Raw genomic sequence first — 144,179 nt, forward strand, 5'->3', positions numbered from 1 at the left:
ACCCAGCCTTTTGTCTCTTGGTTGGTGGTGGTAGGAGGGGGTGAGTCCAAAAGGGGAAGCATTTCTAGAAATCACTATCTCACGTCCAGAAGCCCAGAGCTTGCCTTGCTGGTCAGGGGTCTCCACTCACTCCTTTTGTGATCTGCAGTGTTGAAAGTTTAGAAAGGCGAGACTCTAGAGACTAGGGTTGAGATCAAGCCTGCTGAGCCCTGGCAGGGCCCTAGGGAGTGGCTTGTCTCCAAAGTAGACATCTGCTTGTGGGTACTGCTGGACTCCTCACTGCTATCTGAACATAGAGGAGGAGATGATGCAAGGGGCATACAGCAGCCATGAGCTAGACACCAACCTGGTCTACCTAGACCTGCCTTCCTCACCAGAGGAGGCTGATGTGGGCACTGGAATCGATAACAGGCCCTGCTCATCACTTCAGCTCTGCCCCAGTTTCCATGCCTGGAGCCTCTTGACCAAGACCCAGCATGCTTGGCTGAGGTGCTCCTCCCCTGGGGCAGACCCCTTGCCCTTGGGCATCAGGTGGGAACTGCATGGTGGGATGCACTGCTTGGCATTGCACAACTTGCCATGAACTCAGGCTGCTACTGGCAGGCCTCCTGAGCTGTGCCAGGGCCTAGATTCAACCTGCTCTAATGTGACTGTAAATGTATTGTGATATTACTTTGCCCTGTTGTCTATACCATAGGTTTCAAACTGCTGTCCAGCAGGCAGTATTTAACCTGTACATGCATTTACTTTGGTCTCCAAAGAGTCTTTTTAGACATTTGGATTTGTTGTCAACATTTAAACATTGAGAGATTTTGTATTTTAAAAAACCTGGAATTCTGGTTTCTCTTGAAAACCCAGAAATTCTGGCAACACTGGCCCAGCATTCCTGCACAGCAGTTGCTGCTGGAGCCAGATTGCAGCTGTCCCCTTTAGACGTGTGCTCTCCATTTTGCCACAGGCCCCACCACTCCCTATTGTCTTCCACCAAGCACATGTTACCTATTTGGCCCCTGCAAGCCTTTAAGATCCCTGGTCTACACACTTGAGGACCACCTGTGTTCATCCTGGTCCTGGTTCTCACACACATGTTCAGGGCTGGGTGGATGCTTTTCAGAAAAGCCTTGAGAAAGCCCTAAGCTCTTGCCTCTGGCTGACCTTCAGGTTCTGCACAAACAGGAAGTTAAGGCAGAGTCACAGGCTGCCTGGCTCATTGTCAGTAGATGTGCCCAACACACACAACACATCTGCAAAGACCAAAGAGATTTTTGGGGGGTTTTTTGGTTCCAGGAGTTTAAGGAAATTTGTTGAATCATTAGTGACCACTTACCTAACTGAACAGAGACTTCAATGGCCACCCTTAACAAAGAATACCAACTTTAGAAGTCACTAAAACTACAACAAATTCTGGGGAAGGGAAGAATCTGATTTCTGGAGTTGTCACATTATAATGTCAAAATGCCCAGTTTTCAACAAAAGTTATGAACCATGCAAAGAAGGAAGTTTGATCCATACACAGGAAAACAAGAAATCTGTTAATACAAACTGAGGAAAGATCAGATATTGGAGTTACCAAACAAAGACTTTAAATCAACTGTCTTTAAAAAGCTCAAAGAACTAAAGGAAACCAGGAGAGTGATGTCTCATCAAATAGAGAATATCAATAAAGAGAAATTAGAAAAGGAACCAAATCGAAATCCTGGAGTTGAAAAGTACAATAACAAATGAAAAATTCACTGGAGGGGTTTAAGAGTGGATTTGAGAAGGCAGAAGAACGAACTGGCAAACTTCAAAATAGGTCAATTGAAATTTCCCATTCTGAGGAGCAAAAAGAAAAAATAAAAATTAACGGAGCCTAGGAGACCTGTGAGGCACCATCAACTGTACCAACATATGCATGATAGGAGTCACAGGAGAGAAGAGAGAAAGTAGAATTATATGAAGAAACAATGGCTGAAAACTTATCAAATTTGATGAAAGACATTAATCTAGACATCCAAGAAGCTCAGTGAACTATAATATAAAAAGATCCACACCGAGAGACATTATAACCGAACGGTCAAAAGATAAAGAGGGAATCCTGAAAGCAGCAATAGAGAACCAACTCATCACATTCACTGGACCTTCTATAAGATTATAACATTTGATTTCTTGTCAGAAACCATGGAGGCCAGAAGGCAGTGGGGTGGTGTATTCAGTGTGCTGAAAGAAAAAAAAGTCAACCAAGGATCCTATATCTGGCAAAATAGTCTTCAAAAATGAAGGAGAAATTGAGGTATTCCTCAGTGAACAAAAGCTGAGATGGTTTGTTGCTAGTAGACCTGCCCTATGAGAAATGCTAAAGAAAGTCCTTCAAGCTGAAATGAAAGGATACTGGACAGTAACTCAAATACAGAGGAAGAAGTAAAAAACATTGGTAAAGATAATTACATAGGTAAATATAAACATCAATATTAGTGTGTTTTTTGGTTTGTAGCTCTTTTTCCTATTTGATAAAAGACAACTACACCAAACAATAATTGTAACTCTATGTTGATAAGCACAAAATGTATAAAGATATAATTTGTGACAATAACAACATAAAGGCCAATGATGGAGCTATATAGGAAAAACGTTTTTATATACTGTTGAAGCATCCTATTAATTCAAATTGGATTGTTATAAATTAAGGTGTTACTATAATCCCAGAAAATAAAACAGTAAAAGAAACAAGGGAATCAAAACAGTATACTTGAAAACATCTATCTAACACAAAATATGGCAATAATGGAGGAATTTATTTATAGAAATAAATGACATAGAAAACAAATTGCAAAACAGTACAAGTCTTTACTTATTAGTAATTACCTTAAATATAAGTGGAATAAACTCTCCAATTAACAGGCAGAGATTGAGAGGCAAAGGACATTATATCCTGATAAAAGGGTTAATCCATCAAGATATAACAATTAAAAACATATACACCTAAAGCCCCAGAAAGTTTCAAACAAAAGCTGACAGAATTGAAGGGAGAAAAAGTTCAACAAAAATGGAGACTTCAACACCCCACTTTCCCTATTGGATAGAACAATTAAACAAAAGATAAACAAGGAAAGAACTTGAACAACACTGTAAACCGACTAGGCGTGAGAGACGTCTATGGAACAGTCTACCCAACAACAGCAATACACATTCTTCTCAAGTGCACAAGGAAAATTCTCCAGATAGACCACAAAACAATCTAAATAGATTTTAGAAGACTGAAACCATACACTGTATTTTCTATTACCACAATGGAATTAGAAATGGGTAACAGGAGGAAATCTGGAAATTCTACAGATATGTGGAAAGTAAACAACATACTTAAAAAAAACCAAAACACAGAATCCAATGGGTTAAAGAAGATAGCACAAGAGAAATTAGAAAATACTTTGAGATTAATGAAAATGGAAGTACAACATACTAAAACATGGGATGCAGTGAAAACAGTGCTCAGAAGGAAATTTATAGCTGTAAATGCCTACATCGAAAAAGAAAGAAAATCTCAAATCAATAACCTAAGCTTCCACTTTAAGGAATTAGAAAAAGAAGAACAAACTAAACTCAAAGCAACAAGAAGGAAGGAAAATAAAGATTAGAGGGCAGATAAACAAAATAGAGAATAGAAAAACAATAGAATCAATAAAACAAGAAAATGGTTCTTTGAAAAAGATCAACAAAATTGACAAACCTTTAGCTAGATTGACAGGAAGACGGAGAGATGGAGGAGACTCAATTACTAAAATCAGAAATGAAAGTGGGGGCATTACTAACAATCTTCTGGAAATAAAAGATTATAAGAAAATACTGTTAACAATTGTAGCCAACATATTAGATAACCCAGATGAAATGGGAAAATTCCTAGAAACACAAATTCCCACATCTGACTCAAGAAGAAATAGAAAATCTCAATAGACCTATAATAAGATTACATCAATAATCAAAAAATTCTCAACAAAGAAAAACCCGTACCAGAAGGCTTCACTGGTGAATCTATCAAACATTTAAAGAAGTAACACCAATCCTTAAACGCTTCCCCCCAAATTGAGGAAGAACATTTCCTAACTCATTTTATGACACCAGTGTTACCTTGATACCAAAGCCAGACAAAGACATCACGAAAAAAGTGCAAAAATCCCCAGTGAAATACTAGCAAACTGAATCTAGCAGCATGTTAAAAGGATTATTCACCATGATCAAGTGGGATTTATCAAAGGAATACAAGGATTATTTGATACATGAAAATCAATCACTATAATACACACTATTAATTGAATAAAGGGGGATAAAAACCTAATAATCATCTCAATTGATGCAGAAAAAGCATTTGAGAAAGCCCAACTCTCTTCCATGATTAAAAAAAAAAATTCCTAAGAAATTTAGAAGGGAAATTTATCAATCTGAAATAAAGGGCATCTATGAAACGCCACAGCTGACATACTTAATGGGGAAGGATGAAAGCTTTCCCCCAGTATCAGGAACAAGACAAAGATGTCTGCTCTTGCCACTGCTATTCAACATTGTATTGGAAGTTCTAGCCAGGGCAGTTAGGAAAGAAAAAGAAAGAAAAGCATTCAACTTGGAAAGTAAGGATTAAAACTCTTTCTATTCACAGATGACATTATCTTACATATAGAAAATTCTAAAATATCCACACAAAAACTATTAGAGCTAATAAATGAATTCAGCAGAGTTGCAGGAGGGGATACATGATCAACATACAAAAATCAGTTGTATATTTATACACTAGCAATGAACAATCTGAAAATGAAATTAAGAAAACAATCCCATTTATAATAATATCAAAAAGAATAAAATACTTAAGGATAAATTTAACCAAGGTGGTGTAAGACCTATACACTGAAAAATACAAAATACCTTCTGCTCATGGATTGGAAGACTTAGTATTGTTGAGATGGCAGTACTCTGCAAATTGATCTGCAGATTCAATCCAGTCCCTATCAAAATTCCAACTGTCTTTTTGCAGGTATAGACAAGCTGATTCTAAAATTCACATGGAATTGCAAGGGACTGGTCCCCAAATAGCCAAAAGAGTCTTAGAAAAAGACAAAAAAGTCAGGGAACCCATACTTCTTTACTTCAAAACTACAAACAAAGCTACAGTAATTCAAACTGTGATACTGGCATACAGATAGACATATAGACCCATGGGATAAAATTGAGAAGTAAACCTAAACATCTATGCTCAACTGACTTTTGACAAGGGTGCCAGGACCATTCAATTGGGAAATAATTTTCTCTTCAACAAATAGTGCAGGGACAGCTGGATCTCCACAAACTAAGGGATAAAGTTGGATCCTTACCTCACATCATATACAAAAATTAACTCAAAATAGATCAAAGAACTAAATGTAAGAGCTAAAACTAGTAAAATCTTAGAAGAAAACATAGGAATAGTTATCACCTTGGATTTGGCAATGGATTCTTAGATATGCTACCAAAAGCACAAGCAACAACAAAAAATAGATAAATTCTTCATCAAAGGACTTCATCAAAATTAAAACTTCTGTGTTTCAAAAGACATTATCAAGAAAGTAAAGACACAACCCACAGAATGAGAGAAAATATTTGCAAATCCTCTGATAGAAGCCTAGTATCCATGATACATAAAGAACTCTTACAATTCACCAAGAAAAAGAACCCAATTTTAAAAATGGGCAAAAGACTTGAACAGACATTTCTCCAACAAATATATACAAATGGCCAACAAACACATGAAAAGATGCTCAGCATCGCTAGTCATTAGGTAAATGCAACTTAAAGCCACAATGAGATATGACTTCACACCTAGTATGATGGCTATAATCAAAAAGACTGATGTTGGTGAGGATGTGGAAAAACTGAAACCCTGTGTGTTCATTGCTGGTGGGACTGTAAAGTGGTACAGCTGCTGTGCAAAAACAGTCTGGTGGTTCCTCCAAAACTTAGACACAGTTATCAGTTGACTCAGCAATTCCAGCCCTAGTTATAGACCCAAGAGAAATGAAAACGTATATCCACACAAAAGCTTATATGCAAATGTTCATAGCAGTATTATTCATAATATCCAAAAAGTGCAAACAACTCAAATGTCCATCAATTGAATAGGTGAATAAAATGTGGTTCATCTATACAATGGAATATCATTCAGCCATAAAAGGGAACAGAGTACTGATACACATTACAACATGAGAGAACCTTGAAAACTCTACGCTAAGTGAAAAAAGAGTCAGACACAAAAGACCACATATTGTATAATTCAATTTATATGAAATGTCCAGAATAGGCAAGTCCATAGAGACAGAAATACTACTGGTTTCCAAAGGATGGTGGGAGAGGGAATGGGAAATACCTGCTTAATAGGTACAGGGTTTCTTTTGGGGATGATGATAATGTTCTGGAATTAGAGAGTAGTGATTGCACAACATTTTGAAGTGACTGAATTTGTAGTTTAAAATGGTTAAAATTTTGGATTTTATATTATGTGAATTTTACATAGAAATTTTTTTTAAAAAACTTTAATGTGCCCATGAATCCTCTGGGGATCTCATTAAAAAGTAGATTTTGATTCAGGAGGCCAAGGTGTGTCCCGAATTCTGCATTTCTGATAAGCTCCCAGGTGATGCCGCTGCTGTTCATCTGTGGCCATGTTTTGAGCAGGAAGGCTACTCAAAGGGCCCTTATCCTGTGTCACCGTAGGATTCTTGGCCTTATCTCTGTGCCCCATCAGCTCCTATAAATAAGGAGAGCAGAAGCACAGACTCACCAGGGGCTCCCTGGTCTGAGCCTGCAGGTGAATGTGGGCCTAAGGGCATGAAAGTAGATGGAGAAGGGGCTGTAGCTATAGAGGTCACTGACAGAGACACAGAGGGGACCAAAGAAGTAGCTTTTATTGTGTACAAAGCTGAGGAAGGAAGGCCAGAATGCACGGCTCTGTTCTCAGAGGAAAGCTGTCTGACAGGTACATCACATCAGCTGCCGGGCTCCTCCGCCTCCCGTGCCCAGGAGGGATCTGAAAGAAAGGGAGTAGCCTTGGAGTGGGCAAGCAGAGGGTGCTGAAGGCTTCCTTACTGCCCCTCCCAGTCCCCAGGGAACTCCTGTTCCAGGAAACACAGGGCTCCAGGAGGGAGCAGGGTGGCAATCCCTCCACTGCCTGATCAGAGGATGCCAGTCTTCCCTGAGAGGGTGTTATGCTGCCACAGAATTGGTTCCTTGGAAGGGAGATGAAAGGAGCCAAGGAGGTTTGAGGCATGAAAAGGGCCAGCAGAGGACACAGCTGCTCTGTGTCAGGGTGATGCTGAGAGTGGCCCTCAGGTGAATGGGGCCAGCTCTTCCAGGAGCCCCGAGCTGTGGCTGTGGCAACCTCCAGGGTGGGGGTAGGGGCAGAGAACACTTAGGGTGAGGTGAGGTGGATGCTTTCCCACTTCTGTCCCAGGTGGAGCTGGAGCCGCTCCTAGCTTGTCAGGGCTACACCTGTGTGGTGGATCAGCCATCCCTATCCTGCTTGCCCAGCCCCAGACGCTATAGTCTCTGCTACCTGAGCTGCTCACCCTCTCCAAAGAGGTCAGGGGTCAGGTTGAAGGGTCCTGGGGGCAGGTTCCAGGCCAGCTCCTCCAGCTGACCCAGCAGGCCTTTCACTTCTGCCTCCAGGTGCTCCACCGTCTTCTCCACCATCTAGAGCAAGGAGAGATGGGAGCCGGGTGGGGGTGGGGGAGGGGCAGGGTGAGTGGAGGACAAGAGTGGTGCCAAGTCCCGCTTAATCAGCCACATCCTAAGGAGCACCTGGAGGACCACTGGGGTGCAGTGGGGACAGAACTGAGTGACAGGCAACCTGGGACCTCCTCATTCAGGTTTTGCCCCTACCTACCTTCCAGTTCCCCCGATGACAAAAATCCTAGGAGCTCTCTCTCTAAGGTCACTCTGGCACTCTGCAGTTTTACAGGTTTGGCCTGGAGGGAGTCTGAGATCCCCTTTTCCCTTTCAGGACTTTGTCACTGCGAGCTAACATTCCTTTTGTTGCCCTGCCCCCAGGTGGCAACCCTGCCAAATGACAGGTTTGGGATTTGGAAATTTTCTTTATTCGGGGTTCTTAACTCTTTTTGTGAATGAACCCCATTAGCAGTCTGATGAAACCTACAGACCCCTTCTCAGAAAATGCTTTAACTGAAAAAATAAAATATAGGATTTATAAGAACAGCCATTGCATCAAAGTATTATTCAAATATTAAAAGTTAAAATATTTAAAAGTTATTTTATTGAGGTCATAGTGGCTTGTAATTGTGTAACTTTCAGGTGTACATTATGATATTTCAGTTTCTGTATAGACTATCGTGTTCACCACCAGTAGTCTAGTTTTTATCCCAAAATTAAATTTTTGAGGTAAAAAATTTAACTCACTACATAACATGATCTAGCATCAGATCTAACAGCCACCATAATTTTGACATACTTATGAGAATGAATGATATGTTGAGATATTCATAAAAACTATAATTGGAAGAAATTACCTGATTTCTATCAATGACAAAGTCACGGTGCTGTAATTACTACTACGGTTTGTTGTCTGCATTTAGAATGAATGGGAATGCTAAATTTCAGTTAAAGTTTTATGAAATAAACTGGAATTTTCACCCGCACAAGTTTGGGGACCACAGGTTACAAACCATGGCTATATAACAACACTAAGGGAATGAATTTCCACTTCTCCAGTAATTGTGTGGAGATCTCTGGCTTGGTATGAGCAAGAGCCCCAGAAGAGGCAGCTCTGTTGGTGGCTGGTCAGCTTAACAACCGAGGTAGGGCAGGGAGATGGTTAACATGGTGGCCAGAAAGCAGGATTGGCCTAGATTTCCCCGATTTTCCAAAGGAAGGTTGGCCTCAGCCCTATAAAGCCTGCAGCCTGGCAGGTGGTCCTAAAGCTGCATGTCCTCCCCGGTCACCCTTATTACCTCCTCTATGACGTGTAAACGGCTGTGGACAGCCAGGTGTCTGTCACACCTGGGGCTCCGAGCTAGGTCTCCGTGGGAGGGGATGAGGGGTTCCGCAGCTGTGGGAAAACAAGTCTTGTCACTGTGGGGCCCTCAGTTTCCCTGTAACACTGGAGACTCCTGTAAAGCACTGGGCTCAAGTGAGGTGGGTCCTGAAAACATCACAAAGAGAAGCAAAGGAAGGCTCAGTGTGGGTCAGGGTGTGAGTGTGGGGCTCCCCTAATCACTCCCTTATCTCTATGGCCATGGTCACCTGGAGACCCAGGTGGGCTTCCTCAAGGAGCTGCTGCCTGAACTGGGTAAGGTAAGGAAGGGAGGAAAGGTCTCAGCCAGGGAGAATGGCATGTGCAAAGATAGGGAGGCATGAAATAGCATGGCTCAGTGTATAAACCCTCAGGGAGTTTGGAGTGGCTGCAAAGTACAGGGTGGGTGGGAGATGAGACTGGAGAGGTGGGTCTTAGAAATGAAGCCAGAGGCCCTAATAAACCAATCATGATGCTTGTTTTGGGGGTTATTTTAACAGAAGAGTGACATAGTCATATATGAGTTTTTAAAATACAGGGAGTGAATTGGAGGGATTTGTCTTTGAAGAAGGAAAGTTACTGCAGTAATAAAGTAAGAAGTGACGAAAGGAAGCAGTAGCAGGAGGAATAGAGAGTAAGGAAATATTCTAGTAGTAGCATTGACATTGGTGACCAGTTAGCACTATCGACATTTGATGAGTGCTTACTATGTACCACATAGTGGGCTAAACAAATGTGTTAACTCAGTCAACCTCTACAACAGCCTATTATTATCCCCAATTTACATGTAAGGAAATCGATTCACAGAGGGATGAAATGATACGTCCAAAGTCACACAGCTGGTAAGCAGAGAATCTGAAGTTCAACCTGTTCAACTCTTGACTCATCATTTTTCTCCCTACGTTGGTTCTTCCCTGGTTCTTCCTGGCACCACCAACCCTCACACCAGAAGTCTTAGAGCCCTGGTCCCGAACTCAGGTTTCAGAGTTGGTGGCTCTGAGATGCTGGCAGGGCATCAGAGTTGGCTGGAACCTTGAAGAACCTCCAAGAATCTTGGAAGGAGGATGCTGTCTCAGAAACAAAGAGAAGCAAAGAGCTTTACAGAGGATGAAGCAGCCAACGCGGCCTAAAGCAGCAGGGAGGTCTAGAAAGATAAGGACCAAAAAACATAGCAACAGCAAAGTCACTGCTAAATTCTACCCCAGCACTTTTAGTGGAGTTGTGGAAGAAAGCAAAGTTTAGACTGCAGTGGGATGAGAAGGAAAATGTTTTCATGAAGCTTGGCTGTGAAACAAGGGAGATCACATCACAAGGTCCACACAAGTGTTTATTGTTGTCATTTCTGGTTTTTTAAGCAGTGAAGAAACACAACCATGCTTATAGCCTGAGGAACAGGAAGAAGACTGGAGAACTGAAGGAATGCATTTCCTGAAGGGATGAGAGGCCAAGGAATCCAGAAATGATGGTGGGGGTATAGGAAAAACATGGAAGGAAGAGAGAGAGAATGCAGCAAAACTGGGTAAAAAAGTTCTGCTCCAAGATCTCTAAGGTCCAAAAAGTTGAGTGACTTCCCACCTGATGGCCTCTATTCACTCTGTAAAGTAAGAGGGGCTTCATCTGCTGAAAATTCATGGAGAGTTAGGAAGGAGGAGAGCTAGTTGTTAAATTTTCAGAAATTCTGTGCGTGGGTTGTTAAATACAGCCACTAAAATGGGAGTCTTGGTGAGAGCATTTACACCATAAAAACTGGCAAGTGTCTTTTTCTTTTTTTTCAGAGCCAGTTTATCAGCACACCACTGGGTTGGGGGCTTGAATAAAGAGATGGCTCCAAAAGGGGATGAAGGGAACAGGAGGCAGTATAGGACTGTGCGGGATGACCTGACATCAGTGAGGAACTTTGGAAGTGCTATTCCTCCCCTAGCAGCTTGGCAGGCTGGGTGTAGAGCAGCAAAGACAGATGGCTGGATGGAGCTAAAACCTGAGAGTCTGCAGGATGAGTGTGGTGGAGGGTAAGAGCACAAAAGCATTGATTTGACCAGCAATGGTTTAAGGGGATGAGCTCTGGAGCTTAGCTTGGATAAGGAAGGAAAGGAGGCCAATTGGAGGGCCACTAAGTTGGGAGAAGTGATGAGATGATGGAGGTAACAGAAGGAACAGTGGTAATGGATACTGCAGTTTTAGCTTTTCGAGATGGAGCAACCTCATAGTGACAGTATCAAGATTGTAGCCATGGATGCGGACATCTGAAGCAGAATGGAGGTAAGACTTATTGGGTTCAATCTTTCTAGATGCAAAATTCTTGTAACTGTAAGGCCTTGGTATTGGTTGGTTTGCTCAAAGTGACATATAAAGTTGCCCAGAAGGGTGGCAGGTCTTAAGGTAAGGACAGAGATGGTGATCCATTTTGCTGGTGATGATGTGTCACTCTGAGAGGTTGAGTAACTTGCCCAAGGTCACACAATCAGTAAATGACTGGACCCCAAGCACCCTGGCCTTCTCCTGACTTCACTTGAGCAATCTGGCCTTCTGGAACTCTGCCAGAGTCCCCCTGCCCTGCGATTCTCTAGATCCTAGCTCTTCCACTCAGGGGTGAGAACCAAGAGCAGGGACAAAACTTCCTTCCACTCTAAGCATCTTTTGTGGAGAACAATTTGTTTTTTTACATTCTCCTTTTCATTATTTCCCTCCACTGAACTTAGAAAAGCCTCTTCAAAAGACAATGGGCTTCTTGTTGACTTTGGGGAAGGAAGGGGACATTATAATGGCACTTTGGTTTTTTTTTTAAAAGGGAGTCTTTTAGAGATCTATACTAAAATATTTACAGATGAAACGCTATGATGTCCTGGATTTACTTCAAAATAATCCAGGCCTGGGAGTGGGAGGAGGCATGGGTAGGTACATAGAGCAAATAAGATTGGCCAAGATTGGTAATTGTTAAAATTGGGTAATGGGGGACATGGAATCATTATTCTCTCTATCTTTGTATATATGGTTTGAAATATCTATAACAAAAGCCAGTTGTCTGATAGGATTGTTAGCAAAAAGCAGAAGTCATCATGGGCTGCATGCATTGATATAAAATGTTCAGGACAAGGGAGGGTGGTGATCTGAGAGACCCCACTTGGAGGGCTATGCTCCATTCTGGGCCATACATTGTGAGAAGGCCTTTGACAGACAGGAGCAGGTGTAGAGGTGCCATGGCGAAGGGACTCCAAATTTTGACTCATTTCTCTCAGCTGAAAGAACAGGGGTGCTCAGCCTGGAGAGGAAAGATGGAGAAGGCAGGAAGAGTTGTTCTCACTCACAGGGAGGGCTGTCTGAGAAGATGGGGGTCTGTCTCAACATGGATCTGTGTTCACACATACCCTTTGCAGGCTCCGCCCAGGGGCCTTTGGCCAAACTTTTCCCCTGAGCCTCACTACCCTCTCTAAACTACGCTTTTCCCCTCAAAGCTCCCCCAGCTTAGGCCAAGAGCAAGCAATGTGACCTTGCCGGCCAAGTGGGGATCTGCCAGCTTTGTAAGTCACGAATGACATGAATCTGCTCCTCTCCATTGGCCCAAAACATCCTGTTCTCTACATTCTTCGATGAGGTCTAACTTGGCTCCAAAACCCCTCCAGGGAAAAGTCTGGGCTGAGGTTGCGCTCCACATCACACAGCACTAATCCTTTACATCTGGACAGAACTGTGCCCTGCGCTCCACTGCACAACTGTCCATGAGCTCATCCAGTCCTCCTGACAAGCTCATCTGAGAGAGAAAGCTGGGGGCAGGACCAGGGACCCCACAACCATCCTGCACTGCTGCTCCCTCCCCTACACATATCCTCATGGCATTGACCTCAACTCATGACGGCAGAAAATACACTGGAGACACTGTTCTCAGCCTGGCTTGGCCACTAATTGGTGGAGGCCTGTGGAAACTTCCTTCTCCCTGAGGCTCTGCTGCCTCCTCTGTAATACAGGGTGGGGTAGGCTCGAGACACTGCCACCCACATGTAGTTCACGATTCTGCTATCTTTCAAAGCCTACTGAGAGGCCTCAAAAATTAGCTACAAGGACAGAACTGGGATGAGTCAAAGAAAAGTTTCTTCTTAGGCCAGAAGCTCCAGCAAGGCAAGACCTGGGTGTCACACACACACACACACACACACACAATAATGCCTGCTTTACGGGACTTTTGGAAAGCTCAAACAATAGTAGGAGTGGGGAAAGCTGAAGGATTACCATGACCACCCTTGAGCAGCCAAAGCTGTGGTTTCTGTGTTCCTTCCTTCCTTTGCTCCCACCCTCCGTGCCCTGGCCAGTTGGGAAATGGACTTTCTTGGATGCTGGGTTGTTTTCCCTGGCCTGCCTCCCGTTCAGGGCCTGTGTGCACCCTGGATGGCAGCCATGGGTGGAACATTGTGCACTAGGGAGAGCAGGCTGCTGGTGGAAGCCAGAGGCCCAGGCAGAGGTGCTAGAGCCCAGAGGCCCAGGTGGAGGTGCTGGGATAACTTCTCTAGTTAAAGAGACATAGCCACTGCGTCCTGGTCCTCAGAGGTGGGAAGTACGGCCCCCTCCCACTCATAGGCATAGAAGACCTTTTGTATTTGGGACCCAAACACTAAGAAGGTGCCTACAACTCAAATGATTTCTGCCATGCTGGATGATGACAAATACTTTCTCGGTGGTGACCCTGAGGCGTGCTGCTGTGCCTCCTGAATCATCAAAGACATAATCTATTCCACCAGGAACAATTGTCACTTTGGGGTTAATTATATTTGACCACATTCAATATAAGAGAATAATAAACTTTACCACATTCAATATTTGTATTAAAATTTATGATTTATTCAAAACTATCAGTGTTTTTTTTGTTGTTGTTTTTTGTTTTTTTAACTAGAAGAATACTATTTTTAAACAATTATATGAAGAACTCCAATCTGTGGAAATGCTCTGGCTGAAACAGGAGAGAGACCCTCGAGCCCCCAAAGAGAGAGCTCAGATTCTGAGGCACATTTTTGTTTCGTTTTGTTCCATTCTGTTAGAGACAAGTCCTATCTCCCTCAGTCTCGCGTCATTTTCCAGATGTGGATTTGAGCCCAGCTGACCAGTCTGAGAGCTTACCAATGTCCTTCCAATACATTCAGTATCTGGTTAAGTTAGTATTTTTCTTAGGATACAAACCAGACAGTTGTACAAAGAACTCCCCTCGATTACAGACGTTTTTTATTTCTTTCTCATGTATTGGTTCAGAGGTAGACTGGCTGGTGGTCAGGGCTGGCAGGCAGCTCCTTGAGTCTGTATAGAATCCAGATTCCTTCTATCTTGGAATACTGTTTTTTTAATCCACTGGGTTAAAATGTACTACTAGAACACTCCAAAATTCCACAATACTGAGAAGGTCTAAACAGCCATCCAGGATAAACCTCTCTCCACGTGCTGTGAAAGAACACAAGACTGGGAGTGGGAGACGCAGTCCCAACTCCACTGCTTACTGACTGTGCTCTCTGCCTCTCACTCAGCTTCCTCGTCTGTGAGGGACCTGCTCTGCCCTGTCTACCTTGAGGGACTGCTGTGCTGATCAAAGGGGATCCTACCCTTGAAGATGCCTTGGAATTGCCAAGTGATGTGCAAACACCATGGAAAGCATTTACCAGGTGAGCTGAAGACTGAGCAAGGCAGTGAAAGCCCCCAGGGCGCCGACTCTCCACATGGAGCCAGTGCTCCTTGCTAGATCACTGTGATCAGGTCTCCCCAAGATGGGGAAGTGTCTGCTCTAGGACTAATCCCATGCAGGGATCCAAGGGATGCTTGGCAGGGGCTCCTGCAACAAGTGCACAAAGGGCTGAGTGCTGACCTGGCTTTCTGGGCTCTGTTACAAGCCAATCCCACTTGCTGGATCCTTGGTTTCTTCACCTTGAGAATAGGCATAACCATCCTCTATATTCAAAGTTACTTTTGATTTGTGATCACTAATTACATGCTAGGCTTTTTGTTGCGTGCTGACATGATCTCATTTAATTTGATCCGTGAGCTCAGTACCTCCTTTTTTACAGATTAGAAAACCAAAGATCTCACATGATCTTTGAGTAACATGCCCAAGATTTCACAGGTAGGAGGTGGTGGGGACAGAATTTAAATATACCTGCTAGACACTGTCTATACTGTGTCCTGGCAATCATGTGAACTTGTATAAGTTAAGGGCTTCCCATCTTGGGGTCTCAGCTGCCTGCTCTGTAAATAAGGATCTGGACAGGTATGGGCAAAGGGGACCTGCACACATGACACCTTTGCAGCTGTCTGGAGGCCCTATAAGAACCCAAATAGTGTGCCTTGGGTCAAATTATCTTTGGGTGGTTCATTCCCCACAACATCCATTTTTGTAAACAGAAATGCTGTGATCCTCACCACAGCCCTTCAGCATCTTCCCCTTTCACCCAAAGTAAAAAGCAGAATTCCAATACAGGACAGACGTCCACGGGGACTTGCAGCAGCAGTGGACAGTGAGAGCTTCCCTGATGGGCCCCAAGGCATGGGTGAGAATGGTTACACTGGTTAAAAGGACCAGGCTCTAGGCCTTCAGATCCCTCTGACAGCAAAATAGGAAAGGGACTTAGCTGAAGCCTTAACTTAAAAAAAAGTCTGTACAAGTAACACAAAACAGTTTGCTTCATGCAATACATAAAGAGCTTTTGCAAATCAATATGAAAAATCCCAATACCAAAATTAAAATGTCTAAGACAATTTGCACAGATTAGTAGAAATGACCAATATGCATTTGAAGGAAAAGTCTAACTTAAGGAATAATCAAAGAAATGCGAATTAAAGCAATAAAGACCATTCTTGCAAAAAAAAAAATCTAACTGGAATTAGATCAAGCTTCTAGATCTATAAGCAATACAGGGGAGAGAAGAACATTTAAATGTCACCTAGGGGATGTAATCAGCTCAAATCTAATTGTGGAAAACTTTACAGGACAAATTACCCAGTTTCTTCAACAAATAAATTTTTTTTAAAAAAGGGGAAAAGAGAACTTACATATTAAAAGAAACTTAGACATATCAAACAAAAGCAATGCACGCACCTTATTTGGATCAAACAAACCAAATATAAAAACATATGACACAATTAGGGATACTTGAACTCTGATTGCACATTTGATAATGCTAAGGAATTATTGTTCATTTTTAGGGTGTGATAATGGTACTGCAGTTATGCTTATTAAAAGATTATTTATCTTTTAGAGATACATAAGGAAATATTTATAGATGAAAATATATGATGCCTGGAATTTCCTCTAAAACAATCTGAGGGAGAGGAGGGAGGGTGGGAATTGTAGATGAATAGACCCTTTTTGAAGAGGGGTGATAGGTACATGGGGCTTCATTATACTATTCTGCTCTTCTATCCAAAAGATTTCATAATCAAAATTTAAGAAAAACAACGGTATATTATCTGAAGTCTGAAAGGTTATACACAAAAATGTGTGACCTCAATGTGAAATTACATTAGTATGTTTATACTTCCTCTTTTTTTTCTTAATGTGTAGCAATGAGCAAGCATAATCAGAAAGAAAATGTTTAAAAACAGTTTTAAATTAAAGTGTATATACCATCTGTGGCCAAGGGGCCACGAAGAGCCACTTGTGGGTAGCAGCCAGCTCCTCCCTCTAGGGGAGCACAGATGAAGCTTTGTCCCCTCAGCTCCTGGAGCTGGGGACTCCAGGAGGAGGGTAAGGGAGAGGGAGCAAAAGGGAAGCTCATGCTCTATGGGCCTGGATCTGTGCTGGGCATCATCCCAGCTACTCTTCACAGGCTGTGAGGAAGTGGTTGTTGGTCCTCCCTAACACGTGGAGAAACTGAGAGTCAGAGAGATCAGTGGAGCTGTCTGAGGGGACAAGAGAAGGAGGCTATGTGTTGAGACGTGTTCCATGCTGGGCCCTTTCCTTCTCATCCAATCCTTGAAGTCAGCCCTGTGGGGTGAGTATTATTCTCCCCAACTTACAGAGGACGAAACAGCCTCCGAGAAGTGAAGTGACATCCAAGGTCGCTCAGCACTGGCCTCAATCCTTTCCCTGAGAGCTTACTCCCACAGTTCACTGTGCCCCAAAAGGGACTGGGCACAGGTGAGGGGGGCTCCATCTTAACATAGACACTTCAGCTGGGTGACTCCAGGTTGATGAGGGGCAGCCTGGCTGGGGGCAAGGGGCTGACTGAGAGGGCAGAAGGCCTGGATGCTTGGGGAGACCTCAGCCTTCCTCTCGCCTGCACAGTTGGGATGAGCACCAGTGGTCTCTGGCTGGGGCCTGCACGAGATGCTGGGTAAATGGGAATGTGGCTTGTAAACTCTAAAGTGCTGTGCAGAGTCTTGGGGGTGGGGGTGGAATGAGCACTTGTGTGTACCGTAAGTACATCTGCAGCCATCCTGTCTGAGCCTCACCTGTGAAGGGGCAGCACTAAGACTGCTGTCAGCAGAAGGGAGGGAAGAGAGTGCAAGGCAAGGATCCCAGCCAGGGGAGCACCCAGAGGACCTCTCTCTCCTGTACCCTGTTCCCACCCACCCACCCAAGGCAACTCAGGGGCTCAGGGAAGCTCTCCGGAAGCCTGGAGACTTGCCTCCTCCCCCAGACAGCAGAACCCCCCTAGGCCTCCTGGCAGGTGACCCAGTGGCCTTTCTCCTGGGCCCGCCTGCCTGGTTCCTGACTGGCTGGCTGTGCTAGGCCAGGCCTGGGTCATCCGACTGTGGAAGCTTAGCTTCCCCGGCAATGCCCAGTAAAACCAGGCCTGGACGCCTCTGCAGGCCTTCTGGATGAAGCTGGCCTGGGGGGCTGCCCCACCCTGTAGACTTGACCTCCCACCCTGTGATCCTTGTCCCTTCCTCTCTCTCCTTGGGCATCGGGTTTCTCCACTCTCTCTAAGTCTCTCTCAAATCTTTCTCTTTTCCTCAATATCCTCCTTCTCTCTCCTCCCCTTCCCTTCTTTTTCTTGCCAGGTTAGTTCCTCTATTTCTTTCCTGGTTGTACCTTTTGCTTCTCAAACTCCTTTTTCTATCTTTCCTCCTTCATAGTTCATACCCATCTGTTTACTTCCAAAGTCTCTTTCTCTCAGCCTCTCCCTTTCTCTCTTTATTCTTCTCTTTCTCCTTTCTCTCTAATTCTCTCTGCCCATCTGCCTTTTTCTCTTTCTTTTTCTGTTTTCTCTTTCTCTCTCTCTCTCCCCCTCTCTGCATCTCTTTCTCCAGCTTTCTCTCCATCTGGCTCTGTTTCCATCTTCCCCCCTCTCCACCCTCCCTCCCTTCATCTCTCTTGCTCATCCTACCTCGCTCGGCGCAGCTCTCCCCTACCCTCGCCCTCGCCCTCACCCGGCACCCGGGTCCCACTCACCGACAAAGGCGCCCGCGGCGCGGAGCAGGGCGAGCCCGGCCAGCGCGCAGAGCAGGGACCGCATGGTGCCGGCCCAGCCGAGCGCAGCGCAGCGTCTGCCCCCAGCTGCTCTCCCCAGGATCGCGCCGGGCCCGCCCAGGAGGAAATGCTCTCAGTCCTAGCCAAAATTCCTGGGCGGCTCCCGGCTTTCTGGCTTGAGCGAACCAGCCCCCTCCAGAGGCCCACTCCGCAACGTGCGGGCAGCGCCGAGCCTAAACACCCCGCAGGCGGAGGGGCCAACGTGTTAGCCTGGGCGCCTGCACAGGAGGGAGCCGCCCTCTGAGTTCCCCGCGCCTCCCGGGGTGGGGGCGCAGAAGGGGAGAGAGAGGGGTGAGGGAGTGGGTTCTAGGCGACGGGTCCCGGGGCCCAGGTACTGGTTGTGAGCCCGTTTCATAGATGGGCAGACTGAAGCTTAGAGAGAAGCGCCTTCCTCTGTGTCACCGACAGCTGTGGCACAGGATCTGAACACTGACTGCTTGGAGCATGGAAGCTTTTCTCTGTCCGCCTGTGACAGCGCCTGGCCCTGAGCAGTAGACTCAAAAGTGGTGTCTGCCTTCTATAGAAACTTATTATTTTGCTAAAGGAGTAATAGTAATGTTAAAAGATACTTTACAAAAAAAAGGTAAAATCATGACTTTCATTCAGATATAAAACGAGCATGTGCTGAAGATTTTAACTCACCATTAATGAGGGAACCAGTAAGAGGTGACAACCAGTCCTACAAACAGACAGAGCTGGAATATTGACACGAATGTGCCAAAGGAGGTAAAACTGGCTTCTTCCACACAGGGAGGGAGGAGAATTAATTGAACCTATAACAGGAATTATCTGCATATCTATAGACAAGAATTATGTTGCATTGCTATTACAGTTTGCCGACTTCTAAAATGGCTCAAAGGCAATGAAAGGCCCAGGCCCTAACTAAATCAGAATCAGAATCAGAGTGTTCAGCAAATACTTAATCTCTGTACTAGATAGTTGTTAGGTAACCTCTGCAGGTGGGAGGAAAGGAAATAATTCTCATGTTCACATATGTCTGCCCTCCAGGAGCTCACAGTCTATTAGCCACCATAATATTAATAAACAGTAGCTAAGCTGTGATGGACTTACTTCTACATACACCACTTCTCTGATCTTCACTGCAACTCCATGAGGGGCACATCATTACATCCATTTTGCAGATCAAGAAATTGAGGCTCAGGGATGTTAAGAATGTTGCCAATAGTCACACAGCTGGTATAATGTGGAGTCAGGATTTGAATCCAGTTTTGCTGTCTCTGCAGACCAGCCCTTAGATAATAATATATACTAGGTCCCTGAGAGCCGGGTTGTATTTTCCATTCTAAGCAAGATCAGAAGAAGAGCTGGGTGGGTTTTTCAGTGAACTTCAAATCGTCCCCACCTCCTTCCAGTTTAGAACACAATAGTCGAATCCTCACCCATGGGACACCCCACCCAACAAGTGTAAAAAAAGTTAAGTTTTAGTGAAAAGAAAAAGCAAGAGCTGCAGCCCCGACGTCTGTGCTGCAGAGCCTGAGTGCCTCACCTGGCTGTAAGCAGAGCGTCTTCACCAGCAAACCCACGAGCATGTCTTTATCCATCAAGGGTCCCCATTAGGTTAACTGGAGTCCTGGCAGATTAAGGCTGCCCCTCTGCCTTCTCTGTTCCTCACTGTGGCTATGCAATTGTCCAGTACAGTCACCACACTATCCAGTAATCCTAAATTCTCACTTCCTCCTCCAGGTAATAGCCTTGGGCACAGAAATTCCGGTTCTGAGTCAGCAGATCTTGGGCAGAAAGTTGGATCTAAATTTTTAAAAAGCTCTCATGGAGATTAGGATGCCCAGATGAGCTAGCTCAGAAAAAGTGTTTATTTCAGGAATGCCAAGCATCCCTATGTTCATCACAGCATTTTTCACAATAGCCAAGATGTGGTAGCAACCCAAGTGCCCATCAATGGACGAATGGATAAATAAGATGTGGTATATATACACAATGGAGTAGTACTCAGCCATAAATAAGACAAAATTGTGCCATTTGCAACAACATGGGTGGACCTTGAGGGTATTATGCTAAGCAAAATAAGCCAGACAGAGAAAGACAAATACCAAATGATTTCACTCATATGTGGAAGAAAACAAACGCATAGATAAGGAGAACAGATTAGTGGTTACCAGAGGGGAAGGAGGAGGGGGGGGAGGGCGAAAGGGATAAAGGGGTACACATGTGTGATGATGGATAAAAACTAGACTATTGGTGGTGAATATAATGCAGTCTATACAGAAACTGAAATATAGTTATGTACTCTTGAAATTTACACAATATTATAAGCCAATGCGACCTCTATAAAATAATAATAAAAAAAGAATTTCTCACACTGGGTAGTAGGACAGTCCTTGGTAGTTTACCCAGGTGGGAAGTTGTCAAAGAATAGCCAGACCCACAGGGATTCTTGAAGCTCAGAACGAGCAGGCCACCTAATATTTTGAATTTGCAATAAACACAACACATATACAATACTTTCATATTGTGGTAGAGTCACAAAGTAATACAGCAAACAGAGTAAAACATGAAACTCCTCCCTATCACTAACTCCTCCTGCCCAGTGATTCCAGTCTAGTCCCCTCAGCTTGGTGGACTCTTCCAGTTCCTTGTCTATGCATGCCCTATCTATCTAATACGTATTCAGACACCATTGTATATACCTGGGATTGAATAATAGATATTTTGGGGATTTGCTTTCACATTAATGCTTATCACAGTCATAACATCAAATCTCCAAGATCATTCTATGTTAATACACTTAAATCCATCTGGTTCTTTTTAAGAGTTCCAAAATATCTCATGAATGTGTGCACCATTATTTGTCCAGACAATCCCCTATTGATGGACATATAGTTTGTTTCCTGTCTTCTCCAATATAAAGCATGCTTTAATGAACATCCTTTTGCATATATCTTTATATACATATTACATACTCATGTATTTCTGAAAGACTAGATTCCTGGAAGAGGAATCATTGAGTCAGAGAGCCTTTTATGTTTTGCTGGGTAGACAAAAACCTCACTAAGTCCCTAGGAGGGGCCTGGCTCTCAGAGCACTGCTCCAAGACACACCCATCACATTGTAGTCCATGTTGTCCTGCAGGGGTGCTATTTACATAAAATGCTTCTGGAGTGGGAGACCTGAAGTTGTAGATCTAGCAGCCATGTACATTCCCCAACACTGGGTGTTTATCTTTTAAAATTTTGACAATTTGATGAGGAAAAATGTTACTTTCTTGTTTTTATTTACATGCTATTTATTATGAGTGAAGTTGAGCTTTACTCAAATATTTTTTCCTCTTTTCTTTACATATTCTGATTAGTAATCCAATGCTTGTTGTATATGTTGGCAATGTTTTCTTTCATTTTTCCATTGTCTTTAATTTTCTTTGTGGTGTCTTTCATCGTACAAAAGTTTTGGATGTTTGGGTAGCAAAATCTCTCAATGTCTTCTTTTATGGCTTCTAGATTTTACACACTGCTTATGATTTCTCACATCAAGGCCATAAAAATATTTTCCAATATTTTCTTCAAATAGTTTTAAGTTTTTTTAATGGTATAATCTCTAATCCATCTAGAATTTTTTATGGGATTGAGAGGAAAAGTTCAAACAAAATTTTTCCCCCAGTGGACGTCTAAATATTCTAATGCTCCTTGTTGCATAGTCCATTCTTTATCCACTAATTTGAACATAAAATAAATTATTGGTTAGCTATTCATTCCCAAGTGGAGTTCCAGAAAAGTCTTTAGCCATCATGTCTGTCATAAGGTCAAAGAACAAAAATAAAATAACCTTATTTGAATAAATACTGATGAAATTAAGCAGCCGTACCTGCTTAAAAACAACAAACTCTAAGAGTTAGAAATAAAGGAAATAAAGGGAGATTTCCTTAACAATATAATTACCTTTATCTTAAACAAATAGTTCACATGTACATACAGGAGAAAAGAGAGAGGCATTCTTCATTAAGCCAGGAATGAAGTAAAGATGATACCATCACAATTGTTCATTATCCATGATCTGATCAATGCAATAAAGCACAAATGAAGAGTTATGGGGAAGGAGACAAATTATGGTTATCAGTAGAAGATTAAATTGCTTTCTTAGGAAATCTTAGAACTAGAAGAACTACTTGAATTACTCCATAAATTGGCTGGATTTAGGATAAGTGTTTGGAAATCAATTTATTTCCTCATACCAATAGAAGCCAGCCCAAACAGGTAAAGGAAAACTTCCAGATGTTAATAAGGACCCAGTTTGCTAATGTCCTCCTTTCAACATTCTCTAAAAATGACCCATGAAATTAAAAATAAGAGAAACTGGTGTCATTGTCAGGAACTAGGAAATATGCCAACCATATGCCAGGCCTCGAAGCAAGTTGGCAGCCAGCTGGGACTAATGACAATAAACACTGTTATGTATTATTACTGCTACACTTCTTTGAAACTGGTATTGTGCTAAGGCCATATACGTGTTGTTCATTTAATCCTTGCGTCAATAAACCTATCTGGTAGGTATCCTTATCTCATTTGTCAAATAAGATGTATTTGATCAAGGTCAGAGGGTGGCGAATCTCAGCTTGAAAACCAGGTAGATGTGCTTCTGAAATCCGTACTCTTGCATTATCAGACCTCTTGACTCTCAGGCCCCGGAGGTGTAACTAGATGGTGAGGGAATCTGGAGGGAGGTGAAGGTGAGAAGAGGGCAAAGGGGGTATTTGGGGGCTCAGAGTGGCAAGTCCTCAGAGCGGCTAGGGGGAGACCACCCATAACCACCTCATAAATGAAGCACCGAAATGTGCAGAGCTTCTCTTTCATCTAATGCTCTGGCAGGTAACATCAAGATCCACAGTGAACACAGTGTGAGGCTCGGTGAAGTTAGGAGGTGATCCAAGGTCACACAGATGCCATTCAGAAATGTGGAGATTTGCCTCCAGAGTGCCCGTGCCTCCACAGGCAATGCTACAGGATGCACACCGGCCTCCCACCCTAGCTGTGCTGAGGGGACAAATGGTGGGGAGTCTTGCTTTCCTAGCCCAGGCCTAAGGCAAGGGGCCAAGGGAAACAAGAAATAGGGGCTGGCCGTCTCTTTAGGGGTAGAGATCAGGGAAGAGTGACAGCCTAACTGGAAGGGCCTCAGTAGCCAGAGGGGTCAGAGCCACACAAAGCCTCCTTTTCTTCTTGTCTTGGCACAGGCAAGACCATGCTGGGTGGGCCGGGTCACCTCCTCTCCACAGAGATGGAGGGGGACCACTAGCCCCGGGCCACGTAAGTTATGGTCAGAGAAAGTGAAGCAGTGGGGTGTGGGTATGGAGGTCTCTGTTGGGAGATGGAAAGCTGAGTGGGGCAGGGGTCTTGACAAGTTGAAATTTAAGAAGTGCTTTCTTTTAAAAAAATAAAATATACTCCCTGTCTTGCATGCAGTCCCGAATTCTCCCCGGTAGGGAGGGAGATATAGGAAGATGGGAAAACCTGCTGGGTACAGGGAGAAGTGAAGTGTGTGGGGAGGGTAGAGGTTTGATATGAACAATTATAATATCAATAATTGTAGTCCTAATAGCCAACATTCGTTGCTTCTGACTTGGTGTCAAGCACTGGTGTCAAGCACGCTCTGTCGCTCAGTTAATCGCCGCTGCCGCTCTACCAGGTGGGTTTGCTGGTTCACCCAGAGCTTTGCAACAGCAGTTTCCCAACCAGTGTCTTTTGAAGTGATGAATCCACATTTAAATGTGGAGGAAGCCGGCCAAATGGTGTCTAGCAAGGTATCCCACCTGCTCAGCTTTGGGATATTTTTGCAGAGATTCACATAGCTCATGTCAATTTAGTTCATTGTAAAAGCCATTGACATTTCCTGAGAACAAGTTCATCCATGATTCCAGGATCCTCTGTGGGCTTGGTGGGTAGGGAGTCAGTTGGCATGTCCCTCAGCTCTTTGAGAACTTTGTCTGCAGTGTTCTCTAGGAAGATCTCATTTTGCTCCTTGAGGTTGGAGTTGGGGTAAAATGTAAGCTGTCTGAGGACCCTGCTTGGCTGACTATTCAAAGCATTTGAGAGTTGAATTCCTCAGCCAGGGGAGCAGGGAATTGAGTTCAAACCTGGCTCTACCTTACTGGTTGTGTAGCCTTAGGCGGGTCACCTCTCTGAGCTTCAATTCCCTCACTAGCAAAGAGGGAGTAAGAAGAACACCTACTTCACAGCAGAAGATGTGATTCCCTTGCCTTTCTCTGACCTGCCTCCTTGAGCTGTCCTGAGCCTGTCACTATTGTTTCCTTTCTTATTCATTTGCAGGTTGCGAGTTTCCTGAGGGTAGAAAGGGTGTCAGCAATGCCTGACTGGCCTGCAGAGGCCCTTAGAGGGAGTTCAAGATTTCCAGGGAGTCAGGAAAGTCAGCTGCTGACCCAGGAAGAGCCAGAAGCTCCCTCTGCTTCCTGAAGCGGGTGCAGAGTCAAGGTCCTGTGCAGGAGGTCTTTGAACGTGAGTAGGGTTTTTCTAAGCAGTGTGTACTGCGTGCTGTGGAGATTGGTGGGGTGTGGGCGGGTGATAGGAGAGTGAAGGGCAATAGCTCTGGGGATATGTTTGGCCAGGTTATTGAGGGCCTTGAAGGCCACTCTCAGGAGAGTCAGTCTTTAAGCCGTAGGCAGAGGTGCTTGCAGGGTTTTTGGCTGAAGCACGACACAATCATGCCCCACCCCCTTCTTCTTTTTTAAAAATCTTTTTTCTTTGAAGTAATTTTAGACTTACAAAAATAATACAGCAAGTTCTTGAATACTCTTTACCAGCTTCCCCAAGTATAACATCTTACATAACTACAGGAGAATTATCGAAGTCAAGAAATTAGCATTAATATACTACTGTTAAAGAATCTACAGACTTTATTCAGATATGGCCAGTTCTCCCACTAATGTTCTTTTTCTGGTCCAGGATGTAATCCAGGATCCCACACTGCGTTCAATTGTCATGTCTCTTTAAGGACTCTTTAATGTAGAACAACTCCTCAGTCTTTTTTTTTTTCTCTCATAACTTTGACAGTTTTTAAGAGTCCAGGCCAATTATTTTTGTCTGTCGTGACCTTGACAGTTTTGAAGAGTACTGGCCAATTATTTTTGCAGAGTGTCCCTCAACTTGTATTTGTCTGATGTTTTCTCATGATGAGGTTGAAGTTATCCATTTTTGGTGAGCATCCCGCAAAAGTGATGTTGTGTCGTTCCCAGTGCATCATATCAGAAGGCACATGTGATATTGCTGTGTCTCATTACTGGTGATGTTCACTTTGAAAGATGATGTGGTAAAGATGATGTCTGCTAGGGTTCTCCGCTATAAAATTACTGCTTTCCTTTTTGTAATTAATAAGTATTGTTTGGGGAGATACTTTGAGACTATACAAATCTTTTTATCATTACTTTCAACTACCTAATTCTAGCATTCACTGATGATTCTTGTCTGCAATATGTATTACCTTTGATTTTCCAAAGGTGATTTTCTATTTGCATAATTCCTTCTCCATTTATTAATTGAAATTCAGTTGTAAGGATGAGCTGTACCTTCCCTCCTATTTATTTATTCAGTTATTTATTCCAGTATTAACTCATTGATATTTATTTTATTCTACAGATTATAATCCATTACTAACATTTTTTGTTTTGTTGCTCAAATTGTCCCACATATGGTCATTAGGAGCATCTTCAAGTTGGCTCCTGCGTCCTTTTGAAATACTCCCATTCTATTTTGAGCACTTCCTTACTTTCTGACACCACAAGATGTTTCAGGCTCATCTTGTATTTTCATTGCCCCCTCCCTAGACTCAGTCATTTCTCCAAGGAACCCTGGTTCCTTTTCTTGGAGAATGACATCTAGAAATGAAGATCTGGGTGCTGAGTGTGTTCATTGCACTGAGGCGTCATTGCTTCTAAGCCCTGTCAGCAGACAGAGCTGGGGAATATGGGTTAGCAGTTCTTTTTATGGGCATTCTAGGATTGTGCAAATAAGAAAATATATTATATTTAATGGGAGCTCCGTTTCTCACTGTTGAAGAAAGGAATTGCAAATGAGGAAAGGGGAGAGGGTAAAATGAGCCCTGTTGTGTTAGATTGGAATCAGCGGTATCAGCATGAATTCATCGTTTTTTATATATATATACAAACTGATAGATATAGAAATAAATATGACCTAGCAATTCCACTCCCAGGTATATACTTAAGAGAAATGCATGGCATAAGAAGATATGGACAGGAATGTTCACAGCTGTACTATCATAATAGTCCTAAAATGGAAACTACCCAAATTCGTATTGACAGCAGACTAGATAATGAATGGATCTACCACTAGATGCAACAATATGGATGAATCTTGGAAAAATACAATTAATGAAAGAAATTTTCGCAAAAAAAATCTGTGTGATTCAATTTATATGAAGTACAAACACAGGCAAAATTAATCCATGTTGTGAGAACTCAGTATTGAGTGACTTTTGTGTGTGCTGCGGGTGGGTGGTGACTGAGAAAAATGAGGGGGCTTCTCAGATGCTGGTAATGTTCTGCAATTTGATCTGGGCGCTGGTTACACAGGTGTGCTCAATTCTTAAGATGTATACATGTTATACTTCAATAAAAAGTTTAAAAAAAATCTCTATCTCCTAGCTCTAAACTTCATGTTATCTTCATTTCCCCTCAGCTGCTGCAGCAACCCATTAACTGAATACAACAGGACCCACCACTAAACCTTAGGCATTAGAATTTAATTCTTTCCCTTAATCCTAATTGAAAGATCATGTAAACTGGTATTAACCTTCAATAATCTAATCTGGCTCCCTCACCCTCCTGGTTCCTTCCAGACTATGCGTGTTTGGTATTAGCCTTCCAGGGCTAGGACCCTTGATCCAGCCCCACCTGGTGGTGTAGGGTGGGAAAAGATTATTTAGGCCCGCTCGACTAGAAGGGTGAGTAGGAGGGATAAGATTAGGGTTGTTGAAGGTTAACACCATCTCTGATCTTCCAGTTACTGCCTTCCAGGTTTTCTCATCTAAGATTAAGGGCAAGAATTAACTCTAAGGCTTCCATTTTTGTGAAGAATTATAATGAATAGGGCTTCTGTCCTGTGTGCTATTAAAAGGTACATTAAAAAAAAAAGATAAAATCATGACTGTAAAACAGATATAAAATAAACATGTGTTAAGTGATTTATAAATAGTGATTATAAAATAAACATGATTTAATTCTCTATTTCACAGAGAAACCAGAGGATGGATGCTTGTGACTGTGAACTGTCCACCCATTAGCATTTTAGCAGACTAGCAGAGTTCACAAATTTCTGCAGCTATATGTGTCCTGTATAGTAAAACTTCTTTGACAAAAATGAACATGTTCATTAACAGACCCAGAGATATAGGCTCTCTGTAGACGTAAAAAAAGGAGCAAAAGTATATAAAGTTAAATTATGCTCGGTATGCATGTTTCAGTATTCCACTTTGCTTAGAAATTATCCAGGGGCTGGTGCTGTGGCTGAGTGTTTAAGTTTGCACGGTCCACTTTGGCAGCCCAGGGTTTTGCCAGTCAGATCCTAGGTGCAGACATGGCATAGCTCAACAGGCCATGCTGAGGTGGCGTCCCACATAATACAACCACAAGGACCTACCACTAGAATAACAACTATGTACTGGGGGGCTTTGGGGAGAAGAAGAAGAAGAAGAAGAAAAACCCCAGAAGACTGGCAACAGTTGTTAGCTCAGGTGCTAATTTCAAAAAAAAAAAAAAATTAAGTACCCAGTGAATATCCATCAATTAAATTAATCAGTCCAAGCTCTTAAGTTACTTAAAGATCCTGGAAAATATCTTCAAGCTGATAAACGACAAAATGTATTAAACTTTTGAAATAAAATTCATCAGCATAACAGTTCAACTTTGTTAAAACAAATTTGCATTTATAAATTTAAACAGTATGTAAAAGTACTGCTAGCCTATTTGATCAGTAAACATGCATAAGTTTAGGAAAAAGCATACCAAAGTAGAATTAAAATGTATACTCCTATCATACAAATAATTAATGTGCAAGTTTCAAGAGTTATTTTATTCACATATAAGCAAATAAATGTGGATATGTATACACACACATACACCTCCTGTTCTATCACAAATATTAGCATTTGTACTCCTTATTTGTTTCTACTTGTATTTTAGAGATCTTTCCATATCAGTACATAAAAGAACTTCCTCATGCAGTTTCTTTTAAAGCTGCATAAAATTTTATTATATGCTATGGCAAATAATGCTGCAATGAAAAATCTTGTCCATACATTACTTCCATGCATCAGAATATATCTTTATTCCTAGGTCAAAGGTTATGTGCATTTACATTTTGATTGATAATGACAAATTGCCTTACAGAGGTGGTTTAATATACACTCATCAGCAGTGTATAAAAATGCCTTTTTCCTCACACAAGCTCCAAGTGTGTTAGAAAAGTTGAATATTTTTCTCAACATGATAGGTGGAAAATTGTTCTCTGAGTACTGTTTTAATTTGCATTTCTTTTAATATGAGTGAGGTTTAATATCTTTTAAAATATCACAAACTATTTGTATTTCCTTTTCTGCGACCTAGATGTTCATATCATTTACTCTTTTTTCTATTGTGTTATTAGGCTTTTTCTTATTGAATTGTGGAAGTTCTTTATATATTAGAGAACTTCACTTTTGTCTGCGATATGAGTTGCGTATATTTATTCCAGTTTCATGATTGTCTTTTCAGTCTTCTTACAATTGTTTTAACATAAATTTTTTTATTAACATAAATTTTAAATTTTTTGTAGTAAAATTTACCAGCATTTCTGTTAATACTTTTTTAATGACATTTGTGTTTTATGTTGTAGACCAACCTTTCCTACTACAAGGTTTAAAAGTATATATACCCATTTTTTTCTAATACTTCATGTTTTCAGGGTTTTTAACATTTGAATCTTTTTTTCTCCACAAATAGGATTTTTTATTTATCACCATTAAAAGTCTGAATTTTAAACAGATTCTTGGGCTGGTGGCTTGCATTCATCTTTAGCACCTGTCTCATCCCCAGTAGCTTTTCCACAACCTTCTCCATGAAACTCCATGACTTTTCCCAGTTCAAACTTGGGCTTCTTCAGCATTTTTACTTTTCCAACTAAGACATCATGGAGTGGATAAATAGATTGGCAAGCCTTTTCTGTGTCTTTCCAATGCTGTCTGGAATCAGTTTACTGACTACTTCTTTCAAGTCATCTGTCTGTACCTCTTGGGTCATGACTTCCATCATCTTCTTCCAGATTTGGCACGCCTGTTGGTGCTGAGCATAAGAGGTCTACTGAATCTGATTGTTGTGTTTTTTAGTAAAACCAACACAGAGAAGACGAGGCAAATAACCATTGGTAGTCTTGATATCAACAAGAGAGCTTCAATCATGGTCTGCCGTTTTTTGACCATAGAGCACATTCTGTCATAAGTAAGATCCACACCATGGAAATTAGATAGACAGTTTTTGCCCTGAACATCCTCAGTTATTAGCTTGAATTTTCTAAGTGCAGCTTGATCATTCTGCAGATCAACAGGGCTCACTTCAAACACACAACCCTTGAGGCCGTCAGGTGTGATTTTGGTCCCTTGAGTTCTCATGACTAGTTTTACTAATATTTCTTATATATATTTTTTAAAATATATTTTTATATTTGTTTATTATTTATTTATATATATTTTATTTTATATATATATATTTTATGTATATTTTTAAAGGACTATTAGCCCTGAGCTAACATCTGCCACCAATCCTCCTCTTTTTGCTGAGGAAGACTGGCCCTGAGCTAACATCTGTGGCCATCATCCTCTACTTTATATGTGGGCCGCCTGCCACAGCATGGCTTGCCAAGCAGTGCTAGGTGTGCACCTGGGATCCAAACTGGCAAACCCTGGGCCACTGAAGTGGCACATGTGAATGGTTGCACCCTCAGGCTGGGCCCCCACTATTTCTCATATGAACATAGCTGGTGCTTTCACATCATACAAATCTTTCTTAAAAATTGGATCAACTACTTTCTTCTTGGCTCCCTTTTTGGTACCTTTCTTAAAGTGCTTGTTCTTGCTGATTGCCATGGTGCTACTCAGAGAGCCTAAAGGGCTACATTTGAATCTTGAGGTAAATGTGACTCATACAAATTTTATATTTTTCCAGATGACTATCTAGTTTCCCCAGAAACATTAATTACACAACTTTTTTTTCCTATACTGATTTTAAAATTTGCTTAGGAACCATACAAAATTCCTCCATATATTTAGGTCTGTTTCTGGACTATCTATTCTGTTTATTTGTTATGTTGGTTATTCATGACCAGTTCTATCCTCTTTTCATTACTGAAGCTTTATAATATGCTGTAATATCTGATTGGTATAGTTCCTCTTCTTCTGTTTTTGATTTTTTTTCCTGGTTCTTCTTGACTTTATTTTTCTATATGAACTTTGGAATCAGCTCATTTGATTATAAAAGTATTTCATTTGTAGCTTATTTAATTTATAAAATAACTTAGAGAAAATTGCTATCTCCATGATCTTGATTCTTCCTGTCCAAGAGCATGGTATGTCTTTCCACTTGTTCAAGTCTTCTTTGGTGTCCCCCAATAGCATTTCCAAGTTTTCTTCATGGAGATTGTATCAGTTAGCTTTTCCTGTATAATAAACCGTCCCCAAACTTAATGCTTTTTTTTTTTTTGAGGTTTCTACAGTGATTTATTGTTCATTATTTCTACAACTTTTTCATGAAGATAATTCACATATTGAAAACATCCTCAAACAGTTAAAAGACATTATCACTTTAAATAACTGACATTTTACTAGCAAAGTTATGAGAATCTACAACACTAAAATTCTTCTTACTTTTTTAAAAGAAAGAACACTGATGAACTAGTGGACACAATTTCCCTTCTTTGCGGAGCTTATCAGTGTCAGTTGCAACTCCAATAAAAGTTACATTGACAAATATTCTTGGCACAGTTCTTTCACCAGTCATTTTGTAAAGAACATCTTGAAACTGGCTTCCATATTCAAGTATGTCCAATTCTACCACTTTATAATTAACATTTGTGTAATGGAAAAGTTTTTTTTGCCATTGTACAGTAAGAATGAGATATTTTTGAGAAAATTACCACACAATTATCAGAAGTCGTTACTTGGATCCGATTCACAGGAGCAATTGCTGACTTCCCCAAAGATGGTGATGTGCCGTTCTCCATCCCTGATGCCGCAGTGCCCACTGCCCGCCAAACCAGCCCCCTGAGCAGATGGAGATGACTCCCCATCAGCGCCTTGCAGCACCAGGAGGGCATGGTGGGAGCGCAGGGCTGCAGCGAGCAGAGGGGCGGGTGACTGTGGCCTGGGACAGCTTGCCTCCTCTGGCCGGCCCTGCCCCTAAAGGCTTTAAACCACAAGCTATTATTTAGTGCATGATTCTGCAAGTTATCAGTTTGTGCTGGGCTCAGCTGGGTGGTTTTTCTGTTGGTCTCCTCTGATCTCAGGTGGACTCACTTATGAACCTGATTGGCTGATGGGATAGCTAGGACTACTAGCCTTTCGATGGCCTTGTTTGGGAGGAATAGAATGACTACATGGTATCTCATCCTTCAGAAGGCTAGTCCAGGCTTTGTACATGATGTCTAATACTTTGAGATTTTCAGTTAGCTCTTCAAAATTATACGCAAAATTGCAGGTGCATTTGTGTGAGTATGTGTGCACACTCAGGGATTTAGGATTATCAAATCCTAAAAGAGGTCCATAATCCAAAAGAGATTAAGAACCAAAGGGCTGTGATCCTCCTGTGATAGAATTGAGGTAAAGGTCCTGGTTCTCTCTTCCCAATAGCATGAAGCATCCTCCCACCTTGGGTTCTTAAGTAACCAATACTATGTCACTGTGAGCGACCCTGGGGTGCTCTCTATTCTGCCCATCCTCAGCCTGCAGAAGTAGACTTTCTCCCAGTCCTCTGGGCTGAGGTTCCTCCTTTCAGGCTCTACTACTGACCTGTCACCTCAAATTTGGTTCTCCTGACTGCTCCACCTTTCCATGATCTAAGTCTCATATACTGTTGGTAGGAATGTAAGTTTGTACAGCCTTTGTGGAGGGCCATTTGCCAGTGTCTACAATAATTTTCAATGTGATGCCCTTTGACTTTGCAATTTCCCTTCCAAGAATCTACTCCATGAGTTCCGCCAGGCAGCAGACAAAACTCTCTGTCTGCCATTAGCAGAGGGGCCACGCCCAGCATTCAGGGCTCCCGGGAGAGGCCCGGAGCGAAGCCCAGAGGGCGGGGCGACCCCCAGCTGCCGTTGCCCGCCCCGTGAGACTAGGGATTGCTGGAGATCTCGGAGAGGACTGGGGCTGGAGAGAGTTCCAGAGACCCAGCTTAGTAGCCTAGGGGGAAACCCTACAGGCTCACAGCAGCCTTAGGGAAAGCCTCTGCACAGCACCAGTAGAAGGCACCCAGCCGCCAGCCACAAGGCTGGAAGACCCCAGGGCAAAAGCAGCATAGCTAGGTGTACTAACCACAGACTGTAGAAGATGGCAATAGCTCTCCTGCGACCCATAGAGGACAAGTGAGATTCGGTGGGTGCCGACAGCAACGGAGCGACAAATATAAGTGATCCCACCCCTGGCCGCTGGAAAAGCCCATAACACCGTTGCAGACCCCAAGGAGAGAGCACATCTAGGTGGGCTGCAACAGTAGGCACCTGCAGCCTGAAGCCCCCCTGTGACAGCCCCCACGGCAGAGGAGGGAATCCAAAGGGCCACTGTGGCTACGAAGAGGGGCCCAGGCCCAGTTAGCAACTACGGACAGGGTTCCTGGTTGGTGAAGTATAAACAGCTTCTCCCCCCACTGCAGCAGCTGAAACAAGTGAAAGGAGCAACTAAACTCTATCTCCATGCGGAGGCACAAATCAACAACATCAAGCAATATGAAAAAATACATTAAATCTCCAGAACAGAAAGAAAGTAACAAATACACAGAAAACAATCCCAAAGAAAATGAGATATATAACCTAAATGATGACTTCAAAACAGCCATCATTAAGATTCTCAATGAGTTAAGAGAGAATTCTGACCGTCAACTCAACGAGTTCAGGAGCTATGTCACAAAAGAGTTTGATACGATAAAGAAGAACCAAACAGAAATATTGGAAATGAAGAACACAATAGAGGAGATTAAGAAAAATCTAGATGCTCTGAACAGTAGGGCCGATAATATGGAGGAAAGAATTAGCAATTTGGAAGATGGCAATATAGAATTGTTGCAGGCAGAGGAGGAGAGAGAAGCAAGACTTAAAAGAAATGAAGAAACTCTCCGAGAATTATCAGACACAATTAGGAGACGCAACGTAAGGATTATAGGTATACCAGAGGGAGAAGAGAAGGAGAAAGGGGCAGAAAACCTATTCAAAGAAATAATGGCTGAGAACTTCCCAAATCTGGTGAGGGAGATGGATCTTCAGGTGACAGAAGCCAATAGATCTCCAAACTTTATCAATGCAAGAAGACCAACTCCACGGCATATAGTAGTGAAGCTAGCAAAAGTCAACGACAAGGAGAAAATATTAAGGACAGCCAGGCAAAAGAAACTAACCTACAAAGGAACCCCCATCAGGCTATCAGCAGATTTCTCAGCAGAAACTTTACAGGCTAGAAGAGAGTGGAATGATATATTCAAAAATCTGAAGGACAAAAATCTACAGCCGAGAATTCTCTACCCAGCGAAAATATCCTTCAAATACGAAGGAGAAATAAAAACTTTCCCAGATAAACAAAAATTAAGGGAGTTCATTGCCACAAAACCTCCTCTTCAGGAAATCCTCAGGAAAACCCTCATTCCTGAAAAATCCAAAAAAGGAAAGGGGCTACAAAACCAAGAGCAGAGGAGATCAGTAGAAGGACAACAACAGAGAGAAGCAGCTCTACATCAGAACAGATTAAACCATGGGACGAGAAACAAAGGAAACTGAAGAAAACCGGAAAACAAGACACAAAATGGTAGTGGTAGGCCCCCACGTCTCAATAATCACTCTAAATGTAAATGGATTGAACTCCCCAATCAAAAGACACAGAGTGGCAGGATGGATCAAAGAACAAGATCCAACAATATGCTGCCTCCAGGAAACACACCTCAGCCCCAAAGACAAACACAGACTCAGAGTGAAGGGATGGAGAACAATACTCCAAGCTAATAATGAACAAAAGAAAGCAGGTGTCGCTATACTAATATCAGACAAGGTAGATTTCAAAGCAAAACAGATAAAGAAAGATAAAGAGGGACAGTATATAATGATAAAAGGGACTCTCCACCAAGAAGACATAACACTTATAAATATATACGCACCCAACACAGGAGCACCAAAATTTGTAAAGCAACTCTTAATAGAACTAAAAGAAGACATCAACAACAATACAATAATAGTAGGGGACCTCAACACACCATTAACACCAATGGACAGAACATCCAGACAGAAAATCAACAAGGAAATAATAGAATTAAATGAAAAATTAGACCAGATGGACTTAATAGATATATATAGAACACTTCATCCAAAAACAGCAGGTTACACATTCTTCTCAAGTGCACATGGAACATTCTCAAGGATTGACCATATTTTGGGAACCAAAGCAAACATCAATAAATACAAGAGAGTTGAAATAATATCAAGCATCTTTTCTGATCATAACGCTATTAAACTGAAATCAACTACAAGAAAAAAGCAGAGAAAGGTGCAAAAATGTGGAGACTAAACAACACGCTTCTCAACAAACAATGGATCATTGAAGAAATTAAAGAAGAAATCAAATATTATCTGGAGACAAATGAAAATGAGAACATGACATACCAAATCATTTGGGATGCAGCAAAAGCAGTCCTAAGAGGGAAATTCATCGCAATACAGGCACACCTCACTAAACAAGAAAAAGCTCACGTAAGCAACCTCAAACGACACCTAGAAGAACTAGAAAAAGAAGAACAAACAAAGCCCAGAGTCAGTAGAAGGAGGGAAATAATAAAAATAAGAGCAGAAATAAACGATATTGAAACAAAAAAGACAATAGAAAGGATCAATGAAACAAAGAGTTGATTCTTTGAAAGAATTAACAAAATTGACAAACCCCTAGCCAGACTCACCAAGAAAAGAAGAGAGAAATTGCAAATTAATAAAATCAGGAATGACAGAGGAGAAATCACAACAGATACCAATGAAATACAAGAGATCATAAGAGAATACTATGAAAAACTATATGCCAACAAATTGAACAACCTGGAAGAAATGGACAAATTCCTAGACTCCTACAATCTCCCCAAACTGAATCAGGAAGAAATGGAGAATCTGAATAGACCAATCACAAGTAAGGAAATAGAAACAGTAATCAAAAACCTCCCCAAAAACAAGAGTCCAGGACCAGACGGCTTCTCTGGAGAATTCTACCAAACATTCAAAGAAGACTTAATACCTATTCTCCTCAAACTGTTCCAGAAAATTGAGAAAGATGGAGAACTCCCTAACACATTCTATGAGCCAACATCACTCTGATCCCCAAACCTGACAAGGACAACACAAAGAAGGAGAACTACAGGCCGATATCACTGATGAACATAGATGCAAAAATCCTCAACAAAATTTTGGCAAACCGATTACAGCAATACATCAAAAAGATTATACACCATGATCAAGTGGGATTTATACCAGGGACACAGGGATGGTTCAACATCCGCAAGTCAATCTACGTGATACACTACATCAACAAAATGAAAAACAAAAACCTCATGATCATCTCAATAGATGCAGAGAAAGCATTCGACAAGATCCAACACCCATTTATGATAAAAACCCTCAGTAAAATGGGTATAGAAGGAAAGAACCTCAACATAATAAAGGCCATATATGATAGACCCACAGCCAACATCATACTCAATGGACAAAAGCTGAAAGCCATCCCTCTGAGGACAGGAACAAGACAAGGGTGCCCACTTTCACCACTCCTATTCAACATAGTACTGGAGGTGCTGGCCAGAGCAATTCGGCAGGAAAAAGAAATAAAAGGAATCCAAATAGGTAACGAAGAAGTAAAACTCTCGTTGTTTGCAGACGACATGATCTTATACATAGAAAACCCCAAAGAATCCACAGAAAAACTATTAGAAATAATCAACAACTACAGCAAAGTAGCAGGGTATAAAATTAACGTGCATAAATCAGTAGCATTTCTATACACTAACAATAAACTAACAGAAAAAGAACTCAAGAACTCTATCCCATTCACAATCGCAACGAAAAGAATAAAATACCTTGGGATAAACTTAACCAAGGAAGTGAAGGATCTATACAATGAAAACTACAAGACTTTCTTGAAAGAAATAGGCGATGACATAAAGGGATGGAAAAACATTCCTTGCACATGGATTGGAAGAATAAACATAGTTAAAATGTCCATACTACCTAAAGCAATATACAGATTCAATGCTATCCCAATCAGAATCCCAAGAACATTCTTCACAGAAATTGAACAAACAATCCTAAAATTCATATGGGGGAACAAAAGACCGCGAATTGCTAAAGCAATCCTGAGCAAGAAAAACAAAGCTGGCGGAATCACAATCACCGATTTCAAAACATACTACAAAGCTACAGTGATCAAAACAGCATGGTACTGGTACAAAAACAGGTCCACAGATCAATGGAACAGGATTGAAAGCCCAGAGATAAAACCACACATCTATGGACAGCTAATCTTCGACAAAGGAGCAGAGGGCCTGCAATGGAGAAAAGAAAGTCTCTTCAACAAATGGTGCTGGGAAAACTGGACAGCCACATGCAAAAGATTGAAAATTGACCATTCTTTTTCACCACACACCAAAATAAACTCAAAATGGATCAAAGACCTAAAGATTAGGCCTGAGACAATAAGTCTTTTGGAAGAGAATATAGGCAGTACACTCTTTGACATCAGTTTCAAAAGAATCTTTTCGGACACTGTAACTCCTCAGTTGAGGGAAACAATAGAAAGAATAAACAAATGGGACTTCATCAGACTAAAGAGCTTCTTCAAGGCAAGGGAAAACAGGATTGAAACAAAAAAACAGCCCACTAATTGGGAAAAAATATTTACAAGCCACTTATCCGACAAAGGGTTAATCTCCATAATATACAAAGAACTCAAACTGCTTAACAACAAAAAAACAAACAACCCGATCAAAAAATGGGCAGAGGACATGAACAGACATTTCTCAAAAGAAGATATGAATATGGCCAATAGACACATGAAAAGATGTTCATCATCGCTAATCATCAGGGAAATGCAAATCAAAACTACACTAAGATATCACCTTACCCCCGTTAGATTGGCAAAAACATCCAAAACCAAGAACGACAAATGTTGGAGAGGTTGTGGAGAAAGAGGAACCCTCATACACTGTTGGTGGGAATGCAAACTGGTACAGCCACTATGGAAAACAGTATGGAGATTTCTCAAAAAGTTAAAAATAGAAATACCCTATGACCCAGCCATCCCATTACTGGGTATCTATCCTAAGAACCTGATATCAGATATCTCAAGAGTCCGTTGCACCCCTATGTTCATCGCAGCATTATTTACAATAGCCAAGACGTGGAACCAGCCTACATGCCCAGAAACTGATGATTGGATAAAGAAGATGTGGTATATATACACAATGGAATACTACTCAGCCATAAAAAAAGACAAAATTGGCCCATTCACAACAACGTGGATGGACCTCGAGGGCATTATGTTAAGCGAAATAAGTCAGTCAGAGAAAGACGAACTCTATATGACTCCACTCATAGGTGGAAATTAGTATATTGAGAAGGAGATCTGATCGGTGGTTACCAGGGAAAAGGGGGCGTGGGGGGAGGGTACGGAGGGGGAAGTGGTGTACCCACAACATGACTAACAAAAATGTACAACTGAAATCTCACAAGGTTGTAATCTATCATAACATTAATAAAAAAGAAAAAAAAGAAAAAAAAAAAGAATCTACTCCATACATAATGAAACAAGTGTATAAAAATGGTATGTGGTATACTAAGCAGATGTTAAAATGAATGAACTATATCTATGTATACCAGCAGGAAATTACTTGCTAGACTTATCATTGAATAAAGGAAGCAAGTTGCAGAAGAGTGTGTGTAATACAATCCCATTCATAAACAAAAGTATGTCTATGAGTATGTATGCATGTATATTATACACTCTTTCATTCATACCTATTTTTATATATATAGCCGATATCTAGAAAAGTGCACATTCAACTGCTAAAGTGTAATTGCTTTTCTACACAAGGGTTAGGTTGAGAGTGAGGGTACTGGGATAATGGGGAACTTCATGTTAGACATTTCTCATTGTTGAACTATTTGGTGTTTCACAGCAAGCACAGGATACATTTGTGATAGCAGTAACAGTAATTCTTGTGGCAGCCAAGCTCATCTTTGTCCAGAAAAGGAAATTGAGGCCCACAGAAAGGGCCTTGCCCAGGTTTAGGCAGTAGGTTAGCAGCAATGAAGTGGAGAGGGGAGCCGATGAGGAAGCAGGACTTAGAGGGAGAATAGGTGAGCAGAGGAGGCCCAGCTGGGGAGACGCATAGAAAATGTACTGAGCATAAGGAGCAGGAGGGGCTTGGCACTGCCTCCTAAACTCTGAGTGTCCCTGGTCCAGCGAGAAAGTGAACAGGGCTTTGGGACTCAGCTTTGCAGCACAAGGCACAGTCCCTGAATGTGAAGGTGACCACGATGCCAATGGGAGATGATGCTGATGACTAGTTCTAACTACAGCTGAGGGTGAAGTGAGAAGTGTAGTGGGTGCCAGAGAGCAGGGTGGAGAGGCCCAGGGGTCACGAATTCCCCTTTCAAACGTTTTCTGTGAAGGAGCCCCTGTCATCACTTCCATTTTAGAAAAGGGATTGAGAATGGATAAGAAACCTGCCCGAGGTCACCCTGGACTCCAAAGCTTGCTCTTAAGTGTGAACATGCTCCAGACTGTGCCTTGAGCCCTGAGTATGGCCTAAAGTTACATAGTCCTTGGACACCGTTCAAATCACAATTAAATTGAGAATGTTGCAGCACAAATTTGAAAACCACTGAACTTGACTAAGAAGGAACAAAGAAACAAAGAAAAAAAAGGCCTATGCAAGTATCTTTGCCCTGGAACAATTTTGCTTTTAACTTAATTCCCTAGGACTACAGGGTAGATGAATGGAGAATTCTAAAGTGTTCCTACCAGTCTGCAGATTTTATTTCTTAAAAACTTAAAATATATTGAGAAATTTGTATGTTGTAAAGCTTAAATGGGGGAGTGGGTTTGCGTGTTTCTGACACAGGTATAAATGTAGTTTGTAGGGGCTGGCCCGGTGGCACAGCGGTTAAGTGCGTACGTTCCACTTCTCAGTGGCCCGGGGTTCACCAGTTCGGATCCCGGGTGCAGATATGGCACCACTTGGCAAGCTATGCTGTGGCAGGCGTCCCACTTCCAGTGACAGGGAACTCACTACTTCTCCCAGTAAATTGTCTATCACTAGTAGATAGTGCTTCTGGAATTTTTTGGAATTTTAAAGCTGGAAACTTATAAATCATCAAGTGTAACTGCTTCATGAGGAAACCCAAGTTCAAGAGGTGGAATGATTTGCTCAAGATTGCATGGCTAGTTAAGTGGCAGCTGCTACCCTCTTCTGCCTTCTGCTCTTGCTCACTAAGTCCATTTTCCTTAATGCATCTGAGAGCCTTGGTACTGCATCCACCAACGCCCCCCACACTCCCCAAAGAACAGTTCCTGGAGGCCCCAGGCTGTCTGTTTGCAGGGCCTCTTTGGATCCCAGATTATATATATATAAAAATATATATATATATATACACACACACACACACACACATTTTTTTTTTTTTTTTGGTGAGGAAGATGGTCCCTGAGCTAACATCTGCGTCCATCTTCCTCTATTTTGTATGTGGGACGTGGCCACAGCATGGTTTGATGAGTGGTGTGTAGGTCCACACCCAGGATCCAAACCTGCGAACCACAGGCTACCAAAGTGGAGTGCCAAACTTAACCACTATGCCACCTGGCCAGTCCTAATCCCAGACAATATTGAAGGTTCACTGACCCATCCGTGGAACCCATGATGAGAACCTCCATTTTAGAACTTCTAAGTGATGAAGGCCAAATTCTCCTTGCTACATTCTGTAAGACAATCCTCCTCCTCCACCCCACAGTCACAGGGCTGATTCAACTCTACTCTGCTCCTGGGCTCAGCCCAGCCTTCTCTAATCCCAGTGGCCCCTTAACCTCCACCTTGACCCCACTTGAAGATGCCTGGTCTCGGGCTCACAGGCCCCCTGAAGGCTGATATCCATTTACTAACCCGCTCCACCTAGTCTGGAGAAAGAGTTACAGCTGAATTGCTTGGAGCTCTCTTCCCCACAGTGACTATGGAAGAATGGCATATGTCCATGCTCAGGAGAGGGGCCTGGCCCTGCCCACCCCCAGAAGCCCTCCGTGCTGCTGACACGACCTTGGATGATGCCTCACAGAGAGGGCAGCCTGGCCAGCTCTGTGTTCCTGAGCTGGCCCCTCCTCCTTTTTTGAAAAAAGTTATTTTATTGAGGTCATATTGGCTTATAACATTATGCAAATTTCAGGTATACATTATTGTATGTCAGTTTCTGTATAGATTGCACTGTGTTTACCACGGATAGTCTGGGTTTTATCCATCACCATACATATGAGCCCCCGTACCCCTTCACCCTCCACCCACTCCCTTCCTGTCTGGTAACCACTAATCTGTTCTCCTTGTCCATGTGTGTGTTTATCTTCCACATGTGAGTGAATTCATGCAGTATTCGTCTTTCTCTGTCTGGCTTATTTTGCTTAACATAATACCCTCAAGGTCCATCCATATTGTTGCAAATGGCTCTTGAATTAACTAGTTGTGGTGAGAAATCAGAAGGCATCACTGGGATCTTTTCCCGGCCTGAGTCTCTGCTGCACAGTTCCTCAGTGGCTTCAGAGGGGGCTGCTCTGGACAGTCCTTGCTCAGACTCGTGTTCAGATGGAAATGTCTTTTCTTAATAGATGCCATTTCAAAGAGGCATTTCAAATGAATCCCTTGCTTGAAGTAGAAATGGAATAATTTCTATAAAGGGAATTAGATGGTGGAGTCTGTTTTAAATACCTATTTCACAGAGCAATGTATTTCACTGTGAATATATTGAATCCAGGGAATGATTTTATACTATGGTCACATCTGTAATTTACAACCAATAGGCCATGAATACACGTTACAAACACAGGCTTTAGAGTCACAGGGATACAGGTTTGATTCCTGGTTCTACCACTCACTAGCTCTGATTGTTAACAAGCTACTTAATTTCATTAGGCCTCAATTTTTAAATTAGGAAAATAGAATGGCAGTGCCCACCTCCTAGGGGTTAAGGTGAGGATTAAATGAAAAGATGCAAGCAAGGCTCTAATCATAATGCCTGGCACACAGTGAGTATTCAGTTAAGGTTTGTTCTTTTCATTAACATAGAAGTCATTCTGTGGGATTCCTGCAGATTCAAAGGATGTAATGGGATTTCATAAGGAGTTCCTGCCTCTGGCCAACAGTGTGTTTTGCAACAGGTGTGACAGGATGCCAGTACAACACTACTGACATGTTGAAAATTGAAATTTCATAATATATTTATTTTCAGTTTCCTAGGAAATACTTTGTAATACCCACAACATAAGCCTGGCAAACTGGCTGTGCAGATGTTAAAGCTTCATAAATGCTGTAAATACCCCAATTCTGTGTACATGTGCAACGTATTATTGCTTCACGATTAACCCTGGCAAAAAAACCCCTAGTCTGCAGAGTGTTTACAATATTTGTGCATTGCTATGGATACAGTGTCAAAGGCAGGTGCCAGCAACATGAACTGGATGTAGGGGCTTATGGCAGCTAACGATGGAAACTATTCTTACTCTTAATGCATCATTCTTGGATAATATTTACAAGATATTTGGGAGGTGAAGCATGCTGTGGAGAACATTACTTTGGATGTTTTGTGCAACACTACTGAGAGGGAGCTTGGTGAAATATTGAGGAGGTGGGGACCTAGGTCTGCCACCACACTGGCTGTGTGACATTGGTGGTTACGTTCATTTGTAGGTGCTCAGTTTCTCCCAGTGTAAAGAGGTGTGTATGTGTGTGGGGTGTTTATCTTAAGATTTCTGCAGTCCCTTCCAGCATTCTGATTACAAGTGAACCACAAACATGGTTTCATCTCATATCCTGTGTAGTTTGATGCAATTCTGGCTAAGTAGAGCAAAATTAAGATAGATTTGTGGAGGTGTCCAAGATTAGCTATGCTAGTTGGCCAGCCTGGACTTTCTTTTTCTATTGTTATCTGTCTTGTTCATAAACCTCGTGGGTTCCAGTTGGCTCTCATGCTGTCTTAGAGACAGATGTTTTTCCCCCTCCAAGGGAGCAGCATGGAATGTGGACAACTCAGCTCTTGTTGGCAAATTGTCAAGAATTAAATGAAAATCAGATTAAGTTACCAAACTCACACTGTCCTTGGAATCCTTTTCAAGATGCCAAAGTTTAGTAGCAATTGACATATTGCAACATGATTGGGTCTTTAAGTCATATATATCAAAATATTATTCATGTAAATTAAAAATACATGCTCACAAAACAACAATGTACATTGTGCAAGAATACATGCACAGCAAACACATTGGAATTGTTGCCTGGGAGGAGGGACTGTAGTGGAAGGGGGATAAAAGGAAGCAAACAAAACAAGAGGAGAGTAGTTGCTGAGACTCAAAGAGATGATGACATTTACCCAAGGTGATGGAGCTAGTAAGCAGTGGGTAACAATTTGAACACAGTGTCACTCAAAAGGCCAGGACCTTGTTCTACTACATCCTGCTGCCTTTTTGCTCTTAAGTGGAAACTACGACAATAACAACAAAAGATTGAATTGCGGCTTGTTATTTATCAGTTCTCTCAGAGGGTTGCTATGCTGTTACTTTTCCCTCTGGAACTAAACTTCTTGCAAGATTCCCTCTTAGGGAGCTTTGTCTTTATCAGATCTTGTCTTTTTTGGGTGATTTCATCTTCCAGTAACAGGAAAGGTAAGGTAAATTAATTCAACTCAGGGTTTCTGAGGTTGTATCAGGGTGAATAATTCCAGTTCACAGAGATTTTTAGAGGCCTCTAGAGAGTTAGAAAGTGGGAAGTTCTTCAAACTTTGGTTCTTAACGTGATATACCACTATCCCAGAGATGGGCACCTGAAATATATATTTTTTATTTTTTTTTTGAAGATTGGCACCTGAGCTAACATCTGGTGCCAATCTTCTTTTTTTCTTCTTCTTTGCCCTAGAGCCCCCAAGTACATTGTTGTATATTCTAGTTGTAGGTCCTTCTGGCTCTGCTATGTGGGACGCCACCTCAGCATGGCTTGATAAGCAGTGCCATGTCTGTGCCCAGGATCCGAACCAGTAAAACCTGGGGCAGCTGAAGTGGGGCGCACAAACTTAATCACTTGGTCATGGGGCTGGCCCCAAGGCACCTGAAATAGCACACCAGGTGTGTTGTGAAAGAACTTTTGCCCATTTTGTCTGGGGAATGTACTCCATGGTGGGCATCTATTACAAGACTTGACACCTAGGAAAAAAGTGAAATAATAATATTTATATGTCTTTACTTTTATTCGAAAAATTACACACAGAAATGATAAACTGGGAATTAATGATATTTGTTACATAAGCGTAAATAAAAATAAGATTGAATTTTCCCTCTTGCCCAAAGGGAAGGAGATCTTTTCCTCTTTCTCTTTTCTTGGAGCATTTCCTTGAGAAACTGTATTTATGAGTGTATAATTAATATAGTAAATATACAATATGTAACTATATATATAACATGTAATTGCATTTATGAATGTATAATATAATAAATATATAATATATAACAATGTAATTGTATTTATGACTGTATTTATGAGTAAACTATATTTATGAGTCCTTTCCCCATCTCTTTGATATGTATATAAACCTTATGTAAAAGCTAAATAAGCCTCTTGATGATGTTACCACCCAGGAATGTTTTCTTAAAGGCTTGGGAGCTATTGCTTAGAAATGTAAATATCCAGGGAGACAGTGGCCCTATCACCTTGACACCGTGAGAATTGAGCCTACTGCCTTGCACCAAGCTGTAGCTACCTGCTTGTCATTAGAGAGAGAAATTTTATCTTTCCTTAGGATGAAGGTAATACAGGTGGTCATCCTACTTACTAGGTGAATTTAGGAAGAACTATGAAAAAATGTACAGCAACTGGTGCTGTCATGTCCCCTTACGTGAAAACTAGTTATCGTTTATCTTGAGAACATGTATGTAATGGATCTTATCTGCTTGCCTATCTAGAAGGGTGAGATTTCTTTCTGTCTTTGCAATCTTGTTAGCAGATTGCCTGGGAGGCACATCATAGTCTGGTTTAGTGCTTATTAAATAATAAAACTGCTTTCTTTCTTTTCTCCATTTGTGGAAAGGATTTCTGGGTTGGCAAGAGATTTTATTTTTAGCTTTTCCTCCTACAGTTACCTATAGAGAGTGGGTAGGATTGGGCTGGAAGAGATAGAGGAGGGAATGAGACTTCTTCAATTATACTTCTTATGTAGTTTTGCCTTTTGAACCCTATTGATGTCTTATATATTAAAGAACATAAGAACGTTAACAAGGATGGGGAAAAAGGAAACCCGAAAATTGAATACAAATTAGCAAATGAACTTAAAACCTAACTGAACACCAACTATGGCATATTCACAAGGAGGCAAAAATATAACTCCTATGACATACATTGTACGGATCAAAAGGACTGCCAAGAAAGTTTGTTCTTCGTAGGAATATTGGCTGACAAGTCAGCTATTCTAAAACTATTTTGTGTGTGTTGTAGGACTGAGTGATTAAGTAAATACATTGATATTTGAACTAGAGTTCTCCTTGTGGGAGGAGACACAAGGAAAGGAAAAACCCTGTTGCAAAGAATTGGAATTACAAGGTATCAGTATGAATTCATGATTTAAAAAAAAAAAATCTATGTCCTTAGCTCTGTCCACTGAATGGTTCTAAAGCAAGGACACCCTTGGCAGCAAGAAAAAAACCAGATCTTGGTTTCTAAACACCTTTCTTCAATGCAAGAAAGCCAAACTGCTTGGAGAATAGGCTGATTCTAGGCCTAGCATAGAAAAATTACAGCTTGTTGAAAATACTAAAAAACTGATGAGAGCATTTCAAAAGAACGCAGAAATCACCTTGAAGGGGCTCCCATTGGCCAAATTTTAGCAGCAAAATAAATGAACTTAGAAACAATTTATAACACATTGAATAAAAAAGAATTCATAAGTTCATAATGATACCTCCAATACTAAACAAACCCATAAATGAAAATAGGAGAAGGAAGAAAACTCTTCTATGCAGAAAAATGCCAACTGATAAATGTAGAAGAAGTGATAGAAATAGGAAAATCACCAGTTTACAAACATCGTGGTAAAAATTGTTTGAGACAAGAATCATCAATGGATGCTTCAACAATTGGTGGGGAACATGTGGTCATGTGGTATTGTAGTATAACTCCTCAGATCTCTTATTAATTCAAAGGGAGGGGAGATATCTGTAATTTTTTTTTGATATCCTTTTTTTTTCCTTTTTCTCCCCAAAGCTCCCCGGTATATAGTTGTATCTTCTTAGTTGTGGGTCCTTCTAGTTTGTGGCACTTGGGACGCTGCCTCAGAGTGGCTCGAGGAGCGGCGCCATGTCCGCGCCCAGGATTCGAACTGACGAAACACTGGGCTGCCTGCAGCGGAGCTCGCGAACTTAACCACTGGGCCCCGGGGCCGGCCTCAGGAGATACCTTTAAAGTGGAGAAAACTGTTGAACACCAGCTTACCAAGTGATGAAATTTAGGATCATTAATAATGGGACAAACATCGTGGCTCTTGATGTGATGCACTGAAAAGGACATAGCGTCATCTGGCTCTACTCTTACTAGTGTGTTTAACTTCAGTCTGATCATGAGGAAGCAGACAAAATTGAGGGCCATTCTGCAACATAAATGGCCTGGGCTTTTAAAAAATGTCAGTAATTAAAGGTAAAAACCAAAACAAAAAAGGCAAGGGAACCCTTCTAGATTAAAGGAAACCAAAGAGACTTGATCACTAAATGCTGTGTGTGATCCTGGATGGGATCCTGGACTTCCCCACTACTGCAGTCCAAAGGCTTCTAAAGACATTATCAGCACAATGGGAGAAATTTGAATCTGAACTGTATAAGATAATGTTAAATGTCCTGAGTGTAATACTTATGTGGGGGTTGTGTAACACAACACCTGTGTTCTTAGGAGATGCACACTGAAGATGAAGTGTCATGGTGCCAGCAACTGCTCTCAAATGATTTGGGGGAAAAAAGAAAAAGTTATATAGGGAGAGAGAAAAAGAGAGTGATAAGGCAAATGTGGCAAAATGTTAACTGGTGAACCTGGGAGGTGAAGGGTATGTGGATGTCCTCTAACCTCTTCTCTGTGACTTTTCTGAATGTTTGAAAATTTTCAAATAAAAACAATTACATATCCTATTTTTGTTCTTTTGGCAGTTGTGCCTGTTAACCTAAAAATAAAGAGCCGAAATGAGAGGCAGTGAGATGTTTATTTTGGGATCAAAGAATTGCAATTCAAGGAGCACAGATTCAGGTAGAAACCCAAATACTGTCCTAATTACAGGAGAGGGGCTTAGGGTTTTTATGGGGAAAAGGGAGGATGAGAGGAGCTGTATTAAAGAAGAGTTCATTTGTGCTAGATAAGGTAAGGCTAGCTTTGTACTTCAGAGATTGGCTTGCGGTATGATCATCAGGCAAAAGGCCAGACTTGTTTGGTTAATGATTGGTCATCAGCAAAATCCAGTTTCATCAGTCCTTACAAACAGGATATTCTTGTCCTTACTCACTTCTTGGAATGTTGGTGGTTTGGTCTAGTTTGGAAGATAAAGAAAACAAGTGTTGCAAGGCAATTCCTCTGAAATGGCTGCTCTGGCTCTGTTTTAATATGGCTCCACTCACGTCATCTTTCACACACCTAATTCATCACTTCATGTTTGTTCATCCTGATTGCTTTTTAAAATTTATTAGTATCTATATTTCCTCCTAAGGCAGCAACTGTTTAGTGGATGAAAATAATCCATAACCAATCTATAAATGAAAATTTGGGAGAGAGTTTATTCTGAGCTAAAATGTGAGGACCGTGAAGTGGGGTGTGCAGAGTGGTTATATACCCCCAAAGAGGATGTTTCACATATGACTGAAATGTCCCTTTTACAATAGTTGCGAGACTGCTCAGTCAGCACAGCGATTGATGGACACAGCAGGGTGGCAGGTCTGTTGTCTCGAGCTGGGTGGTCACAGATAAGCTGGATGGTCACAGGCAGGCGCAGCAGTCAGTTCTTAGCCTAAGGAAAGATGCTTGTCCTTAAGGAAATGCCAATGTGGGGGGAAGTTGCACCTTTATCTTAAGGCCATTTGTTCTTGCCATAGGAAATGTTTAAAGCAGATATACGATGCATGCTCAATCGCCATCTCAGGCCTTTTTGGAAACTCAAAGTCAGGCCGAATTAGGTTTACACCAAATGACTTCCTCATATATTCCAATATATCCTATTGCTTGCCATTTCTACTTGTCAGTTTCAACTTACCCTCATGCCCAGTTAACTCATCCTACTGCCTCCCTCCCCCATACACACATGCACACACACATGCTATCATGGAAATTTTCTAGAACATATATAATTTAAATTTGGGGTTATTTTGAAAACATTATCTCCTTTTATTTTTCTTTCATGACTCTCTCCCCTTTCCTCCCCCATATCTCTTGCAGCACTGCCTGACTTTTTTCATTATTTAAGGACTTCATTCAAAGGTGTTTTCAATGTGGGTCTTTGTGTGGCAAGCATTCTGTGCCCTTGGATACAGGGAATTTTCTATGACTTTCTCCTATTTGAACGATAATTTGGCTGAATATAAAATTCTACAAAGTTATTTTTCCTCAATATTTTTAAACTACTATTCCACTGTCTTCTAGCATCCAATGTAGCTGTTTGATATCCATCTCATTGTCATTTCTTTGGAGGTGATCTGCTCTTTCTCTCTGGAAGCTTTTAGACTTTTCTCTTTGTCATTATTCTCAAATTTTATTGTTATTCCTAGGAACGGATTTTTCCTGATCTCTGTTCTCTGCCCCTTTATGAGCCCTTTCGAATAAGGTTATTTAGGGGAAATTTATCTCCACTATTTCCTCAAATATCTTCTCTGCTGCATTTTTACTTTTCTCTACATTTGGAACTATTGCCCAGGCATTGGTATTTCTATATTTATCATCCACATTTCTAAGCTTTTCTTTCATATTTTATATTTTTTGTGTTTTCCTACTGTGAGACTTCCACAATCTTGTGTCCACAAATTCTTTCTTCAACTATATTCATTCTATTTCACTTGCTCTGTTTTCACTTATTAGATGTTTTTATTTCAACTATTTTATTTTTCATGTCTAATATTTTCACTTACTTCTTTTTTATGATTTCTTGTTCTTATTTCATGTTGCTAATATCTTCTTTTAATAATGCCTTGTCTCCTACTTAAGGAACATCTTTAGATTCCAGGTCTTTCTGTTCCAGAGCTTTTGTTTCAGATGGTATGTGTGGCTCGGTGTATATGTGTCATCCTTAGCTGTCTGGTTATTTGGTTTGTGAGCTCATTTTCCCTTCAGGCATCAACTAGCATGCCTGCTACTATGCATTGGGGGAGGGTTAAAGCCAATTAGAATTGGCCTTAACTATATATTGGAATCAGAGATTTAAAGATGAGAATCCAGGAACCACAGAACCCTTCATGAAAACTGACGCCATTCCACCAGTCAGTCTTCTACCTGAGATTTTCTCTTTTAAACCTTTAGGAAGAAATAACAACATAATCCACAATCCTGGTGATTTGGTTGGGAGCATGGTGGAGTGAACGCCTGTGTCTATTTTCATGAACTTTCCCCTGTCTCCCAGTGAGGGTTTTGTGTTGCTAATATTGACAGACACTGCCATGGGCACTGTTATTACCTACTTCTGTGCTGAAGGGTCAGAGAGAGATGACTGTCTGTCTTAAGGCAACTTGAGGGAGAGACAGAAACGGAAGGTAAAAAGTTCTCCTCCAAGCTAGTTCTCCCTGCTGCCCAAGGCCATGGCCACCCCTCCCCACTCCACACCAATTCTAGTAGTCTTGTCTAGGGGAGATTCCCTAATTTTTCCTCGGTTTTAGGAATCCATGCTTCTCTTGTGCATTGACTGTTTTTTCAGGGTTGATCTTGGAAGACGCAGTCAGTGGCCTGAGCTAGTGAGCCATCTGAGCAGAGATCCCCTCAGGGTCTTCAACTATAAAATGGGCATAACTGTTACCTCACAGAATTGTTGTGGGTTTTGCATATTTTATGTCAGTGTCTAGAACAAAATGTTTGAAAAGTATTGGGTTTTTTATTTTCAAAAGGCCTCAATTCCAAACTTTTATCCTCAAGGAGGGGGAGTATGCAGATATGCCAATTGGCTAATTTCATCAGCATTTTTAGCACTGCAACAGTGCTCTTTGCTGATTATGTCAGGACTCCAAGTGCTGAGCTCCCAGTGAGGGTGTTTAGCTGTTTTTCTTACAAAAACATGTTGGCATGCATAGAAATCAACCCAAAGCCTCATGAAATCAGAGTTGAATTGTTTTATTTCTAGTTCTAAATTTTCTCTAAAAATCTTGCTATTCAAAGTGATCTGCAGATCAGCAGCTTTAACACGACCAGGGAGCCTACTAGACATGTGAAAACTTGGACATGCTCTACACTCACTGAATCAGAATCTGCACTTTCACAAGATCTCACGTGATGCATTTGCATGGTCAAGTTTAAGAAGTGCAGGATGCATCCTCAGCCAGCCTTCCAATAAAACTATACTCTTGTTTAATGCGTTATAGTGTAAAAAGTTGCTTTACCTAGATGATTTCATTTAAATTTACCATTCTATTTTCACCCCAGCCACAATGTAAAATTACTTATATTCTTTTTAATGATGAGTTTAAACTGAGGTCCAGGACGGTGACAAAAATCCTGTAGTTAGAGCCAGGTTAAACTCCGCACTTCAGTCTCAGTGAGTACTGTGATACTTTCTAATTACTAGTAGCGTGCTGAACATATCATTAGTATGCATGGTGATTTTAGGTAATAATTATGCTTTATTCTCTTCTCATATGTATTAGAGGAATATATAACGAACAAACCAAGCCTGGCATTTCAGTTATTCTTGCTTAGGAAGGTTTTTTAAAAAGTGAATTCAGGTGCAGTGTAGACATGACTAAAGTTATGAGTGGGCCCTACATGCTTGAGGTTTAAGGAACACTTCACTGCTTTATACTATAGATGCCATTTCTCTTTCATTTACAGCAATGTCAAGAGTGGCAATTTTTATTGAGTAATTTTTATTTACTAGTAACATCCTGTGCAACGTGTTGGTACAAGAGAAAAGTAAAAGTTCTTTCACGATTATTTCCCTGAACAGTATTAGTATGCCAAAGGTATATTCCCTAATCCAACTTTATGACTTACTACAAACAGAAATGAGGCAATGGGTATACTCAAACCTATTACAAAAGGTTAGGAGCCATCTTAAATGTTTGTTGATAGAAATTGCAAACACAGTATTTAAAATAGGACTTTCAAATGTCCACTGTGAAATCAGTACAGATCTCCTCTTCATAAAGAGAAATGTGAAATGATAATTATACACTCTCATTGTCCAACCTTGATGAAAGGGAAACCAAAATTTCCAATTTGATGTGGTCAAGGAGTCTTGTAGAGAGAAGGGTCTCAAAGACTTAACAATATGTTACTCAGCTGTCCTACTAGCATTTTTTGGTCTGTGCTGATAAGAAAGGGAAGGATAAATATTTACAAGCCAGGCTGCTAAACTAAGAGCTTTAATTAACAAGGCTCCAGCAAGGGCCCATGCAAAGATAACAATGGGATTGCACTCTGTTCTCTAACCTCAATGGCAGGTTCTCTAACTTCTCTGTTTTCAGAGCCTATATGTAAACACATAAGGGCTCTCAGATAGCAAGTTGTTTTGCCAAAGAACCTCTTTACACATCTGGAGTATAACCTCTTAAACTCAAGACTTGTTTTAAAACCATGACTTATAAAATGTTTATATTGGATTGCATGAAGTCATAACATGTTGAATGCAGGAAATAGTTTATAAATCTGGCCTGTTACTAGGTTGTGAGGTCATTCTCTCTTTTTTTTTTTCCTAATTGGTTCTTTCTTTTTTGTCCTACCAAAACTATACATGCTTTTGATATTTCGGGGTCGGGGTAGGGGGTGGGTAAGAAAAGTTTAGTTTGTTTGCCCTCCATAGTTGCTTCCACCAAGAGCCTCTGGCCTTTTCTCATCCAAATTCAACATAAAGATGTTTCTCCCATGTCACTACTATGACTGCAAAACAAAGCCAAGATGTCACCATTTTTCTGTTTATTTTTTGCTTCACAGACTTACTTCTAAGCTCCTCTGCTGAGGCAGGGGAGAACAGGACACTCAATTATTTTTGTGTGGTGTTGTTACCTCACCTTGATGGGATGCAGTTTATGGGTCTATAAAATGAATGACCTGCACCATTTGCTCACTAAGATCCTTTTTTGCTCTAAGCCATGATAATACTCCAAACAGGATTAGAGGATTTTATACTTTTGGCACTTAAAAAAAGAATACTACTCTCACTTGGTGTGTAGACTGTATCAAATGCTGAGTGAAACATAAAACAAGAGGACAATCCTACAATGAAAGGAGACACTCACGTCCACCCATGACTCAGTGCATGGAGAAGTCAAATGCGCTATGGGCGTCTCTGTAAACATAATGAGGAACATATGCCCTACAACTAGGGCATCTGTATTTCTTATCAGTGAAAAAAAAATCCCTGAACTGTACAAACAGTTCCATAATAGAGCCTATTTGAGAAAAAGTACAATCAAGCATGTGACAATCTATCAAACCTGACATACAAAAAAAGCATTTGATTGGAGAAACATTTCTGAAGAAATTCACAGCATTTTATTCAAGTTAGTCCATTTCGCTCACTAATCTGCCATATTGTTTCTGGCACCATTAATATTATCCTCATTATTTCTCTTTGAAGAGGACCATTGCTTCTAAAAAATCTGGGTTGGAGTTCCATGATGTTTAACTCTATGATCAAAAATCTTTTTCTTTACCAAAAAGCAACCCCTTAATCATAAGAGAAACAGAGGGAAAGACCGACATTAATTTGCAGAAATTGATCTCCACCAGAAACAATTCATTAGTCCGTAATCTTTTGTTGTTGTGCTTTTACTTGGGGCCTTTCTTTGGAGGAAAGGGCTGTTTCTGACAAATGCTTGCTTAAAACAAATAATATGCCCTACTGTATCATGGAAGGAAAATAAGGTCTAGTGCCTAGAGAACAAGAAGGTAGTCCTCCAGGAAAGAAGCCCTAATGGCTTCTAGAGGTGACAGAGTCATTCTACCAGGGTCAGGGGACACAGTCAATGACCCTCCTGCCCCTACCAGTCAGTCATAAGGTACAACCAGGTGAATAGGAGTAGTAGTAACTAGCTGGATAAGCCATGGGCTAGAATCTTTAGAAAAGGAATGTTTGTATTTGAGTAAGCCAGAGCTGGAGGGAGACATCTAGAGAGCCTGGAGAAAGTGACCCAGAATAGGAAAGTGCGAAAGACATAGGAATATCAGGGGACCCACAGAATGGTGAGACTACAGTCAAAAGCAGTCCTGTGCTTTTCTTTGAGGGTGCACTGAATGGGTTCTAAACTTTTCACACACAAATTGGAATGATACTCAACAAGTGGAAAGTGAAATCAGAGTTTCCCTCCTTTGTTCAATAAACACTGACAGAATACCTGTGTGCAAGGCAACGGGACAGGTGCTAAAAGAAAAATAAAGCTGTCTAAGATGTGGTCCTGACTTGAAGGAGCAATCTAGTGGTGGCCATTAGACCCCTGCACACTACAGAGCACTGTCTCCGTGGGGCCATGTGGCGGCCAGGATCACTTCTGGCTGGAAGGATCAGGAAGGCATTCCCCAGTCCTCTCCTCCTGGTTCTCAGCAGGTCCTCTTTGCCTCTATGTAATCGCTCAGCCTGCCCCATTCCAGGCACTTGTTTATTTTCCTTATCTTTCTTGGTTGTGTGAGAAATAGAAGTTTGCAAGAATAAGATCTTGATTCACAGGTGCCTAGTAAAGCATGTGGAATTGATGTGTTGTGGAAGTATCACTCTATCTTGTTCCAGAAAGGTGGAAAAGATTTTGCGAAAGGAGAACAAAGATGGTGCTGGTAAGGGTAAGGTGTTTTAATCAGAAGGTGGGAGCAAAGGTATGCCAACAGGCAAATTTAGTGCCTGGCTTAAACCAGACGATAGGGAGAGCACCAACACAGCCAAGGACCTCAAGAAGGTAGCTAGAAGTCCTCTGCCAAACAGGTCAGTCTGCAGAATTGGAAAGTTAAAGTCTTTTCCTATTATCTGCTCAAGCTCAACCAGAATGTATGAAAGAATAATGAATAACTAGAGGGTCTTAACTTTCTAGAAAGTAGAAAGTTTGAGAAAAACACAACACCCCTTAAAAAAGGTGGGGTTGAATATCAAAGGGAAGAGAAAGCTTTTGGATATCTTCTTTAAGTTTGTTTTTGGTGTTTTGGTCTGTAAGCAATCAAGATGGAGAGAGATGCTATCCCAAAGAGGAACGTCTGTAAGAACCAGAGTAGTTGAGCTCGACCATCTGTGATGCCTTTAGACCTAAAAAAAGAAAAAGAAAAGTTTAACCACCAGAATTTTAATGTTGTGGTTTCATAGGAGTTATTATCTTCTATTTTTTAAAAAACTTATTCCTTCTACCGACTTTCATTGGGTTTATTTTGCCATTTTCCTCCAGCTTCTTAACTTGAATACTTAGTTCATTTATTTTCATTTTTCTTGTGCATTTAGGAGGGTACACTCACTCTTCCCTGAGAAGCAGTCTGGCTACTGCCTAGGGCATGGTGTTATAGAACTGCTTCCCACGTGATTCTGATGAGGGGATAGGGTCAAAAAGCACTGATATGGCTTCAGAGCAAGTGTTTTGAAGATAGACCAGATGTAACTGGCCAATTACCAGCTGTGACCTTGGGCAAGTCACTCACTCTCTCTCAGAATCGGTTTCCTTGTCTGAAAAACAGGAATAATGTATTTATCTCACCAAAGTTTTGAGATGATTTATAAGATAACATACACAAAGTGCTTAGTAAAGGGCCTGGCACATAGTAATAATAAACACCTGTTTATACAGTCATTCAAACCAAACGGCTTAAAACAAAGCTTAAAAGAAAATATCCCAAAAGAAGTGAATGGCTTGCTACAGTCTCATTTGTATATAATTAAGTCTCATGTGGATGAATTTTAATTTAAAACAAAATTTAGAAACAATCTATGTAAAAATGATATAATTTTCCACACCAACAGATTAAAGGAGAAAAATCACATGATCATCTTAATAAAAGCAGAAGAAGCATTTGATAAATTTCCACATCCATTCTTAACACAAGTTCTCAGCAAACATAGAAATGGAATAGAACATCTTCATTCTGATAGAAGAAATCTACATAATTCTAGAAAAGACATGATGCAAAATGTTGAAAGCTTTCCCTTTGATCAGGAACAAGGCAAGGATGCCTACTATCACCACTTCTGGTCAACACTGTGCTGGAGGTAGTGGGCAGGGCAATAAGGGAAGAAACAGGAATAAAAGGTATATAAAATTGAAAAGAAGAAATAAAACTGTCTTTACTTCTGGACACAATTGTGTACCTAGAAAATTAAAAAGAATCTATAGATGAACTATTATACTTAATAAGTGAATTTAGCAAGGTCACTGGGTGTAAGGTCAACAGATAAAAATCGACTATATTCATACATTCTACCACCAAACAATAAAAAAATGATATACCAAAGTGGGCCGGGATGTATGAGACATTTATGTTTATGCAGTACTATTTATAACAGTAAAAAAACCAGAGACTTAAAAGTCCATCATGAGGGAGATTTGTTAAATACATTAAGGCATATACATAGAATAGAATACTATGCACTAATAAAACGAATAAAGTAAATTTATAGGTCTAGACATGGAAAAATAGGCATGTACGACGAGGAAAAAGTTATGGAAGAGTTTATATTTATACGTACACATATTATGGTGTCTATAAAGTAGAACATAGAGTCCAATCTTATCTCTGGTTAAAAGGAATTCACCAACTGTCCTACACAAATGTCCTGCATGTCTTCATATATTGATTCATTCACTTACACTTGCTCATTAATTCATTATTCAGAAGGAATATTTATTCTGATTTATAGTGACCAATGATACACTGCAACGTTAGACCATAAACAAATGATTTCAAGAACACAATAGTGGTGACCTAACCTCTCTATGCCTGTTCTCCCTCCACCCTTCAAAGAATGGCATGGCAGGATGTTAAATTTGATTCTTTCTGTTTTCATTACAGGTTTCAAATGCCAACGACAAAATAGGTGTCAAGTACTCCAACACTGTCAGTGGAAGGGCTGGACCACACACCTCCAAGCTGTGGTTTCACCGAGAGGCTGAAGAGGCCAGTGGAAAGAGGTGCTAGTGCTGTGGCATTTCCTATCACAAATCAAGCCCAAAGAACAGCTTCAGTAGAACCAACTGGAGAGCTTGACACAAGTCCCCTGCAATTTGGGGGAAGGGATTTATATTTGATTCAAAAGATTAAAGGCTGGTAGGCAATTAAAGTGCATGCACTGGGAACCGCATGCACTTGCAGATTTTATCCCACTGGAGGGATAAGGAAGCTGTTATCGTGAGCCATACAGATCTTGTGGAAGGGCGCTGGCAACGGGTGGGCCTAAAGACCTAACTGAACGGCAGAAAAATTCTCAATAAAAGGGAAATTCCCCCCTAATCATAGTTCCTGAGAGCAAACTGCGACTGGCATGCTGGAGGAGGCACCTGAAGGAATCGTCGTGGGAACTGCACAAAGGAGATCCCCAGTGATGGGTGGTTTTTCAAAGATCCACCAGGGACCCTCTGGAGAGAAAGAGCCAACACTGGGTATGCAACATCCACAGCACCTCACTGCTGATCACAAGGCACACTGTGCCCTGTTTTCCCTAACTGCTCCTACCAGCCCAAGGGGCACAAGCAGCTGTTGCTAGTGAATATGGCAAAAAGGTGGAATAAGAGAAGGCACTAACTACACTGTTTTCCCCACAACAGGCTCTTGATCCCCAGCTGGATGAGAAGAGCTATTTTGAATTAGATAAAAGTTTATAGTTTTAATAAATAGACTGTACTAGACTGGATAATATCAGATAGTGACTGGAAAATCTATAGTGCTGCTTCTGATTTCATGCAGGGCTGGGAGGGAGGCAGAAAATAATCCACAGAATGAGTTTACTTGGAGAGGAGTGAGAAAAAATAAAGTTTCTCTCTGCTCCTCTCCCAAAAACTCCAGCTTGTTTAATAAACCAGAAGATAATCTATTTAAAGCACTTAGTGGTGTCTGGCATAGGGTGCACCCAATAAATATTATTTCTATTATTAAAAAGTAGTGGTAATAAAGTATCTTATTTTCCACTTTTAGAGGTAATACAACAATAACACAGGTGGCAGTTAATCTTGACCAGAAACAAAGTTAACTGCAAAGCAGTCTGGCATTACTATAGCCATCTCTTTCATTACATTATACTTTCTGTATATGCTTACATAAGTACAAATGTAAAGAGAATCTTTTCTATTACTGTCACATAGTATTGACTTACACTGACATCTGTTGAGTAGGGTTTAGTCAAGGGGCTTTTAACTTGCATTGCAACCCAGAATTATCTGCGAAGCTTGAAAAAATAACAAATTCTCATGCCCGAAGTCAGGCCTACCAGCTTAGGATCTCTGGGTCTGGAAACCAGACGTGTAGACATAAGCATTTTGAAAAAGCTCGTCAGGTGATTCTGTTGTGAAACTAGAATGGGGCATCATCAGCCTAAGTCAATAATTTAGCCCCTCTTCAAACTAGAAGGTAGCCTCCTAATCTTTTGTTCTAGTTGGGGCTATACAGAGAATTAAAAAAAAAATACAAAAATCATCAAATTAAGTAATGAAATAATTGATTAGCTAACACAAATGAAATGAATTCATTAATTAAATGTTTACTGAATACTCCCTCTAAGCTAGGCTCAGTATTAGGTGTGGGGATTCAACTCTACCCTGAGAGTGCTCTCAGCCTACAAATGCATGAATTATTTAAATGTGGCTACTCTCAACTTAGATACCAAGAGAAAAGTGACAAAGACCTATTAAAAACACTTACTTGCATAATACCACGGCACACAAGGACTCTCCCACGTGAATCAGCCAGGCAAGCCAATACCTGAAACAAAAGTCAGCCTAGTTTAAGGTGATGGTTATCACAGAAACCTCAAAAAGAAAGGTGCTTTAATGTGAACTAGCACTACTCTTAAATATCTAAAGGCAACTGCAGGCCTTCCTGGCGTACAGTGAGACCGGAGCTGCAGTGTCCACACCCCATTTCCGCAGCTGTCCTTACCCGTTACGCAGGAGGGCGTGATGATGGTCCACCAAGTACTGAGTGAAGGGGCCCAGGGGCCCTAGGTTCTGGTAAGGAATACTCTGAGGCCAGAAGACAACCCACTGAAAAGAACCAGAGGCACACAATACCTATTAGGTCACTGAAATCAGCAAATGTTCCCTTCTGAGAGAGGCTAGGAAATAATTCTGATTCCACAAGAACAACTATAGACCAAAGAAACTCTGAATTAAGTCACCTGGGCTTCCACTCTCTACTTCTATTTTCTAAACACTATTCTAGTGGGAGATTTATGCTGAGGAAACTAGATGGTTATCAGACTCAATGTCCAAGTTGGATGACTTCTTAATGAATTCCACCAAAAACATTATTTTATACAGTTTATTAACACATTTTAAGAGTTTATGTGCCCTGGCTAGCTTTTTTACTGCAGAAACCATGCCTTGAGCCAAACGCCTGTGGGTTTTTTTGGTGAGGAAGATTGGCCCTGAGTTCAAATCTGTTGTCAATCTTCCTTTGTGCTTGAGGAAGATTGGCACTGAGCTAACATCCATGCCAATCGTCCTCTACTTTGTATATGGCATGCTGCCACAGCATCGCTGATGAGTGGTGTGTAGGTCCTCACCTGGGATCTGGGCCAGAGAACTTCTAGGCTGCCAAGCGGAGGGCACTAACTTAACCACTATGCCACCGGGCCGGCCCCCGAAACCCCAGTTTAATTTAAAATCCCTTTATCTTATTTCACTTTTTCTACCTCTAAAATTGGGAATGATCCTGCACAAAGTTGGCAAATAAGTGAGATCAGGTTTGTGAAGTGCTAATAGCAACTACTTAATCACATAAGCTTTTTGTAATCTCATCAGCTTTCCCTCAGTCTCTGTGTTGTAATCTCTGCCAGCTTAGGCTTTTCTGAGAACAATTATGTGCCAACAGGCCCAAAATTTATTGTCCCATTCAGATCTCAGCCAGGAGCAGTACTGCCTCTCCTATCATGTTGTTACACATCCAAAATATAAATAAAGCATGAAAAATCACTGCATCCTCCAAAAGCAAGGGGACTAGAAGGAGCAGCACCTGCCAGTTCCAAAATATCCCAATTTGAAGTCCCCAAAGCTTTCCTCCATCTGTATTCTAACTAGTCAGAGATGCAGAATCACAGAACAGAAATGCACCTTCAAGAGTTTTCAGTTCAATACCTCCATTTTACGTATGGGGAAATCAGGACAAAGGTGGTCAGATTTGTCAATAATCAACACTGTGGACACGACAAACACACTTCTTTTACTTTTTTCCTTTTCTTTTTTTATTGCAGTAACACTGATTTATAACATTATATAAATTTCAAGCGTACATCGTCATATATTTCGATTTCTGTGTAGCTTACATCATCTTCACCACCCAAAGACTAATTTCAATTCATCACCACACACATGGACAAACACACTTCTAATCCCCAATCACCACAATCTCCTGAGCAATATCCAAATAGCTTTGCCTTCCTTCAAAATTATACCAACTTAGTCCACAACCTACTTTTCCAGGCATCTATCCCGTTACCCTTTAAAGGAACTCAAGACAAAAGTCGCTCCTCTTCTAGTAGACATCCTCAGTCTTCTTGATTCCATATCTATGCCATATATTTTTATCCTTTCTATCCCTTCTTAACAACTATCCTACCCATCCCTTAGGTCTATTCCCATTTTCCAAGCAATTCTAACTGCCTCAAGCATTCTGCGTCGGAAGCCCTATCCTGACTTGGTAGGCCTACGGGAGTCTGCCAACTTGGATTCCCCCTCCGTCAGCTCTCCTCACACTCAGTTTAGTCTAGCAACCGTGGATGTGCGAGGACGCAAAGGCATGAACACTCTTAAAGCAGAAACCGTCCAAAGAGCCAACCTAACTTCCGCTTACGCCAGTAACCTAGGCAACCACCGGGCACGCAAGCGCAAGACCTCCCTTCCACAGCTTCCCCGTCCCCCCCCCCGCCCCGCCCCGCTCCGCTGTACGAGGGCCTGGCAGGCCAAAATAGATGCCCCGTCCCGCCCTATACCTCACCGCAAAATATCCCAGCCCCACGACCGTGACCAGCGAGGGCAAGGCTCTGGACGTACGGAAATAGGCCGTAGCAGCTCTGCTGCCCTCTGACTTCGCCACCACCATCTTGAAAGAGCTAGACGCTGAGTCATGGGGTGGGAAGCCGTCCCCGCCCCCATAGAGGGAAAGCCTGAATAGCCGGTTTCTCAGGACCTCGAGCCCCGGCGACGGGCAGGGGCAGAGGAGTGCGCCTGCGTCTTCCTGTCGGCCTGCACCCCTTTCACTTGGCTCAAAGCCCCTGAGAGCCGGAATGTGCCTGCGCGGACTCTCCTCGCCCGCAGGCGCGGATCTTACGCTAGGCCGTTGCCCTTACGGTGTAATAGCCAAAGGAGAGGGTGATGACGGTGAGCCAGAACAGACTGCTCCTCTGGAAGTACGCCTCGTCGCCGGCGGCCTTCTCCATCGTTGCAGCACATCCCCGGAAGGCGCTGCCGGGGCGCACTGCTCCGCTGGAGGTTGGAGGCAGGACCCGGGGCGGGGCCTCGGCGACCGCCCTTCCTTCTCCACTTCCCTCCGGGAAGGTGAAGGTCTAAGGATTCGGAACTTTGGGGAGCGAATCTTGCAGAGCTCTGGTCTGGTGCCCTGGTCATCTTGCAGGGGAGACCCCTCTCTCAGTGTCACTTTCCTGGGTTTAAGAAAAAGATGTTGGAATAGATGGTGCTTTCCGCCTCTAATAACCATGAGTCTAATTTTTGAACTTCAGCTCTGCCATGCTCGGTGAGAAATCATGCCATGCTTCTTCATTAGTGAAGTATCGAACCCTAGGACACAGCAGTTATGAACAGGGGCTGTGGGATAGACACCCGGGTTAAGTCCTGGCTCTGCCATTAACTTTTTGTCTGTGCCTTGATTTCTCTACCCCGGGGCTTTGGGTCGATTAAATGAGTTATGCGTGTATTACACTCACAAAAGTGTTTGGCCCCTAGTGCTTTATAAGTTTTGGTTATTATTAATATTACTGAGCCTTCGACGTGTGTGCCGAGCCTGTGCTAAGCACTATGTCATCAGTGCGCAGTGGGAGACATATCAGACAGAAGTGTGTTCTCAGACTTCATGAGAGGAAGACCATTTCACCGGGACCTTAAAAGTGAGTGAAAACAATAGCTCATATTTATTGAGTGCTTACTACGTTCAAGACATTGTTTAAAGTACTGTTAAACAACTCTATGCAGTAGACTATTGTCCTTCATTTGAAAGAAGAGGAGACAGCACAGAGAGGTGCCTAAAGTCCTGCAAGTGGGTAGGGATATTGGAAGCCAGTGGTAGCCGAATGCTCTGGTCCTCTTAAGGACCATGGTATATGAGGTGTGGCACATTTCCAGAACTTCTTCAGTTGACATGGAAACAGCTAAGGTTCTGTTTCCTTAGTTTTTACATGAGTATATTCGGTTATGTCTTAATGAATTCCAGAATATGTGACAAAATCCTTTTCCCAGGTAAACCACAGTGCCTGTCACTATCAGGGTTACCAGTGCTAAACAGCTTGTCTTAGTCATGATCTTTCTTCATCATATCACCCTTGTCGACGAAAATAATCCATATCCAATCTATAAATGAAAATTTGGGTGAGTTTATTCTGAGCTTAAATCTGAGGATTATAACCCGGGAGAGTCTTTCCACAAAGGAACAGAGCACTCCAAAGAAGTGGGGGTATAAGGGTGGTTATATACCCTCAAAGAGGATGTTTCACATAGGATTGAAATGTCCCTTTTACAATAGTCGTGAGACTGCTCTGTCGGCACAGCGATTGATGGAAATAGCAAGTAGGTCTGCTGTCTCAATGAACACAGCAGGGTGGCAGTCTGTTCTCTCCAGCTGGGTGGTCACAGGTGAGCTGGGAGGTGAGTGCAGCAATCAGTTCCTCGCCTAAGGAAAGATGCTTATCCCTAAGGAAATGCCAATGTTGGGGGGGGAAGTCACACCTTTATCTCAAGGGCCTTTGTTCTGGCCATAGGAAATGTCTAAGCAGATATGCAATGCGTTCTCAATAGCCAGTCAGGCCCTTTTGGAGGAAAAAAAAAGAAGTCAGGGTGAATTAGGTTTATACCAAATGGCTTCCTCATATACTCCAATATATCCTATTGCTTGTCATTTTTATTTGTCACCCTCTTGGTTCTCCCTCTCTGAATACCTGTTTTCTCAGCTTTCCTTTTACCTGTCCCCTAGATACAGGTTTTCCCTATTGTCTTCTCTCTGTGTTTATAGTATCTTTGAGATTCAATTTCACCTCTATCTGGATATTTTTAAAACAATCTCTCCAGCCTTAGCCTCTCTCACTTTCCTGCTGGTAACTTTCACTAAGTATCGCACCACACCTCAAAGACAAGTCCACTGTTGTTATCCACCAAGTCAGTCCTCACCAAGGCTCCCCTATTTATTTTAATAGCATCTTCCTTCTTCCAGGTACCCAGATTCCCCCCTTGGGCTGCTCTCATATCTAGTCTGCTGTCAAGTGTTCTATTGATTAACATGATATCTCATCCTCTGAATTAAACTGTGGTTTAATTTCTGTTGCCTCCCTGGGTCATTCCTTCCTACGTTCTACTACTTCAACAACCCACATGCAATCCGTTTATCGAATTTGTCCTACAAATGACAGGGTAACTCTCCTCAAGTACACTGCTGATTAAGCCTTTAACAAAACTTTTCAAGAACTTCTCTAATTTTAGACTATTTTTCAGTATTTCTCTTTTATGGTTAGGCTGTCATGCACATATAAGGAGTTCAGAAGGTACCAGAAGATCTTTACTCAGATATGAGTAGTTTATGTCAATCCACAAGGAACTCACAGTCAACTGGAAATTCGGAGGGGGTTCCTCTCTTCTACCTAAGTTACCCTCTCCACACGTGACAGAGGTGGCTAAATTCTTTTGTTTTCTTTTTAAAGATTGGCACCTGAGCTAACATCTGTTGCCAGTCTTCTTTTTTTTCCTCCCCAAAGTCCTCCCAGTACATAGTTGTATATTCTTGTTGTGGGTGCTTCTGGTGCTGCTGTGTGGGATGCTGCCTCAGCATGGCTTGGTGAGTGGTGCTAGGTCCATGCCCAGGATCTGAACTGTTGAAACCCTGGGCCATCGAAGTGGAGCACATGAACTTAACCACTCAGCCATGGGGCTGGCCCCCCAACTAAATTCTGTATCCTATATTGCCATCCCCTCTGGGTTGGCAAAGAAATCTCTTACCCTTTTACACTTTATCTCTTTCTTTCCCCTCTGGATGGATTAATGACCTAAACATTGAAAACAATGAAGAAAATATGGGAGAAGAGTTTTACAACCTTTGAGAGAGGGGAAAGAAACTCTTTAGCAAGATATGAAAATGAAAAGCCATAGAGGGCAAGATAAAAAATTTAACTGCATCTAAATGAAAAACTTTGTTCTTATGAAAGGCACCATAAGTAACATTGAAGGACCTGGAAGAAGAAATTCTTCAATATATATAATAGGCAAATGAGTGAAGGATATGAATTGGACATCTGTTAAAGAGAAGACTTGAATGGCCAAGAAACATGAAAAGACGTTCAACCTTAATGATAATTTGGGATGTGCAAAATAAAGCAAAAAAAGATAGTTTTTTCCTATAAGCTTGGTCTACCAGGTATAGAGACACACTATAAAGAGCTATAATAATTAAAAACATTTGATATTTGATATGTAAATCAAATAAATCAGTGGAAAATGATACTCCAGAGATCTGACATATACACAAGCATTTATGATAAAGGTAGCATTTCAAATTAAGGAAGAAAGAATGAACTATTCATTAAATTATTTTATGATGATTCGTTATCTATTTGGGAAAAAATATTTTAAACTCTACCCTCCCCCAACACAAGTATACCAATAATGCCGTATCATGACGTCCAGAGATAATAGTACCCCTAGGGGATTTCTGATGAGATTGCTGTAGTGTAGGATGGGCATGTGCTAATATAGCAACCCAGTTTTCCAGGATCATGGGGGAGTGAGGAAGGGAGAGCAATCTAAACAAATTTATGGGAATTTGGATACAGCATTGTGTCCAGAAAATTAAGAGCAATTTGTTGTTGCAAGAAGGAACAATGTGGGAACATTGTGAAGTTGAGTGAAGGGAGTTGAGGCTCGCAAGGTGGGTAGGGTCCTGATCATGAATGTCATTAGGTATCAAACTAAGTAGTTTTGATTTGATCCCTTAGCCAAGGTAAGTCAGTAAAAACTTTTTTTTTTTTTTTTTTGCTCAAGGAAGATTAGCCCTGAGTTAACATCTGTGCCAGTCTTCCTCTATTTTGTATGTGGGTTGCCGCCACAGCATGCCTGACAAGTGGTGTAGGTCTGCACTGGGGATCCTGCGAACCTGGCATGCAGAAGTGTAGCATAGTGAACTTAATCACTACGCCATGGGGCTGGCCCCCCAATTTTATTTTTTTTAATCAGTGAGGGGAAAATGTCTGGTGTACGTTGGATGGAGTTAAATTGGAATCAGGGAAACTAGGAAAGATGAAAGGTTGACAAAGTATAATGTGAATGGAGAAAAGGTTGTGTCATTCACTCAAATATTCAGTCAGTCCTTCTGAGGACTCATTTAGTGTCAGGTGCAGTGCTAGGTCCTGGAGATACAGCTGTGAATAAGACAAATACAGTCCAGGCTTCAGGTTGGGTACAGTGTAGTTCTGATGACAGGCAAATCAATAGGGATTTACTAGAGGCAGCATAACTTAATATTTTAATACAACTGACCATTTGACCTTAAGGTATGAGATCCTACATTCATGGGTTGCAAACAGAAATGTCCTCAGGGCATTAAATTAACAAATGAATGAAAGGGATAGGGATGATCCAATTTGGTGTGGTGAAACTCTGGGGAAACCAAGGTGGGTTTGTCCTGCCTAAAAATCTTCAAATTCAAACAATGATGATGGTTGATGATGACGATGATGATAATCAGATTTTGTGCAGGATTTTGGCCTATAGGACACTGATTTATTATGTGTATTTGGGAAATGGTTAGTTTAGAAGTGGCATAAAGCAAATCTTCAATAAATGTTAGCTGTTGTTCTTACTATTGTTTATACTTCCATGAACTGAGTGCTGTGATATGGGAGGAGGAGGCAAGCAAATGGATAAAATTCAGTTTGAGAAAATACAATTCATTGAATGGGCAATTTACATAAAATCATCTCAACAAAACCCAAAGTGCTCAAAGCGAATTTGAATTGTCAGTTTGCCAAATTCACCAGATTTATGGAGTGTAGCTTTAATACTTCAATAGGTATGTTATATAGCTTTGTCAGGCATGTTTACTTTTGGTCATGGAGTAACTTTTCTGTTTATATTGATATTTTGTGAATCTTTTAACATGTCATTTCCTGTTTTGTTGAACTTTGGAATTTTTAAGGATTTCTGAGCCAAGTTTTCAGATAGCGTATTGTACTAGTTAGGATTACATATGGCTTTAGACTTTTATTTTCCTCCCACAAATCCAGGTGTTGACTTCTAGGGCTAGTTTTGATACTGGCCCTGATATCAGTTTCCCTACATTAAACCAAGCATATATGGGGTTAAAAGCAAAGCACTTATTCCCTGCTTACTCCCTGGCTTCCTGGCACCAGAATCCGCCATCACTGATTGAGGCAGACAACCAAGGACAGCCACCTGCATTCCTTGTCATCTCTTTCTCCTCCCTGCAAACAGCTTCCTGAGGCTGAATGCAGGCTGGTGAGAAAGCTCCAACCAGCAAGGCCACTGACTCCCCCCACCCACAAACAGACACATTCCTTGCAACCTTTAAAAACCCCTTGCCTCTGATCTTTTGGGGCGATGAGATAAAACAAGATGAATTTGAGGGCTCAGTCTCAACTCCCAGCTTGACGTTACCCAAAATAGAATCCTTTCCTTGCCATAAGCCTGGCATTCCAGTTTTTATTTGTCCCCTCTTGTGTGGTGGGTAAAGAACCTATGTTTGTAGCCAGTAACAGTTTGGGGGTCCCCATAGAGCCTGTAGGGGGTTAGGGAGAATTCCCCCATACCCATTTCCCTCTGGTTCTTATGGCTGGTCAAAAAATTTAAAAGGCAGGGGGCCGGCCCCCTGTCCAAGTGGTTAAGTTTGCGTGCTCTGTTGGGGTGGCCCAGGGTTTTCTGGTTCAGATCCTAGATGTGGACGTGGCACTGCTCATAAAGCCATGCTGAGGTGGCGTCCCACATGCCACAACTAGAAGGACCCACAACTAGAAGTATACAACTATGTACCAGGGGGCTTTGGGGAGAAAAAGGAAAAATAAAATCTTTTAAAAAAACATTAAAAAGGCAGGTTAGCAGGAGGAAGTAAAACAAAGTTTAATAACATGTACATGGGAGAAACCCAGGAAAACTGAACAACTTGCCAGAATGGCCAAAGGTGTCACCTTAAATATCATCTTCAGCTAAAGGCAAAGGAGGATGTTGGGGGTATCGGTTTGGGACTTCAAAGGGGAGGAAGACAATTCACATGGAAATGGAAAGCAAATGTTTGTTAGACATCTGTTTGCTGGGCCCCCTATAGAGAATGTGGCCCAAGAGACAGAATTTTGATAAGATGAGCTTATTGGTGCCTTTCTTATCACACCTATTTTCCATTATACTATAGTTATCTCATGGTATTAGCTGCTTCCTGGATCAGGCCTTCTATGTTAAATCCTTTTAGGCAGTTTGGGGGAAGGTGAAATGTTCTTCCTGAGTCTTCTGAATCTTTATTGTCTTCAGCTCAAAATAATCTGCATAACAGAGTGGCATATGCTGGGGCAGCCTGCTTTGAACCCCATCAGGACATTTGGCCTGTTCTCAGTTTACTTGCACTAGGCTTGTGGCCTTGTGGTTAACCCTCCCAGGCATCCTTAAGCCTGTGTGAATAATTTTACTCTTCCTCTTGGAATACTGTGGCACATTGCATAGACAGAGATCAACTTCTCCTCATGAATAACCAACATTTCAGCATAGGGTAAGGGATGGAAGGAAGTGAAACTACTGTTGCCTGAAATAAAGAGTCTAGGTGATATTAGAGTAGGAGTTTATTCAATAATCAGCATGAGGAGTTCAGACCCCAGGAAAACAGTTCAAGAGAGTGCTCTGATGGAACTGCTCTGAGGGGTATGAGATTAAGTGCAGGCTTATGTCTCTTTCACAAACAGTGTACATGCAGGGAAGAGGAAAAAAACCCCTTACAACTAGAGTTCACATATCTTAACAAAAGGGATAGAGCACATCGCGGCTTTTCTCTAGATTATATAATAAAGGTAACATAAACAAGAATGTCTTGATTATATATCAAACAAGTTCAGAGATACTGACATTATCTATGTGGGGAGGGAGGCAAGGACCAGGGTCATTAATTATTCCCTCAATCTCTAAGATGCAGCTGGGAGATGTGAGAGTGAGGTACCCCTTTCTCTTTTCCTGTTGTGGATCTGTCCAGCTGGCATCTTCAGTCATGAGGTGTGGGGTTGCAAGGTCATTTTAACACAGGCTGAAGATGGCCTGCACAGCTGTTTCACAGTGCAGCACAGACGTTATTGTACTGACTTAAAGCCCATGCAATTTGCTTGCTAGATTTACCTATTATACTATGGAGAGAGGTCCCAAAAATCTGTCCACAATGCTGAATAATTTCCCTTTGAGCATGTACATTGAAAAACAGAAAGAAAAGTATCACTTAAAGGTGAAGCCAAAGGCTTTGTTTAAATAAAAACAATGAAAAAATGACCCAAACTTTGGTATAACAAACACATTATTGCTAATCGCTAAATAGAACAATTGTGGCACACGGGAGGGGCTCAGAAATATTTATTTAATAAGTGAATGAATGAAATATTCTGTTTCCAACATCTGTGTAGAAGGCAAATGTTATATTTTTGCAGTAGGCAAACTGAGGACTAACCACATTTTTGTGCATTTATGGTTTAAATTTTAACATCACAAAAACAATGGGGAAAATGAATTAAAAATTCACTGGATGCAAAAAGTAGAGGAAACATCCCCAAATTCTGCAGGCAGGGAAAAACCCAGAGGAAAACACTTAAGGAAAACAAAATTACAGAGCACCAAATTCTTAAATCACTTGTTGTTATTGCTGCCTTTTTCTTTTTAACCAGATGATTATTTTAATCAAATTGCCATGTTGATCAACTTGCTTTTGGTTAAAGTATTTTCTTCTAATGTCACCTGGGACTTTTCTTTGCAGCACCTGAAGCAGATTGTCGACGAAAATAATCCATAACCAATCTATAAATGAAAATTTGGGTGAGTTTATTCTGAGCTTAAATCTGAGGATTATAACCCGGGAGAGTCTTTCCACAAAGGAACAGAACACTCCAAAGAGTTGGGGGGGGTATACAGGGTCATTATATACCCTCAAAGAGGATGTTTCACATATGATTGGAATGTCCCTTTTACAATAGTCGCGAGACTGCTCTGTCGGCACAGCGATTGATGGAAATAGCAGGTAGGTCTTCTGTCTCAGTGAACACAGCAGGGTGGCAGTCTGTTGTCTCCAGCTGGGTGGTCACAGGTGAGCTGGGAGGTGAGTGCAGCAATCAGTTCCTAGCCTAAGGAAGAATGCTAATGTGGGGGGAAGTTGCATCTTTATCTCAAGGGCCTTTGTTCTGGCCATAGGAAATGTCTAAGCAGATATGCAATGCGTTCTCAATAGCCAGTCAGGCCCTTTTGGAGGAAAAAAAAGAAGTCAGGGTGAATTAGGTTTATACCAAATGGCTTCCTCATATACTCCAATATATCCTATTGCTTGCCATTTTTATTTGTCAAAATGTACATGCCAGGAGGGCGGAGAGTATCTCAGTACCTGGAAGTGGCCTAGCCTGTTGGAGCTAAGAGTTTGCAGGAAGTCACAGAGTCTCAAAGGCAAGGCTGAAAGGGAAGTAGTGGCCAGGTCATGAAACTCCTTATTAGGCATTCTAGTAAGTTCTGGCTTTTCCTTGCAGGTGACAATTGGGAGTTAAGTACTTCTAAAAGTTCACCCTAATGTTGCTTCTCTGAGAGCAGAGACTGCATTTGTGCTTTTGCACAGCTGTGTCACAGGGCTCAATACACAGGACCTGGTCTACGTTGGGCTCTCACGTTATGAGGTATTTTTAAAAAGCATAAAGGACTCAAGTGGATATTCCTTGAAGCCAAGCTTAATATTGTTGATGCAAATAATCCATAACCAATCTATAAATCAAAATTGGGGTGAGTTTATTATGAGCCAGAATTTGAGGGCCATATAGCCCAGGAGAGTCCTTCCACAAAGGAATGGCGCACTCTGATGCGGGGTCGGTGAGCTGAGGAGTCGAAAGAAAGATTTCTTAGACTCTCAAGATCTGGCAGTAGTGCTCTTTTATTTAGAGAATAGTGTGGAATAGCATGGGGACAGGACCCATGGGCAGTCAGAGCTTCTGCTGCCGCCGCTTCTGCTGCCCCGCTGGCATGGGGACAGAGCCCATGGGCAGGCCGAGTGGCTGCTGCTGCCCCCGCTGGCATGGGGACAGGATCCATGGGCAGGCAGAGCTGGTGTGTGGGGACAGGACCCACGGGCAGTCAGAGCTCCTGCTGCTGCCCCGAGTTGAGGGTTAGGGCTAAATTTAAGGCATAGGTATGTGAGTCATCTCTTTATGAAGACAAAGGAAAGAACATGAAAAAAAGTTAAAATGGTATCAGTGCAGGTGGGGTCTGGTCATTGGGTGATCCCATGACTTTTAGACAAGAATCAAATCGGATTAAGTAAAGGTCAGAAGCCACCACCCTACATCAGTTACATGAGATTGCCAGACAGTAACCAACTTAAGTTCTTGCCTTCCCCATTAAGAGTTTCTAGGGATGAGGTCATCTCTCTTCTTCTTCCTGGTACAGAGAGGGAGGCACCTTTTACAGATAGAGATTTACCTTACAAATGTAAATGTGTCCCAACAAGGGCAAGTTCCATTCCCCAGAGCCTCCTTCCTTGTCCCAGTTTATAGAAAGCAATCAGCCCCAAACAATCCCGATGCCAAAGAGACATATCCTGGGGTGGCCAATTTCAGGTCCCTACAAGGTCATCTCCCCTTCCTTCACAAACGCAAATGTCTCTCAAAAGGGCAAGCAAAATTTCAGTCCTCGGAGCCTGCTTCTCATCTGTAGTTTTAAAAGTAACCAGCCTAAAATCCTCATCATAAACCATTTTAAAATTAAGCAGCCTAAAAACCCTCATCACACTCCACAGAAGTAGGTGTGCACAGAGTTGGTTGTGTACCACCAGAAAATATGTGTCATATTGATGCGGGGTCAGTGAGCTGAGGAGTCGAAAGAAAGATTTCTTAGACTCTCAAGATCTGGCAGTAGTGCTCTTTTATTTAGAGAATAGTGTGGAATAGCATGGGGACAGGGCCCATGGGCAGTCAGAGCTTCTGCTGCCGCCGCTTCTGCTGCCCCCGCTGGCATGGTGACAGGACCCATGGGCAGGCAGAGCTGGTGTGTGGGGACAGGACCCACGGGCGGTCAGAGCTCCTGCTGCTGCCGCTTCTGCTGCCCCCGCTGGCATGGGGACAGGACCCATGGGCAGGCAGAGCAGCTGCTCCCCCCGCTGGCATGGGGACAGGACCCATGGGCAGGCAGAGCTGGTGCGTGGGGACAGGACCCACGGGCGGTCAGAGCTCCTGCTGCTGCCCCGAGTTGAGGGTTAGGGCTAATTTTATAAGGCATGGGTACGTGACTTATTTTTACTGGAGAAAAGAAAAGATGATGTAAAAAGTCATTAAATGATTTCAGTGCAGATGGGGTCTGGTTATTGTGCGGTCATATAACTTTAGATACGAATCTGGCCATATAGATCGGCATGTAGGTGAGGATGCCCTGGGCTTCTCTCCCTGGGGCGGTCCTAATTCATACCATAAAAAAAGTCCACTGGGTCGTATAGTTTGGCATGTAGGCCAGGTCACCTTGGGCTTCTCTAGCTGGGGCAGCCTTAATCCACATCAATATGATTGAAATGCCCCTTTTACAATAGTGATGAGATTGCCCTGTCATGACTGGTGGACACAGAAAGTAGCAGGTATGTTGTCTTGAGCTGGGTGGTGACAAGTGGGTGCAGCAATCAATTCCTAGTCTAGGGAGAGATGCTTATCCTTAAGGAAATGCCAATGCACCAGGAGGTGCATCTTTATCTCAAGGGCATTTTTTCTTGTCTTTGGGACATAGCCGATGCTTAAAGCAGATATACAATGTATGCTCAATGGCCACCTCAGGCCCTTTTGGGAAAAAACAAGGTTAGGCCAAATTAGTTTTGCACCAAATGGCTTCCTCATATACTCCAATATCCTATTGCTTGCCATTTATTTATCAATATAAAGAATCTGAAGTAAGAGAGTTTTCAAGAAAAAAAGGATTGGCCAACGATGTTTGATGCCTTAGGGAGGAAGTTTAACTATACTATTAGGCAATTTAGAGGCTGATTTGTTGACCTTTGTCAGTGACATCTGAATGATGGAATGGGACCAGAGGCAAGACTGACTGGAGTTAGGGAAAGAACCTGAAGCAAGGAAGTGAACGTGTCTGGCAGAATGTATTTTGGAAGCAGCTTGATGGAGGAGGCACAGGGAAGGTCACCACCTAGTGTGAATTCAAGGTACTGAGAGAAAAAATACAGCCAAGAATAGCTGATTTGAACTTTGAATTACTGGGAAGAAAAAAAAAAGCAGAGAAATCAGTTTAGGTCCAACCTTATCTTGGTTTGCTCTGCTCTCTTAGCCTCCAAACTCCTCCAACACTTCCAGTTCCCAAAATATTCCCCTCAACTACCTCAGAGTACCTGGTACTGCCCAAATGCACTGGCTTGGCTGTCAGTGCCTCTGACCCCAAGCAGACAGCAGAGGACCCATCTACAGTCATAACTCATTAACATGACCTCCCATGATTTCATCTGCCCACCAAGTCTCTTCCTTGTGCTTTATCTTCATTTGTTGGTAAGGTGTGATCTATGTTGAAATCCAGTCAGAAACACGGGCTTTCCCTCTGCCTGCGCCTCTGCCATTAACATGCCTAATTAAACCTTAGTTCCACCTGCTTTATGTTCCTCTAGGCATTTTCCTCTTCTTAGAGTTTGACCTCAGGCAATTTAGCTCATCTCTCTGGGCTTCAGTGTCCTCATATGTATCACAGGTATGAGTAATATATATCCACGTAGGGCTATTACAAGACTTAAGTAATATAATGTGTGAGAGATCAATTCTTTGGGTTTGTCACATAAATTTGTAGCAATTTTTTTAAATAGAAAGGGGCACATGTGGATCCCTCTGAATTCAGATGAATTAATATGAAAGAACTGTCAAGCATGTGTTATGTTTTTCAGACCTGGAGTATACAAAAACCTTCTCCCACACATTTGGGAAGGTAAAAAGTCCTAGAGTTGTGAAGAAAACTCCAATGGCCTGCAGTTTCCTCATCTGTAAAATGGAGGGTTTGGTTATCTCAAGGACTGTTTCAAGGATAAGATGAATTAGCAAATGATCTAATGTCTGTAATCCTTATTCAATATTAGTCTCTGGTCTCTTCTGCTCCCAATCTCAGTATTCCTTAGTCGAATGATATATCAAGCAATGTGGATCCTCTGTGAGCCTGACAAGCCTTCCATACTCACACATCCTGCAGTCTATAACATAATAGGATGATAGTGACAAGCATGAGGTCAGAGATCAGACTGTCTGGGTCAGAGGCTTCCTCTATGGTCTAAATCTCTCTGTCCCTGGTGTCCTCTAAGACTAATTGGGGGTAAAATAGTACCTACTTTGTCGGGGTATTACAAAGATAAATAAGAAAATTGGATTCAGTTGGTGCTCAATGAATGGAAGCCAGGTTTTGAAGAGGTGGATTAGGTAAGGTGATCCAGGGGTGTATCTGGGGTGGAGCCCCACCTAGGGTGGAGCCATGTCTAGGGCTGTGTCTAAGGTGTGTCTAGGGTGGGCACCTCAGGGGTATATTATTGCTGCTCCAGAGCTCATCACTTTGTCACTCCAAAAGACCCTGGACTAGAGATTCAACATGTCTTCCAACAGTGAGTTTCTTTGGTGGGAGGCAGCCTACCTGATGTACTAGTGCTTTCCGAGGGATTGAGCTTTCATTTTTTAAAAGTGCAGGTTTATAGGCTGAGGACAGCTCATGTCACTGATGTAATTGTCTGTGGTTGCCGAACAGTGGAATTGGGTGCTAGGACTTTCTGAGAGGCTCAGGTATTTGAAAATGAAGTTTTGATTACATTAAAAGGGATATCTTGTCAATTGTATCTCAATAAAACTGGAATAAAAAAGAGAAATGAGAACAAACCTAAATAAATATCCAACATATGGAACTCATTATAAAAAATATTTCTTATATTTTAGAGATATATATTGAAGTAGTTTTGGGTGAAACAGTATGTCTGGGATTCACTTCAGAGTAATGGGAAGGGGTGTCAAGGAGGTGAGTGGATGAAATAAGACTGGTTATGTAGTGCCATTTATTTGAGTCAGTGATAGGATCATCAGGTTCATTACTCTCTTCTCTCTTACTTTTCATGCATGTTTAAAAGTTAACAGGGTAAAAAGTTAAAAAAAAACCTTCCCAAACCTAAAGAGCTATCCTGGAAGAATTGCTGAAGTGGTCCTGGGATTTTTTTCCCCCCTGGTTCCCAAATGATTTGATATTCTGTGCAATTCAAAATAACTTGGAACTTTCCAAGCTTGGGGTATGAAAGAGACTTGACACTCTTGTTCTTTGAGAAGGTAGATATCACAAAATATCAGTGTTCTGGCTTTGATTTTTTTTCAAGAAGAACCTTAACTGAGGAGAGAAGGCTCTGTGGTCTGCTCCAACTGTGTCTTATATCTTTTGGTGTTGTGCTCAATGAATAATATGTGACTCATTTGTCAGAGGCTCCTGAACTATGTATGGTGGACCCAGGAGTCCACTGCTCCCATCGCCATCTCTGTCTCGAGGCAAAAATCTGCAACAGAGAGACTCCAAAGCAATGATGGCTCAATCACAGTGCCTGTAGGATGTGAAGTCCTCCAAGCAAGTGCTTTGGGAATGGCTTTCAGTCTTTCACCACTGAGTATTATATTTGCTGTGGGTCTTTCAAAAATGGCTTTTATTATGTTGAGGTACTTTCTTTCTGTTCCTAGTTTGTTGAGTGTTTTTATCCTGAATGGATGTTGAAAATTGTCCAGTGCTTTTTCTGCATCAATTAAGATGATAATATGGTTTTTGTGCTTTTTGTTAATATGGTATGTTACATTGAAATTTTTGTATGTTAAACCATCCTTGCATTTCAGGTATAAATCCCACTTGGTCATGATGTATAAACACTTTAATGTGCTGTTGAATTTGGTTTGCTAGTATTTTGTTAAGGATTTTTGTATCAATATTTATCAGAGATATTGTTCTGTAGTTTTCTTATGATATTTTTGTCTACCTTTGTTATCAGGATAATGGAGGGTAAAACTCATAAAATGAGTTTGGAAGTATTCTCTTCTCTTCAATGTTTTGGAAGTATTTGAGAAGGATTGGCATTAATTTTTCTCAAAATGTTTGGTAGAATTCTCCAGTGAAGCCATCTTGTCCTACGCTTTTCTTTACTGGGAGGTTTTTGATTACTGAGTCAGTCTTCTTGTTATTAGTCTGTTCAGATTTTCTTTTTCTGCATGATTTAGTCTTGGTAGATTGTTTTCAGAAATTTTTCCATTTCTTCTAGGTTATCAAATATGTTGGTATACAGTTGTTATGAAACACAAATGCAGGTTCATTTACCTGTTGCATTGTAGGCACAATAAGCGAAATGTCAGGCTTGTGGCAAGGAAAGAGGTTTACTATTGAAAGGCAGTCAGACAAGGACATGGGAGTTAGAACTCAGATTCACCTCCTTAAAGGGAAAAAGGGAGGGGTTTTTATCTGGGGTTTTAGGTAGGAAAGGGAGAGCATGTGCTGGAGTGTTAAGTAGGGGTAGCGGGAGCATAATGCATTGCTGGTTGGTACCTTCTCATCAGCCTGCATTTGGCCTTGAAGACTGAATTTCTTTTCCCTTGACTGGACTTTTCTGTTTAGTTTTCATCTTCAGCCTACATTTGGCCTTATGAAGCTGAATCTTGACATCTGGGTCTTGAGTTCCTGGGAAAGACAGCTCCTTCCTTTACTAAGGAGGGACATCAAAATCTGGTTAGTTTTAAACAATAGTTGATTATGCAAAGCTGGAGTTAGCAAAGCTTATCTCAAAGTTTTCTGCTCTAGGGGAGATTTTTTAACTTTTTCATTCTTGGTTTCACAATTGTTCGTAGTATTCTCTTGTACTCATTTTTATTTCCATGGTATTAGGTGTGATGCTCCCATTTCTGATTTTTATTTGAATCTTTCTTACTTAATGTAGACAAGGATCTATCTATTTTGTTGATCCTTTAGAAAAACCAACTGCTAGTTTTGTTGATCTTTTCAGTTTTTTTCTATTCTCTACTTTTTAAAAAAATTTTATTTTTCCTTTTTCTCCCCAAAGCCCCCCAGTACATAGTTGTGTATTTTTAGTTGTGGGTCCTTCTAGTTGTGGCATGTGGGATGCCACCTCAGCATGGCCTGACAAGTGGTGCCATGTCCACCCCCGGGATCTGAACTGGCAAAACCCTGGGCTGCCAAAGCAGAGCACTCAAACTTAACCACTTGGGACATGGGGCCGGCCCCTTTATTCTCCATTTTTAAAAATCTTTAATCTTTATTATATCCTTCTGTCTTCTATTTGGATTTAGTTTGTTCTTTTTCTAATCCCTTGAGGTCTAAGGTTAGGTTGTTGATTTGATATATTTTTTAACGCACTCACTTACAGCTAAAAAATTCTCTCTTAGCACTGCTTTCACTGCATCCCATAAGTTTTGGTGTTATGTTTTTTATTTTCACTTGTCATAAGGTATTTTCTAATTTCCATGGTGACTTGTTTGACCCATTGATTGTTCTAGGGTATGTTGATTGATTTCTACAGATGGGTAGATTTTCAGCTTCCTTTTGGCTATTAATTTCTAATTTCATTCCACTGTAATTGGAAATATACTTTGTGTGATTTCAATATTGAATTTTTTAAGACTGCTTTTGTGGCCTAATGTATGGTCTCTTCTAGAAAATGTTTCATGTGCACTTGAGAAGAATGTATATTCTGCATTTAGGTGGGGTGTTCTGTATATGTCTGGTATGTCTAATTAGTCTATACTTTTGTTCAAGTCCTCTATTTCCTTATTGATCTTCTGTTTGGTTGTTTTATCCATCATAGAAAGTGGGGCATTGATGTTCCTACTATTATTATGTTGTTCACTATTTCTACCTTCAATTTTGTTAATGTTGGCTTCATATATTTGAGAGGTCTGAGGTTTGGTCTGTCATACTTAAAATTATTGTATCTCTTTGGTAAATTGATCCTTTTGTCATTATATAATGTCTTAGTCTCATAACAGTTGTGACTTGAAGTATATTTTGCCTGATATTAGTATAGCCACCTGTGCTTTCTTTTGGTTACTATTTGCATGGGATGTCTTCTTCCATCTTTTCACTCTTTGGCCTATATGTGTCCTTAGGTCCAAAATGAGTCTCTCATAGACAGTGTATAGTTAAACCTTGTTTTTTTGTTTTGTTCTTGTTTTTACCATTCATGTAACCTCACTACAAAACCTTCCTACTGTTTTCAAGTGTCCTTTGATTGCTGTGTTGAAGGATATGTGCATTTTCAATTTGATTGTATATAATAAAATTACTTCCAAGGTGGTTCTAAGAATTTATACTTATACCAACCCTGCTTCTGATTTCCTATTTTCTTTAATCTTTATCATTCTTCCCCTACTCTAGTCCCATACATTTAAGTTGGTTATCAGATGGGTGTGAGCTGGTTTATTTGTATTTCTTCAATTACTAATGAGGCTGAGCATTTTTTCATCAGCCTTTTCTTTTATAATGTGTGACTTCTTATTAAACTAAAGAAATCCTTCCCTACCCTTGTTGCTAGTGCTGTTGAGTTGATTCCCTACCTTAGAGGTCATAAATCTCATTTTCTCCTCATAATTTTAAAGATAGGCCTTTAACCTATTAGTAATATTATTATTGTAAATAGGTGTGAGGTGGGGTTCCACTTTTTAAAAATCTTTTATGAATGGTTAGTCAGTGAACAGTCTTTTCTTTTTCTAGATACTATCAGTATTCCTCGATGCATTTCCCTTTCCATTTATATATTTTTCAGGATCTCCAGTCGAAGAAGATGGTCATAAGGAAGTTAAAGGAACAAAATGGAGAGGAGGAAAGGGAAAACAACGACATAAATTTACTACGGATGAATTGTACATTCTTAATCAGACATTTGAAGAGACTCCTTACCCTGATTTTACCACTCGAAAAGAACTGGCCAAACAACTGCGTTGTCAAGTATATATAATTGATGTAAATGAAATATTCAAGTCTTTGCATTCATATATCTTTTACTGACAAATATAAAATGTAAAGAATTCTGAAAAAGTTTCATAGTGTTTCATCACACAGAACAAAGTGTTGACATCTTGTCACTTTTCTTATTTATGTCAATGTGGGCATGAATATGTTATGTATGTGTTTTATGGAAAATAGACTATTGTGGATCAAGTTTGGAAGCAGAGACCAGTTAAGATTCTGCTGTAATTATCTAGGATAAGGACAATGATGGTTTGGATTAGGTTGCTGACTGTAGAAGTATAAAGAACTATTATTATTATTATTACTTTTGAGGAAGATTAGCCTTGAGCTAACATCTGCCACCAATCCTCCTCTTTTTGCTGAGGAAGATTGACCCTGAGCTAACATCGGTGCCCATCTTCCTCTACTTTATATGTGGGACGCCTGCCACAGCATGGCTTGACAAGCAGTGCATAGGTCTGCACCCAGGATCTGAACCAGTGGATCCCAGGCCAACAAAGCAGAATGTGTGGATTTAACTGCTGCACCACTGGGCTGGCACCTAGAGAACTATTATTTTGAAGGTAGAGCCAATAGTTTGCTGAGAGGTCTTTGCATCTTCTCACTGTATATCCAATAAAGAGGGATCCAAAATTTTGGCCTAAGCAAGTGGAAGATTAGAGTTGCCTTTAAGATAGGGAGGCCTGGAATAGAGTGGTTTTATGCTAGAGGCATTAGGAGCTTTACTTTGGACATATTAAGTTCAGTATGCCAATTAAACCTCCAAGTGGAAATAGTAAGTAAATAGTTGGATATCCAAGTCTGAAGTGCAAGAGAAAGGACTTGGCTCAATAGTGTCCCATCACTTGGCACAATACATCACAGCTATAGCAGGTGCTTCATAACCATTTGTTGTGTGAACCAAATTTTGTCCAGGGAATCTCTCATATGATTGTTTTTAGAAATGATTGATAATAGCTCCATGAAATTTTATTAGAGCTGTACTTTTTGTGCCATACACACAATTAGGAAGATTTTCTTATTTCTCTTTGTCCTGTAATTGTCCATAGATCTTTGAATTTATTGGTTGTTTGACAATAGGAGGAAATTATCTTGGTGGAAATAAGAAAGGGAATGCAAGAGTAGCTTTGGAGGATAAAAGTATAGGCAAATACTATGTAAGTAATTATGTCATCATATTATAAGAGTTTCATGAGTTGGAAACATTTCAAGAAAAATACAAGTTAATGATTTCATATAACTAAGTAGAAACTCTGAAAAAGGTAACAGCCAGGAAACAATAGAGACTGGTCAAATACTTAAAACATTTTTATACTGTATTTTCTTTACATTTCTGGATTCATGACCACTGGGTTTCTCAAGTTCAAACTGTTTTTTAGTCTTTTTTTTTTTAATCCTCCAAACATGTCACAGGGACAGTTTTATAACATGAAGTTCACAGATATGGCCATTCAAATTGCCTTGCACTGAATTGAGCTGCATGTGCTTAGAGAGAGTGTCCATGATGTGATCAGGAAGCAAACACAGTTGGGGGAGGATCAGGGCAGGCTGCTAGACTAGGGAAAGTGAGCACTTGTTTTCTGGTTGGGTCTTCGTGAAATCGACATTCGAACTGGCCCTATAATCTCTGACAAACTGACTCTTGTAACTCAGCTTTCTGTAAAATTATCTATGTTGTGGAGTTGTGAGGAAAAAATGAGAAAGTGTGTTTGGAGGTGTCAGGGTCACTGTGCACAGTCAGAATTTTGTTTTAAACAATCATCATGAGGGGATCAGAGATCCGTTTAGCTTTAGTGATACTAATGGCCTAAAGCTATTCTGAACTTGGAGCCAGAGGGCAGTTCCAGGAGTGAGCAGATGGCAAAAGGCCCCCAGGTACTGTTGCTTAGGCTGCATGACTCTAACTGTCTACAGCAACCCTGGCTTATTAGGATGGATTGTCTGCAAAAGCATTTTATCATTTCCAGCTCACCCAGTGTCCTGGGGATTATGGGTTGGCATGTATAATTATCCTCATTTTAGGGAGGATGAACAATGGAGACTAGAAGTGTTAAAATGAAATGCTTAGAGACACGTATAAAATACAGTAAAGTTATGACTTAAACTCTTGCTTATGTATAACGTTTGAAAACAATGAATTTAAGAACATGATTTAGAATACATTGAGCCATGAATTCATTCTTATGCAGCAGCTTGAGTAAATTAACGTTGTGGGAGAAATTCAGTGTATTTAGGGAACAGCTGGGAGTAGGTTCTGTCTAAACACAGGATTGCAAACAGATTAGGGGCAGATTTTGAAAGGCTTAGGTTTGAATGTACAGAAGGGCCAGTGCAGACTTTGAAGGTGGTTGGAGTTTTGGAATTGTGTACTGTATGACTTCCATAATCACACGTGTAGCCCCAGGGAAGATTGCCTTTATTTTTGAGTACAAGGTCAGGAGGAAAGTCAGTGATAATGCTGAGACTAGGCTTAACTACAAAATTCTCTCCTACATTATGGAAATATACTGAGGAATATAACCAGATAAGTCAATTTGATAAAACACTACTCTTTTTTTCTCTTTAGAACTGGTTCCAGAATAAAAGAGCCCGACTGCCACCCAGAGAGAGACACAGAATGTTTGCTATTTGGAAACTACATGAATTCCCTATTCAAGGTCGTTCATGTTTAAGCCTCCAGGATACTCAGGCAGAATCTCCCAACTACACCACTGAGCACAACCTCTCTTCTACTGAGGAGGCTGTACTGGGGAGAGCTGGCTATTCTTCTCTAGAGACACAGGAAATTCCCAGTCAACAGGATGGCCCAGGTGACACTATGGTCCCAGGCATTGTAAAGGAACCAAGCTGTACTTTGGAGTATCAAGGTGATACGAGAAGTAAACTTTGTCCTGCCTATCCATTTTCCAGCTACAAATCAGCACTCTTTTTTCATCCTCCTACATCTTCTGTGCAGTATTTTGAGAGGGATGGGCCTGAGAAAGAAGAAAGCCAGCATGCAAGGCCCTTCATTCTGCACCATATTTCTACTGTGCAGGGAGAGAGGCAACAGCAACAGGAGAAGAAGGCCCATTGTCATCACTCACTATTTCAAGGACAGCAGGCTAATGGTTGCAGATGTCCTTTACAGCAGCCTCAACAGCTTCAGGATTATCAAGAGAATCTGCTCTTCCAGGCTCAGTATCTAATGCACCTGAGTTGTGGGGATTTAGGGCAGCAGGTGCCTTCCCTTCCATCACAAGAGCAGAGGGGGTTTTCTCAAACTAATGGAGAGCCCCTGTGTTCTCAGCTGCAGCATACACCTCTACAAATGGTGGTCAAGTCTCGGCCAATGCCTCTTGGGCAAGGTATGCGTCAAGGAGCTGCCGAGGAATCCCATTCTGAAATGCATCATCTTTGGGATGAGGGGTCTGCAAAGGTCCACTGCTGGGATCGAGATTGTGGCCACAGGAAATAATAACCATATAACATTCAATAGTAATCCACACAGCAGATCAAGGCGAACACCTCTCCAGAGTCTGAACATAAACACTGTCTTGAGGAAAGCTCCATGAGCTGTTGATCCCTTCTGGTTGGGCAGCAGTGTCCACCAGTGTTTTAGCCCCTGATCATACAGCTTATAGTGCCCTCTAGGGCTGGGCTAGAGGATGGAGCACAAAACCAACAAACACAAACATAGCAAGACAACCAGCAAACAGCAGTTGCCAAATCCAAAGCAATTTGTGCTTCAGAAGAAAGAGGCCCTTGCACAGTACCTGTTTCAGATATTGTCTGCCCCTCAGAGGGGAGATAGCCAACAAGAATCCGAAGGACCCCACTGCAGCAGCCTTTGGATGAGAGGCCTATGAGGCTGCTACTGCCATGTTCCTACACCATGGAGCCACCGCAGTAGCCATATGTCCTGCAGCAGCCTCACTGAAGCCCTACTGTGAGAGACATCCAAACATCAGCCAGGTCTCCATACATCTAAAAGGCAGCCCCTTTGTTGAGGCCACCCAAGTTTTCCCCACTTAAGGCAAGAACTTCAGTGGAGCTGCAGGCCCAGCTGTTGCCCTTTGAAGAGCCCCAGGAGGATCCTGTGCTGGGTCAGGTGTGCAGCCCCCACCATCCCCCTTACCTGAGAGCTGCTGCCTGGGAACCCAGAGTGTTGTGACCAAGTCTCCTGTGGATGTGCATAAAGCAGATGTCACAAGATCTGAGAGTACCCAGTTGAGCATCTGAATGCTACATTATTTCATATGTACACAATTACCTCATCTGCCAGTAATGGCACCTGTATTTCTATACAATCCTTATTCTATTTTCCTTTTACTGTGTTGGCTGAAAACTGCAGTAATACATTGAATCAGCAGAGTGAGAGGTGACATCGTTGTCAGTATTTCCCAGTTTCATATTTAGTATGTGGCATTTACTATACTGCATATTATCAATTTCTGCAAAAGGAGTCCACTTATTTCTAATTTGTTCAGTTTCTTTATTTCTTCCCTCTCTATGGATTTTGAAGCACTTAAATGTTTTTTCATTGATTGCAATTATATAATTTTTTTTCTCTTGTAACTTGTTCCTGTGGTGATTTAAATAGATTTTTCTTATATCAAAGAATGTCATGTTTTTGGAATAACCCAACTACGTCATGATGTATCCTTCTTACGTATTTTTGGGTTGTAGTTTCCAATATTTTGATTACAATCATAGCATCTATGTTCACAAAGGAGTGGGCCTCTAATCATTTTCTTTACTGGCACTATCTTTAGGGGTCTGGATCATGTTAAACCAGCCTTGGAATGAATTAGGTTTGCTACCTCTCTCACTATTCTCTAAAATCTTGTGTAAAAACTTATTCCTTCATTAAATGAATTTTCTAGTCAATCCGTCTGAGTCTGATGTTTTCTTTATGGGAAGATTTTTGACTACTAATTCCATATTTTAAATGATCATAGGACAACCATTTCTCCTTGAGTCATTTTTGCCAAGTTGAACTTTTCCAAGAATATGTCCATTTCATCTCTGTTCTCAAATTTATTGCTATAAAGTCATTGGAAATATCCTCTTAACTGATGTGCCTGGAGCATATGTAGTAATGTATATTGCATTTTACAATTTATATTTGTACTTTTTATTCTTTCCTTTTTTCTTTGGCAGAGGTTTGGAAAGACCCGGCCAGGCCAGCCCAGAGAAGCCTCAGGATGCAGACCTGTGCAGTGGATTACATCTTGTCACCTTGCCCATGAAGGCCTCTGTCAGGTCTGGTCCATTCCCATCAGTTGACAGTCTCCTCCAGGGGAACATCTGTTAAAGTGGAGAGGAATCCTCAGGTGCAAAAAGCCTCCCCTTTGCCTCTGGAGCAGGATTTAGCACCTGGAAAGGGGAGTTGGGATTTACTCGTTAGCAGTCTAGGTCAGATCTTAGGCTCTGAAGAGGGTCCAAGTGCTGTTTCTTGCTGGAGAGTTGGGACTCATTCCTTGGCCTGGCCAGTTTGTACTTTGTGCAAGTCAGGAGTCAGGAATTTGTGGCTGGCCCTAAACAAAGGACTTTGTACCCCTGAAGAGTTTCCCAGGGAGTCAGGTGCAGTCCTGTTGCTCCCCAACCAGCTCCAGTGGAGAACCAAGGTTGAAGAAGAAAAGAAGAGTGTCAGGCAACTGGCCAGCTACAGAGGGGAGACTGCTGTGGGGATTCAGATAGTCCCCAGTCACTGAGGGGCCTCTCCTTAAAAGCCTTCATGTGTTCCAGGCAGGCAGGAGCCAAACTGTACCTTTGATACCTCTCTTGGCTGGGGCATGGGTGGAGGTCAAATGGCTGGTAGCTGTATGCAAAGTTTTTGGGTGAAAAGAGTATTAAACCTCTTAAAGTGTGTTATTACTTGTCTCAGATAAGATGTGGTCAAAATGAATTCCTATAGGAAATACCACAGGTATTTTTATCTCCTTACAAGTGCTGCATCTGGATCCTATATCTTAATTCACTTCAAGTCCTTGGTAGCCCATCACAACAGTGGTTGACATGGCAGAAACTACACTGAGTGGCAATTACTATTGTAGTAAGAGATGGGAGATAGTTACAGAATGAACAGAATATTCCTTTCATTTCCTCAAGAATAGGAGAAACCAACACAGTTTTTGAGGTACACCCCAAGGAAAAGTCCCATGAAGATTGTCTGCCTATCAGCATGTCCATTCTGCAATTTTTGAAAGTCAAACTGAGTTTTATAATCGCCTAGACAAAGACAGATAGATGGAAAGAAAGAATTGGGGAGCAAACATTTGCACAAAGGTTTATTCATTTCTTTCTACATTATACTCTATAATAAATATTTGAATTGCAGTTGCAAAATAAGCAAATACTTCTTTCTCATTGAAAATATTTAGCAAAAAGCATTGTAAAGTTCTTGAATGGTGGATAAAGTTGCCTCTCAGAACCACACCCTGACCTCTTTGGTGCATTGTCTGTCTCTCACTGAAAATGTTCTCAGCTGAAAAATGACACACCTGCTTTCAATAGAAAAGATCTGATCAAAAAAATCTGTGGAGAATGCATGAACGCTGCACAAATTACAAGGCCTCTCCAGGGCCTGGCCTGGTGGTGTAGCAGTTAAGTTCACGTGCTCTGCTTCAGCAGTCTGCGGTTCGCAGTTTTGGATTGCAGGCACGGACCTATACACTGCTCATCAAGCCATGCTGTGGTGGCATCCGACATACAAAATAGAGGGAGACTGGCACAGACCTTAGTTCAGGGATAATCTTCCTCAAGCAAAAAGAGGAAGGTTGGCAACAGATGTTAGCTCAGGGCCAATCTTCCTCACAAAAAAAAAAGCCTATCCAACATAAAATAAAATGGCCGAGCCAAGATAATTAAGAAACAAGAGAACTTGAACATAGTAAAGAACAACATGTTTATATATGTATAAACTAGAGAGCACAGAACCAAAGTCATATTTGGAAAGGCATTATGATAGATGCAAAATTACCTACTGTAATCTTTACTTTCACTTCCTCTTAATCTGATTGCTTTGAAATCCTTTGTAAAGGCATTAAATATTTAATGAAATGATTAAATAGAAAGATATTTAAGAAATAGGTGGGCCACCCTAGGTCTTGATAAATCCTGTGTCTCTGGGATTTGCTAAACTGGCCAGCAGTCTCTGTGGAAGCTAGGTGACTCTCCCAATATGGATTTGATCAGCATTTCAAGTGATAAGTTCCCATCAACCTCTTCACTGTTTTCTTTTATAATAACAAAAGCCTAATTTATTTTCCAGAGTTTATGAAAGTTTAAATTATCACCATGATTGGAGGGATATGTTTTTGGAGGAGACCCAGTGATAAACTGGATCCAAGGACGGTGTTTTTTGAAAAGTCTTACTGTAATTTCAAGTTTAAGATGGCAACCAGGGGTACCACACATGAGTTGTTTACCTGAAGTGTTAAAGTTAACATTTTAGTTGGACAAAACACAAGGAATTCCTAACATTATATATTTAATTTTATCAAAATATGTCATTTATTCCACAGTACCAACTTCTATGATTTTATTCAAACTTTTAATTTTTTCATGATATTGTTTCATTTAGTTTCAGGAATTTTCCTAGGTTCTGTTCCTTCCTATTTTCTTTGCATGTAATGTCATGGATGTTCTGTAAACTCTTGCTTTGTATACTTCGATCATTGATTATCATCCTTTCTAAAATATATATTTATACCTATTTGTGTCCATAGTAGCATGGCTTAATCTGTGTCCCTAAAGTAAAAATATATAGTCATCATTGAATGTACAGACTTTCAACCTGGAATAAACAAAAACTATGTGCTCCCACCACAATCCTTCATGCTCCCTATCCCTTTTTTGTTTTCATCAGGCTCACTACAAAGAGAGCCCAACAAAGGAGGCTTGTTTTGAACCACAGTGAAAAGGATATCCTCCAATCATGGTTTGAACAGAATGCTTATCCTGGAATAGCTACCAGGGAACAACTGACCAAAGAAATTGACATTCTAGAACCTAGAATAACGGTTGGCATTAATTTCTATTTCATTCTCTCTCAGAGTCAAAGTAACAAGAAAAGCTAGGCTAAACATTTTTGAGCAATTCTCTTATATCAGGTATTTTGCCAAGAAATTTTTCCTGTTGTATAATGGAAAAATAACACAAATACAGAATTCTGTTTATAACTTTTACTAACAGTGGAAATATTGGTTGTGTGTATTCACTGATGGGGGAAGGATGATGTACTGGCTCAGGCTTTCTGCATAGGAGATAATGAAAGCAAATTTTGAGATTTACAGAATATAGTACAGAATTGGATCAGTATGATAATGATATGGTGCCTTTAGTTATTGGATTAAATACAGCAAAACAGTAACATATAATTTAGAGAAAACTGTGGAGTAAGAATTCATGGAAATTGCCAATTCATAGGCTAATCTTTAGTTAATGTCTGAAATGTGATTCATACACAAAAGAGTGTTGGAAGTAAAGTTCTGTATTGAATTATTTTGAATAAAATTGTTGATGTAAAAATGAAACAACTGCTGTTGTGATGAATTTCTCCTAATCATTAAAGAGATAGATGTATATAATTATACCAGGTGAAGCAGTATTTAAACTGATGAAGATAAGTAAAAATGTCTTTTTAGAGATAAATGAGTTCAGGGTTTTGTATGCATTATGTAGTCTCAGGTTAACAATTGGCTAGAATGACCTCAGTCTTGGAGGATGCTGAAAAGAAGAAATTTTTCTTATCTCTCTATGTATCTGTTCTGGATAGGGAAGACAGTATTTACTCAAACTCTGGTAATGAAAGTGATTCATGTGGAAACACCTGTCAGAGAGATTTGGCTGTCAGAGAGAGAGAGAGACAGAAAGAGGAGAGAGGGATTTCTTTGAGGAGACATAGCAGTGTTTTGAACGAGGGAAATTTACTTTGGATACTATGAGAATGATCATAGAAGACATGCTAATTTGAGTGTGGATCGAGTGCTGTCCTGAACTTCTTGCTAATATTTGAGATAATAACATTCCTAGAATAATACGTTGCCTTTCTCTTATGGATAATACTCCACCAGCAGATGCCAAACCAGCGTTGTTCAATTGGATCAATGTTTGGAGTGATATAGACTGAGTGACATGACTCACACCTTCTTTTCCCACTTAGATTTGGTTTGAAAACCACAGCTTAGATAGAGATGGCTGAGATCTGAATGCTCCTTAGGAGACTATCAAACCCAAGGATGGGATAAGCCTCATCTTAGGACTCATGGTAAGAAGTCAGCAGTCCAAATACAGTTCAGTAATAGATCTCCTTGAGAGGATAAACAACTCTGCATGTTGTGCCCAAATTTTCTGCAAACAACTGCACAGAACAGGAAAAAATAATAGTATGGTTGGGGCATCCTAGTGTCAAAGATATAAACATCATCCCACTGTTTGCTGGGAAAGGCAGGTTCTTAGCAAGAAAGCCTTTGGACTTTGTTTCTGCTGTTGCTAAGCAGTGCAGTGTCCTGCTCTTCTGTCACCTCAGGGGTTTTATCCAAGGGCCAAGAGTTGTTGATGAATTCCTCGGGGAAATAAGAGGGAGTGATGGTTGTCAGAATGATATTTAGAAATCTCTGTTTTGAGGTTAAATGTGAAAGATCGCCTAAAAGCCCTTTTTTCTTCTCGAGTTTTCCTTTACAATGCTTACCAAAAGAAGCCAGACAAAAGGAGACATCCATCACTGGATCACCAACTTGTTCAAGCCTTTGAGAGGAATTGATTTCCTGGTATCAGCACCAGGGAAGAACTAGCTAGACAAACAGACATTCCAGAACCCAGAATTCGGATAAGTTGTCTGTGGCACACAATTTTGTCCTCTCTAGAAGTGGTATGCCCCCTGAGATGTTGATGAAGAAATGAGGGCTATTTGGGGTTATCCCAGTGATCTAGCGTAAAAATATATAATGGGAAACACCTGACATTGTGAGTTTGAGTCTGGAAAAAGGACATATTTTCAAATCAAATTGGCAGGAGCATATGCATTTAGAACCAATAGTAGGACAAAAAGTGGAAAAAAGTGAAAGTTGATACTTATTTTGAGAACATACTCTGTGGCAGGGCTTCCAAACCCCGGCAGTACTATCATGTTTGGCTAATTAGTTCTCTGTTGTGAGGGCTTTCCTGTGTGGGAGGATGTTCATCAGCATCCTGGATCCCTAGGCACTAGACACCAGTAGAGGCCCTGACCCCACCCCTCTCCTAATTGTAAGCATCTAGGGTCATTGCCAATGACCTGGGGTGGGGATGGGTGCACAGTGACCCCTACTGGACAACTACTGTTCTACATAAGTCATGAGGATAGTGGTTTCATGTATGTTAAATGTTTGTGAATTATGAAGCAGGTGCTTGGGTAAATCAAGATGGAAACTCTCATTTGGATCAAAGAACCTAGGATTCTAATTGAACATGCATTCAGAAGCCCTGTGTTCTTACCTATGAAACTCAAGCTGGTCAGGAGAGCTCCGTTCCTGATCCAGCCTGGGCTGATTCTAGATCCATTTTTCTTTTCCATCTGTATTCAGTGGCTACCTTTGTCATGACCTCCATCCATAATAGATGTGCTTGTATACATATCAACTATACACATGGGCTAGAGGCATGAATTTCAACCCATGACTGAACAAGGGATAACCTCTGAGCCAGATTAGGTGATTTCCATTTGGGTTGCAGCCATTAGCAAACAGACAAAAGGTTCCGAGGAATGCATATATACTTGAGGACTTGGAGTATTCTGGGTAGGAAAGAAGAGGTGCATATCTAAATATTTGCCCTAGAACTCATAAGGTGATTGATATTAAGGTATAGATTTCCAGGAAATGAAGAGAAAGAGAGTTCCTGGGCAGAGTGTGAAAGGCCCATAATTCCAGCCAATAAATGTGGGATCCACTCCTACCCAGGTCTCAGTAGTTACCCTGAATTTGTACCTAGTTTTCAAAGACCAGAAGAAAGGTATAGATAGAATCCCCCCTGAGATTAGGCCAACATGCATGGCCCTCTACCTCTCCTGTATTCAGGAAAGATAGAGCTGAATGCTCTGATATCCGTATCTCCCTTTATCCGTCCTAGATATGGTTTCAGAACCAAAGAGCTCAGCACCCAGGGCAGAGTAGAAGTGAAGCTGTGAATTTCCTGGCAGAAAGACCCCAAGTAGGAGACCTTATCTGGCTGTTCAGCTGGAGCAAAGCAACCTGCACACTGCCCCAGGCAGCTCTCATCACTTTCCTATGCTCAATTATTTCATCAGCAAACAATCACCTGTACTGACTCTTTATCCACTCCACACATCTTTTGTTCCTTGGATTTTTTCTGGGGGCCATGTGGGCCAGTAACTGGAGGCCATGGTGGTCCAGCCCTCTCAGGCTGTGAAGGGAGGAGGGAACTCTCACCTTCCTCAGACACTTATGAGTGACTTGTCAACAGGACCAACAGTGAGGGGCATCCTTCACCTACTCACCCTCCTCTCTAGCCCCCATATCAAGGAAAATACTGGGAGCATGAGCACACTGGCATGGCAGCTCTGTCCTTCCAAGACTCCCCTCAGCATGACCCTGACAGTCCTCAGTGACAGTTGCATGATCTGGGTCCGTGAAACATATCTCTCTTTATGCAGCGTTGGAATGAGTCATTCCAGTCTGTGATTGCTGAATGGGAAACCTATGATGGGATGCTTCAGCTGCCTGGACACACTGAGACACTTTTCTGAAGCAGCAGGGCCAGCTACCTGAAGAGCCATCTTGTCCATTTGACCAACCACACTAGCTCTCTGTAGAAACCTCAAGCATTTTACATCAACTCTTGTCAACCACATTTTCAGGAAAAGACAATCTTTCTGAATCCATATCTATCAGCAGAGGACCATTTGTGACCTGAACAACCTCTCAGTGAAGATTTTCAAGCTCTGCTCCACATGCTGCAAAGCTCATCAGGGCCTCTGCTTTAGTAGGAGGAAAGCATCATTCTCACAATCTTGATCCATGCCTCCTTTCCTTTGATGCAGAATCAGTGTGATTTAAGGTGGATGAATGAGAGACACATCATGTTTGGGGGCAAGAAGGAACATAAACCACTTGGAAGTATAAAGGTTGCATCTTTGCTTATTTGGTTTTTTTTTAAAACTTTTAATTGTGGTAAGAAATACATAATATAAAATTTACCATTTTAACAATTAAAAATTTTTTTTAAATTTATTTTTGTTTTTTTTTAATTTTTAATTTTTATTTTTTTCAGATGTACATCATTTTTCGAATTCTGTATACATTACATCATGTTCACCACCCGAACACTAATTATAGTGCATCCCCTCACATGTGACCCTAATCACCCCTTTTGCCCTCCCCCCCTTCCCAAATGGTAACCACCAGTCCAATCTCCAATGCGATGTTTTTTTTTTTTTTTTTTGTCGTTTTTATCTTCTACTTATGAGTGAGATCATATGGTATTTGACTTTCTCCCTCTGACTTATTTCATTTCGCCTAACACCCTCAAGGTCCATCCATGTTGTCACAAATGGCTGGATTTCGTCATTTCTTATGGCTGAGTAGTAGTCCATCGTGTATATATACCACATCTTCTTTATCCATTCATCCCTTGATGGGCACCTAGGTTGCTTCCAAGTCTTGGAGATTGTGTACAATGCCGCAATGAACATAGGGGTGCAAGTATCTTTATGCTTTTGTGTTTTCAAGTTCTTTGGATAAATACCCAGCAGTGGAATAGCTGGATCATATGGGAGATCTATCCTTAATTTTCTGAGGATACTCCATACTGCTTTCCATAGTGGCTGCACCAGTTTGCACTGCCACCAGCAGTGAACAAGGGTTCCCTTCTCTCCACATCCTCTCCAACACTTGTTGTTTCCTGTCTTGTTAATTATAGCCATTCTGACCAGTGTCAGGTGATAACCTCATTGTAGTTTTGATTTGCATTTCCCTGATAGCTTATGATGTTGAGCATCTTTTCATATGCCTGTTGGCCATTGGTATATCTTCTTTGGAGAAATCTCTGTTCAGATCTTTTGCCCATTTTCTAATTGGATTGTTGGGGTTCTTTTTTTGTTAAGCTGTATGAGTTCTTTGTATATTTTGGATATTAACCCCTTATCTGATATATGGTTTGCAAATATCTTCTCCCAATTGTTAGGTTGTCTTTTCGTTTTGTTGATGGTTTCCTTTGCTGTACAGAAGCTTTTTAGTTTGATGTAGTCCCATTCATTCATTTTTTCTTTTGTTTCCCTTGCCTGGTCAGACATGGGACTTGAAAATATGCTGCTCAGACCGATGTCAAAGAGCATACTGCCCATGTTTTCTTCTATAAGCTTCATGGTTTTGGGTCTTACATTCAAGATTTTAATCCATTTTGAGTTGATTTTTGTGCATGGTGTAAGGGAATGGTCTACTTTCATTCCTTTGCATGTGGCTGTCCAGTTTTCCCACCACGATTTATTGAAGAGATTCTCCTTTCTCCATCGTATGCTCTTGGCTCCCTTGTCGAGTACTAGCTGTCCATAAATGTGTGGGTTTACTTCTGGGCTCTCAATTCTGTTCCATTGATCCGTGTGTCTGTTTTTGTGCCAGTACCATACTGTTTTGGTTACTATGGCTTTGTAGTATAATTTGAAATCAGGGAGTGTGACACCTCCAGCTTTGTTCTTTTTTCTCAGGAATCCTTTGGCTATTCGATGTCTTTTGTTGTTCCATATATATTTTAGGATTCTTGTTTCTATTTCAGTGAAAAATGTCTTTGGAACTTTGATAGAGATTACATTGTATCTGTAGATTGCTTTAGGGAGTATAGACATTTTATCTATGTTAAATTTTCCCATTCCAAGAGCACGGAATATCTTTCCATTTCTTAGTGTCTTCTTCTATTTCTTTTGACAATGTTTTACAATTTTCAGTGTATAGGTCTTTCATTTGTTTAGTTAAATTTATTCCTAGGTAGTTTATTCTTTTTGTTGGAATTGTAAATGGGATTGTTTTCTTAATTTCTCTTTCTGCTACTTCATTGTTAGTGTATAGAAACACAACTGATTTTTATGTTGATTTTTTACCCTTCAACTTTACTATTTTCCCATTTATTATTTCTAAAGCGTTTTGGTGGATTCTTTAGGGTTTTCTTTATATAAAATCATATCATCTGCAAATAGTGACAGTTTTACTTCTTCCTTTCCAATATGGATCACTTTTATTTCCTTTTCTTGCTTGATTGCTCTGGCTAGAACTTCCAAATTATGTTAAGTAAGAGTGGTGAAAGTGGGCATCCTTGTCTAACTCCTGTTCTTAGAGGGATAGCTTTCAGTTATTCACCATTGGGAATGATATTAGCTGTGGGTTTGTCATATATGGCTTTTATTATGTTGAGGTACTTTCTATACCCATTTTATTCAAGGTTTTTATTGTAAATGGAGGCTGTATCTTTCAAATATTTTCTCCTCATCTATTGAGATAATCATGAGAGTTTATTCTTCATTCTGTTAATGTGGTGTATCACGTTGATGCATTTGCCGATGTTGAACCATCCCTGCATCCCTGAAATAAGTCCCACTTGATCACAGTGTATGATATTTTTAATGTATTGTTGTATTCGATTTGAAAGGATTTTGTTAAGAATTTTTGCATTGATGTTCATCAGTGATATTGCCCTATCATTTTCTTTTTTTGTGTTGTCCTTGCCTGGTTTTGGTATCGGGGTAATGTTGGCTTCATAGAATGAATTAGGAAGCCTCCCCTCCTCTTCAATTTTTTGGAAGAGTTTGAGAAGGATAGGTATTGTGTCTCTTTGAATGTTTGGTAGAATTCACCAGGGAAGATGCCTAGTCCTGGAATTCATTTTGGGGGACTTTTTTGATTTCTGTTTCCATCTCCTTATTGGTGATTGGTCTATTCGAATTCTCTATTTCTTCTTGATTAAGTTTTGTAAGGTTTCACGATTCTAAGAATTTATCCATTTTTTCTAGAACATTCAATTTGTTGGCATATAGCTTTCTGTAGTATTCTCTTACAATCTTGTATTTGTGATGTATCCATTGTAATTTCTCCTCTTTCATTTCTGAGTTTAAGTTTTCTCTCTTTTTTTCTTGGTGAGTCTAGCTAAAGGTTTGTCAATTTTGTTTTCAAAAAACTAGATCTTAGTTTCATTGATTCCCCCCCCCCATTTTTAAGACTCTATTTCATTTATTTCTCCTCTTATTTTTGTTATATCTTTCCTTCTACTGATTTTGATCTTTGTTCTTCTCTTTCCAGGGCTGTTAGATGCACTGTTAGATTGTTTATTTGAGATTTTCTTGTTTGTTGAGGTAAGCCTATATTGCTATAAACTTCCCTCTTAGAACCACTTTTGATGTATCCCATAAATTTTGACATGTCGTATTTTCATTTTCATTTGTCAAGTACTTTTTGATTTCTTCATGGACTCAATCGTTATTCAGTAGCATTTTGTTTAATCTCCACATTTTTGTGGCTTTTCCAATTTTCTCCCTTTAGTTGATTTCTAGTTTCATACTGTTGTAGTCAGAAGAGATGCTTGGTATTATTTCAATCTTCTTAAGTTTGTTGAAACTTGTTTTGTGGCCTAATATGTGATATATTATGGAGAATGTCCAATGTGCATTTGAAAAGAATGTGTATTCTGCAGTTTTTGGATGGAATGTTCTGTATATATCTACTAAATCCATTGGTCTAATGTGTCATTTAAGATCACTGTTTCCTTATTGATCTTCTGTTTGGGTGATCTATCCATTGGTGTAAGTAGTGTGTTCAAGTCCCCTATTATTATTGTGTTGCTATTTCTCATTTTATGTCTTTTATTAACTGCTTTATATATGGAGGTTCTCCCATGTTGGTTGCAGATATATTTATGTGTTATATCCTCTTGTTGCATTGTTCCCTTTATCATCATGTAGTGCCTTTCTTTGTCTCCTGTTACAGTTTTTGTTTTAGTTTCTTTTTTCTGAGATAACTATTGCTACCCCAGCTTTGTTTCATTTGCCATTTGCATGGAGTATCTTTTTCCATCCCTTCACTTTCAGTTTATGAGTGTCTTTAGGTCTGAAGTATGTCTGTTGTATGCAGCATATATATGGGTCTTGTTTTTTTATCCAATTGGCCACCCTATGCTTTTTGAGTGGAGCATTTACTCCATTGACATTTATAGTAGCTCTTGGTAAGAATGTGTTTATTGCCATTTTGTTAATTTTTCCAGGGTGTTTTAGTAGTTCTAATCTGTTCCTTTCTTCTTCTCTTGCTCTGTTCTCTGTGGTTTGATGGCTTTCTTTTTTTTTTTTTTTTATTATGTTGGGGTTCCTTTCTCTTATTTTTTTTGTATTTATTATTAGTTTCTGTTTTGTGATTACCATGTGGTTCATATAAAATAACCTATGTATGTAACAACCTATATTAAGTTGATAGTCTTTTAAGTTTGATCTGTTGCTAAGCTCTACTCCTTTACTCCTCTCCTTCCACATTTTATGTTTTTGATATCATATCTAACCTCTTTTTTGTTCCTGTATATCCATTGCCCTCTTATCGTGGAAATAGATAATTTTAGTATTTTTGTCTTTTGACCATATTAGCTTCATAGGTGGTTGATCTTTCCTGTATATTTGCCTTTACCAGTGATTTTACTGCTTTTTTTGATAATTTTCCTATTCCTACTTATGGTCTTCTGTTTTCCACTTAAGTTCCATTAGCATTTCTTGTAAATCTGGTTTCTTGGTGATAAACTCCCTTAGTTTTTGATTGTCTGGGGAACACTTTATCTCTCCTTCCATCCTAATGATAACCTTGCTAGGGAGAGTAGTCTTGGCTGCAGGTGTTTTCCTTTCAGCACTTTAAATATATCACTCTATTCCCTTCTAGCCTGTAAAGCTTCTGGTGAATAGTCAGCAGGCAACCTTATGTGGTTTCCTTCGTACATAACTTGTTGCCTTTCTCTTGTGGCTTTTAGGATTCTCTCGTTATGTTTAATTAGAGGACATTTTAAGTATAATGTGTCTTGGTGTGGGCCTCTTTGGGTTTATCTTGTTTGGTGCTCTCTGTACCTGAATGTCTGCTTCCTTCCTTAGGTTAGGAAAGTTTTCAGGTATTATTTCTTCAAATAGATTCTCTTCCCCTTTGTCTCCATATTCTTCTTCTGGGACACCTGTAGCACAGATGTAAGAGCACTTGGTCTTGTTCCAGAGGTCCCTTATAATGTGCTTATTATTTTTAATTCTTTTTTCTTTTATCTGTTCTGCTTGGGTGATTTCTTCTAGTCTTTCATCCAGCTGATCCATTCTTCTGTATTATTTACTCTGCTTTTGAGTCCCACAAGTGAATTTTTCATTTCCAGTGTTGCATTTTTAATTTCTGATTTCTTCTTTTTCATATTTGCCAATTCTTGTTGAAGTTCTCACTAAATCCATCCATTGTTCTCCCAAGCTCAGTGAGCATCTGAACATCTTATTACTCTTTGCTCGAACTCTTTTTCACTTAGATTGTTTTTCTCTGTTTCATTTAGTTCTTTTTCTGAGGTTTTGTCCTGTTCCCTTACATGGAACATATTCCTTTGTCTCCTCATTTTGCCTATTTCTCTGTGCTTATATCTATGTATTAGGTATGTCAGCTACACCTCCCAATCTTGGAGAGATGGACTTATGTACAAGATTCCTTATGAGGCCCAGCAGTTTGCTTCCCTCTCATCACCAGTTCCAACTCTTTCTGGATGTCTCTGTGTGGGCTACATATGTCCTTCTGTTATAGCAGGGTTGCTCTTGCTACAGGTGCCCAGGGAGTGTAGGCTGTCCCCCTGGCATGCTGGTTGTAATGCTTAGCTGCATTTAGCTGTTATGGTCCTTTCAGTCACTTTATCAGGCATGGGAAGCTCCAGCATAGTTGGCTGCAAGGACTAATAGCACATTCCTGTTTCAGTTTTTCTAAGTGAGTAGGCCATCAGTATGGCTGGTTGCTAGGCTCAGTACCTTACAATTGCTGCAGGCCTGCTGCCGGCAAGGCTGTTGTCAGCTGTCTCAGGGTTGTAGGTGAGTGGGCCTAGCACAGGTATTGGAGCGCCCAGTTTTTCAGGCCTTTGAAGATGGGGCCAATCCCCTATGTGGCTGTTTGAGAAGCACAAGTCTGCTGCAGCTGACAGTCCTCACCACCCACAGGGCCACACACCCTGTCAACAGAGTCCTGCCCTAAGTGTGTGTCCAGATTCACTCAAGTGGACTCAATTGCCCCACTGCAGAATTCCCACATGCTCCACAAATGCAGGCCTTCCCCTCACACACATCCTGCCCCACAGAGGCAGATCCACTCACCTGGTAGCATCTGTATCAGTCACCCCACCTATGTGGACCCACAAGTTGTCTAAGTTCTTGCTCTTTGCAGGCTGCCTGCCCTGGTTAAGCTGGACTAAATTGGTGGTCTGGTGGGGGTGGGGGGCAGACTCCTGCACTAACAGGTCAGAGGAAGAACTCCAATGGTATCTGCCAGTGTCTGTCTCAACACACCTGAAGTAGACCAGAATAATGGTTACCACCAATGTCTAAGTCCCTGCAGGGGTCTTGCCTCTCATTGAGATGCTCCCAGAGTCTATCAGGTGAGTCTCTTTTCACCAAAGGATAGTGCACCTTCCTTCTGGTGATTTTAGGTAGCTTTCTGAAGAGGGTGAATTGGTGCATGGGCTCTTTTTCTCCCTTTGTGTCTGATAGTGTTTCTGGGGATACTCCTCATTTTAGTTAATAGCCAACAAAAGTATTCCAGGTATTAGGACACTTGCCTCAGTTGTGCCGAGTCCAAAAGCTGTTTATTGTGGTAATGCTCCCTTGCTCAGATTCACCACTCCTGTATGGAAGGCTTTGTACCTTAAGGTTGTGTCCAGCTAGCCACGAATAATCGTGGCTATAAGATGGCTTTTTTCCTCTCTAGAAAGGAATTTCTGCCTCTTCCACTGCCATCAGCACCATCCCTTGTTGTGGTGGTTCTTTTTATCCAGTTTTCAGTTCTTTCTTAGGGGTAATTGTTCAAAGAGTAGTTGTAAATTCATTCTGTCCATGGGAGGAGGTGAGTTCAGAGTCTGCCCATGCCACCATCTTGACGCCATCTGCTGAAAAGTCTTATAGAAGATGTTCCTAAAGAACTAGAAGCACGATTCTTTATCCCCTGTGTTCTTTAAGTGAATGAAATTCATAGATATTCCCTCATGCTTTTAGTGAAATGTTTGATCTGTCTTATATGAAGACGTTCCTAAATGGCTGTAAGCAAGACAGATTAACCACAGTTTTCTTTCCTTGATCGAACGTTATAGACATTACGTCACAACTGGAGTGGTATGTTTTTTAAGGCTTATATGAGGATGTTCTTAAATAGCTACCTGAAAGCTTAGTTCACCACAGTGTTATTTCATTATAAGGATGTCATCACCATTCTTTAAACCATATAATAAAATCTTTGAAAACCTTTATCAGAAGATGTTCCTGAAAGTTAGGTACAGCACAATATTCTTTCTTTGTAAGAAAATGATCAGTGTTATGTGAGGCCTTAGCTAAAATGCTTGAAAAGTCTTGTAAGAAGATGTTCCTAAACAGCTACAACCGAGATGGATTAACCACTGGCTTATTACCCTGAATGAACATTATAGATATTCTGTCACACTGGTTGTGATGTTTGTTGTCTTATATGAAGATTTTCCTAAATAATTACTTGCAAGCTGGGTTTAGAAAAGTGATCTTTCCTTGTGATAAAGTAATAGTCGTTCTGCATAACATATACTGAAATGTCTGAAAGTCTTATAAGAAGCTGTTCCTAGTGATCTACAGGCAAGATGGTTTAACTGCAGTGTTCTTCCAGTGAATGAATGTTATAGACACTCTGTCATACCTGTACTGATATGTTTGTTAAGCCTGATATGAACATGTTCCTGAATAGCTACCTGCAAGCTGGGTTCACCACAGTGTTCTTTCATTGTAAGAATGTGATACCATCCTGTGCAGCATATTCTAAATTGTTTGGAAACCCATAGAGGAAGATGTTTCTAAACAGCTGCAAACAAGTTGGTTTAACCACAGTGTGATTTCACAGAATGAATGTTATAGATATCTGTCCCACCTGTAATGAAATGTTTGGTAATGTTCCTAAACAGCTATGTGCAAGCTAGGTTCAACACAGTGTTTCTTTCCTTGTAAGAAAGTGATAGCCATTGTGTTCAGAATATACTGAGATGTTTGAAACTCATATTAGAAGATGTTTCTGAAGAGCTAGAAGTAAGATGGTTTACTACAGTGTTCTTTCAGTGAAAGAATGTTATGGATATTCTGTCATGCAGGGAGTGACTTGTTTGTTAGCTCTTATATGTGAATGTTCCTTAACAGGTATCTGCAAGCTGGGTTCAGCACAGTGTTCTTTGATTATAAGGGAGTTATAGGCAGTCTGTCAGGCCTAAGCTAAAATGTCTGAAATGTTTTATACAAAGATTTTCCTAGAAAGCTACAAGCAAGATGGCTTAACTACAGTGTTCTTCCAGTGAATGAACACTATAAATATTCTTCCACAGCTTTATTGATATGTTTGTTAAGTATTATATCAAGATATTTCTAAACAGCTACCTGAAAGCTTGGTTCAGCACAGTGTTCTTTCCTTGTCAGGACTTGTTAGCCATTCTGTTTGGCATATAGTCAAAAGTTTGAAAAGTCATATATGAAGATGTTCCTAAAGAGCTCCAAGCAAAATGGCTTAACCAGAGTGTTATTTCATCATTGAATGTTAAGATAGTCTGTCCTGCCTGTAGTGAAATGTTCATTAAGAGTTATATGAAGATGTTTCTAAACAGCTGTCTTCAAGCCTGGTTCAGTACAGTGTTCTTTCATTGTAAGAAAGAGAGGCATTCTGTAAGGTATAAGCTGAAATGTTTGAAAAGTCTTATAAGAAAATATTCCTAAACAAATACAAGCAAGACAATTTAAACACAATGTTCTTTCAGTGAATGAACATTGTAAGTGTTCTGTCATGCCTGTAGTGACAAGTTTTTTAACCTGCATTTGTATATTCCTAAAAAGTTATGTGCAGACTGGGCTCACAATAGCGTACTTTCCCTGTGAGACAGTGATAGCTGTTTGTGTGGCATATACTGGAATGTTTACAAAGTCATAAAAAGATCATCCCAGAGTACTACAAGCAAGATGGTTTAACCACAGTCTTGGTTCAGTGTATGAATGTAATAGATATTCTTTCACACATGCAGTGAGTTGTTGATAAGTCTTATGTGAAGATGTTCCTAAACAGCTAAATTCAAGATGGCTTAAGCACAGTATTCTTTCAATGTATAAAAGTGATCAGCATTTTGTAAGGTCTAAGCTGAAATGTTTGAAATATCTTGTAAGATGTTCCTAAACAGCACAAGCAAGATGGTTTACCCACAGTGTTATTTCAGAGAATGAATGTTATAGATATTCCCTGATGCCTGTAGTGAAATGTTTGAGAAGTCTTGTAAGAAAACATCCATAAACAGCTACAAGCAAGATGGTTTAATTATGCTGTTATTTCAATGAATTAATTTTATAGAAACTGTGTTACCCCTGTAATGAAATGTTGAACAGTCTTATATGAAGATGATTCTAAATAGCTACATTTAAAATGGATTCAGAATGGTGTTCTTTCATTGCAAGAAATTGATAGGGTTCTGCAAAGCATAACCGAAATCTTTCAGAATTCTTATAAGAAGATTTTCCTAAGCAGTTACAAAATTTTTTAACTCCAGTGTTCTTTAAGTGAATGAAAGTTATAGATATTCCTTCACACCAATAGTGAAGTGTTACATCATGATGTTACTAAACAGCTACAAGGTCATTTATCCACAGCATCCTTTAATTGTGAGAAAGTGACATTCATTCTGTAAGGGGTGTACTGAACTGTATGTAAGCCTTCTCTGATGACGTTCCTAAACACCTACAAGCAACATAGTTTCACCCAAGTCTTCTTTTGTTGTAAGAAAGTGATAGCCATTCTGTATGGCATCTACTGAAAAGTTTGAAAAGTCTTAATATAAGATGTTCCTAAAGAGCTAAAAAAAGATATTTCAACCATATTATTGTTTCATTAAATGAACGTTAAATATATTCTGTCCTGCTTGTTGTGAAATGTTTGCTAACTCTTATGTGTAACCATTTGTAAACAGCTACCTTCAAGCTGCTTTCAGCACAATGCTTTTTCATTGTAAGAAATTGATAGCTGTTCTGTAAGGCCTAACCTGAAATGTTTGACATAATGTGTATAACATTCATTCAGAGAAAGAACACTGTGGTTAAACCATGTTGTTTGAAGCTATTTAGGAACATTTTCATGTAAGACATTTCAAACATTTCAGTATATGTCTTACATAATGACTGTAATTTTCTTACAGTGAAAGAACACTGTGGTGAACCATCTTGCTTGTAGATGTTTAGGAACATTTTAATACAAAACATTCCAAACATTTCCTTATATGCCCTAAAGACATCTGTCACTTTCTTACAGTGAAAGTACACTGTGTTAAACGGTCTTGATTGTAGCTCTTTAGGAACACCATATAAGAATTATCAAACATTTCACTATTGGTGTGAGAGAATATCTATAATAATCTTTCACTGAAACAACACTGTGGCTAAACCAATGTGCTTGTAGCAGTTTAGGTACATTTTATTAGAAGATATTTCAAATATTTCAGCATATGCCTTATAGAATGACTTTCACTTTATTGCAAGGAAAACACTGTGCTGACCCAGAGTGCACATAGTTGTTTAGGAACATCTTCATGTGAGACTTATCAAACTTTTCACTATGGGCGTGTCAGAATATGTATAACTTTCATTCACTGAAAGAGCATGGTGCTTAAAGCATTTTTCTTGCATCTGTTTAGTAAATCTTCATATAAGACATCAAAAAATTCACTATTTCATGAGTGAATATCTATAACTTTCATTCACTGAAAGAATACTTTGGTTAAACCTTCTTGCTTACAGCTCTATAAGACATCTTCTTATAAGATTTTTGAATTATTTCAGATTATACCTTATAAAATGACTATGACTTCATTACAATGAAAGAACACTGTTCTGAACCCACCTGAAGCTGGCTACTTAGAAACACCTTCATATAAGACTTAATCAAAGAATTCACTACAGTTGTAACAGAATATCTATAACATACATTCACTGCAATAACACTGCTGTTAAACTGTCTTGATTGTAGCTATTTAGGAACATCTTTTAAGACCTTTCAAACATTTCAAGTTATGCTTTATGGAACACCTATCACACTCTTACAATAAATGATCACTGTGCTGAAACTAGCTTGATGGTAGTCATTTAGAAACAGCCTCATACAACATTTATCAAACTTTTCACTGCAGGCTGGAGAGAATGTCTATAAATTTATTTACTAAAGGAACACTGTAGTTAAACAATCTTACTTGTAGCTGTAGAAACATCCTCCTATAAGATTTTCAAAGATTTCAGTATATGCTGTACAGAATGGCTATCATATTCTTACAAGGAAAGATCATGTGCTGAACCAAGCTTGCAGGTGGCTGCTTAGGAACATCTTCATGTAAGACATAAGAAACATTTCACTACAAGTGTCACTGAGTTTCTGTAACATCATTCACTGACAGAACACTGTAGATAACCATCCAGTTTGTAGCTCTTTAGGAACAGCTTCATGTGAGGCTTATCAAACACATTTCACCACAGGCCTGAGGGAATATTTGTAACTATCATTCACTGAAAGAAGACGTGTTGAAACCATCTTGCTTGTTGCTGCTTAGGAACATCTTCCTGTAAGACCTTTCAAAAATTTCAGGTTATGCCTTAGATAATGCCTATCACTTTTGTACAATGAAAGTACACTATGAAAATCCAGCTTGAAGGTAGTTGTTTAGAAAAATTTTCATGTAAGATTTTCAAATATTTCACCACAACTGTGATAGAATATCTATAATATTCAAGCACTGAAATAACACTGTAGTCCAACTCTCTATGTTGTAGCTCTTAAGGAACATTTTCATACAAGATTTTTCAATCATTTGTGTATATGCTGAACAGAATGGCTATTATTTTCTTATGAGGAAAGAACAGCTTGCTGAACCAGCTTGCACATAGCTGTTTAAGAACACTTTTATAGGGGATTTATCAAATATTTTACTACAGCTGTGAGGAAATATCTGCACCTTCCATTCACTGAAAGAACACTGTGGTTAGAGCATCTTACTTGTAGCTGTTTAGGAACATCTTCTTATAAGGCTTTTCAAGAGTTTTAGATTAGGGCTTTGGGAAAACTGATCACTTTCTTACGTTAAAGAACAAGGTGCTGATCCCAGCTTGAATGTAGCTGTTTAGAAACGTCTTCACATAAGACTTATCATACATTTCACTGCAGGTAGGACAGAATATCTATAACACTCATTCACTGAAATAACACTGTGGTTAAACCATCTTGCTTGGAGCTCTTTAGGTACATTTTCTTACAAGACATTTTACGCATTTCAGCATATGCCATTCATGATGCTATTACTTTCTTTATAGGAACTACATTCTGCTGAACCCAGTTTGCATGTAGACATTTAGGGACATCTTATAAAACTTATCAAATATTTCACTACAGATGTGACAGACTATTACATTCACTCACTGAAAGAACACTATGGTGAGACCATATTCCTTATACCTGTTTAGGAACATCTTATAAGACATTTCAAACTTTTCAGGTTAGTCCTTAAAGGCTATCACTTTCTTACAATGAAAGAACTCTGTGATGAACCCAGCTTGCTGGTATCTATTTAGGAACTTCTTCACATAAAACTTATCAAACATTTTACTACAAATGTGAGGGAATATCTATAACTTTCATTCACTGAAAGAACACTGTTTAAACATCTTGCTTGTAGCTCTTTAGGGTCATCTTCTTATAAGACATTTCAAACATTTAAGTTTACGCCTTAGAGAACAGCTATCGATTTCTTACAATGAATGAACACTGTGCTGACCCAGGTTGAAGGTAAGTTGTCCAGAATCATCTTCTTATAAGGCTTATCAAACATTCCACTATAGGCAGATCAGAATACTTATAACATTCATTCACAGAAATATATGTTGGTTACACCATCTTGCTTGTAGCCCTTTTAAGTACATTTTCTTACAAGACATTTCCAACATTCAGTAAATGCTGTACAGGACAGTTATCACTTTCTTACAGGGAAACACACTGTGCTGAATTCCACTTTCAGGTAGTTGTTTAAGAATATCTTCGTTTAAGACTTATCAAAAATTTCGTTACACGCATGACAGAATATAATATTCATTCACTGTAAGAACACTGTACTTCAACCATCTTGCATGTAGCTGCTTAGGAATGTCTTAATTTATGACTTATCAAACATTTCACTACTGGCAGGAGAGAATATTTTAACTTTCATTCAGGGAAAGAAATCTGTTAAACCATCTTACTTGTAGCTGTTTAGAAACATCTTCATAGGGGCTGGCCTGGTGGTGCAGTGGTTAAGTGCACACATTCCACATCTCAGCAGCCTGGGGTTCACAGGTTTGGATCTCAATTGTGGACATGGCACCACTTGGAAAACCATGCTGTGGTAGGTGTCCCACACATAAGGTGGAGGAATATGGGCACAGATGTTAGCTTAGGGCCTGTCTTCCTCAGCAAAAAGAGGAGGGTTGGCAGTAGTTAGTTCACGGCTAATCTTCCTCAAAAAGAAAAAATCTTCATATAAGACTTAACAAACATTTCACTATTGGCAGGATAGAGTATCTATACCATTCATTCAGTGAAAGAAGACTGTGGTTAAACCATCTTTCTTGTAGGTATTTAGGAACATCTTCCTATAAGACCTATCAGACATTTCAGTACGTGTGAAAGAATATCTATAACATTCATTCACTGAAAAGACACCTTGTTTAAACCATTTTCCTTGGTGCTTTTGGAACATCTTCATATGGGCTTTTCAAACATTTCAGTATATGCCAAACAGAATGGCTTCACTTTCTTTCAATGAATGAACACTCTGATGATACCATCTTGCTGGTAGCTATTTAGGCAATGTTCATATAAGACATAGTAAACTTCACTACAAGCATGAAGGAATATCTATAACTTTCATTCACTGAAATAACACTGTGGAGAACCATCTTGTTTGTAGTTCTTTAGGTACATTTTCTTACAAGAAATTTCAAGCTTTTGTTACATGGGGCATACAGAATGATCTTTCTTACAGGGAAATAAACTGCGCTGAATGCCAGCTTGCAGGTAGCTGTTTAGGAACATCTTCTTATAAGACTTATCAAATATTTCACATCAAGCATAAGATAATACATAAGATAAGTAACATTCTTTCACTGAAAGAACACAGTAGTTAAACATTCTTACTTGTAACTGTTTTGAAACATCTTCACATAAAACATTTCACTACGGGAATGAGGGAATATCTATAACATTCAATCACTGCAAGAATATTGTGGCTAAATGATCTTACTTGTAGATGCTGAGGAATATATTCTTGAAAGACTTTTCAAATATTTCAGGTTAGGCCTTAGAGAATGCCTATCACTTTCTTAGAATGAAAGAACACTGTGCTGAATGAAGCTAAAAGGTAGCTCTTTAGAAATATCTTCATAGAACATAACATAATTTTACTACTGGTGGGATAGATTATCTATAATATTCATTAACTGAAAAATCACAGAGGTTAACCATCTTGCTTGTAGCTGTTTAGGAGAACCTTCATAGAAGATGTTAGAAACATTTCAGATTAGGCCTTAAGGAAAGGCTATCAATTTCTTACATGGAATTAACACTGTGTTGAATCCAACTTGTAGATAGCTATTTAGGAAAATCCTCATATACAACTTATCAAGTATTCTCCATAGGAATTACAGAATACCTAGAATGTTTATTCACTGAAAATATCCATTGGTTAAACGATCTTGCTAGTTAGCAGTTTAGGAAGATCCTTGCATAAGGTTTATCAAACATTTCACTACAGGTATGACAATATATATATAACATTTTTCACCGATGCAATACTGTGGTTAAAGCACGTTGCTTATAGATTCTTAGGAACATGTTATTATGAGACATTTCAAACATTTCTGGTTAGATCTTACAGAATGGCTATCATTTCTTACAATGAAAGAACACTGACTGACCCCAGCTTGAAGGTGTCTGTTTAGAAACACCTTCGTGTAAGCCATCAAAAATTTCACCAGAGGCAGGATAGAATGTCTATAACATTCATTAACTGAAATAACACTGTGGTTAAACCATCTTGATTGTGGCTCTTTAGGAACATCTTGTATGACTTTTCAAGTATTTCTGTATATGTTGTGGAGAATGGCTGTCACATTCTTACAAGGAAAGAATGCTGCAGAACATATCTTGGTAGCTGTTTAGGAACATCTTCATATAAGATGATAAACATTTCACTACAGGTGTGACTGAATAACTGTAACACTCATTCACTGAAAGAACACTGGTTAAACCATCTTGCTTCTAGGTGTTTAAGAACATCTTCATATAAGAGCTAGCAACGATTTTACTACAGGTGTGATGGTTATCTATATCTTTCATTCACTGAGAGAACACTGTGGTTAAACCTTCTTGCTTGTAGCTGTTTAGGAACATCTTCTTATAAGACTTTTCAAACATTTCATGTTATGCCTTACAGAACACACTTTCTTACAATGAAATTACTCTGTGCTGAACCCAGCTCGAAGGTAAATATTTAGAAAAATCTTCATATGTGACTTATCAGGGGAATGCTGAGACAATGGTGGCATAGCAGGACTCTGAATTCACCTCCTCCCATGAACCAAATAAATTTACAGTTACCCTTGGCACAAGTACACTTGACGACTGGAAACTGGAGAAAAAGAACCCCTACAACAAGGGACAGTGCTAACTAAGGTGAAAGATCAAGAAATATCTTTCTGGGGAAGAAAAAAACACATTCTGGTCATGGTGCTTCATAGTCAATTGCAATCTTAAGGTCCAAAGCTTTCCCTTGAGGAGAGGGTATCTGAGCACAGAGAGCTAAACCACAATAAGTAGCTTTTGAACTCAGCACCACCGAGATGAATGTCATAGTATCTGGCTTTGCTGGCTCTTAAAAAAAATGATGAATACCCCCTGAAGAGCTATGGAACATAAGAGAAAGAAAATCCTGCTCCTAACAAGCCCATGAAAAATTTACTCATTTCATAAAGTAACACAAAATCACCAGAAAGAAAGATGCTCAGCTCTTTGGTGCAAAGAGACTCACATGATAGGCCCTGGGTGCATCTCAAGGAAGAAGGAGGCAGCTGGGACCACCTCCACAGGGACTGAGACATTGGCAGCAGCCATGATTGTGACCTATAATAGGCATACTAACACAGATACTGGCAGACATCATTGGAGTTACTGGCATGTTAGGAGTTTTCCCTGACCACTAGAGCACTGTTTTAATCCAGCTTACTCAGGGCAGGTAGCCCTCCCTAGGGGTGAGCCCCATGACCAGCAAGCCCTTGTGGGCCTGCATATGTGGGATGTGTGGTCTCACTGCAGTGGGGAGGATGGGTCTGCCTTCATGGGACAGAGAGTGCATGAGGGGTGGGCCTGGGGTGTCTGAGTGTGTGGGAACTCTGCAGCAGGGTAAGTGGGTCCACATCAGTGTGGTGGGTGTGCACTCAGGGCAGGACTGTGTAGATGGGTTGGATGGGCCCAAGGGTGGTGGGGCTTGTCAGCTGCAGCAAACTTGTGCTTTTCAAATAACCACATAGGGGATCTGCCCCACCTCCAATGCCTGAAACAATTGTTTGCTGCCACACCAGGGACCAGTGCCACCCAGCTACTCTCCTGAGAGAGCTGACAACAGCCTTGCAGGGTAGATGCCTACAGCAAGTGTGAGTCCCTGAGCCTAGCAACCAGCCGTGCTGGATACCTCCTTATTTAACAGAAAAACTGCAGGAGGATTGTCATATTAGACTTTTCAGCCAACAATTCTGGTATCCCCTGCCCAATAAAGTGACTGAAGGGACCATAGAAGTCACATGCAGCTGAGCCTTACAACCAGCTAGCCAGGGACAGAGTAGCCTTCCTATACACCTGCAGTAAGAGCCACCCTGCCACAACAGGACACATACAGCCCACACAGGGGACACATTTGGAACACTGGAATAGGTAATGACAGGGAAGCATGTTTCTTAGTTTCATAAGGAATCTCTTACATAAAGCCAATTCTCTAAGATTGGGAGACATAGCAGATATACCTAAAACATAGATATAAGCACAGAGAAATAGGCAAAATAAGGAGACAAAAGAATATCTTCCAAATATGGAACAGGACAAATCCTCTGAAAAAGAACTAAATGAAACAGAGACAAATAACTTACTTGATAAAAAGTACAAACTAATCATGATAAGGATGCTCACTAATCTTGGAAGAGGAATAGAAGAACATAGTGAAAAATTGAACAAAGTATTGGAAAATATAAGAAAGAACCAACTAGAACTAAAGAATAAAATAAAGGAAAGGAAAAATTCACTAGAGGATATCAATAGCAGAATAGATAATACAAAAGAACAGATCAGTGAGCTGGGTGAAAGACCAGAGGAAATCACCCAAGCTGAACAGAAAAAAGAAAAAGAATGAGGACAGTCTAAGGGACATCTGGGACAACATCAAGTGCAATAACTTCTTTATTAGGTGTCTCAGAAGGAGAAGAAGAGAGACAAAGAGGTAGAGAAGCCATTCAAAGAAATAATTGCTGAACCCTCCTACCTAAGGAAGGAAACAGACATCCAGAGACAGGAAACACAGAGAGCACCAAACAAGAAGAACCCAAAGAGGACCACACCAAGACAAATGATAATCAAAATGACAAGAACTAAAGACAAAGAGAAAATCCTAAAAGCTGCAAGAGAAAGGCAATAAGTTACATAGAAAGGAAATCCCGTAAGTCTATCCACTGACTTCTCAGCAGAAACCTTACAGGCTAGAAGGGAGTGATGTGATTTATTTAAAGTGCTTAAAGGAAAAAGCCTACACAAGAATACTCTACCTGGCAAGGTTATCATTCAGAATGGAGGGAGAGATAAAGAGTTTTCCAGACAAGCCAAAACTAAACGAGTTTAATATCAATAAGCCAGTCTTACAAGAAATGCTAAAGGGACTTATTTAAGTGGAAAAGACAAAAACCACAGATAGGAATAAAAAAATTTATCAACAAAACCAAACAAGAAAATCATTGTTAAAGGCATATATACAATACAGGTAGCAGATCAACCACCTATGAAGTGAACATGAAGGTCAAAAGACAAGATTGCTAAAATTATTTCCATGATAAGAGGATAACAGATACACATGCACAAAAAAGGGGTTAAATATGATAGCAAAAATATAAAATGTAGGAGAAAGGGAGTAAAAAGTAGAGCTTTTAGCAAGAGGTCAAACTTAAGAGACCATCAACATTATATAGATGGCTATATATACACATATTATTATATATGAACCTCATGGTAATCACAAACCAGAAACCTATAATAAATACACAAAAAATTTAGAGAAAGGAAGCCAACATAATACTAAATAAATCCATCAAACCATAAGGGAAGAGAGCAAGAGAAGAAGAGCGGAACAGAGAATAACTAAAACACCCAGAAAAAAAGTAACACAATGGCAATAAGTACATACTTATAAATAGGTACTTTAAATGTCAATAGACTAAATGCTACCATCAAAGACATAGGGTGGCTGATTGGATAAAAAACAAGACCTATATATATGCTGCACACAAGAGACACACTTCAGACCTAAAGACACTCATAAACTGAAAGTGAGGGATGGAAAAAGATACTCCATGCAAATTGCAATGAAAAGAAAGCTGGGGTAGCAATACTTATCTCAGACAAAAGAGACTTTAAAACAAAAACTGTAACAAGAGACAAAGAAGGGCACTATGTAATGATAAAGGGAACAATCCAACAAGAGGATACAACACAGGTAAATGTCTATGCATCCAACATAAGAGCACCTAAATATATAAAGTAATTATTAGCATAAATAAGGAGAAATAGACAACAACGAAATAATTTTAAAGGACTTTAATACTCCACCTACATCAAAGGATAGATCATCCAAACAGAAAATCAATCATGAAACTTTGGCCTTAAATGAAACATTAAACCAGATGGACTTAGTAGGTATATATGGAACATTCTATCCAAAACCCACAGAACCCACATTCTTTTCAAATGGACATAGAACTTTCTCCAGTATAGATCACATCTTAGGCCATAAAATGTTTGAATAAATTTAAGAAGATTGAAATAATACCAAGCATCCTTTCTGACCACAATGGTATGAACCTAGAAATCAACTACAGGAAGAAAATTGGAAAAACCACAAAAATGTGGAGATTAACCAAAATGCTACTGAATAATGATATGATCAAAGGAGAAATAAAAAAATACCTGGAGACAAATAAAAATGAAAATACAACTTGCCAAAATTTATGGGATACAGCAAAAGTGGTTCTAAGAGGGAAGTTTATAGCAATGCAAGCCTACCTAAACAAACAAGAAAAATCTCAAAAAATCTAACAGTGCACATAACAGGACTGGAAAAAGAAGAACAAGCAAAGCCCAAAAGCAGTAGAAGGAAGTAAATAATAAAAATAAGAGCAGAAACAAATAAAATAAAGGCTAAAGAACAATAGAAAAGAATCAATGAAAATAAGAGCTGGTTCTTTGAAAAGGTAAACAAAATTGACAAATCCTTAGTCAGAATCATCATAAAAATAAGAGAGAATGCTCAAATAAATAAAATCAGACATGAAAGAGGAGAAAATTACAATGAAAACCTCAGAAATATAAAAGATTATGAGTATATGAAAAGCTATACACCAATAAATTGGATAAACTAGAAATAATAGATAACATCTTAAAATCATACAACGTTTCAAAACTGAATCAAGCAGAAATGGAAAATTTGAATAGACCAACCACCTGTAAGGGATGGAAACTGTAATCAAAAACCTCCCAGAAAATGAAAGTCCAGGAATACATGGCTTCCCTGGTGAATTCTACCAAACATTAAAAGAAGACATAATACCTATCAATTTCCAGCTCTTTCAAAAAATAAGAGGACGAGAATCTTCTTAACTCATTCTACAAGGCCAACGTTACCTTACTACCAAAACCAGACAAGAACAACACAAAAAAAGAAAATTACAGGCCAATATCACTGATGAACATTGATGCAAAAATCCTCAACAAAATACTAGCAAATTGAATGTAACAATACATTAAAAAGGTCATACACAATGATCAAGTGGGATTTATTCCAGGAATGCAGAAATGGTTCAACATTTGCAAATCAATCAAAGTGAAACACCACATTAACAAAAGGAAGACAAAAATCACATGATCATCTCAATAGATGCAGAGGGAGCATTTAACAAGATACAGCATCCATTTATGATAAAAACTCAGAATAAAATAGGTATAGAAGGAAAGCAAGTCAACATAAAAAGGCCATAAATGGCAAACCCACGGCTAATATCATTCTCAATGGAGAAAAACTGAAAACTATCCATCTAAGAACAGGAACCAGATAAGGATGCCCACTTTCACCACTCTTATTTAATATAGCCTTGGCAGTCCTACGTGGAGCAATCAGTCAAGAAAAAGAAAGAAAAAGAATCCAAATTGGAAAAGAAGTGAAACTATGACTATTTGCAGATGACATCATTTTATATATAGAAAACTCTAAAGAATTCAACAAAAATTTCCAGAAATAGTAAATGAATACAGTCAATTTGCAGGATACAATATCAACATACAAAAATCAGTTGCATTTCTATACAGTGACAATAAAGTAGTAGAAAGAGAAATTAAGCATACAATATTATTTACAATTGCAACAGAAAGAATGCAATACCTAGGAATAAACTTGACCAAAAAGGTGAAAGACCAGTACACTGAAAATTGTAAAATTTTGTCAAAAGAAATAGAAAGCACAAAGACATGGAAAGATATTTCACACTCTTGAATTGGAAAAATTAACATAGTTAAAATGTCCGTACTTCCTAAAGCAATCTACAGATTCAATGCAATCCTTATCAAAGTTACAATGACATTTTTCACAGAAATAGAGCAAAGAGTCATAAAATTTAAATGGAACAACAAAAGGCCCTGAATAGCCAAGGGAATCCTAAGAAAAACAACAAAGCTGGATACATCACACTCCCTGATTTAAGAATACACTACAAAGCCTTAGTAATCAAAACTGCATGGCACTGGCACAAAAACAGACACACAGATCAATGGAACAGAATTGAAAGCCCAGAAATAAAACCACTCATCTATGAACAGTGAATTTTTGACAACGGAGCAGAGAACACACCATGGAGAAAGGAAAGTTTCTTCAATAAATGGTGTTGGGAAAACTGGGCAGCCACATGAAAAGAATAAAACTAGACCATTATCTTACCCCATACACAAAAATTAACTCAAAGTGGATTAAAGACTTGACTGTAAGACTGGAATCATAAGACTTCTAGAAGAAAACATAAGCAGTATGCTCTTAGACTTTGGTCTTATCAGTAAATTTCAAGAACCATGTATGACAAGGCAAGGGAAACACTAGAAACAATAAACAAATGGGACCAAATAAAACTAAAAAGCTTCTCCACAGCAATGGAAACCATCAACAAAACAAAAACACAACCTAACAACTGGGAGAAGACATTTATAAACCATATATCTGATAAGGGGTTAATATCCAAAATATCCAATGAACTCATACATCTCAACAACAAAAAAACTAACATCCCAATTAAAAATGGGAGAAGATCTGAAAAGACAGTTTTCCAAAGAAGATATCCAGATGGCCAACAGAAACATGAAAAGTTGTTCAACATTAGTAATTATTAGGGAAATGCACATCAAAACTACGATGAAATATCACTTCATGTCCATCAGAATGGCTATAATTAACAAGAGAAGAAATGACAAGTCTTGGAGAAGATGTAGGTAAAGGGAAGTATCCTACATTGCTGATGGAAATGCAAGCTGGTGTAGTGACTATGGAAAACATCATGGAGATTCCTCAAAAAATTAAGAATAGAAGTACCATATGATCCAGCTATTCCACTGCTGGATATTTATCCAAAGAATAGGAAAACATGAATGTGTAAAGATAGATGCACCCTATGTTCATTGCAGCATTATTCACAATATCCAAGACTTGGAAACACCCTAAGTGCCCATCAAGGGACGTATGGATATAGAAGATGTGGTATAGATACACAGTAGAATACTATGGAGCCATAAAAAATGATAAAATGTGGCCTTTTGTGACAACATGGATGGACCTTTAAGGTATTATGCTAAGTGAAATAAGTCACAGGGAGAAAGTCCAACACCATATGACCTTGCTTATAAATAGAAGATAAAAACAACAATAGCAACATCAACCAAACACAGATACAGAGATTAGATTGTTGGTTATCAGAGGGGAAGGGTGGAGGGAGGAAGAGATCACTGGGCATGTGTGTATGCTGATGGATTGTAATTCATCTTTGAGTGGTGAACATGAAGTAATATACACAAAATCAAAATATACAGATGTACACCTGAAATTTAAATGTTATAAACTAATATAACCTCAGTTTTAAAAAGTACAGTAAAAGCAAAAGAAAAGTTATACCTTTTTGTAAGTCAGATACTGAAATGATAAAAATGTCTTATCAGAAGATGTTCCTAAACAGCTACAAGCAAGGTGGTTTGCCACAGTGTTCTTTCATTGTAAGAAAGTGGCAGCCACTCTGCAAGGCATATACTTAAATGTTTGAAATGTCTCATATGAAGACTTTCCTCAGCAGCTTCCAGCAAGATGTTTTCACAGCAGTGTTCCTTCTTTGTAAGAAGGTGATAGTCGTTCAATAAGGCATAAACTGCTGTGTTTGAATTGTCTTATAAGAAGATGTTTCTAAACAGCTACAAGCATGATGGTTTAATCAAAGTACTATGTCAGTGAATGGATGTTATAGATATGGTCTCATGCCTATAGTGCAATGTTTGATAAGTCTTACAATGGAAATATTCCTAAACAGCTACAAGCAAGATGGTTTAACCTTGGTGTTCTTTCATTGTAAGAAACTGACAGGGGCTTTGTAAAGCATTTACTGAAATGTTTGAAATATCTTATATTATGATGTCCCTAAACACTTACAAGCAATATTGAGCCACCGCACTGTTCCTTCATTGTAAGAAAGTGATATCCGTTCTGTAAGGCATATCCTGAAATATTTGAAATGTCTTATTAGAATATGTTCCTAAACAGTACCGGCAACATTGTTTAACCACAGTGTTCTCTTAGTGAATGAATGTTACATTCTCTCACATCTGTAGTGAAATGTTTGATGTCTTATATGAAGATGTTTTTCAGCAGTTACAAGTAAGATGGTTTCACCACAGTGTTCTAACATTCATGAAAGAAAGATCCATTCGGTAGATATATTCTGAAATTTAAAAAATGTCTTATAAGAAGATGTTCCCAAACAGCTAAAATAAACCTGGTTTAACCACAGTGTTTCTTCAATGTAAGAAAGTGTTAGGTGTTCTATAAGGCACATACAGAAATGTTTGAAATGTTTTATGAGATGTTCCTAAAACTACAAGTAGCATGGTTTAACCACAGTGTTCTAGCATTGAATGAATGTTATTGATATTCTATCATGCATGTAGTAAAATGTTTGAAAAGTCTTGTACAAAGATGTTCCTAAACACCTACAATGAAAATTGTTTAAACACATGTACTTTCGGTGAAAGAATGTTACAGATATTCTCTCAATCCTGTATTGAAATGTTTTGCAACTCTTATATGAAGATGTTCCTAAACAGCTCCAAGCAAGATGGTTTAACCATAGTGTTCTTTCAGTGAGAGTGTTATGACATTTTCTCACAAATGCACTGAAATATTTCATAATGCTTACACGAAGAGCTTCCTAAAAAGCTACAAGAAGATGGTTTTTAAACACAAGGCTCTTTATGTAAATGAGTGTTATATATATTCTCTAATACCTGTAATGAAAAGTTTGATAGGTCTTATAGGGAGCTGTTCCTAAACAGCTGCAAGCAAGATGGTTTAACCAAAGTTTTATCTTTCAGTGAAGGAATTTTACAGATATTCCACCCTGCCTATAGTGAAGTGTTTGATAAGTCCTATATGAAGATGTTCCTAAACAGCTATGTGCAAGATGGTTTAACCACAGTGTTCTTTCACTGAAAGAAATGGAAACCTGCTCTGTAAGGCGTTTACTCAGTGTTTTAAATGCCTTAAGTGAAGATATTCCTAAACAGCAACAATCAAGATAGATTCATCACAGTGTTCTTTCATTGTAAGAAAGTGACAGCCATTCTGTACCACATACACGGAAATATTTGAAATGTTTTATTAGAATATGTTCCTAAACAGCTCCCAGCAATGTTGTTTAATCACAGTATTTTTTTGGTGAATGAATGTTACACTCTCTCACATCTGTAGTGAAAAGTTTGATAAGTCTTATATAAAGATGTGTTTAAACGGCTACAAGCAAGATGGTTTCTCCACAGTGTTCTTTCATTTTGAGAAAGTGACAACCACTCTGTAAGGTCTACACTGAAATATTTGAAATGTCTTAAATAAAAATGTTACTAAGCAACTTAAAGCAAGATGTTTTCATGACAGTGATCTTTCATTGTACGAAAGTAACAGTCATTCTATAAGGCATGTAATGCAATGTTTGAGTTGTCTCTAAGAAAATGTTCCCAAATGACTACAAACAGGAAGTCTTAGCCACAGTGTTTTTTCAGTTAATGAATGTTATAGATATTCTCTCATGCATATGTTGAAATGTGTGATAAGTCTTATATGAAAATGTTCCTAAAGAGCTACAAGCAACAAGATTTCACCAAAGTTTCCTTTCAATCTAAGAAAATGAAGGCTGCTCTGAAAGGCGTATACTGAAATTTTGAAGTATCTTATATGAACATGTTGGTAAACAGCTTCAAGCAAGATGATTCCACCACAGTGTTCTTTTACTGTAAGAAGCTGATAGCCTTTTTTTCAGACTACACTGAAGTGTTTGAATTGTCTCATAAGAAGTAGCTCCTGAACAGCTACAAGGAGGATGGATTAATCACATTGTTCTTTCAGTGAATGAATATTACAGATATTCCCTCAGGCCTGTAAAGAAATGTTTGAAATTACTTATGTGAAGTTGTTCTTAAACAACTTTGAGCAACGTGGTTTCACCATAGTGTTCCTTCATTGTGAAAACATGATAGCCATTCCACAAGGCATATATTGAAGTTTTAAAAATGTGTTTTAAGAAGATATTTTTAAACAAATGCAAGCAACATGGTTTAACCCGTGTGGTTTCAGTGAATGAATGTTATATTCTCTCACTGCTGTAGTGAAATGTTGATAATTCTCATATAAAGAAGTTTCTTTTTATTTATTTATTCAATTTTGGTTCATCTTTGTTTTTTACTGTGGTAACATTGGTCTATAACATTATACAAACTTTGGTTGTTCAACACTATATTTGAATTTCTGTGTAGATTACATCATGCTCATAACCCAAAGACTGCCTACAATCCACCATGATACACGTGTGCCTAATCATCCCTTTCACCTTCCTCCCTCCCTTCACCCTCTGGTAACCATCAATGCAATCTCTGTCTCTATGTTACTTTGTTGTTGTTTTTATCTTCTATTAATGAGTGAGATCATATGGTATTTCACTTTCTCCCTCTGTCTTATTTCACTTAGTATAATACCCTCAAGGCACATCCATGTTGTCACAAATCACCATATTTCACCCTTTTTTATGGCTGGGTAGTATTCCATTGTGTACGTAGACCACATCTTCTTTATCTATTCATCCCTTGATGGTCACTAAGTGTTTTTTCGAGTCTTGGCTATTGTGAATAATGCTGAAGTGAACATAGGGTGCATATATCTTTATTCATTCATGTTTTTATGTCCTTTGGATAAATACCCATAAGTGGAATAGCTGGATTGTATGGAAGTTCTATTCTTAAGTTTCTGAGGAATGTCCATACTGTTCTTCATAGTGACTGCACCGGTTTGTATTCCCACCAGTAGTGTATGAGAGTTCCATTTTCCCCACATCCTCTCCAAGACTTCTTAATTATAGCCATTCTGATGGGTGTGAGGTAGTATCTCACTGGAATTTTGATTTGCATTTCCCTCATAATTAGTGACACAGAAGTGGAATGTGTGAACTCAACCACTGTGCCACAGGGCTGGCCCCTGACCATTTTTTAATTGGGTTGTTAGTTTTTCGTTGTTGAGATGTAGGAGTTCTCTATATATTTTGGATATTAACCCTTTATCAGATATACGGTTTGCAAATATCTTCTCCCAATTGTTAGGTTGTCTTATTTTTGTTGATTTTCTTTTCTGTGCAGAAGCTTTTTAGCTTGATGTAGTCCCATGCATTTATTTTTTCTATTGTTTCCCTTGCCCAGTCAGATCTGGTACTTGAAAATATGCTGCTAAGACCAACATCTAATAGTGAACTGCTTAGGTTTTCTTCTAGAAGTTTTGTAGTTTCAGGTCTTATGTTCAAGTCTATAATCCATTTTGAGTTAATTTTTGCATGTGGTGTAAGATAATGGTCTACTTCCATTCTTTTTCCTGTTGCTGTCCAGTTTTCCCAACACCACTTATTGAAGAGACTTTCCTTTCTCCATTTTACATTCTTGGCTCCCTCGTTGAAAATTAGCTGTCCATAGATGTGTGGTTTTACTTGGGGCTTTCAATTCTGTTACATTGATCTGTGAGTCTGGTTTTGTGCCAGTACCATGCTGTTTTGATTACTGTAGGTTTGGAGTATATCTTGAAGTCAGAGAGTATGATACCTCCAGCTTTGTTCTTTTTTCTCAGGATTCCTTTGGCTATTTGGGGTCTTTTATTGTTCCATATAAATTTTAAGATTCTTTGCTTTGTGAAAAATGTCATTGGAACTTTGATAAGGATTGCAGTGAATCTGTAGATTGCTTTAGAAAGTCTGGACATTTTAACTATATAAATTATTCCAATACAAGAACATGAAATATCTTTCTATGTCTTTGTGTCTTCTATTTCTTTTAATAATGTTTTACGGGTTTCAGTGTAGGTCTTTCACCTTTTTGGTTAAGTTTATTCCTAGGTATTGTACTCTTTCTGTTGCAATTGTAAATGGGATTATATTCTTAATTTCTCTTTCTACTAATCAATTCTTAGTGTATAGAAAAGCAATTCATTTTTGTAGGTTGATTTTGTATCCTGTAACTTTACCATATTCATTTACTATTTCTAAACTCTTTTGTGGATCCTTTGGGGTTTTCTATATATAAAATCATGTCATCTGCAAAAAGTGGCAGTTTCACTTCTTACTTTCCAATTTTGATCCCATTTATTTTTTGTCTTGCCATTGATCTGGTAGGACTTCCAATACTGCATTAAATAAGAGTGATGGAATAAGACACCCTTGTCTGGTTCCTGTTTTAGATGGATAGATTTCAGTTTTTCATCATTGAGAATATTAGCTGTGGGTTTGTCATATATGGCCTTTATGATGTTGAACTACTTTCTTTCTATACCCATTTTATTCAGAGTTTTTTAAAATCATAAATGTATGCTCTATCTTGTCAAGGGATTTCTCTACATCTGTTGAGATGACCATGTGATTTTTCTTCTTCATTTTGTTAATGTGGTGTATCACTCTGATTTACAGATGTTAAACCATCCCTGCATCACTGGAATTACTTCCAATTGTCATGGTGCATGATATTTTTCATATTTTTGTATTTGATTTGCTAGTATTTTGTTAAGGATTTTTGCATTGATGCTCATCAGTGATATTGGCCTGTAATTTTCTGTTTTGTGTCTTCCTTGTTTGGCTTTGGTTTCAAGGTAAGGTTGATTTTGTGGAATGAGTTAGGAAGCTTTGCCTCCTCTTCAATTTTTTGTAAGAGTTTGATCTGGATAGGCACCATTTCTTATCTGAATGTTTGCTGGCATTCACCATGGAAGCCATCTGGTCCTGGACTTTTATTTTGGGGTATGTTTTTCATTACTGTTTCAATTTCCTGACTTGTGACTGGTCTATTCAATTTCTCTATTTATTCTTGATTCAGTTTTGGAAGCTTTCATGATTCTAAGAATTTATCTATTTTTTTCTAGCTTATTCAATTTGTTGATATACAGCTTTTCATAGTATTCTCTTATAATCTTTTGTATTTTTTAGGTCTGCTGCAATTTCTCTTCTTTCATTTCTGATTTTACTTTCATTTCTGATTTATTTATTTGAGCACTCTCTCTTATTTTCTTGGTAAGCCTAGCTAAAGTTTTATCAAATTTGTTTATCGTTTCAAAGAATGGCTCTTGATTTCATTGATTTTTTCTATTTTTTTAGACTCTATTTCAATTATTTTTGCTCTTTTCATTATATCCTTCTTTCTACTGATTTTGGGCCCTGTTTGTTCCTCTTTTTCCAGTTCCATTGGGTGCACTGTTAGATTGTTTATTTGAGATTTTTCTTGTTTGTTGAGGTAGGCCTATATTGCTACAAACTTTACTCTTAGAATCACTTTTGCTATGTTCCATAAATTTTGGCATGTTGTATTTTCATTTTCCTTTGTCTCCAGGTATTTTTTTAATTTCTCCGTTGATTTATCCATTGACCCAATCGTTGTTTAGTAGCATTTTGTTTGATCTCCACATATTTGTGGTTTTTCCAATTTTCTTCCTATAGTTGACTTCTAGTTTCATACCATTGTGGTCAGAAAATATGCTTGGTTTATTTCAATGTTCTTAAATTTATAGAGACTTTTTTGTGGCCTAATATGTCATCTATCCTGGAGAATGTTCCATGTCCACTTGAAAAAAATGTGTATTCTGAGGTTGTTGGATGCAATGTTTGGTATATATCTACTACGTCCAGCTGGTCTAATTTATTATTGAAGGCCAATATTTCCTTATTGATTTACTGTTTGGATGATCTATCCATTGGTGAAAGTGGAGTGTTAAAGTCTCCTATTATTATTGTGTTGCTGTCTATTTCTCCTTTTAGGTCTGTTAATAATCACTTTTATATTTAGGTCCTCCTATATTAGGTGCATAGATATTTACAAGTACTGTATCTTCTTGTTGGATTGTTCCCCTTATTATCATGTAGTGCCCTTCTTTGTATCTTGTTACAGTTTTTGTTTTAAAGTCTCTTTTGTCTGAGATAAGTATTGCTACCCCAGCTTTCTTTTCATTGCAATTTGCATGGAGTATCTTTTTCCATCCCTCACTTTCAGTTTGTGAGTGTCTTTAGGTCTGAAGTGTGTCTCTTGTGTGCAGCATATATATAGGTCTTTTTTTTTATCCAATCAGCCACCCTATGTCTTTGATTGTAGCATTTAGCTCATTGACATTTATTGTATCTATTGATAAGAATGTACTTATTGCCATTTTGTTATTTTTATGGGTGTTTTAGTAGTTCTTCTCTGTCCCTTTCTTCTTCCCTTGTGGTTTGATGGCTTTGTTTAGTATTATGTTTGGGTTCCTTTCTCTTAATTTTTTCTATATTTGTTATAGGTTTCTGGTTTGTGATTGCCATGAGGTTCATAGATAATAACCTATGTATATATCAGTTTATATTAAGTTGATGATCTCTTTAGTTTGACATTTGCTAAAAGCTCTACTCTTTTACTCCACCCCTTTATCTAACCTCTTTTTGTATGTATGTGTATCCATTACCCTCTTGTCATGGAAATAGATAACTTTTGTACTGTTGTATTTTGACCTTCGTATTATCTTCATAGGTGGTTATCTGCTACATTTACCATATAGTTGCCTTTACTGGTGATTTTATTGTCTTCTTTTTTGATAATTTTCTTATTCTTATTTGTGTTCTTCTCTTTCTCACTTAAATAAGTCCCTTTTGCATTTCTTGTAAAGCTGGTTTCTTGGAGTTAAATTATTTGCTTTTGCTTGTTTGGGGAAGTCTTTATCTCTCCTTCTATTCTGAATGATAACCTTGCTAGGGAGAGTATTCTTGGCCGTAGGTGTTTTCCTTTCAGCATTTTAAATATACCGTGCTGCTCCTTTGTAGCCTGTAAGTTTTCTGCTGAGAAGCCAGCTGATAGAAGTATGGAGTTTCCTTTGCATGTAACTTGTTGTCTTTCTCTTGTGACTTTTAAAATTCTCTCTGTATCTTTAATAGTGTACATTTTAATTATAATGTGTCTTGGTGTGGGCCTCTTTGGATTTATCTTGTTTTGTGCTGTCTGTGATTCCTGTACCTGGATGTCTGCTTCCTTCCTTAGGTTAGAAAAGTTTTCAGCCATTATTTCTTCAAATAGATTCTCTGCCCTTTTTTCTCTCTCTTCTCACTGGGACTCCTATAACACAGATATTACTGTTCTTGATGTTGTCCCAGTTGTCTCTTATACTGTCTTCATTCTTTTAAATTCTTTTTTCTTTTGTTTGTTCAGGCTGGGTTATTTCCTCTAGTCTTTCATCCAGCTTGCTAATCCATTCTTCATATCATATACTTTGCTATTGAGACCCTGTAGAGAATTTTTCATTTCCAGTATTGTATTCTTAATTTCTGATTTGTTATTTTTTGTATTTTCCACTTCTTTGTTGAAGTTCTCACTGAGTTCATCCATTCTTCTCCTGAGACCAATGAGCATCTTTATGACTATTTTTTTGAACTCTTTGTCAGGTAGATTGTTTCTGTTCAATTTAGTTCTTTTTCTGGGGTTTTGTTCTGTTCCTTTACTTGGAACATATTCCTTTGTCTCCACATTTTCCTCCTTCTCTGTGCTTATATCTATGTATTAGTTACATCAGCTACATCTCCCAGTTTGGAGAGGTGGCCTTGTGTACAAGATTCCCTATGAGGTCCAGTAGTGTGCTTTCCTTTCATCACCAGTTCCCGATGTTCCAGGGTTTTTCCCTTTGTGGTTTACGTGTCCTTATTTTATGGCAGTGTTGCTCTTGCTGCAGGTACCCAAGGAGGCTAGGCTGTCCCCATGGCTTGCTGGTTGTTATGCTCAGCTGTGTGTGGCTGCTATCATCCTTTCAGCCACTTTATCAGGCATGGGGAGCCCCAGCATAGTTGGATGCAAGTTCTAATAGCACATTCCTGTTGCAGTTTTTCTGTTAATTGAGTAGACCTCCAGCATTATTGGTTGCTAGACTCAGGGGCTTACAATTGTTGTAGGCCTCTGGCCTAGAAGGCTGTTGTCAGCTCTCTCATTGTTACTGCTGAGTGGGCCCAGCCCCAGGCATGGGAGTAACTAATTGTTTCAAGATTGAGAAGTGGGGCAAGTCCCCTATGTGGTTTTTTGACAAGCACAAGTCTGCTGCAGCTGTCAGGCTCCACCCCCTTCAGGGCTACACGCTCCATGAACACCTTCTTGCCCCATGTATGTGACCTGAAAAACTGAATTGGACCCAGTCACCCACTGCAGAGGTGCCACACACTCCACCAATGCAGGCCCACCACTCATGTACACCCTACCCTACTGAGGCAGACCCACTTGCCCAGTTACATAGGTTTCAGGCACTCCACCTATATTGGCCCACAAGTTGCCCAAGGGCTTGATGTTGGCTGGGGCCAGTCCCTAGGGTGGGCTGCCCACCCTGGCTGAGCTGGATTAAATTGGTACTCTAGTGGGTGTGGCATTCCCATGGTCTAACAGGCCAGGGAAGGTACTCCAATATTGTCTGACAGCATCTGTGTTAGCATGCCTGCACTAGGTCACAATAATGGCTGCCACCAATCTTAAGTCCCTGGAAAGGTCTTGCCTCTCATTGAGATGCACCTAGAGCATATCAGTTGAGTCTCTTTGTATCTTTTCACCAAAGGACTGTGTACCTTTCTTTCTCATGATTTTAGATTGCTTTCTGAAATGGATGAATTTATGTGTGGGCCCTTTAAGAGCGGGCTTTTTTTTACCCTTATATCCAATAACTTTTCTCAGGGTATTCCCTGTTGTAGTTAATAGCCAGAAAGGCAAGTATTATAACACTTGTCTCGGTTGTACTGAGACCAAAAGTTGCTTATTTTGGTAATGCTCTCCCACTCAGATCCCTGACTCCTCCAGAGAAGGCTTCATAGTTTAAGGTTACTCCCAGCCTGCCATGAAGCATTGCAGCTCAAAGGTTGCTTTTTTCTCTCCAGAAGTGGATTTCTGTATCTTCCACCTCAATCAGAACTGTCCCTTATTGTCAGGATTGTTTTTAGCCAGTTTTCTGTTCTCTCTTAATAATAATTGTTCCAAGAGTAGTTGTAAATTTATTCTGTCCATGGGAAGAGGTGAATTCAGAGTCCTCCTATGTCACCATCTTGATGCTGTCCTCTATAAAGATGTTTCTAAGAAGCTACCAGAAATTGGTTTCATCACAGCATCCTTTCATTTACAAAAGTAATAGCTGTTCTGTAGTCATATACTGAAATATTTGAAATTTCTCTTAAGATGTTCCTAAACAGCTACAAGCAATATTGTTTAGCCACAATGATCTTTCAGTGAATGAATGTTACAGATATTCTCTCATAATTGTAGTGACATGTTTGATAAGTCATATGATTTTTTTCCTGAACAGCCATAAACAAGACTGTTTAACTGAGAAGTTATTTCATTGTAAAAAAAAATGATACCTGTATGCAAGGCATTTACTGATGGGTTCAAAATGTCTTATATTAAGATTTCCTTAAACAGTTACAAGCTATATTGTTTTGCCACAGTGTTGCTTTACTGTAAGAGAGTGATAGTTGTTCTGTAGGCATATATGGAATTGTTTGAACTGTCTTATGAGAAGATGTTCCCAAACAGCTACGAGAATAGTTTAACCACAGTGTTCTTTCAGTGAATGAATGTTATTGATATTCTCTCATGCCTGTAGTAAAATGTTTGATGTCTTGTATGAAGATTTTCCTAACGACCTACAAGGAAGATGGTTTAAAATGTGTACTTTCAGTGAATGTATGCTGTAGATATTTTCTCAGTTCTGTAATGAAATGTTTTATGTCATATGAACATGTTCATAAACAGCTCCAAACAAGATCATTTAATCACAATATTCTTTCAGTGAATGAATGTTATAGATATTCCCTCATGTCTGTAGTGATTTCATATGAAAATGTTCCTAAACAGTCACAAGCAAGACTGTTTAACCAGAGTGTTCTTTCAGTGTAAGAAAGTGATAGCCATTCTGTAAGGCATATAATAACTGTTTGAAGTCTCTTTTATGAAGATGTTTCTAAACAACTACAAGCAAAATGGTTTCACACAGTGTTTTTTCAGTTTAAGAAAGTAATAGCCATTTTTTAAAGCATATACTGAAATGATTTAAATGTCTTATAGGAATATGTTCCTAAACAGCTACAAGCTATACGGTTTAACCAGAGTATTCTTTCAATGAATCAATGTAATAGATATTCTGTCCCACCTATAGTGAAATGTTTGACAGATCTTGTATGAAGATGTTCCTAACAGATAAAAGCAAGGTGGTTTAATTGTAGTGTTCTTTCATTGTAAGAAAGTGATAGCTGATGTGTAAGGAATGTACTGAAATGTCTTGTATGAAAATGTTCCTAAGCAACTTCAAGCAAGATATTTTCACGACTGTTCTTTCATTGTAAGAAAATGATAGTCATTCTATAAGGCATATACTGAAATATTCGAATTGCCTCACAATAAAGTGTTCCTACACAGCTACAAGCAGGATGGTTTCATCAAAGTGTTATTTTAGTGAATGAATGTTACAGATATTCATTCATGCATAGATTGAAATGTTTGATAAGTCTTATATGAAAACGTACGTAAACAGCTATGAGCATGATGGTTTCACCACAATGATCTTTCATTCTAAGAAAATGATAACCGTTCTGAAAGGCAGCTATTGAAATGTATGAAACTTCTTATATGAAGATGACCCTAAGCAGCCTCTAGCAAGATGTTTTCACTCCAGTGTTCTTTCATTCCTACAAAGTGATAGGCATTCTGTAAGGCTTATACTGAAATATTTGAATTGTCTCCTAAGAAGATGTTCCTAAACAGCCATGAGTAGGATGGTTTAACCACAGTGTTATTTCATTGAATAAATGTTATAGAAATTCTCCCATACCTTTAGTGAAATGTTGGTAAGTCTTATATGAAGATATTCTGAAATAGCTACAACAAAGACAGTTAAACAGCATGCTCTTTCAATGAATGAATGTTGTAAATATTCTGTGCTGCCTATGTGAAATGTTTCATACATCTTATATGAAGATTTTCTTACACATCTACTTAAGATTTGTCAGCCAGCGTGTACAATCAAGGTAAGAAAGTAACATCTATTCTGCAGGGAATATACTGAAATGTGTGAGCTATCTTCTATGAAGAACTTCTTGTACAGCTCCAAGCAAGATGGTTCACCAATGTGTTTTTTCATTGTAAGAAAATGATAACTATTTTGTAAGGCATATGCAGAAATGTTTGAAATGTCTTATAAGAAGATGTTTCTAAACAGCTACAATCAACATGATTTGACCAGTGTCATTTCAGTGAATGGATGTTAGATATTCTTTCATGCCTGTAGTCAATTATTTGTTGTGTTTTATTAAGATGTTCCTGAAGAGCAGCAAGCAAACTGGCTTAACCACAGTGTACTTACACTGTAAGAATGCGATAGTCTTTCTGTGAGGCTTATACTGAAAAGTCTGAAATGTTTTATAGGAAGATATTCCTAAACAGCTACAGGCAAGATGGTTTCACTATAGTGTTCTCTCAGTGAAAGAAGGTTATAGATAATCTGTTATGTCTCTAGCGAAATGTTTGCTAAGTCATATAAAGATGATCATAAATAGCTACCTGCTACCTTGGTTCAGAATAGTGTTCTTCCACAGTAAGAATTTGATAGCCATTCTGTACAGCATATACATTTGTTTGAACTGTCTTGTATGAACATGTTCATAAACAACTACAAGAAAGTTTCACTACAATGTTGTTTCAGTGAATGAATGTTGTAGATATTCTGGTGTCAGCACGGTGTTCTTTCATTGCAAGAGAATGATAGTCATTCTGTACAACATATACTGAAAAGCTTGAAAGGCTTAAATGGAGATTTTCCTTAACAGGTACAAACCAGCCAGTATCACCACTGTGTTCTGTGAGTGAATGAATGTTACTGATATTCTGTCATGTCTGTAGGGAAATGTTTAAGTGTTATATGAAGACGTTCCTAAAGAGGTACAAGCAAGCTGGCTTCACAATAGTGTTCTTTCATTTAATGAATGTTATATGTAATTCTGTCATTCTTGTAGTGAAATGTTTAATAAGTTTTTAAAGAAGTTTGTGAATAGGTACTGGCAAGCTAGGTTCAGAACAGTGTTCTTTCATTTTAAAGAAAAAGTGATAGCTTTTATGTACGGCACAGCCTGAAAAGTTTGAAATGACTTATTTGAAGATGTTCCTAAACAGCTGCAAATGAGATAGTTCACCACAGTGTTCTTTCACTGAATGAGTGTTATAGATATTCTGTCAGATCAGTAGGGAAATTTTTGATGTCTTATATGCAAATGTTCATAAAGAGCTACAAAATCTTGTTTCATCATAGTGTTCTATTTTTTTTTGAAATAAGGTAAATTTATTGCGTTTCAGTTTAACAAATAGTATTTTTTAAAATTATTATATTTGGGTTATAATGGTTTATAACATTGTGTAATTTTGGGTGTATATTATTGTTGATCAGTTTCTGTAGACTGCATCGTGTTCACCACCAAAGTCTTATTTTTATCCATCACCATACATATGTGGCCCTTTATCCCTTTCACCCTCCCCACAGTGCCTTTTGTCTCTGGTAACCGCTGCTCTGTTCTCTTTATCCATATGTTTGTTTATCTTCCACAAATGAGAGAAATCATATGGTTTTTGCCTTCTCTGTCTGGCTTATTTTGCTTAATGTAATACCATCTAGGACCATACATGTTGTTGCAAACGAAATGATATTGATTTTTTTATGGATGAGCAGTATTCCATTTTATATATGTACTCCATGTCCTCTTTATCCATTCACCAGTTGGTGGGCATATGGGTTGCTTCCTTGTCTTGGATATTGTGAATAATGCTGCAATGAATATATAGGGATACACAGATCTCTTTGAGTTGTTGATTTAAAGTTGTTTGATAAGTACCCAGCAATGGGATATCTGGATTGTATGGCATTCATATTTTTAATTGTTTGAGAAATCTCTACACTCTTTTCCTTAGTGGCTGAGCCAGTTTGCATTGCCACCAGCAGTGTATGAGAGTTCCCTTTTCTCCACATCCTCTCTAACATTTGTTATGCTTTGTCTTGGTAATTTTAGCCATTCTGACTGGTGTAAGGCAGTATCTTATTGTAGTTTTGATTTGCATTTCCCTGATAATTAGTGATGTTGAACATCTTTTCATGTGCCTGTTGGCTATCTGTATATCTTTTTTGGAAAAATATCTGTTCATATCCTCTGCCCATTTTTTGATAGGATTGTTTGATCTTTTTGTTGTTGAGTTGAATGAGTTCTTTATATATTTTGGAAATTAGTACCATGTTGGATATATGATTTACAAATATTTCCTCCCTTTTGGTGGGCTGTCTTTTCATTTTGTTCATAATTTCCTTTGCCTTACAGAAGTATTTTAGTCTGATGTTGTTCCATTTGTTAGTTTTTCCTTTTGTTTCCCTTGTCTGAGTAGACATGAAATTCAAGAAAATGCTGCTAAGACTGATGTCAAAGAGTGTACAGCCTACATTTTCTTCCAGCAGTTGTACGGTTTCAGGTCTAACATTCAAGTCTTTAATCCACTTGGAGTTAATTTTTCAGTATGGTGCAAGACAGTGGTCTAATTTCATTCTTTTGCATGTGGCTGTCCAGTTTTACCAAGACCATTTATTGAAGAGACTTTGCTTTCTCCATTGTATGTTCTTGGCTCCTTTGTTGAATATTAGCTTTGTGTTGATATGTAGTTTTGCTTCTGGGCTTCCAATTCTGTTCCTTTGATCTCTGTGTCTGCTTGTGTGCCAGTACCATGTTGCTTTGATTACTATAGCATTGCAGTACATATTGAGGTCGGCGATTGTGATGCCTCCATCTTTGACCTTTTTCTCAGGATTCCTTTGTCTATTCGGGGTCTTTTGTTTTTACATATAAATTTTAGGATCCTCTGTTCTGTTTCCATGAAGAATGTCATTGCAGTTCTGATTAGGATTGCATTGAATCTGTAATTGCTTTAAGTAATATGGACATTTTAATTGTGTTTACTCTTCCAATCCATAAGCATGGAATTTCTTTCCATTTCTTTAAGTCCTCTTTGATGTTTTTGAATAATGCCATATAGTTTTCAGTGTATAGATCTTTCATCTCTTTAGTTAAATTTATTCCTAGATACTTTTTCTTTTCGTTGTGATTGTAAATAGGATTTTATTCTTTACTTCTCTCTGCCAGTTAGTTGTTAGAGTATAGAAATGTAACTGATTTTTGAAAGTTGGTTTTGTACCCTGCAACTTTGCTGTAGTTATTGATTAGTTCTAATAGTTTTCTGAATGATTCTTTAGGGTTTTCTATATATAGAAACTTGTCATCCACAAACAATGAGAGTTTCACTTCTTCCTTTCCAATTTGGATACCTTTTATTTCTTTTTCTTTCCTAATTGCTCTGGCCAAAACCTCTAGTACTATCTCGAATAGAAGTGGGAAGAATGGACATCCGTGTCTTGTTCCTCTTCTCAGAGGGATGGCTTTCAGTTTTTTCCCCATTGAGTATGATGTTGGCTGTAGGTTTGTCATATATGGCCTTTATTATGTTGAGGTACTTTCCTTCTATGTGCATTTTCTTGAGAGTTTTTGTTGTAAATGGAAGTTGGGTCTTGTCAAATGCTATTTTGCATCTGTTGAGGTGATCATGTAATTTTTATTTCTTATTTTGTTAATATGATGTATCACACTGATTGATTTGAGGATGTTGAACCATCCCTGCATCCCTGATATAAGTCCCACCTAATCACGATGTATGGTCCTTTTAATGTATTGCTATATTCAGTTCATCAATATTTTGTTGAGGATTTTTGCCTCAACGTTAATGAGTGATATTGGCCTGTAATTTTCCTTATTTGTGTTGTCCTTTTCTGGTTTTGGTATCATGGTAATGTTGACCTCATAGAATGAGTTAGGGAGTGTTCTGTCTTCTTTAACTTTTTGGAAAAGTTTGCTATGGATAGGTATTAAACCTTACTTGATTGTCTAGTCAAATTCTCCAAAGAAGCCATCTGGCCTTGGACTTTTGTTTTATGGGAGGACTTGTTTTCATGAGGAAGAATTGCCCTGAACTAACATTAGTGCCAATCTTCCTTTATTTTGCATGTGGTTCACCATGAGAGCATAGCTGCCAATGAGTGGTTTAGTGGTGTAGGTCTGCACCCTGGAACCAAAGCTGAGCTGCCACAGTGGTTAAGCCAAACTTAACCACTAGGCCATGGGGCTGGCCCTGGGAGGTTTTTTTTATTATTATTACTGTTTCAATCCCTTTCCTTGTGATTGGTCTATTCAGATTCTCTATTTCTTCTTGATTTTGTTCTGGGAGGTGGTATGAGTCTAAGAATTTATCCATTTCATCTAGGTTGTCCAATTTGTTGGCACACTAGTTTTTTCATAGCATACTCTTATAATTCCTTGTATTTCTGTGGTAGCCACTGTAACTTCTCCTTTTTCATTTCTAACGTTATTTGACCCTATTTATTTTTTCCTTAGTGAGTCTGACTAAAGTTTGTCTATTTTGTTTATCTTCTCAAAGAACCAACTCAGTTTCATTTATACTTTCTACTGTTTATTTATTTCACTTATTTCTGGTCTAATTTTTATTATTTATCTCCTGCTTTCTTGAGCTTTGTTTGTCCTTCTTCTCCTAGTTCTTCTAGATGTGGTTTAAGGTTACATATTTGAGTTGTTTAAAATTTCTTGAGGTAGGCCTGTATTGCTATATATTTCCCTTTTAGAACTGCTCTTCCTGCATCCCATTAGAGTTGGTATGTTTTATTTTCATTTTCATTTGTCTATTGGTATTTTTTAATTTCTCTTTTGATTTCTTCATTGATCCAATGGTTAAATAGCATGTTGTTTAGTCTCCAGTTACTTGTGACTGTCCCAGCCTTTTTCTTGTAGGTGATTTCTAGTTTCATAGCATTGTGGTTGGAAAAGATGCTTGATATGATTTCAGTCTTCTTAAATTTCTTGAGATTTGCTTTATTTTCCCACATATGGTCTATCCTTGACAATGTTCTATGTGCACTTGAGAAGAATGTGTATTCTGCTGCTTTGGGACAACTGTTAAAGCCACTGTGTTCTTTCAATGAATTAATGTTATAGATATTCTGTCACATTTGTAGTGAAGTGCTTGATAAGTCTTTTATGAAGATGTCCCTAAACAGCTACCCATAAGCTGGGTCAAGCACAGTGCTCTTTCATTTTAATAAAGTGATAGCCCTTCAGAATTGTCCATGCTGAAATATTATAAAAGCCTTATATGAAGGTGTTCCTATTCAGCTAAAACCAAACTAGAATAAAAATAACTTTCTTTTATTAAATAAGTATAATACATATCCTGTCATGCTTATAGTGCAATGTTTCATAAGTCTTATAGGAAGAGGTTTCAAACAGCCACCAGCAAGCTGGGTTCAGCACAGAGTCCTTTAATTGTAAGTAAGTGAGAGCCATTCTGTATGGCATATACTTAAATGTTAGAAAGGTCTTATATGAAGATGTTCCTAAATAGAATCCAACAAGATGTGTTCAGGACAGCATAATTTCATCATAAGATAGTGACAGCCATTTAGTATGGCATATACAGAAATGCTGAAAAGGACTTAAATGAAGATCTTCCTTAACAGTAAAACCAAGCCACTTTCACCATAGTGTTCTTTCATTGAATGGATGTAATAGATATTCTGTCATGCCTCTAGTTAAATGTTCAATAGGTCTTATATAAAAATACTCCTAATAATCTACCTGAAAGCTATTAAACACAACCTTCTTTCCTTGTAAGAAGGGTATAGCCATGCTGTATGCCATATACTGAAATGCTTGAAAAGCTTTATATGAAGGTGTTCCTCAACAGTTACAAGAAAACTGCTTTCATCCCTGTGTTCATTCAATGAGTGAATGTTTAGAGATTCTGTCATTCCTGCAAAGGAATGTTTAATAAGTCTTACATGAAGATGTTTCTAAACAGCTACAAGGAAATTTTTTTAAATATAGTGTTATTACATTGAATAAACATTAAAGATATCCTGTCATGACTGTAGGCAAATGTCTGATAAGACTTGAACAAAGTATTAATAAACAATTACTTGCAAGCTGGGTTCATCACAGTGTTCTTTTCTGGCTATGGAGATGATAGCCATTCTGTATGGCATAAAGTGACATGTTTGAAGAGCCTTTTATTTATATTCTTAAACAGCTAACAAGCAAGATGGTTTCTTCACAGTGTTCTTTCAGTGAATGAATGTTCTAGATATTGTCACATCTGTGGTGAAATATTTGATATCTTATATGATGTTCCTAAACAGCTACCTATAAACTGGATTCAGCATGTGTTCTTTCATTTTGTGAAAATGATAGTCGCTCTGTGTGGAATATACTTAAGTATTTGAAGTGTATTATGTGCAGATGTTCCTAAACAGTGAAAAGAAGATGGTTTTTGCATAATTTTCTTTCAGATAACAAATGTTATAGACATTGTCACATCTGTAGTCAAATGTTTGATATGATTTATGTGAAAATATCCCTAAACAGCTACCTGTTGGCTTGATTAAGCACAATGCTCTTTCATTGTAAGAAAGTGATAGCTGTTCCATGTGGCATATACTGAAATGTTTGAAATGTCATATGTGAAGATGTTCCTTAAGAGCTACTTGCTAGGTGTTTTCAACACAATGTTCTTTCAGTGAATGAATGTTATAGATAGTCTATCACACCTGTAGTGAAATGCTGGATAAGTTTTATGAAGATGTCCCTAAGTAGCTACAAGCAAAATGGTTTCACAACAGTGTTCTTACAGACATTGAATGTTATAGATATTCTGTCATGCCTGTAGTGAAATGTTTGATAAGACTTGCATGAACACTTACATGAAGATGTTTCTAAACAGCCACAAGCAAGCTTTTTCAACACAGTACTTCATTGAATGAATGTAATAATTATCACATTGTGACTGCAGAGAAACGTTTGATAAGACACACACAAAATGTTCATAAATAGCATGTGCTAGCTGGTTGCATCACAATGTTCTTTAATTTAATGGAAGTGATAATCATTCTGTATAGCATATGATGTGTTTGAATAGCCTTATATAAAGATATTCCTACAAACTTATGAGCAATCTGGTTTCACCAGAGTGTGTTCCTCAGTGAATGAATCTTACAGAGATTCTGTCAGAGCAGTAGTGACATGTTTGGTGTTTTGTATGAAGAAATCCTAAATGGCTTCCTGCAAGATGAGTTCAACACAGTGTTATTTCATTTTAAGAAAATGATAGTCATTCTGTTTGGCATAAACTGAAATATTAGAAAAGCCTTATATCAAGATGTTCCTAATTAGCTACCAGCAATCTGGCTTCACAATAGTGTTCTTTCATTGAATGGATGTAATAGATACTTTGTAGTGAAATGTATGATAAGTCTCTTATGAAAAGGTTCCTAAACAGCTGCCTGCAATCTGGGTTCAGCACATTATATCATTGTCTCAAAGTGATATTCATTCAGTATGTCTTATATGGAAACGCTTGAAATGGTGAACATGAAGAAGTTTCTAAATATATACAAGCAAGATTGTTTCTCCACAGTTTTCTTTCAGTGACTGAATGTTATGTATATTCTGTCACGACTATTGTAAAATGTTTGATAAGTCTTATGTAAAAACGTTCCTAGGTAGCTATCTGTGAGCTGTATTTAGCACAGTGTTCTTTCATTGTAGGAAAATGATACCCATTCATTATGGCATATACTGAAATGTGAGAAATGTCTTAAATACAAATGTTCCTAATAATAGCTTCAAGATGCTTTCACCACAGAGTTCTTTCAGTGAAACAATATTGCAGATATTCTGTGACACTTGTAGTGAAGTGTTAGTTAAAACTTACATGAATATGTTCCTAAAGAGCTACTTGCAAGCTGGAATCAGCACAGTGTTTCTTTCATTGTTTGAAACTCATATTCAATCAGAACAGCAAATATTGAAATGGTTATAATGACTAATATGAAGATGATCCTTAATGGCTGCAAGTAAGATGGTTTCACCACAGTTTTCTCTCAGTGAACAAATGCTATATATATTCTGTCCCACATGCAATGAAATGTTTGTTAAGTCTTATATGAACATGTTCCTAAACAGCTACCTGCAAACTGGGCTTAGAACAGTGTTCTCACATTGTTAGTAATTGATAGGTCATCTGTAGGGCATATACTGAAATGTTTGAAATGTCTTATGTGAATATGCCCCTAAACAGCTGTAAGCACATTTGTTTCACCAGAGTTCCTTTAGTGTATGAATCTTATGGATATTTTTCAAGTCTGTAGTGTAATTTTTTAAGTATTTTATGAAGTTCTTCCTAAACAGATACTAGGAAACAAGGGTTCAGCTCATCCTTCTTTCCTTGAGTGAATATTAAAATTATTCTGTCATGACCATAGTGCAATATTTGTTAAGACTTATAAAAAGATATTTCTAAAAAACAACTTTCCAGCTGGGTTCTTAACATTGTTCTTTCATTTTATGGAAGTGATAACCATTCTGGATGGAATACACTGAAATGTTTGAAAAGACTTGTATGAAGATACTCCTAAATAGCTACAAGCAATCTGGTTACACCACAGTGTTCTTTCATTTAATAAACCTTATATATATTCTCCTATAGCTGTAGTGAAATGTTTTATATCATATATGAAAATGTTCCTACAGCTACCTGCAAGCTGGGATCAGCACACTGACTTTTCATTGTAATAAAGTGATAGTTACTTTGTATGGCATACACTGAAATGTCAGAAAAGACTTATATGAGTGTATTTCTAAAGAGATACAAGCAAGCTGGTTTCACAATAGTGATCTTTCATTGAATTAATGTAATAGATATTCTGTCGCACATGTTGTGAAATTTTCAATAAATCTTACATGAAAATGTTACTATAAGTCTACCTGAAAGCTGAGTTAAGTACAATGTTTTTTCATTTTAAGAAAGTATAGCTGTTCTCTATGGCTCATACTGAAATGATAGAAAAGACTTACATGAAGATGTTCCTTAAAAGCTACAAGGAAGTTGGTTTCACCACAGCATTCTTTCAATGAGTGAATGTTATAGGTATTCCATCATGCCCGTAGTGAAATGTTTGATAGGACTTATTTGAAGATTCCCCTAAACAGCTGCAAGCAAGGTGTTTTCACCACAGTGTTCATTCAGAAAATGAATTTTATACGTATTCTGTCATGCCTCAAGAGAACTATTTGATGTCTTATGTGAGAGTGTTCCTGAACAGCTACAAGCAAGCTTTTTCAACATAGTGTGGTTTCCTTGAATGAATGTTACGGATATCATGTTGCGGCTGTAGAGAAACGTTTGATAAGACATAAATGAAATGCTCATAAAGAGCTACTGGTTTCATCAGAACGTTCTTTCTGGATATGGAAGTGATAGCCATTCTGTAGGCATAATGAAGTGTTTGAAGAGCCTTATACGAAGACATTCCTAAGCAGCCAGAAGTAATCTGGCTTCACCACAGTGTTCTTTCAGTGAACGAGTGTTATAGATAGTCTGTCATGCCTGTAGTGAAATGTTTAATAAGTCTTATATGAAGATGTTCCTAAACAGCTGCCTGCAGCTGGGTTCAGTACAGTGTTCTTTCATTGTAAGACAGCGATAGCCATTTTGTATGGCATATGCTTAAATATTAGAAAAGTCTTATATCAAGATGTTCCTAACCAGCTACAAAAAAGCTGGCTTTACATTATTTTTCTTTCTTTGAATGAGTGCAATGGATATTCTGTCACACCTGCAGTGAAATTTATAATGTGTTATAAAGGTGTTCCAAAACAGCTACTATGAAGTTGGGATCTGTACAATATTCCTACGTTATTTGAAGGGATTTCATTCAGTAAGGCCTATACCTAAATGCTTGAATCCACTAATATGAAAATGATCCTTAATGCCTGGAAGTAACATGGTTTCGCCACAGTTTTCTTTCAGTGAATGAATGTCATAGGTATTCCTCCTACCTGTAGTGAAATGTTTGTCTTATATGAACATGTTCCTAAAGAGCTACCTGCAAGTTGCGTTTAGTACAGTGTTCTTTTATTCTTAGAAATTGTTAGCCAGTTGATAGGGCATGTGCTGTAATGTTTGAAATGGTTTATATGAAGATGTCCCTAAATGGCTACAAGCACACTCATTTCAACACAGAGTTCCTTCAGTGAATGAATCTTATGGATATTCTGTCACATCTGTAATGAAATGTTTCATAGTATTTTAAGAAGATGTTCCTTAACAGATGGCAAGCAAGGGTTCAGCTCAGTGATCTTTCTTTGAATCAATATTACAGTTATTCTGGCGTGAGTGTAGTGCAATATTTGTTAAAACTTATACAAAGATATTTCTAAACTGCTACCCACAAGCTAGGTTCCTAAAAATGTTCTTTGATTTTATGGAAGTGATAATCTTTCTGAATGGCACATGCTTGCAATGTTTGAAAAGCCTTATATGAGGATCATCCCAAACAGCTGCAAGCAACATGGTTACATCACAGTGTTCTTTCATTGAATAACCTTATAGATATTTTCCAATAGCTGAAGTGAAATGTTTTATGTCATATATGAAAATGTTTCTACAGCTACCTGCAAGCTGGGATCAGTGCACTGATTTCTCATTATAATAAAGTGATAGTTGCTCTGTATGGCATATACTGAAATGTCAGAAAACTCTTATATGAATATGTTGCTAAAGAGCTACAAGCAAGCTGGTTTCACAATAATGATCTTTCATTGAATTAATGTAATAGATATTCTCTCACACATGTGAAATTTTCAGCCTTATATGAAAATGTTCCTAGAAGTCTACCTGTAAGCTGAGTTAAGTACAATGTTTTTTCATTGTAAGAAAGTATAACAGTCCTGTATGGCACATACTGAAATGCTAGAAAAAACTTACATGAAGATGTTCCTTAACAGCTGAAAGGAAGCTGGTTTCACCACAGTGTCCTCTCAGTAAGTGAATGTTATAGATATTCTGTCACACCTGTAGTGAAATGCTCGATAGGACTTATTTGAAGATGTTCCTAAACAGCTACAAGCAATATATTCTGTCATGCCTCAAGAGAAATATTTGATGTCTTATACGAGGATGTTCCTAAATAGCTACAAGCAAGCTTTTTCAACATAGTGTTATTTCTTTGAATGAATGTCATAGATATCATGTCATGGCTATAGTGAAAAGTTAGATAAATCTTATATGAAGATATTCTTAAAGAGCTACCTGTGAGCTGTGTTCAGCACAGTGTTCTTTCATTGTCATAATGCACCACCAGACTGGCCCCTGATAGCCATTCTTTATGGCATACACTTATGTGAAGAGCCTTATATAAAGATATTTCCAAACAGATACAAGCAATCTAGTTTCACCACATTGTTATTTGAGTAAATATATCTTATATTCTGTCATGGCTATAGTGAATGTTTTATAAGTCTTACATGAAGATGTTCCTCAACAGCTACCTGCAAGGTGGATTCAGCACAGCGTTCTTTAATTTTAGGAAAGTGATGTCTGAGTATTAGCCATTCTGTATGGCATATACTGAAAGTAGAAAGGCCTTATCTGAAGATGTTGCCAATCAGCTACAAGAAAGCTGGTTTCACAATAGTGTTTTTCATTGAATGAATGGATATTGTGTCATGCCTGCAGTGACGTGTATGATAAGTCTTTCATGAAAATGTTCCTAAACAGCTACCTATGATGTTCTTTCATTGTATGAAAGTGGTAGCTGTTCAGTATGATATACCCAAATTCTTGAAATGACTTATATGAAGATGTTACATAACACCTAAAAGCAAGCTGATTTCAAAACAGTGTTCTTTCATTGAATGCAGGTAATAAATACTCTGTTATGCATGAAGTGAAATGGTCGATGTCTTATATGGAAATGTTCCTGAAAAACTATTTGCAAGCAGAGTTCAGCACAAAATTCTTTCATCGTTTGAAGGTAATATTCATTTGGTACGTTGCCGGGAAGCTCTAAGAGCACTGTGGAAAGCGAGTTCTTTCTCAGCTTCCAAAAGAGCTGAAAGCAAGACGGTTTGTGGCTTGTCTTATCTTGAGGGACGGAGGGAATGCTTTGTGCGTCCCAGCTCTACACCAAGATTTGGGGTGGCAGACAGCAAATGTGCCTTTTGAGATAGGTGCTTTCTGACTGCCTCTGGACATTTTGGTTGCTCTTTGATGGGGAGCGCCTCCATGAAGGAAACCAACTGCAATCATGCAGGAGTTCATCCAGGCCTTGCTAAGAGCCAGAAGCATGTGTGTTTCTCCTGCTTGTGATCTAATGGAGAGCAAGCAAAACACATTTTGTCTTGGCTGTACACTGCTTTGTTAGTTGGCCTGTGACATGGTTAGCCTCTGGCTGCTGTTTTGCCCTGCTGAGAAGGAGAGTTCTTCTAGATGAGGGAGATTCTCTCTGCCAGTGTACAAGGGCTCTTTGTTAAAAGCATATTGTTTCGCTCCTCATAAGCATATGGAAGCACCAGTGTTCTGGCCTCAGCCTTGTTGCTAAAGGGCAAAATGTAGGCATTTCGTCTGAGCAGGGTTAGCAAGATGGAAATATGGCACAAGCAGTAGCACAATAGCCATGATTCAGAATCTGAAAAGAAACTATGTTTCTGCTGCCTTTTGAACCAGATGTTGCCTGTACGCTGTAAGAACACTGTGGAAGGGGAGTTCTTTCTCAGTTTCCTAGAAAGCTGGAAGCAAGACAGTTTGTGGCTTGTTTTATCTTGAGGGATGGATGGAATGCTTTTGAGCGTCCCAGCTCTATAGCAATGAAGGGCATGCCTGACAGCAAATGTGCCTTTTGAGACAGGTGTTTTCTGACTGCCTGTGGACATTTTGGTTGCTCTTTGCCGGGGAGCGATTCCCTGAACAAAACCAATTGCAATATTGCAGGAGTTCATCCAGGTTTTGGGAAGAGCCAGAAACAAGAGAATTTCTCCTGCTCGTGATCTCACCCAGAGCAAGCAGGACACATTGTTTCTTGGCTCTACACTGCTTTGTTAGGTCGCCTAGGACACGGCTTCCTTCTGGCTGATGATTAGCCCTGCTGGGAGGAAGTGTTATTCTCTGTGAGGGAGATTCTCTCTGCCACTGCACAAGTGCTGTTTGTTAAAAGCATATTTTATCACTCCTCCTAAGCATGTGGGCGCACCAACGTTCTGGCATCGACCCCATTCCTTGAGGGGAAGATGTAGGCATTTCATTTGAGCACAGTTAGCAAGATAGAAATGTGCCTGAAGCATTAGGGTGATAGCTGTGATTCAGAAGCTGGAAAGAAACCGCGTTTCTGCTGCCTTTTCAATCAGATGACTCTGTAAGAGCACTGTGGAAAGAGAGTTCTTTCTCAGCTTCCTAAAGACCTGGAAGCAAGACAATTTGTGGCTTTTTTTTTTATCTTGAGCGATGGATGGAATGCTTGGTGCATCCCAGCTCTAAACCAATGTTGGGCACAGCTGACAGCAAATGTGCCTTTCGAGATAGGTGCTTTCTGACTACCTGTGGACAATTCAGTTGCTCTTTGCCAGGGATGCTTCCCTGAAGGAAAGCAACTGCAATGCTGCAGGAGTTCATCCAGTCTTTCCAAGAGCCAAAAGCAAGAGTGTTTCTCCTGCTTGTGATCTCATGGATAGCAAGCAAGACACAACGTGTCTTGGCTCTACAGTGATTTGTTAGGTCGCCTGTGAGATGGTTTCCCTCCTGCTGCTGATTTGCCCTGCTGGGAGAAAGTGTTCTTCTCTGTGAGGGAGAGGGAGATTCTCTCTACCAATGCACAAGGGCTGTTTGTTAAATGCATATTGCTTCGCTCCTCCTAAGCATGTGGAAGCACCAACATTCTGGCCTTGGCCCTGTTGCCAAACAGGAAGATGTAGGCATTTCGTCTGAGCAGGGTTAGCAGGATGGAAATGTGGCACAAGCAGCAGCGTGATAGCTGTGATTCAGAAGCTGGAAAAAAACCACATTTATGCTCCCTTTTTAATCACATGACACTGTAAAGCACTGTGGAAAGTGAGTTCTTTCTCAGCTTCCTAAAGAGCTGGAAGCAAGACAGCTTGTGGCTTGTCTCCAATGGAGGGCTGCAGGCAGTGCCTTGTGCCTTCCACCTCTAGAGCAATGTAGGGCATGGCTGAGAGCGAAGTTGCCTTTCTTCTATATGTGCTTTCTGACACTGTCTCCACCAATGAACAAAGGTGAGTGGTTAAAAGGCTCTTGTCTCTCTCTTCCTAAGCATTTGGAAATGCAATCCTTCAGGCCTCGGCCGTGTTGCTGAAGGGGAAGGGGTAGGCATTTGTTGAGAGCAGGGTTGGCAAGATGGAAGTGTGGCAGAAGCAGAAGTTCTACAGCGGTGAGATCAGGGCTGGAAAGAAATGGTGTTCCAGTTGCCGTTGCAGAAGAGGTTCCCGGTACACTGTAAGAGCACTGTGGAAAGCAAGTTGTTTCTCAGTTTCCCAAAGAGCTGGAAGCAAGACAGTTTGTGGTTTGTCTCCTTTTGAGGGATGGAGGCCATGCTTTGTGGCTTCCACCTCTAGAGCAATGTAGGACACGGCTGAGAGCAGAAGTTCTAATGTGGCGAGATCAGGGCTGGAAAGAAATTTTGTTTCACAGCCCTTTGTAGGAGAGGTTCCCGGTAGGCTGTAAGAGCACTGTGGAGAGCGAGTTGTTTCCCAGCTTCCCAAAGAGCTGCAAGCAAGACAGTTTGTGGCTTGTCTACCCTTGAGGGCTGGAGGCCGTGTCTTGTGCCTTCTACCTCTAGAGCAATGTAGGGCACGGCTGACAGCGAAGTTGCCTTTCTTCCATAGGTGCTTTCAGACAATCTCTCCACCAGTGCACTGGGCCGGCAGGTTAAAAGCCTCTTGTCTGTCTCCTGGTAAGCATGTGGACGCACAATGATGTGGGCCTCGGCCCCGTTGCTTATGGGGAAGATGTAGGCATTTGGTCTGAGCAGCTTTGGCAAGATGGAAATGTGGCAGAAGCAGAAGTTCTAAAGCGGCGAGATCAGGGCTGGAAAGAAACGGCATTTCAGCTGCCTTTGTAGGAGAGGTTCCCGGTACGCTGTAAGAGCACTGTGGAAAGCTAGTTCTTTCTCAGCTTCCTAAAGAGCTGGAAGCAAGATGGTTTGTGGCTTGTCTCCCCTTCAGGGACAGAAGCAGTACTTTGTGACTTCCAGCTCTACAGTAATGTAGGGCACGGCTGAGGGCAAAGGGGCCTTTCTGATATAGGTGCTTTCTGATACTGTCTCCACCAGTGAACAACGGTGGGTTGTTAAAAGCCTCTTGTGTCTCCTCCTAACCATTTGGAAACACAATCGTTCAAGCCTCGGCCACCTTGCTTAATGGGAAGAGGTAGGCATTTGTTGTGAGCACCGTTGGCAAGAGGGAAATGTGGCAGAAGTAGAAGTCGTAAAGCGGCGTGATCAGGGCTGGAAAGAAACAGCATTTCAGCCACCTTTGTAGGAGAGGTTCCCGGTATGCTGTAAGAGCACTGTGGAAAGCTAGTTCTTTCTCCGCTTCCTAAAGAGCTGGAAGCAAGAAGGTTTGCTGCTTGTCTCCCTTTCAGGGACAGAAGCAGTGCATTGTGCCTTCCACCTCTAGAGCAATGTACAGCATGGCTGACAGCGAAGTTGCCTTTCTTCCATAGGTGCTTTCTGACAGTCTCTCCACCAGTGCACTAGGCCGGCTGGTTAAAAGTGTCTTGTCCCTCTGCTAGTGAGCATGTGAAAGTACCATGATCCGGGTCTCGGCCCCATTGCTTAAGGGGAGATGTAGGCGTTTGTTGTGAGCAGCTTTGGCAAGATGGAAATGTGGCAGAAGCAGAAGTTCTAAAGCGGCGAGATCAGGGCTGGAAAGAAACGGCGTTTCAGCCGCCTTTGTAGGAGAGGTTCCCGGTACGCTGTAAGAGAACTGTGGTAAGCAAGTTCTTTCTCATTTTCCTAAAGAGCTGGAAGCAAGAAGGTTTGTGGCTTGTCTCCCCTTCAGGGACAGAAGCAGTGCTTTGTGCCTTCCAGCTCTCGAGGAATGTAGGGCACGGCTGCGGGCAAAGGGGCCTTTCTGCTATAGGTGCTTTATGACACTGTCTCCACCAGTGAACAACGGTGGGTGGTTAAAAGACTCTTGTCTCTCTCCTCCTAAGCATTTGGAAACACAATCCTTCAGGCTTCGCCCATGTTGCTTAAGGGGAAGAAGTAGACATTTGTTGAGAGCAGGGTTCGCAAGATGGAAATGTGGAGGAAGCAGAAGTTATAAAGCGGCGTGATCGGGGCTGGAAAGAAACGGCATTTCAGCCGCCTTTGTAGGAGAGGTTCCCGGTTCGCTGTAAGAGCACTGTGGAAAGCGAGTTCTTTCTCGGCTTCCAAAAGAGCTAAAGCAAGACCCTAACCCTAAAGCTAACGCTCACCCTAACACCAAACCCAACACTAAAGCCTAACGGCAACACTAACACCTATCCTCAACCACAACCCCAACTCCAACCCCAACCACGACCCTAACCCTAACCCCTATCCACAACAATAACCCTAACCCTAAACCCTAAGCCTAACCGTAAACCCTAACCCTAAATTAGAATCTGACCCGGACCCGAACCCGAACCTGAACTCTAACCTAAGCCTGACCCTAACGCTAACCCTAGTCCTAACACTAACCCTAACATAGCAGTAACCCTAAACATATCCTAGCCCTAAGGCTAACCCTAGCCCTAGCCCTAACCCTAACCCTAGCCATAGACCTAACCCTAGCCTTAGGCCTAGCCCTAATCCTAACCCTAGCCCTAACCATAACCCCTAACCCTAGCCACAGCCCAGCCCTGGCCCTAACCCTAAGCCCTAGGCCTAGCCCTAGCCCTAGCACTAGCCCTAACCCCTAGCCCTAGCCCTAACCCCTAGCCCTAGCTCTAACCCCTAGCCCTAACCCCAGCCCTAGCCCTAGCCCCAACCACAACCCTAACCCTTAACCCTAACCCCAACCCTGACCCCGACCCCAGCCCCAACCCCAGCCCCGACCCCAGCCCCAGCCCTAGGCCTGACCCTGACCCTAGCCCTAGCCCTAGCCTGAACCCGAACCCTAACCCGAACCCGAACCCTAACCCCGAACACTCACCCGAACCCCAACCCGAACCCTAACCCGAACCCAAACCCGTACCCAAATAAACCCTCATTTATCTATTCACTATCTACTCAACACATACATTTTAAGTGCCTATTGTGTACAAGACCATGCTGTTGGAGACAGATGAAGACTATTTGGCTACAGTCCTTAAATACTTCATAATTGACTGCTGATATCAGACATGTTTCTAATTAATCTCACACTACTGTCACAAGATGCACTAAGAGCTGATGGTGGGGTGAGTGTACAAATTAGTTGCTTAAATATTTTGAAAGTCTTGCAAGTTAGTACAAGATAGTAAATAATGCAGTAAGGCCTTTCCATACTTACTCTTCTGCTGTTTCTCTCTTTAGGCTCTGCCAAACTGAACCACTGGGCATTTCTTCCAACATTCCAGTCTCCCTATCTAGAATTAAAGAACATTAATAGCTTAAAACTTTATTTATTGCTTCATTTTCAGGATGAGAAAACAGATCCAGATTAAGTGTCACAGGACATGCCTGAGAATAGAGCTAGTGGCAGAACAGAAGCGGACACCATTCTCCTGATACAAACTAAATATATTGCCGTCTTGCTCATCCACCTCTGTTAAAGTCCTCCTGACCTCTGAGGTTCAGCTTAATCATTACGGCCTCCATGAAGCCTTTCCTGATCCTCCCCAGTAAATGAACTCTCCCACCAGAGGACTTTGCTCACAATGAATGCATCTAACAGAAACACCAACTTTAACTAGGACTTTCTTCCCTGATTATTCTAGCTGGAGAGTCTCCAGCCCAAAAGATAAGAGAAATGTGAATTCCTGGCACCAGGGCTCTCTCTGCATATGAGGACAAAATGTAAAAAATGGTAGCCACCACATTCCACTTTTTCTTAAAAATACCAGCAATTTTTGCATTATACAAACTCTTGGTACTGCCATTTTCTTCTGATGTTGCAATTACTATTGCTAAGGTCATTAATGCCTTTATTGCAAAATGCAATGAATACTTTCCTGTTTTACCTTTTTAATGGTCCCTGTAACTCTCCTTTCATATATCCAGTTATTCAGCAAATATTTAATGAGATCAGATACTGCACTAGATGCTAGGAATGCAATGGTGAGGAAAACACCCAAGGGTCCTCTCATTAGGAGATAAGATGGAGCACAAAAGAGACCAGCCATCAAGCAACCACCAGAGTGTGGTAAATGCTGCACTGGAGGAGTCACAGGGCATCCAATCGAGTTCAACAGAAATGATATTAAAGTGAAATCTGAAGGAACAGTTCAGAGGGAACATGAAGGACTGGAGGCAAACACACACACACACATTTGAGGAATTTAAAGAAGTTCCTGAAGGGCAGGGGAAGTTAAGGAGAGACATTTCATAAAGGGCTTTGCACACTGTGACAGAGTTTGGGTTAAAGGCAATGAAAGCCATGGAAAGCTTGTGAAGAGGGTAACGAGAGGACAAAGATAACTGGCTGCAATTTAAGAAAAACATTTCTACCATCTCCATTATTTTTTATTCTGTCTTAAATGATCTTCACTGTTGCCTTATTCTAAATACTTTAAGGAGCTAAATTAAAAGAACATCTATAATGGATGTGAGAGAAAACAATAAGCTCTCCACACATCACAGGTAAATTATATGTAAAACATAAGTTATTTTTGCAGACTCCTGATTAACATTACAAAATAGATAAGGTTAACAAAAGACTAACAGGTAATTTTATCTTCCTTTTATTTAAAACTTGCCAGCACCAAATTATTCATGCTAACTGAACAGATATATACATAACCTAACATGATCAATAATCCAGATCTTTTCTATTTCACTTTGAAACGTGCCTTTTAATTTTCATTTAAACATGGGCATCTCTGAAATCTAGAATTTACTTCAAGTCACACCACCAGTTCCTAATACCTAATCTTGTACCCTTTCCATAGACTGAAAGCATATTTTAGGCTGGTGTCGAGATTTGGTAGAGTGGTTTAGACCTTTTTCTTTACACTTTTTTATATTCTATGACTTTTTTTAAAAAAGCACGAAGGAGTCACTTTATTTTTCTGGTAATAAAAACATTTCCACATGGAAAACAAAGAGTAGAAGTACCCTCTTTCACATCTTCCTTGAGAAGAGTCAGGTTAAATAATTGCGTTTAGAGCTTCTCTGAGGCACAAGACCTTGACAAAGCAGTGTGGGATCAAGGCTATCGTTTAGGCTTGCATACTGGTAATTTGAATAGTGACTGTTTTCTAAACTATTTTGTGGAAAATACTAAAATGAACAGCAATTTCAGCAACCAATGGATAACAAAACAAGGATGTTACAGAACTTTAAAATATTTTTTGAGGGGCCGGCCCGGTGGTGCAGGGGTTAAGTTTGCACGTTCCGCTTCTCGGCCACCCGGGGTTTGCTGGTTCGGATCCCGGGTGCGGACATGGCACCACTTGGCACGCCATGCTGTGGTAGGCATCCCACATATAAAGTAGAGGAAGATGGGCACGGATGTTACCTCAGGGCCAGCCTTCCTCAGCAAAAAGAGGAGGACTGGCAGTAGTTAGCTGAGGGCTAATCTTCCTCAAAAATATTTTTTTTGATAGAGATCACTGATTAAAGATTTTTGAACTGCATACAATTAATCAAGGAATGAAAAGTGCTTTTACACCAAACCTAAACACAACAAACATGCTGACAATATTATTACTTGAAATATTTAATATTTAAAGATATTATAAGAAAGTTAAGGCAAAATGCTATTATTCTGAAAATGAAAGGGTCAGGACAAACTCCTTTTTACCTACTCAATAGCTTGTATAGATTAAAAAAAAAATCTAGTTATTAGAAATTACTTCCAACTTTGCAGTACAGATCTTCCTCAACTTACGATGGGGTTATGTCTCAATAAAACATCTTAAGTTGAAAACATCCTAAGTCAAAAATACATTCGGT

General features: G+C 39.7%; 3 protein-coding genes, 1 long non-coding RNA gene and 1 pseudogene across 11 annotated transcripts; 2 read left to right on the plus strand and 3 right to left on the minus strand.

The window, feature by feature from the left end:
• Positions 1-6,263: 6,263 nt before the first annotated feature.
• On the minus strand, positions 6,264-18,702 carry PLAC9 (placenta associated 9). 5 transcript variants are annotated; one of them, XM_008507745.2, is made up of 4 exons: positions 18,390-18,702; positions 8,964-9,061; positions 7,566-7,689; positions 6,264-7,027 (listed from the first exon to the last, which is right to left on the minus strand). In XM_008507745.2, the coding sequence occupies exons 1-4, from the start codon at positions 18,451-18,453 to the stop codon at positions 6,987-6,989; spliced, it is 327 nt and encodes a 108-aa protein (XP_008505967.2). In that variant the 5' UTR covers positions 18,454-18,702; the 3' UTR covers positions 6,264-6,986. The 5 variants fall into 5 exon arrangements, with proteins under 5 accessions (XP_008505967.2, XP_008505966.2, XP_008505968.2 ...); XM_008507744.2 differs by having other exon boundaries at positions 7,553-7,689; XM_008507746.2 differs by having other exon boundaries at positions 6,264-6,748; positions 18,390-18,699.
• LOC103541034 (uncharacterized) lies at positions 10,358-57,240 on the plus strand. The gene is made up of 3 exons (XR_011538428.1): positions 10,358-14,664; positions 24,761-24,946; positions 56,158-57,240. It is a non-coding gene; the product is annotated as an uncharacterized lncRNA (long non-coding RNA).
• On the minus strand, positions 29,477-30,581 carry LOC103541036 (small ribosomal subunit protein eS1-like; annotated as a pseudogene).
• On the minus strand, positions 52,081-60,777 carry TMEM254 (transmembrane protein 254). 3 transcript variants are annotated; one of them, XM_008507340.2, is made up of 4 exons: positions 60,644-60,777; positions 58,237-58,340; positions 58,000-58,059; positions 52,081-54,409 (listed from the first exon to the last, which is right to left on the minus strand). In XM_008507340.2, the coding sequence occupies exons 1-4, from the start codon at positions 60,731-60,733 to the stop codon at positions 54,289-54,291; spliced, it is 375 nt and encodes a 124-aa protein (XP_008505562.1). In that variant the 5' UTR covers positions 60,734-60,777; the 3' UTR covers positions 52,081-54,288. The 3 variants fall into 3 exon arrangements, with proteins under 3 accessions (XP_008505562.1, XP_070469690.1, XP_070469703.1); XM_070613589.1 differs by having other exon boundaries at positions 60,292-60,649; XM_070613602.1 differs by lacking the exon at positions 60,644-60,777 and adding an exon at positions 60,348-60,525.
• Positions 60,778-60,830: 53 nt separating this feature from the next.
• On the plus strand, positions 60,831-82,619 carry LOC103540699 (cytoplasmic polyadenylated homeobox-like protein 2). Of its 2 annotated transcripts, none has more exons than XM_008507341.2 (3): positions 60,831-61,417; positions 77,545-77,741; positions 80,317-82,619. In XM_008507341.2, the coding sequence occupies exons 1-3, from the start codon at positions 61,384-61,386 to the stop codon at positions 81,205-81,207; spliced, it is 1,122 nt and encodes a 373-aa protein (XP_008505563.1). In that variant the 5' UTR covers positions 60,831-61,383; the 3' UTR covers positions 81,208-82,619. The 2 variants fall into 2 exon arrangements, with proteins under 2 accessions (XP_008505563.1, XP_008505564.1); XM_008507342.2 differs by having other exon boundaries at positions 60,846-61,047.
• Positions 82,620-144,179: the final 61,560 nt, after the last annotated feature.

Source organism: Equus przewalskii, chromosome 1 (assembly GCF_037783145.1).
Source record: "Equus przewalskii isolate Varuska chromosome 1, EquPr2, whole genome shotgun sequence".
NCBI classification, from domain to species: domain Eukaryota; kingdom Metazoa; phylum Chordata; class Mammalia; order Perissodactyla; family Equidae; genus Equus; species Equus przewalskii.

Coding starts and splice junctions, on each gene's coding strand:
- LOC103540699 (XM_008507341.2), top strand. CDS start 61,384: ATGAGAGGAAGACCATTTCACCGGGACCTTAAAA. Junction 61,418..77,544: donor ATTTCACCGGGACCTTAAAA/GTGAGTGAAAAC, acceptor TATATTTTTCAG/GATCTCCAGTCGAAGAAGAT. Junction 77,742..80,316: donor GTCAAGTATATATAATTGAT/GTAAATGAAATA, acceptor TTTTCTCTTTAG/AACTGGTTCCAGAATAAAAG.
- PLAC9 (XM_008507744.2), bottom strand. CDS start 18,453: ATGCGGTCCCTGCTCTGCGCGCTGGCCGGGCTCGCCCTGCTCCGCGCC. Junction 9,062..18,389: donor CGCCGCGGGCGCCTTTGTCG/GTGAGTGGGACC, acceptor GTTTTCCCACAG/CTGCGGAACCCCTCATCCCC. Junction 7,028..7,552: donor GGAGAGGGTGAGCAGCTCAG/GTAGCAGAGACT, acceptor CCTTTCTTTCAG/ATCCCTCCTGGGCACGGGAG.
- TMEM254 (XM_070613589.1), bottom strand. CDS start 60,396: ATGGTGGTGGCGAAGTCAGAGGGCAGCAGAGCTGCTACGGCCTATTTC. Junction 58,341..60,291: donor TGGGGCTGGGATATTTTGCG/GTGAGGTATAGG, acceptor GGTTCTTTTCAG/TGGGTTGTCTTCTGGCCTCA. Junction 58,060..58,236: donor CACGCCCTCCTGCGTAACGG/GTAAGGACAGCT, acceptor CTTTTGTTTCAG/GTATTGGCTTGCCTGGCTGA.